At 38.9% G+C, this 123,372-nt stretch overlaps 10 protein-coding genes and 1 non-coding gene across 14 annotated transcripts; 6 read left to right on the forward strand and 5 right to left on the reverse strand.

Annotated features, from left to right (window-relative positions):
- The first annotated feature begins 483 nt into the window (after positions 1 to 483).
- LOC121795227 (bifunctional L-3-cyanoalanine synthase/cysteine synthase 1, mitochondrial) lies at positions 484 to 3,147 on the forward strand. Its single transcript, XM_042193715.1, has 9 exons — positions 484 to 794; positions 1,467 to 1,576; positions 1,666 to 1,723; positions 1,812 to 2,213; positions 2,291 to 2,342; positions 2,410 to 2,489; positions 2,560 to 2,619; positions 2,686 to 2,766; positions 2,853 to 3,147. Exons 1-9 carry the CDS (start codon positions 633 to 635, stop codon positions 2,949 to 2,951), a joined length of 1,104 nt encoding a protein of 367 aa, XP_042049649.1. The 5' UTR covers positions 484 to 632; the 3' UTR covers positions 2,952 to 3,147.
- Positions 3,148 to 4,201: 1,054 nt separating this feature from the next.
- Positions 4,202 to 15,890, forward strand: LOC121795226 (ATP-dependent helicase BRM-like). 2 transcript variants are annotated; one of them, XM_042193714.1, is made up of 15 exons: positions 4,202 to 4,538; positions 4,610 to 5,031; positions 5,678 to 6,988; positions 7,130 to 8,461; positions 9,055 to 9,167; positions 9,400 to 9,487; positions 9,602 to 9,688; positions 10,426 to 10,518; positions 10,593 to 10,676; positions 10,765 to 10,968; positions 11,536 to 11,772; positions 11,839 to 13,392; positions 13,480 to 14,004; positions 14,318 to 14,560; positions 15,110 to 15,890. In XM_042193714.1, the coding sequence occupies exons 2-15, from the start codon at positions 4,897 to 4,899 to the stop codon at positions 15,734 to 15,736; spliced, it is 6,633 nt and encodes a 2,210-aa protein (XP_042049648.1). In that variant the 5' UTR covers positions 4,202 to 4,538; positions 4,610 to 4,896; the 3' UTR covers positions 15,737 to 15,890. The 2 variants fall into 2 exon arrangements, with proteins under 2 accessions (XP_042049648.1, XP_042049647.1); XM_042193713.1 differs by having other exon boundaries at positions 4,202 to 5,031.
- A 47-nt stretch (positions 15,891 to 15,937) lies between these two features.
- LOC121795228 (ubiquitin-conjugating enzyme E2-23 kDa-like) lies at positions 15,938 to 18,794 on the reverse strand. The gene is made up of 6 exons (XM_042193716.1): positions 18,453 to 18,794; positions 18,223 to 18,302; positions 17,625 to 17,739; positions 17,483 to 17,535; positions 17,252 to 17,380; positions 15,938 to 16,134 (listed from the first exon to the last, which is right to left on the reverse strand). Exons 1-6 carry the CDS (start codon positions 18,494 to 18,496, stop codon positions 16,004 to 16,006), a joined length of 552 nt encoding a protein of 183 aa, XP_042049650.1. The 5' UTR covers positions 18,497 to 18,794; the 3' UTR covers positions 15,938 to 16,003.
- A 32,428-nt stretch (positions 18,795 to 51,222) lies between these two features.
- Positions 51,223 to 51,834, forward strand: LOC121796650 (protein AGENET DOMAIN (AGD)-CONTAINING P1-like). The gene is made up of 2 exons (XM_042195457.1): positions 51,223 to 51,396; positions 51,562 to 51,834. Exons 1-2 carry the CDS (start codon positions 51,223 to 51,225, stop codon positions 51,832 to 51,834), a joined length of 447 nt encoding a protein of 148 aa, XP_042051391.1.
- Positions 51,835 to 52,335: 501 nt separating this feature from the next.
- Positions 52,336 to 54,503, reverse strand: LOC121794003 (protein DETOXIFICATION 34-like). The gene is made up of 7 exons (XM_042192013.1): positions 54,171 to 54,503; positions 53,467 to 54,092; positions 53,349 to 53,405; positions 53,017 to 53,255; positions 52,836 to 52,954; positions 52,628 to 52,714; positions 52,336 to 52,557 (listed from the first exon to the last, which is right to left on the reverse strand). Exons 1-7 carry the CDS (start codon positions 54,435 to 54,437, stop codon positions 52,510 to 52,512), a joined length of 1,443 nt encoding a protein of 480 aa, XP_042047947.1. The 5' UTR covers positions 54,438 to 54,503; the 3' UTR covers positions 52,336 to 52,509.
- A 4,478-nt stretch (positions 54,504 to 58,981) lies between these two features.
- LOC121795229 (guanine nucleotide exchange factor subunit RIC1-like) lies at positions 58,982 to 68,878 on the forward strand. 2 transcript variants are annotated; one of them, XM_042193717.1, is made up of 23 exons: positions 58,982 to 59,307; positions 59,444 to 59,551; positions 60,221 to 60,369; positions 60,778 to 60,859; positions 61,069 to 61,493; positions 62,174 to 62,606; positions 62,693 to 62,916; positions 63,370 to 63,565; positions 63,736 to 63,866; positions 63,951 to 64,125; positions 64,219 to 64,272; positions 64,543 to 64,722; positions 65,160 to 65,272; positions 65,820 to 65,996; positions 66,190 to 66,247; positions 66,614 to 66,673; positions 66,930 to 66,971; positions 67,063 to 67,193; positions 67,324 to 67,459; positions 67,543 to 67,620; positions 68,045 to 68,161; positions 68,260 to 68,322; positions 68,409 to 68,878. In XM_042193717.1, exons 1-23 carry the CDS (start codon positions 59,161 to 59,163, stop codon positions 68,496 to 68,498), a joined length of 3,369 nt encoding a protein of 1,122 aa, XP_042049651.1. In that variant the 5' UTR covers positions 58,982 to 59,160; the 3' UTR covers positions 68,499 to 68,878. The 2 variants fall into 2 exon arrangements, with proteins under 2 accessions (XP_042049651.1, XP_042049652.1); XM_042193718.1 differs by lacking the exons at positions 58,982 to 59,307; positions 59,444 to 59,551 and having other exon boundaries at positions 60,232 to 60,369; positions 61,113 to 61,493.
- A 152-nt stretch (positions 68,879 to 69,030) lies between these two features.
- On the reverse strand, positions 69,031 to 74,548 carry LOC121795230 (ferric reduction oxidase 2-like). Of its 2 annotated transcripts, none has more exons than XM_042193721.1 (7): positions 74,287 to 74,548; positions 74,110 to 74,209; positions 73,857 to 74,039; positions 73,263 to 73,497; positions 70,505 to 70,832; positions 69,377 to 70,339; positions 69,031 to 69,300 (listed from the first exon to the last, which is right to left on the reverse strand). In XM_042193721.1, the coding sequence occupies exons 1-7, from the start codon at positions 74,456 to 74,458 to the stop codon at positions 69,161 to 69,163; spliced, it is 2,121 nt and encodes a 706-aa protein (XP_042049655.1). In that variant the 5' UTR covers positions 74,459 to 74,548; the 3' UTR covers positions 69,031 to 69,160. The 2 variants fall into 2 exon arrangements, with proteins under 2 accessions (XP_042049655.1, XP_042049653.1); XM_042193719.1 differs by having other exon boundaries at positions 73,857 to 74,042; positions 74,287 to 74,547.
- A 2,789-nt stretch (positions 74,549 to 77,337) lies between these two features.
- LOC121796651 (probable receptor-like protein kinase At5g24010) lies at positions 77,338 to 78,741 on the reverse strand. The gene has a single exon (XM_042195458.1). The coding sequence runs from the start codon at positions 78,739 to 78,741 to the stop codon at positions 77,338 to 77,340; it is 1,404 nt and encodes a 467-aa protein (XP_042051392.1).
- Positions 78,742 to 96,382: 17,641 nt separating this feature from the next.
- Positions 96,383 to 98,821, reverse strand: LOC121796653. Its single transcript, XM_042195459.1, has 3 exons — positions 97,825 to 98,821; positions 97,400 to 97,683; positions 96,383 to 97,345 (listed from the first exon to the last, which is right to left on the reverse strand). The coding sequence occupies exons 1-3, from the start codon at positions 98,819 to 98,821 to the stop codon at positions 96,383 to 96,385; spliced, it is 2,244 nt and encodes a 747-aa protein (XP_042051393.1).
- Positions 98,328 to 98,434, forward strand: LOC121797558. The gene has a single exon (XR_006049917.1). It is a non-coding gene; the product is annotated as a small nucleolar RNA R71 (small nucleolar RNA).
- An 8,665-nt stretch (positions 98,822 to 107,486) lies between the features above and the next one.
- Positions 107,487 to 108,055, forward strand: LOC121796654. Its single transcript, XM_042195460.1, has 2 exons — positions 107,487 to 107,591; positions 107,702 to 108,055. The coding sequence occupies exons 1-2, from the start codon at positions 107,487 to 107,489 to the stop codon at positions 108,053 to 108,055; spliced, it is 459 nt and encodes a 152-aa protein (XP_042051394.1).
- The last annotated feature ends 15,317 nt before the right edge of the window (positions 108,056 to 123,372 follow it).

The following is a 123,372-nucleotide window of genomic DNA, read 5'->3' on the forward strand; positions in this document are numbered from 1 at the left end:
GATGAAAATTGGAGAGGTGAGATGAAAATTGGAAAGGAAATGGAGATGATTTGAGAAGAATAGATGTGTGTTTGTGTGTATAATGAGGATGAAAGAGGAGTATTTATAGAATAAAAAAGAAAAAAAAGAAAAAAAATAACCGTTGAACGGTCATATGACCGTTTTTTGATTAATTTTTTTTTATTAAAATCGATTTTTTTTAAAAAAATGATTTATTGCGTCAGCGTGACGACGCCCACTCGCGGGCCGGCGGGGGGCGTCACGCCTAGCACCAGCGCGTGTCAACCGTCTCGCTGGGACGAGACGCTCGCCGAGATCGGGACTAGATGCGGGGCTGCAACGCAGTCTCGATTCCGTCTCGTCTCGCCGAGACGAGATAGAGATGACAACGAGACGCGCTGTGATTCCTAATAAACCAATATTTATTCCTAATGAATTGATATTAATCGCAGATAAAAAAAAAGCCACCAACAATCCACTTGTGACTTGTTTTTCTAAAATTTAGGCTGTACAGTGGTATGGTACTTTTATATTTTTCCCAATTAGTATATAAATATTGGTGAACCTTCACTCTTTTTTACATAGAACCAAAATCAGATAAAAAGGAAAAAAGAAGAGCAGAGCAGACATCAATGGCGGGTGTGAGAAGCTTGCTGAAGAGAAGATCCCAATTTTCAGGGTGCAAATACTACAGCAGCGCCACCCCTTTGCCAGATTCCCCTTCATTTGTTCAGAGGCTCAGAGATCTGCCTAAAGATCTCCCTGGTACCAACATCAAGACACACGTTTCTCAGGTACTTAATTACCTTAACTAATTAACTTAACTCAGAGATTCATTCATATTCATCTTAGTTCTTGATTGAGTTTTATGATTACTGCAGATTCATCAGTGATTAATCCCATCACTAGTCACAACTTAATTACAGCTAATTGATATAATTAGAATTAAATCGGAAGTGGATACCATGAAAATGGCTGCATCTGCATTTGATGATTGCGTGGTGTTAACATAAAGTGATTAAGGACAAATAAGCACGTGATTAGTTGCTGGTTTAATTCCTTTTAATGGTAATTAATTGCCGGTGAATCTGTAGCAGTACACGTCATTATTCCGCAAGCATTTTTTTTTATTTTTAGGTGTCAGGGGCATAATCGTAAAAATCTGAAACACTGTTTATTTTAATTTTTACCTTTGAAATGTGAAAAAATAGAATTAAATTTAATTAATGCTTAGTTGGATTGGAATTTATACAGGACTAAAATATTACTGATCGTCTCGGATTGAACATAGAATGATGCTGGGACACAATTTTAAGGATGATATATTTCTAATACTAAAAATTTACATAATTTTAGATGTAATTTATTCTAATTACTTGTGTTGATTGATGTCGTGGAGCTAAGACACATGATTAGTGGCTGTGTGAAATGAAGGTTGAACTAAATGAATTTAATTAATTATGCAGCTGATTGGTAGAACACCATTGGTATATCTAAACAAAGTTACAGAGGGATGTGGAGCATATGTTGCTGTTAAGCAAGAAATGATGCAGCCTACTGCTAGCATCAAAGACAGGTGCAAATTACTCATACATACATATTTTTCATTGCTTTCAAATGTCAATCTTGAATAAAAGTAACAATGAGACAATGTTGATGCTTCAGACCAGCAATAGCCATGATGAAGGATGCCGAGGAAAAGGGCCTCATCACTCCAGGCAAGGTAAGCTACATACATATATAGCCTTCTTGTTTCTTTCTCTTTTCGTTGTCTCGGAATTAAACTAGTAGTTCCTACATTTGAATATTAGACGACGCTGATTGAGCCCACTTCGGGAAACATGGGGATCAGCCTGGCCTTCATGGCTGCAATGAAAGGCTATAAAATGGTGCTCACAATGCCATCTTACACAAGCTTAGAGAGAAGAGTGACTATGAGAGCATTTGGAGCAGATTTGGTACTCACTGATCCCACCAAGGGAATGGGAGGCACTGTCAAGAAAGCCTACCAGCTTCTTGATTCCACCCCGGATGCCTTCATGCTACAGCAGTTTTCCAACCCGGCCAACACAAAGGTTCATTTTGAGACTACTGGCCCCGAAATATGGGAGGACTCCAATGGAAAGGTCGACATCTTTGTAATGGGCATAGGGAGTGGAGGCACCGTATCTGGCGTTGGCCAGTACTTGAAGTCCATGAATCCCGGAGTCAAGGTACTTCAACTTCTCCATAACCACAATTTTCAGATCTGAATGTGTTTTCATGCTTTGGCATTGCTCGGTTTGTCTAGATTTATGGACTTGAGCCAGAGGAGAGCCCCATTCTCAACGGAGGGAAGCCAGGTAATTAACATTTTACTAGCTCTCGTCTCATTTTACTAGCTCGTGTCTAACATGTGGAATTTTGTAGGGCCTCATCACATCACGGGGAATGGAGTCGGATTCAAACCAGACATATTGGATATGGACGTCATGGAGGAAGTCCTTATGGTAATTATCTATCAGATGTATAGAGTAAATATAAATTAGATAGTTGGCATAAACTTTGTTGCTGATGCAGGTGTCTAGTGAAGATGCTGTCAAAATGGCCAGAGAATTGGCACTCAAGGAAGGGCTATATGTAAGGGACTTGTAATGCTCCCTGAACTTTTTCTCGTTTTTTTTATCTTACACGTGTCGTGCATAGGTTGGGATATCATCCGGTGCTAACACGGTGGCTGCCCTCCGTCTAGCTAGGAGACCTGAAAACAAGGGAAAACTCATTGTGGTAAGAACTCAAAAAGCCTCTTTTGATATTGATTCCAACTGTCTGGTTTCATACCTTTGCCTGAGGCATTTTTATCCTTGTTTCAGACTGTCCATCCGAGCTTTGGAGAGCGATACCTGTCGTCGGTGTTGTTCGAGGAGCTGAGGAAAGAAGCTGAGAACATGCAGCCAGTTTCAGTTGATTAAGGATCAAGTGTGCTTGGCAGACCAGATTCCCAATGCTTCTACTTGGTTGGAGAAGCTTGTATTCCCTTTATTGTAAAATAATATCATGTCATCTTTATTTCAGTAATTACCTGATTTGTAGCTGTAAAAGCAACAATATTGTTGAGATGATTCAATCTTGAGATTATGAATTATAATGCTTATTACCAAACTATAACCTATTTTGTTGAAATAACCACACCAATTGATGGTTGCAAAAAGGATTGTACATGTGTACCATGACAATATGTTTGATATCCACAATAATAAAACGTTATGTCATGTCAAATATGCTCATAGTAACACAAAAAAAATCTAACCTATGGTATTCTCTACCAACTTAGCTTAGGTTGCTAAGTTAAGGAAATATTCTCTACCAACTTAGCTTAGGTTGCTAAGTTAAGGAAAATTATTTCAGTCGACATCAAGTGAAAGCTTATATACTCCATGCTTATGTTAAAGGCTATGTATATTTTTGCCATCGATTATCATCAAGACCGACCTTAGCTCAGTTGGTAGAGCGGAGGACTGGTTCGAATCAGGTAGGTCGGATATATTTTCATATTCAATTTTAAGGCAATCTTTTTAAATAAGTGTGTGATTATATTCTCAACATTGATTTTACTCGCTATAGCAATGGTATAGAATACTTATCACTTTGGCCATCTACAATCAAAATTATTGAAACTTTTCAGTAATTATAAATTCTTTATTTTTATTTATTTTTATTAGTTGTAGTGATTGAGCAACAAATGCATATTATATGTAACTTTGCTTGTAGCGGCTTCGTGTGGTAACGAATAAAGAAATCAAAATTGTGAAATGTAAAAAGTAGTAGCACAAATTTTGTTAAGCTGTAATTTGAAAGAACACGTAGAAATTCTATACGTATATATGTATATTCACATGAAACACTTCAATTCAATGCCAATAGTTAGTTAGTTAGTTATTAATTATATATACTCAGGAATGGAATATGTAGATACAACGATACATTGTGATTTCGTCTCCTATAAATAAAGTATGATGAGTGCTAGACTATCCTTAAACTCCATAAATTAAAGATTTTCTAAAATTAAATTTTAAAAAGAGTATTACTAATTAATTAAAAAAATATGATAGAAAGATTAAGAGTCAAATTCCAAGTATGAGAAGTTACGATAATATCCCCGCTCAGCTCACGAAGCCACAAACCTATGCTTCGTCTATCTTTTATATACACTGCCCTTATCAGGGCTTGGCTACCAAAACCCAAAGAAAAATTGGAAATTGCGTCACTCTCTCACACACACAGACACACACTCTGAGTGAGGGAATTCTAGTTTGAGAAAAAGATTTCCGGCAAATTCGGAAAGTCGCCGGCCATCAGATCGATCCGCCGGGCCCTTCGATTTCGCGCCAAAAATCCCAAATTTTCCTGGATAAAAGAATGTTTTGATGCGATTTTAGGCGGATGTATATATGTGAGGATGCGTGCCCTTAAATGCGGGACATGTGTCGGATGCATCGAGGTTTGAAATTTTGGGATCGGAATTGCAGCACCACAGCGTTTTAGGTTCCGCAGCAAAGGTTCAATTGTCACAAGGGACTTTTCGCCTGCGAGGGACTTATCTTATTTTTGTGATTTCACCCTTTTTCAGGAGATCTAAGGTGTTTGCTGAAATTGCTGAGATAAAAGGGTGTGTTCTGCGCTTTCGCAAGCTCTGAATTGTGTGCTGTCCTGAAACGGCTGGGTTTTAACACGGACTCCTGCGTCCATTGTCTTTGGGAGTTTGTTGAATTCAAGCTTTGTTCAATTCTCATTATGAGCTCACAGAAGTTGTTTCTATAGGCAGTGGCCTCGAGACAACGTTTGATTTTTTTCAATTATTCCAAGGTGGGGATTGTGGGCACTCTTGTCTGTGGGGGGTTTCTCTGAACTTACTGCATGCAATCCGGTGGTGGCCCCCAACAGGGTGGAGGCGGTGGCCATGGCCGGAGTAATGCCGCTTCGGCCTCTGCTTCTCCGTCCTCATCGTCATCCGCCGCGTCCGCATTTGATCAGCAGCAGCAGCAGAGACAGGTGAAACCTCGCGTCCTTCTTTCTTCCAAGTTCCATTCTTCCGCTGGTACATTGGAAATTATTCTAATTAGTAAATGCGTGATGCAAATCTTGAGTTCTGTTGACGACTCTAAACCCACTGTCAGCCATGACTTTTCTATCTTATACTAAGAATTGATTGTTTCTAATTAGTTTGTTTTGGAGGTGGTTTTTCCTATGTGCGTCCTCTTATCCCTTTCTCTTCTGTTGGGTGTATTTAAAACAAATTTATTACGGAGACTAGGTGTAATGATTCAAAACAGCAAATGCAACATATTTATTGGCTATAATTTTTTATGTAAGGTAGATGCAAACAATTTCGTGTACACCTGGGAAAGTAAAACAACTTATTTGCTAAATTTATTTTTTGACTTCTACTCTACCCAACCACCATCGTGACATCATCCACATGATATAATTCTGCCTTCGTAATTAATGTATTTGTTGTTAGTTTGGACTTTGGCAAGTTTCTGCTTCTATAGTGTTTGTCATTGACTCATTTCAGCTTCGTGGACCTTGGTTCTTTGCATGGAGATTTCCTTGCAATGTTCTCAAGCTACAAGACTGCTTTTTTTTTCTCTCTAGAACTTTCACTTAAACAGCTCCTATTGGTCTATGACTCAAACAGTTTCTGAGGAGACCGGAAGGGAATGATGCCATTCTGTCGTACCAAGCTGGCACAATACAAGGAACCCCAGGGACGACCAATTTTTCTGCCGCATCTGGCTCCACACAGCTGCCTCAACAGCCCAGGAAGTTCATTGATTTGGGTCAGCAGCATGGTTCCCCCAATAATCCGGACCAAAGTCATAATAGAAGTCAAGGTGTTGAGCAACTGATGTTGAATCCGATCCAACAAGCTTATTTGCAGTATGCATTTCAGTCAGCCCAACAGAAACCTACCTTAGGAATGCAATCGCAGCAGCAGGTGAGACCAGCAATGTTGGGTTCTCTTGGAAAAGATCAAGAAATGAGGATGGCAAACATGAAAATGCAAGAGCTGGTGTCCATGCAAGCAGCAAATCAGTCTCAGGGTTCCTCCTCCAAGAAACCCTCCGAGCAGGTTGTTCAGAGTGATAAACATGCAGATAACAAACATCGCCCTATGCCCGATCAGAGAAGTGAATCCAAACTGAACCCTACTCCATTAGGTGGTCAGGGAATCCAACCTGCACCCATGCAAGCTCCACAATCTCAACAAAATATTATGAACATGCCAAACAATCAGATAGCTATGGCTGCACAGATGCAGGCAATGCAGGCATTGGCTCTTGAGCATAATATTGATCTGTCACATCCTGCAAATGCAAATGTGGTTGCGCAGCTTATTCCATTAATGCACTCCATGATGGCTGCTCAGCAAAAAGCTAATGAAAATAGTACTGGTATCCCTTCTGTATCCTTTGGTAAACAGCATGTTACCTCACCGTCAGTTGGAAATGAAGGTTCTCCCCATGGTAATTCCTCAAGTGACGTGTCAGGACAATCTGGGTCTTCTAAAGTTAAGCAGGCAGTTTCACCTAGTACTCTTGGTGTGAGTTCCAATGCAGCTCTAACTAACAATTGCAGCAGCATGTCTGCCCAACAGTTCTCTGTGCCACATATGCCCCCTAGGCAGCATTCCTCTCTTGGTCATGGAATGCCTCCTATGCATCCTTCGCAGTCACCAGGGAATCTGAGCCAAGGGGTTGACAGTTTTCTTGCAAAAACTTCTGTTGCAGAAGCTACTCAGGCACAAAATGCCAGACAACTTAATCGGTCTCCTCAATCCGTACCTCCATCTAATGAATCCGTAACTCCATCTAATGAAGGGGATTTGTGCAATCCATCAACATCTCAGGGGGGAACCAGTTCACAGATGAGACAATTGCACACTGGTTTTACCAAGCAGCAGTTGCATGTACTTAAAGCACAGATACTTGCATTTAGGCGTCTGAAGGTTAGATCATATTTCTACTCCCTCCTATAGTTTGCTCTGGATTGTTTTTACAAAACTGGTTATGACTATCTGTTCATATTTCATTCTGATAGTTTCTAGATACTTACACTGACGTATCAAGTTCTCTCTTTGCTTTATTAGCAAAAAGGCGATGTAACTTTGCCACGTGAACTGCTCCAAGCTATTGCTCCTCCACCACTTGATTTACAGATGCAACAGCTGCTTCCACTTCCCACAAATGCTGGCAAGGACAAACTAGCAGGAGAAACTGTAGAGGAGCACACCAAACATGTGGAGTACAGTGAGAAAGGGGCCGGGGCTGCAAAATCAGTAGCTGGAGTAGTTAATATGAAAACAGAAGGTCCAGGAGATGATAGGGCTGCTGCTGCCGCAACTGCGACAATTCAGAACTCTGTTGTTGCAGCAAAGCAGAAGAGGTTTGTGGGTCCTCCTGGAAAAGAAGAGCCACAGCATATTGGTAGTTCTGGGAAATGCGAACAAGAGTCTGAACCGGGCAATCAGAAAACACCTGTCAGGATTGATGTTGCTGCCGACAGGGGTAAAGGAATTGCCTCACAGTCAAATGCTTCAGATCCAGTGCAGGTTAAGAAACCCATTCAAGCAAGTAATACATCCCAACCTAAGGATTCTAGTTCAACACGAAAATATCATGGGCCGTTATTTGATTTCCCTGTTTTCACCAGGAAACATGAGACCCTTGGATCCTCTATGATGAACAACAATAGTAACTTGATTTTAGCTTATGATATTAAAGATCTTTTTGCTGATGAAGGTGGAGAGACCCACAAAAGGAAAAGGGCTGAAAAAATCGGGAAAATTGATAAAATACTTGCTGTGAACTTAGAGAGGAAGAGAATTAGACCAGATCTTGTTATTCGGCTACAAATTGCATCAAAGAAACTTCAGCTTGTTGAGTGCCAGGCACGCCTGAGGGATGAGATTGAGCAACAGCAACAAGAAATAATGGCGATGCCTGATAGACCATATAGGAAATTCGTTCGACTGTGTGAACGTCAGCGTCAGGAGCTTAACCGGCAATCACAGGCTAATCAGAAGGCAACTAGGGAGAAGCAACTAAAATCCATATTCCATTGGCGCAAAAAGCTTCTCGAGGCACATTGGGCTTCCCGTGATGCTCGAACTGCCCGCAATAGAGGAGTGCATAAATATCATGAAAAGATGTTGAGAGAGTTCTCCAAAATGAAGGATGATGATCGTAATAAAAGAATGGAAGCCTTGAAAAATAATGATGTGGAAAGATATAGAGAGATGCTTCTGGAACAACAAACTAACTTACCTGGGGAGGCTGCAGAAAGATATGCTGTTCTCTCATCATTTTTAAGTCAAACTGAGGAGTATCTTCACAAATTGGGCAGTAAAATAACAGCCACTAAAAATCAGCAGGAGGTCGAGGAGGCAGCTAATGCTGCTGCCACCGCTGCACGTGCCCATGTATTATCTCTATTCTTCTCTCCCCTGCTCTTCCGTACTAAGCATATAAAATGACCAATGTAGTATCATCTCCAATTCGAAAACATCAAGTAAAAAAGTAACTGCTCTGTGTTTGCTAAGCGTAAAACTCAAATGATCATTTGATAAGTTTCTCTAAGAAATTGACTTCAAATGAGAAATCAAGATGTCTGATGCTTAAATATGACAGTTCACATCAGCTATGCATTTACGAGAATGAAATACTCACACTTCTTTACTAATTATCTTTGGAAAAGTGGGAAGATGTTACCAGAAATATATGTAGCATCATCAATCTTGTATAGAATACACCAACCTGTTTTCACTATGCCTTTCTTACTCCATAATGGTTCTTTATGAAGTTCTTTCAGTTATAATTGAACAAAATGATGCTTTCCCTACTGAAGAGCAAGGACAATAGGATTTGGTGTCTCATTGACTTGTATCTCTTAATGTCTTCTTTTAGCCCCTATGTTCCTGAAATGAATGTATTTTATCGTATATTTATGTCTGTTATTTGCTAATTTGTGGCTTCAGATACTTCAGTATTCTCATTTATGTCTTCTGGATACAAGGGTCTCTCGGAAGAAGAAGTAAGAGCCGCTGCTGCCTGTGCGAGAGATGAAGTCATGATAAGGAACCGGTTTTCTGAGATGAATGCACCAAGAGATAGTCAGTCTGTTAACAAGTATGCCACAGCTAGTTTATTTTTATTTCATTTCTCATAATATATGGATGCCATTAGAGAGCAAATATGGATCAAATATTTTTAATTTCATCCTGAATTATTACGATATACTTAATGTTTCTATAATACATATTGGATAGACCATGTGGGTGCCGTCTGTATCTTTCCTGTCATACTTAAATTAGATTTTAGCATAAAATCTTCTTTTTCCCCTTTTCGTGGTTTCTACCAGGTACTACAACCTTGCACATGCTGTGAATGAAAGGGTCATAAGGCAGCCTTCAATGCTACGAGCTGGAACTCTACGAGACTATCAACTTGTTAGTTCCGGTTTAGTTTGAACTGTGTGATTGACCCTTAATTGATCAGCTCTACGTGTTAGTTTCTCTGCACATTGCCAGTAGTTATTGACCTAGATCTACTCAATTATGCAGGTTGGTTTGCAGTGGATGCTATCATTATACAATAACAAAATAAATGGCATTTTAGCAGATGAGATGGGTCTGGGCAAAACTGTGCAGGTGAGACAGTTCTGATTAATATTTATTCAAAAGTTTGGGTCTCCTTATGCCTAAAGAGTTGCCATGTCTTCTACACATGATATTACCTGAGTTTTGAAAGCTTATAACCTGAAAAGGAGCTGAGTTGAGCTGATGAGTAGGACTGCACTGCTGGAGGCTCAAGCTCAATTTATTTCTCTTACCTAGGCTCAAGCTTGGTTCAAGCTCAATTTCAAGCTTTTATAGTTTAGTTGTGTTGGGTTTGTGAATGACCCATTTATTAACCAAAATGAGGCTTGCTTGAGCTTGTCTCGGAAGCATTATAGCATATGATCAAGTTCTAGCTCTAGATGGAAATGAGTTTTATTAAGTTTTAGCATACAAAATGGAAAAAAACCCAATTGAGTTTCGTTTAGTTTGAACTTCTGGACAAGTGGACATGCTCGGAAGCATATAAACTAATTGAACTTGAGCTCTGTAAGAGGCTGACAAACATCAATACTGAAAAACAAAAGATTGAATACTCCGGGGCTCTAGCTTGTCTTGGATTTTTTTCGAGCTTGAAATTGGCTCATTCTTGGTCGTTTGGTTGAGGATTATTTATAATAGTAGAATTTTTTCCCTGAATCAAGATACATGAATCTCATTTATTTCCCTTAAAACTTCCTTATGCCCTTTAAACAAACAGCCTTACTTATTTGTGTTTGTGAAATTTCATTTGTGCTTATATTTGAGATTTTGCTCAAATTTTTGCGCAGGTGATGGCCTTGATTGCTCATTTGATGGAATTCAAAGGAAATTATGGCCCTCATCTTATTATTGTTCCCAATGCTGTGCTTGTCAACTGGAAGGTAAGAGTTTCATTGTAGCACCTGTTTGAATTCTTATAAGTATATAACTTAAACATCTCTGGTTTTTGTCTTAGAGTGAATTGCATAATTGGCTTCCGAGTGTTTCCTGTATATATTATGTTGGTGGGAAAGACCAAAGGGCGAAATTATTTTCTCAAGTAAGAAGAGAAGAATTTCATAGTTAAACTCTTTGCTTCATAATATTCTTCTATGTTATCAATTCTGTTTGTTTCATCTACTGTGTAGGAAGTGCTAGCCATGAAGTTTAATGTGCTTGTAACAACCTATGAGTTCATCATGTATGATCGTTCAAAACTTTCAAAAATCGATTGGAAATATATTATAATTGATGAAGCACAACGGATGAAGGACAGAGAGTCTGTATTAGCTCGTGACCTTGATAGGTATCGCTGCCAAAGGCGTTTGCTTCTTACAGGGACACCATTGCAGGTATGATTTTGTTATGATTGGATATATGTTTTATGGACTAGAAGTTATTTTCTTGAGTTTTGTATTAATTCAAATAATTCATTCTATTTAACTGCCCCATACATTCTTTTCTGATTATACTTCATCGGGAAAGTATTATTTTTTGACTGGACATGGAGTTTTAGAAAAGATGAAGGGGTGACATTCTTGATTACTTTTGTCGTATTGGCCGTCAAAGTAGTAGTTAAGTTGATATTGTTAGGACTCTTAGGTAGGACAATTTTATCTGGAAATTTCCTTAAGAAAATGAAGTGTTAACTTGGGATAGAAGGGTGTGATTCAATTCCATTATGTTGACAATAAATCTCATTGAACTGTAGCATCTATAGGATTGATCTGCTGCAGAATTAGCATATACGCAATTATGATGTGAGACTGCGAGTACTAGTCAACTTTTGTTGATATCAAATACTTAAATAGTGGTGCTCAGAGCAGCCATAACTTGTAGTACTCCTTTATCACAACAAAACTAAAACATGTTTCTTACATCTTCTAACCTTGTATTAATCTTTTCTTGCACTTTATCAGAATGATCTTAAAGAGCTTTGGTCTCTTTTAAACCTACTGCTCCCAGAAGTCTTTGATAATAGAAAAGCATTTCATGATTGGTTCTCTCAACCATTTCAAAAAGAAGGGCCTGCACATGAAGATGACTGGCTCGAGACAGAGAAGAAGGTGATAATTATCCATAGACTACATCAAATATTGGAACCTTTCATGCTTCGGCGGCGTGTTGAAGATGTAGAAGGATCACTTCCTCCAAAGGTATGTTGTTACTATTCTAATGTCATATTGTTACAAAATTGTTTCTGAATAAATTTGAAAATGCAGGTCTCGATTGTTTTGAAATGTCGAATGTCTGCAATACAGGGTGCCATTTATGATTGGATTAAATCAACTGGTACTCTTAGGGTTGACCCTGAAGATGAATATCGCAAGTGTCAGAAGAATCAAAATTATCAGGCTAAAACTTACAAAACTTTAAACAATAGATGCATGGAGCTAAGAAAAGCTTGCAACCATCCATTGCTAAACTATCCATATTTCAGTGACTTCTCAAAGGATTTTCTTGTGAGGTCTTGTGGAAAGTTGTGGGTTCTGGATAGAGTTTTGATGAAGCTTCAGAGAACGGGACATAGGGTACTGCTCTTTAGTACCATGACCAAACTTCTTGATATAATGGAGGAATATTTGCAGTGGCGAAGGCTTGTTTTCAGAAGAATTGATGGGATGACTAGCTTGGAAGACCGCGAAAGTGCTATTGTGGAGTTTAATCGCCCAGGCACTGATTGTTTTATCTTCTTACTTAGCATTCGTGCTGCTGGACGGGGTCTCAATCTTCAGTCTGCTGACACAGTGATTATATATGATCCGGATCCAAACCCAAAAAATGAGGAACAGGCTGTTGCTCGTGCCCACCGTATTGGGCAGACGAGGGAGGTGAAAGTCATTTACATGGAAGCTGTGGTCGACAAAATATCCAGTCATCAGAAAGAGGACGAGTTCAGGAGTGGTGGAGTAGTTGATTCAGATGATGACCTTGCCGGCAAGGACCGGTATGTGGGTTCAATTGAGAGCTTGATTCGGAATAATATTCAACAGTATAAGATTGACATGGCTGATGAAGTTATAAATGCTGGGCGGTTTGACCAGAGGACTACACATGAAGAGAGACGACTAACTTTAGAAACACTGTTGCATGATGAAGAAAGATACCAAGAAACAGTTCACGACGTTCCTTCTCTTCACGAGGTAAACCGTATGATTGCTCGGAGTGAGGAGGAAGTAGAGCTCTTTGATCAAATGGATGAAGAACTTGACTGGGCAGAGGACATGACTCGATATGATCAGGTCCCTGATTGGCTTCGTGCTAATACACAAGAAGTAAATACCACAATTGCTAATTTATCAAAGAAGCCATCAAAGAATGCTTTATATGGTGGGATGCGACCTCCTGTTGAAGTGGCTTCTGAGATTTCGGAGAGGAGGAGAGGGCGGCCTAAGGGAAAGACTCCTATTTATACTGAATTAGATGATGAAAATGGAGAATTTTCTGAAGCAAGCTCCAATGATAGAAATGAATACTCTGTTCAAGAAGAAGAAGATGGAGACATTGGGGAGTCTGAAGATGATGAATCCACTGAAGCGCCTATAGTTAATAAAGATCAATCAGAAGAAGATGCTCCTGTTTCTGCTGATGGATATGAATACCAAAGAGCTTTGGATAATGTCAGAAACAATAGCATACTTGAAGAAGCAGGCTCTTCTGGGTCCTCTTCACACAGTAGGAAGTTAATGCGCATGGTCTCACCTTCCGTGTCTTCTCAAAAGTTTGGATCACTTTCTGCATTAGATGGCAGGTCCGGCTCCCAATCAAAGAAATTGGTATGTCTCACAGTTGCTTTATAATTCGTATAATGCTATTGATTCTCTACATTGTTACCTTACTTGCTTTTTATTCTAATTTTCCAGACAGATGACTTAGAAGAAGGAGAGATTGCCATATCTGGAGATTCTCCTATGAACCAGCAGCATTCAGGTAGCTGGATCCAAGATCGTGATGAAGGTGAAGCTGAACAGGTCTTGCAACCCAAGATAAAACGAAAACGGAGTATTCGGCTTCGCCCGCGGTCTGCTAGGGCAGAAGAGAAGCTTAGTGACAAGTTATCTCTTCGTCGTGGTGATCCTACTGTGTTACCACTACAGGTAGATAATAAATACAAGACTCAAGCAAGTGATGACCGTGCCCGTAAAGTTCTTGGAGATTCTAGTTGTATTAAATCAGAGAAAATTGATTCATCTATCAAGAGCAAAAGAAATCTACCATCAAGGAGAAATACAGCTAATGTGCAAAGTGCTCTTAAATCTGGGAGAGTGAACTATGAGTCTGCTCTTGCAGATGATGCCTCCGAACACCTCACAGTAAACTTGGACACTAAAGTTGCCAAGGGGCCTAAAACTAGTGGCCCTAAGATGTCGGAGGTCATCCTGAGAAAGGTATGCTTCTCTTATTGTTTGTATTTTTGTATCAATCAATTTGATACTGGTTCTTATCTACACTACATAGAAAGAAATATTTGCTTATTTGCATTTTAGCAATGATTGTGATCCAGGCAAACCGGAGTAGGGAAATGTAATTTGATCACTTTGTTTATCGTGTAAAGTTGAGCCACTTGCTTAGGCAGTTGCAAGTTCTTGTCCTGCATCCTCCTTTCTTCCCCACCGCACACACACTCACTTTTGATATAATTTCCTCTTCCAGCTGGCTGTTACTGAAATATAGGATTTATTTAACATGATTTTGTTACAGTGCAAGACTGTTATAGGCAAGCTTCAGAGAAGAATAGATTATGAAGGTCATCAAATAATACCACAGCTAACTGAACTGTGGAAAAGAAATGATTACGCCAGTGGGGATGAAGATAGCCTTTTGGATTTGAGAAAGATTCATAACCGTCTTGACAGATATGAGTACAGTGGAGTCATGGGGCTTGTTTCTGACGTGCAGCTTATGTTGCAGTCTAGCATGCAGTTTTTTGGTTTTTCATATGAGGTATGATTTTCTTCTGTGAATCCTTCCTTGTCAATGTATTCTTCGCGAAATCTCCATGTTCATACTCGACTCAGCAGCAATTCCAATAGTTACAATGTAGTATTAATACTTATGTCCCTAGGGAGCTTTTGTTAACATGGTGGTGTGAAGATGGTTTTGGCTTATTTTCCTGTACAGGTTATCTGAGTGATCTCTGAATCTTACTTTTTTGGTACAACTTCATAAGATTAAGTTATAGATACAGGTCATGAGTCCAAGTCCTTCTGCAGTTGTAAATTCTAGGTGATATTTGTACGTCTTAGGGGCAGTTTGGTAGGGTAGATAACTCCTCTATTTTGGGGTTATCTGATCTAAAATGATCTAAAATGTGTGTTCTTGTCATTTGTTGTCTTATCTATCTTCCCTACCAAACTGCCCCGTAGTGTTTCTTTTCAGAATATTTGCATCTCTTAAAGTCATGTTGTAAATTAAAAGGTTTATAGGAGCAATTGGACTGCCTTAATAGTTTGAATATTTCTAACAATCTAGCTATGTGGACTGTATGATCAGGTGAGGTCGGAGGCGAAGAAAGTCCATGATCTATTCTTTGATATAATTGCGGTAGCTTTCTCAGATACTGATTTTCGAGAAGCCAGAAGTTCCATGTCTTTCACTGCTCCTGTTTCTATGCCAGCCACCTGTCCATCTTCACGACAGCTACCTGCTTCTCAGGGCAAGCGCCAGAAATTATTAAAAGAGGTGGATTCAGAAAATGCTCCTTTCCTGAAGCCACAGACCCGCTTGCCCATTCACGCTGGTGAGAGTTCTAAATTCAGGAACTCTATGCCTCACAAGGAATCGAGGCTTGGAAACAGCAGCAGTCGGGATCTTGGCCAACCGGATGATACTTACCCTTTCACTCACCCTGGGGACCTCGTTATCTGCAAAAAAAAGAGAAAAGACAGGGAGAAGTCGGCTGCAAAGTCTGGAAATGGATCAGCAGGTCCATTGTCACCTACAGGTATTGGGCGTGGGATGAAGAGCCCAGGGTCGATCTCAGGCGCCAGAGATATCGGGTTGAGCCAACATGGCTGGGGCCCCCTTTCCCCTCAACAAGGGAACAGCAGTGTTGGCTGGGCGAATCCTGTAAAGAAAATGAGAACTGATGCTGGAAGGCGGCGGCCGAGCCATTTATGAGAGTATGTAGCGGTTCCAATCTGTTTAAATGAAAATATGATCTGTAATGTGATGATATCCTAAATTCTGATAGTTCTTCATATTCATGCCCTCTACCATTATTGCGGCAAGCTTAGTAGCTTCTAATTTTATGTATCCAATTTCCTTTTGCGTTGCTCTTTCGCTAAGTTGCAGAATAGCATACTATGAACACAAAGCAGCTTCAAGAAATGCAATTGTAATTAAGTTACACATGGATGGTTACAGTTGCAGAGAGAAGAAGAAAGACTATGGATCCACAGGTCCCAAAACAGCCTCATCGCTCGACTCATATTCATCTTCACTCAGCTCCTCGTCGCTTGACTCCTCTTCTGGGATAGCCCCTGCATCCTCTGGCTTGCCGTATTTCAGGCAGTATTCTAGAATACAAAGAGTTGAGAACATCAGCATTGCATTTGCATTACAGTATAATCCATGATACAATTGGATGGTCACCAAATTTGTATGGTAAGCTGTCATATTATAGATGTGACAATTGAAAGATGGACTTCACCTATCATTTTCATGAAAGGTATATAAATTTATTTGTAGTCTCTCTCCTCTTAAACATAGTCTACTTGTTCAAAGATATGAAAATAATGGAAGGATAATATGGCACGAGTTGCATAACAAATTTGAAGGTGACCTAATGGATATAGTATAGGGACTTTAAGACTAGAGTGTCTGAGTTCGTATTTCCTAGATCTACGCCACTAGTTGAGCCTCCAACCCACATGACCTAGAGCTAGAGATGGAGATAGAGAGTCCAACTTAGTTCTTAACTCGACTATTCTGCGTATCCTGCATAGAAACCCTCATTATACATTCTCTCAACCATAACCAGCAGTGGATTACAACTTCTTACATACACATTTGAAGGTAACATATTTGTGGCCGTCAACAAATCATACCCGCTAAAGTTCAATATGAGTCAACTTTCATCAAACAAAAGAACGAGCTACCTCACTTTTGGTTTCTAGACAACTAAAAGTACACCCGCCGAACTTGAAGGACCCTCTCAGGCTTTTATTGCTAAACCATATATTCTTAACTTTTTTCTAGTTGAGTTCTGGGTTTCAATACCTTATGTGTGTTGCTATAATAAATGGCCGTCAGGTCATTGTTAACAATGGCTGTGTTCGTTGTCTAGCTAGTAGATAAAATAAAATGAAAGACTCGAATATGGAACCACGCGAGGAATTAATAGTTTATTCCCTTTTGCATTACTTCCTAAGGCCATCTTTGTATTTATGAGCATGCCATAATCTTTTCACTTTTATCACATTTCCACAAGCCAGAAGCCATAGCTAAGCGCATTCTCTACGAACAAGATCATGTGCTTTATACTAAACATATGAAGCCAGACTCACGACTAACATCTGCAGTCAGCTGTTTACTTTTACTTGTATCCATTCCTAGAGCATAAGCTACCAATGCGATGTATGCATTGAAAGTTTCAATCTTGTGGGCAACATAAGATTTCAGAAGCTTGGATACCTTTCACTCTTTGTTCATATGCAGTTTTGTCGCGCATATACAAGGCAGCAGCTTCCTCATTCAATGGGTCCGCTTCATTTGGATACAAAAGTAGTTGAGGTAAAAACAGATCAAACACATTAACCAGATCTGCCAAAATCATTATTAAAGAAAGAGGTCAGTTAGCATCAATCAGTCAAGAATTTGAGAAACTCTAATCAATAAAACTAAAAAACGTGACTGGTTTATTACCATACATGGGGCTCCAGGTCTGGTTAATAACATCTAGACAAACTGAACCCGACCTGAAATTTGAAAACATGGAAAATTGATTCCTACATGTTTGCTAAAACGACATAGGATAAGAGAAATGCATTTTGCAATTGAAACTCACACTTCATCCACGTTGGGGTGATATATCTTGTTAATAAATCCTATGGAAGGAGACTTGTAGGGATAGGCATCAGGAAGCTCAACTCGTACCTTCCACACCCCGCCATGATATGGACCTATCGCGTTACATTGGAAATTTAAGAGACACAAACAAAACTAAAGGAAAGTTAATTACCCAGAAATAGAACAGGATATGTTCTGCATATGCTACTTCTCCATATTCAATAGCCTAAATTGATGATCAAGAATCAACCATCTTCCACAAAACAAAGTTCAAATAAAAAACCAAGATTATTTCTTGTCTACCAGAGTTGAAAAGAGGACAAATTACAAGCATCAAAACCTAGAAGTAGAAAATAACTTCAATCTTGTAGCAATCAGGTGGAATAGAAAAGCAACAAATTCAGTCAGTTTCCAATTTCCTCGTCAAGAACCGTTGAAAGAATTTCTTCTGGATACAAAAACAACAATCTTAGCCATTGCACTCTAGTAATCAATGAAATCCTACTATCAAAACACATACACAGAGGATTAGCAATCTTTACTTAATTTACTCTAAAAAGCTCTATGACTGAGAAAAGGATTGTTAATTTAATTACTGTCAGTGGGTCCATGGAACTGCACATAGAACTCCTGCATCCCATCATTAATCGGCTCCACCTTGTAGTCACTCATCATCCTATTTCAAGATACCAATATTTCATTAGTATTAACGAAAATTGAAAAAGAAATCAAAGCTTTCTGCAAACCAAAGAAAGGGAACTACTGGAAATGAAGAAGAAAACAACACTATATTTCAAGAAACAACAGAAGAAAGAAAGGAAATTACAATTTCATTAAGTCCATCTCTCGCCTCTTGCTTGGTGAAGACATGGTTACAGTTTGTAATGGAAATTTCTGGGATTGGCTTGTTTTTTCTTTACTATTTTCCCTTGATTTTTCACAGAGGAAACAGGAAAGGGGTGAAGGAGAAAGAAAGCTAGAACGGGAGCTACTTTTTCAACTCTGAGAGAAAAAGGGTGTTGTTGAATGCACCGAATGAAGATAAACAATTGTGTGTGTGTGATGTTTACATTTACTATTACGGCCCCTATTTCGCACACCATATCTGATTATCCATCCATCATTATTAGTAGTGGTGGATTCCATTGCCAAGATTCCTCTCCCAACCCACCAAACTACTTTCTATAAATACTACTCCCTTCTCTCAGTCTTTCTTCTCAGTCTTTCTTCAAATAAATTTAAAATATATTAATCGTGAGCGTTTTGCCACCCTTTTCAGTTTTCACATCTTTTATTTTAGTCGTTTTGTGGTCAGTAGTAAGAGCATCCGCAATAGCGGATGTCTTGACGGACGTCGGACGTCCCCGGCGGACGTCGGGTATCCGCCGCTGTGCGCGGACGTCCGTCGGGTCGTCCATCGTGACGTCCGCTATTGTGGTGACACGACGGACGTCCTACTTTTTGATTTTTTTTAAAAAACTCTATATATACGGTTCGTTGCAAACTCTATATATACAATTTTTCCCCGTTCGGCTAGCGGCAAACTATACAGATTCAAGGCATAACATGTACTTTGTTTGAATCGTTTTTTGGTTTGGGATTTTTTTGGTGAACTATATATATATATATAACTATAGAGTCATGATCATATGATAACCCCTAAATATCGTAATAACCCTATAACTAAATCTGGACCACACATTTTTAAAATCACGCGGTCTAGATTAAAACTTAGATTTACTTCATAAAAAAAGGCGGAGGGGTAAATATGTCATTTCCCTCATTTAATTTCTGAATTTCGCCAAATATCACGTAAAATGATAAAATGATATATTTTAGGTTTATTGCATAAAATGATAGTTTTGCCGGATAGAATGATACTCTACTTCATAAAAAAAGGTGGAGGGGTAAATATGTCATTTCGCTCATTTAATTTCTGAGTTTCGCCAAATATCACGTAAAATGATAAAATGATATATGTTAGGTTTATTGCATAGAATGATAGTTTTGCCGGATAGAATGATACTCTGAGTTGATAAAATGATACTCTGAATGATAAAATGATAATCTGAATTTCGCCAAATATCACGTAAAATGATAAAATGATAGGTTTATTGCATAGAATGATAGTTTTGCCGGATAGAATGATACTCTGAGTTGATAAAATGATACTCTGAATGATAAAATGATACTCTGAATTTCGCCAAATATCACGTAAAATGATAAAATGATAGGTTTATTGTATAGAATGATAGTTTTGCCGGATAGAATGATACTCTGAGTTGATAAAATGATACTCTTGACTGATAAAATGATACTCTGAATTTCGCCAAATGTCACGTAAAATGATAAAATGATAAAATGATAGTTTTGCCGGATAGAATGATACTTTCAGCCGATAGAATGATAGTTTTGCCGGGTAGAATGATACTTTCAGCCGATAGAATGATAGGTATTTTTTGTGTATAAAATGACATTTTTGTTTAATAAAATGATACTTTTACCTTATAAAATGATAATCTAAGCGGATAAAATGACAGTAACCTTATAAAAATGATAGTTTAGCTGAAGAAATTGCATATAAGCAGATAAAATGATACTTTAACGTGACAAAATGACTTAAAACTGATAAAATGATAGTTTTTCCGGATAGAAAGATACTTTCAGCCGATAGAATGATAGTTTCGTCAGGTAGAATGATACTTTCAGCCGATAGAATGATAGGTATTTTTGGTGTATAAAATGACATTTTTGTTTAATAAAATGATACTTTTACCTGATAAAAAGATAATCTAAGCGGATAAAATGACAGTAACCTTATAAAAATGATAGTTTAGCTGAAGAAATTGCATATAAGCTGATTAAATGATACTTTAACGTGACAAAATGACATAAAACTGATAAAATGATAGTTTTTCCGGATAGAATGATACTTTCAGCCGATAAAATGATACTCTGAATGATAAAATGATACTCTGAATTTCGCCAAATATCACGTAAAATGATAGGTTTATTGCATAGAATGATAGTTTTGCCGGATAGAATGATATTCTGAGTTGATAAAATGATACTCTGAATGATAAAATGATACTCTGAATTTCACCAAATATCACGTAAAATGATAAAATGATAGGTTTATTGCATAGAATGATAGTTTTGCCGGATAGAATGATACTCTGAGTTGATAAAATGATACTCTTGACTGATAAAATGATACTCTGAATTTCGCCAAATGTCACGTAAAATGATAAAATGATAAAATGATAGTTTTGCCGGATAGAATGATACTTTCAGCCGATAGAATGATAGTTTTGCCGGGTAGAATGATACTTTCAGCCGATAGAATGATAGGTATTTTTTGTGTATAAAATGACATTTTTGTTTAATAAAATGATACTTTTACCTTATAAAATGATAATCTAATCGGATAAAATGACAGTAACCTTATAAAAATGATAGTTTAGCTGAAGAAATTGCATATAAGCTGATAAAATGATACTTTAACGTGACAAAATAACTTAAAACTGATAAAATGATAGTTTTTCCGGATAGAATGATACTTTCAGCCGATAGAATGATAGTTTTGTCAGGTAGAATGATACTTTCAGCCGATAGAATGATAGGTTTTTTGGTGTATAAAATGACATTTTTGTTTAATAAAATGATACTTTTACCTGATAAAATGATAATCTAAGCGGATAAAATGACAGTAACCTTATAAAAATTATAGTTTAGCTGAAGAAATTGCATATAAGCTGATAAAATGATACTTTAACGTGACAAAATGACATAAAACTGATAAAATGATAGTTTTTCCGGATAGAATGATACTTTCAGCCGATAAAATGATACTCTGAATGATAAAATGATACTCTGAATTTCGCCAAATATCACGTAAAATGATAAAATGATAGGTTTATTGCATAGAATGATAGTTTTGCCGGATAGAATGATAATCTGAGTTGATAAAATGATACTCTGAATGATAAAATGATACTCTGAATTTCGCCAAATATCACGTAAAATGATAAAATGATAAAATGATAGGTTTATTGCATAGAATGATAGTTTTGCCGGATAGAATGATACTCTGAGTTTATAAAATGATACTCTTGACTGATAAAATGATACTCTGAATTTCGCCAAATATCACGTAAAATGATAAAATGATAAAATGATAGTTTTGCCGGATAGAATGATACTTTCAGCCGATAGAATGATAGTTTTGTCGGGTAGAATGATACTTTCAGCCGATAGAATAATAGGTATTTTTTGTGTATAAAATGACATTTTTGTTTAATAAAATGATACTTTTACCTTATAAAATGATAATCTAAGCGGATAAGATGACAGTAACCTTATAAAAATGATAGTTTAGCTGAAGAAATTGCATATAAGGTGATAAAATGATACTTTAACGTGACAAAATGACATAAAACTGATAAAATGATAGTTTTTCCGTATAGAATGATACTTTCAGCCGATAGAATGATAGTTTTGTCAGGTAGAATGATACTTTCAGCCGATAGAATGATAGGTATTTTTGTTGTATAAAATGACATTTTTGTTTAATAAAATGATACTTTTACCTGATAAAATGATAATCTAAGCTGATAAAATGACAGTAACCTTATAAAAATGATAGTTTAGCTGAAGAAATTGCATATAAGCTGATAAAATGATACTTTAACGTGACAAAATGACTTAAAACTGATAAAATGATAGTTTTTCCGGATGGAATGATACTCTGAGGTGATAAAATGAACTTTTGACTGACTGATAAAATGATAAAATGATATATGTTAGGCTTATTGCATAGAATGATAGTTTTCCCGGATAGAATGATACTCTGGGTTGATAAAATGATACTTTTGACTGACTGATAAAATGAGCGAAATTCAGAAATTAAATGAGCGAAATTTGGATACGTAAATTTTATCATGAGCGAGATGACATATTTACCCCCGCGTTTTTTTTTATGAAGTAAATCTAAGTTTTAATCTAGACTGCGTGATTTTAAAAATGTGTGGTCCAGATTTAGTTATAGGGTTATTACGGAAATTGGGGTTATCATTATAACGCACCCCTTTATATATATATATATATATATATATATATATATATAGGAAAATGATCAATACAAAACTTGATCTCAATACAAAATCCAGACCAAATCCTAACCATAAGATTTGACAATCCAATGGTCAATAATTAAACAAAAACACGGAGGGTCATTGTAAAGCAGTTTTAGGTCATATTATAAACTTTGGGTTTGAGGTCATGTTAAGATTATTTCATGTCATCCTTACTATAATGACGTAAAAATAAGCTTAAAATGACCTAAAAATGACTTTTGTATGCTTGGTTCTGCATTTTTGTATTAAGAATGGTTTTGCATGGATCAAAACCCTATATATATATATATATATATATATATATATATATATAGGGTTGCGTTAAAGATAGAACCATTCTTAAGTGTAGAACCTAGAACTCTACATATTTTATTCATTGGATGAGGAAAAAATGACGGTCAAGATTAAAAATCATACATATTAGACTATGTTTTCACGACATTCCGGACTCAACATGTGAAAAAACTCACATGTTGATGGAAGAATGAATGAAACGAAGAAGAGTCCATGCATGCTTTATTTTTTCACTTATCTGCATTCACCCATTAATAATAGTTTTGGTTGTAATGGGAAGTTGTTGTGCAAATCAACACCATTGGATTAAAAGATCTAACGACCTCCGTTTGGCATTTGTTCTACGTTTAAGAATGGTTCTACGTTTAAGAATGGTTCTATCTTGATATATAGGGTAGTGATCAAGATATAACTAATCTTAAGTGTATAACTAGAGAACAAATCTCAGCCACACATCTTAATGGAACAAATATTATTTATATTAATTATATAAAATAGACTAAGGGTATTTTGTAAATTACATTATGAGAATTAAATCAATTAAGCGGTTTCCTTCAGCGGTCACCAGCATCACGATCCACATCGGCCTTGGTAGCTCCTTCAGCGCACTGAATAATTCCCCAAACATCAGGATTTGCCCTTTCTTCGCCGGATCTGGCTCCGTCGCAGCTTGAGGGGTCTCCGTCACGAAGAAAAGGGCCATGACGGTGATGGAGATTAGGAGGAAGATGGCGATTATGAAGCAAGTCTTCAGATTTTACTTCAATACTGTAATATGTAATCCATTGTTCTATATGATACTTTAGAAATTATTTAATTATAACTATGATTTGTATTACTTGTATCACGACATATGCAATATTTCAAGGTTTTTATTTGTCAAAAACCGTCTATTTGAACAATTTTCCAACTTATATATTGTCGAAAAGAGTACATACTTTTACATCAATTACTTGATGGAAAAAGTGTGCCAATTACATCTGGATTCGAAATTTCAAATGATGAGAATTTGTTTAAGATTGAAATTAAATTTTAAGGGTGCTTTGGAAAGAACAAAACACATCACTCTTATTATGATTTTACTTCACTCTTGTTTACAAAACACATCACTCTTATTATGATTTTACTTCACTCTTGTTTACAAAACACATCACTCTTATTATGACTTTACTTCACTCTTGTTCACAAAATACATCACTCTTATTATGATTTTACTTCACTCTTGTTCACAAAACACATCACTCTTATTCTGATTATATTTCACTCTTGTTCACAAAACACATCACTCTTAGCTTGATTTTACTTCACTCTTGTTCACAAAACACATCACTCTTAGCATGATTTTACTTCACTTTTGTTTACAAAACACATCACTCTTATTATGATTTTACTTCACTCTTGTTTACAAAACACATCACTCTTATTATGATTTTAAACATTGCGGAACAAAAAATTTAATTAAATTTCAACAGCTCGGAAGAATCATAAATGTGATAAATAAATAATTGTACACTTAGCATGATTGTGATAGAGAGTGGAGTAGTAACGTAGTCATTAGCTTGGATTATTTATTGCTACGTTGCCATTTTTTGTTTTGAGCGTGAGCATTTAATTAAAAAAAAAAGAAAATAACAAATCAATGCAACTGTTTTCATTTCATCTTCATCCGATCAAGCCTTGGGTAAGATTTGGCCTTAATGCCTCAATCCATTTCCAGCACTGGAACGAGGAGAAGCCTCCGACGCGCAGAGTTCGCTTTGCATCAATCCTGTTATTGAAAGCATTCGCTATTCTCTTAATCGCCACCTCCTCCATCGTCTCGGCATTGGTAGCAGAGCTGCGGCAGAGCAATACCACACCAAATCACAAACGGAAAAAAAAGCATAGCAAATTGCAGAAATTGAGTTTACCAAACGAGACCGTAAGCGCCGCGGCCAACGGGAGTAATCGGCGTTGCGTATTTGGAGGGGACCTCGAAGAGGTTGCCGAGGACGTTGTACTGAATGAATTTTCCGCCATGGATTGGAACGCCTTTTACTTGGACAGCTGAAGCATTGGATTCGATTTCGCTTTCCTTTTCCCTTTCCATTTGGTTTTGCTGTGAGACTGTGGGAGACTGTGGCCGAGATCTCCTCCTACTTTCACCTACCTAATTTTAGCTATGCAATGACCATTATACCCCCGCCTTGTTATTATGGAGTAAATTTGTGATTGAGGGAACTAATATCTCATTAAATTCGAAAATTAATACTAACCCTTGATTTTTTGATCTTGTGTCTATGATTTGTTCTCTAGTTATTTGGTTAAGGGGCATTTGCTATAGATCACTACCATATATATATATATATATATATATATATATATATATAGGGGAGCATTAATCTCCTTTTCATCTATTAGATCCTATTTTCTTCTTAATATTATCCGTTAGATCTAATGCATTAACGGATCAGATTGATTCTACAAATCTATATCCGTTGCATTATAGATGGTGGTTATATGCAGTATATTATGCATTATGAGAGATATTGTGTATATGGGTTAATCAACTCAGTGAAGATTACATATGTGCATTATTTGGTTTAGACAGTGCATTATGTAGTATCTAATTGTCATTATGTGCAGTATATTATGCATTATAAGAGATATTGTGTATATGGGTTAATCAACACAGTGAAGAATACATATGGGTATTATTTGGTTTAGGCAGTGCATTATGTAGTATCTAATTGTCATTATGTGCAGTACATTATGCATTATGAGAGATTTTGTGTATATGGGTTAATCAACTCAGTCAAGGTTACATATGGACATTATTTGGTTTAGGCAGTGCATTATGTATTATCTAATTGTCATTATGTGCAGTACATTATGCATTATGAGAGATATTGTGTATATGGGTTAATCAACTCAGTGAAGGTTACATATGTGCATTATTTGGTTTAGGCAGTGCATTATGTAGCAGGTTATTGTCATTATTTGGAGTATATTAGGCATTATGAGATGTATTTTGTATATGGGTTAATCAACTCAGTAAAGATTCAAAGTGCGCATATCATGTTGTATTCTGTTTTAATGATAATTTTCTGATGTTTTATGTTGTTTGTTCCATATCAGAGAAGCGGCTAAGACTCGACATCGACGAAGCGATCGACAATGTAATTCTGGTAGCACTTGCGAAAAGATTCAGGGATAGATTGGCCGAGGTGGCCCAAGTACAGCTGGAGATCAGGGTGAGCCGAAGAGCCGTAGAGGAAGAAAGGGCCCTCGTCTCTTACATAATATGTACATTATGTAAATCATTCAAAATCAGTGCATATCCGCGATTATAACTAAACACTAGTTTTATAAATCAAACTAATGGTCTTTGTTAACGTTGTTATTAATGTGTACATACTAGATCCTAGCCTGTGGGCTTGTTAAACCCTTAGGAAAAACAAGAAACGTGCGCCAAACATCTAAACACGACCCAACTTAAATTAAACGGGGCATGATAAATGTGAATTACATATCACAAAACATGCATTACAGAAACTAAACTACGCATTATACTCTACAAAAAATATACATTACGTACATCTGTTTTAAAAATGTCTACGCGCTATGAATGTGCAACCCCAGACGAATTACTGCAGCTCGTATATTTGGACAACGTTATGTAGACTTAGAACGTACTACACCCTAGCCCCTAGGCTTGTTAAACCCTTAGGGAAAACAAGAAACGTAAACCAAACATAGAAACAAGACACAACTTAAATTAAACGGATCAGGATAAATGTTCATTACATATCACAAATAATGCATTACAGAAACTAAAATGCGCATTATACTATATAATATGTACATTATGTGTATCAGTAAAAAAAAACCTACGCGCTATGAATGTGCGACCCCAGATGAATTACTGCAGCTCATGTATTTGGACAACGTTATTTAGACTTAGAACGTACTACACCCTAGCCCCTAGGCTTATTAAACCCTTAGGGGAAATAAGAAACGTGTGTCAATCATCAAAACTCGACACATCTTATTCGTATACGTTGCAGTTCACATATGGTGCATTATATAGTCCACAATATCCATTATTCGTTCCATTCGGTGCATTATTCGTTTCTGTTTAAACATTGTTATTAATGAGTACGCACTATACCCTAGCCCCTAGGCTTATTAAACCCTTACGGGAAACAAGAAACGTGTGTCAATCATCGAAACAGGACACATCTTAATCGTATACATTGCAGTTCACATATAGTGCATTATATAGTCAATAATATCCATTAATCGTTTCCATTCGGTGCATTATTCATATCAATTTAAACGTTGTTATTAATGAGTGCGTACTACACCCTAGCCCCTAGACTTATTAAACCCTTATGGGAAACAAGAAACGTGTGGCAAACATCGAAACATGACACATCTTATTCGTATACATTGCCGTTCAAATATGGTGCATTATATAGTCAATAATATCCATTATTCGTTCACATTCGGTGCATTATTCGTATCAGTTTAAACGTTGTTATTAATCACAAAACAATACATGTTAAGCTTAATATGCATTATATGACATACGGTGCGCATTACCCTTCAGACATAGTGCATTACATCTTCATATTTATATATTACATGGTTTTGTCTCTCACCCTATACTAAATCAACAATCCCCCACAATTGGACAACCACAGGCCATAACAAGAACCCTAACGGACAATAATTGAAACCTGGCCAAACAATTTTTTGCAATATATCGCAACACACGAAATACGTGCTCAATAACTATCGGGATAACAAATCGGATCTGAATTGGTATTGATACCGCCGATACATAAACAAATACACGCCTACGTGACAAGATAGATTGCAACGACCCAAATAACGCCGGCGTGAGTGCGTCTGGAACGCTTGAAAACTAAGAATTAGTCAATAAACAAATACACGCCTTCTTCCATTAATGACAAAAAAAAAAAGATTGCAACAACGTCGTCGTGACAAGATAGAAAAACCGAAACTCCAGCAGTCGAGAGACGAAAATTACAACGACCCAAATACTAAAATAAGAATTGCAAAGATGAAAGACTGAAAAAATTGCGTCTGGAACGCTTAAAAAAACGGCATATCTTCAAGGGAGGATTTCATGGAAATTTCCATGACCACCAAGATATTGTTTCCCTATTCTGCCCTTCCACGATTAAAATTGGATTAAAATGTAATATTTAAGTTCAATATTTTCGGCCTTAGGATGTAGAAAATACACGGTTGAGATCAAGAAGGAAAAAGGAGGAAATATGAGAAAAGGAAATGAATACATCCCTATATATATATATATATATATATATATATATATATAATTTAAATATGTATGCTTTTTAAAATAAAAATAAAATGGTTGCATTTTTTTGTATTCATGTCGAAATTTTTATTCTGTAAATTGCATATTTGTGAATTTTTATTTTTGTTCTTGTCCGCCGGGATGTTTCGCTATTATGCAGTTGGATATCCTTATGACATGGCAGTGCTGTGGGATGTCCTTATGACGTGGCAGGATATGTTTTTGGGGTGTCCACCGGGACATCCATCCCTATTGTGGATGCTCTAAAATGTTCGATACAGTGGTTATTAATTAAGGTTTCATTCCTTGTTAGAGGAGTACAATAAAATTCTAATTAGTGACCATCTAAAAAATATACTCCCACCGCCTCCAGCTTTTATAATTGATATCTTTTTAGCCATTATTTTGGATTTATTTTTTTAATAAATAGTTAAATAGATAGAAAATAAAGTAAGAGAGAATAATGTAGAAGATGATTTACTCTATATTATTCACTCTCTTACTTTATTTTCTTTTCCCTATAACTATTTATTATTATCATTTTTTTCAAAACATGTGCAAAAAATTAATCAGTCACTTGAACTGGGATGGAGGGAGTACACATTTTTTTAGCGATAAGAATAAGAGCACCATTGGTGGTCCCAATGATTTTTTTTTATTGATTTGTCATTTCAAATGGTGGGATAATTAACATAAAGATATCCAAGGATATAAATTAAACTTATGACTATTTGGTTGAGGATGAGTACATCTTACGCCACTCGACTACACTTTTTAGGTTCAGTACGAATGTATAGTTAAATTGGAACCGCTGACATGGGTAGAAGTAGACGTCCCCAAACCGAACCGAACCGAACCGTCCGAACCTGCCCGGAACCGTCGGCGACGGTTCGAACCGTGCCCGAAACCGCCGGTTCCCCCGGGGCCGGTTCAGGTTCCGATTGTGCCCAAATCGTAACCGGCGGTTCGGCGGTTCCGGCAGCTTTTCAGGCCTATTTTCGACCTACACACTAGGCTTTTCAGAAACCATCAGCGGAACCGCCGGTTTTCGTCAGAAACCGTTGACGAAACTGGCGGTTCCGTCCAAAAAAACTGTCGGTTCCGCCGGTTTTTCGAAAATTGTTGAATTTTTTTTATTTAATTTAATCACATTTTCCCCATATAAATACCCCCTTCCTCTTCATTTCTACTCACCCCATTCTTGTGGTAACATGTCTTTCTCTTCTCAATCTCAATTTCTCTATTCTCTATCTCCATTCTCTCTAATTGCTCAAGTTGTTTATGTTATTTGCGATCATAATTTACTCACGTTGTTTACGTTATCATATTCACACAATCACACTACTCTCTATTCCCCACTTTCAATTTCCATAAATATCATGTCTTCATCTCGTCGTGGTGGTGATCGGGGCAAGGGAATTGCCCAAGATCAAAGTGATACTCGTCGTCGACGTCCCTACTAGAGCACAAGTTACGGAGGAGGTGGGAAGGCGAGCCGCTCTTCGAGCGCAAGTAAGTTCTAATATGTTTTTGTTTTTTAAATTCATTTTTATTAAATTCATAATTTCATTTTTTAACATCTATGTGTCTATGTGTTTTATTTTTGTTAGTATTTTTACTTAATTGTATAATTTTCGTAGGAGGAAGAAGATCGAAATGCGACCTTGTTACTTGCCCTCGCCGACCAAGAAGGGGGGCATTCACATTCGACTTCGTATTTCGAATACGATGTGAATCTGTCATCGGACGAAGGCGATGATAGATCGCATCAATTCTCCCCTTCTAGCGCCGGCCAAGTTGGCGAAAATGATGAGGAGGTCGATGCTCCTCCTCCTTCAGGACGACAAAAGAAGAAGATTCCTCCAAAGTTGAAATCCGATATTTTCACCAAACATGACCAGAAGGTCCCGGTGGTAATTTCAAATCCTAATGATCCGACCACTACCATAGAGACAAATGAGTTCAAAGCATATTGTAACTATTGCGAGAAAGTCTATCCATTTGGAACCGGTGGGGGATATGGTACTCCACTATCCATCGCCATTTGAAGGTAAAACATCCCGTGGAATATGGGCATACTAAGTCTCAAAGCCAAATAAACTTCCTTGCCGGCTCATCGTCTCTAACAGGTATGCCTCTATTTAAATATGATCCCAAATATGTTACCGATGCTATGGTAAGATGGACGACAATGAAGCATTTGCCGTTTAATTTTTTTAATGACAAAAAATATGAAGTTACTATGCAAACCGCATTTAATGTTGCTACAAAAAGAATTCCCCCCCTCAACTGCTCAAAGATCTAACAACCGGCAGTTTTTTGATAAAAAAAAGAGAAGTAGGAAAATTTTTATCTACCTTGGGACACAAAGTTAATATTTGCTCTGATGTGTGGACGGATTCTTACCATAGAAATTCTTACATGAGAATTTCATGTCATTTTATAGATAATAGTTGGATTTTAAATAAACGTTTAATTGGTTTTAGACAATTTCCTTCACCACACACCGCACAAGCAATTGCATCTTTAATTATTCAAGTTTTGAATGATTATGATTTATGCAACAAAATATTTTCGGTTGGTTTTGATAACGCAACAGCTAACACTGCATGTATACCCGAATTAATTGCGGCTTGCTCCCCGGTGATAAGTGGTAAGTATTTTCACCAAAGATGTATATGTCATATTTTAAATTTATGTGTACAAGATGTTTTGTCTTTATGACAAAGACATATTCAACCTATTACAACAGTTGTATCATTGATCCACTGGAAGCCTTATATTTTTACGTGTGGAAGAAGTATTGTCATTCGAAGAAAATAAGGTACACAAGTTTTAATTTAGATGTGTCTACTAGATGGAACTCTACATATATATGTTGCATTCTACATTAGATCATATAGAATATTTGGTTGATTTTTATAGAACTTTCCTTGTAGATGATTTCTATCTAACCTCTTCTTGTTGGGATCAAAGCATGAGTTTATTTAAATTATTCAAAGGTTTTAGAAATGCCACCGTTGAGTTATCCGGTGTGTATTATTGCACATCCGTTCGTGTTTTAGAACATTGCATGTATATATCACTTGGTTTTAAAACTACAATAAAAAATTCCGTAAATAATCCTGAATTAAAGTGTGTTTTATATTATATGATTGAAAAATGGCTTAAGTATTTCAATGAGATCCCAACGGTTTTTTTGCTTGCAAAAGTTTTGGATCCAAAATTGAGACTAGTTGGTACTTTAAAAATTTTAGAATTTTATTACAACAATTTGGCTTCTATTTATCTTGAACCACTCCGAGCTTTGCAATCGAATGACGAGGACGACGACAACAACATAAACCTAGCCCAAACATTCCAAATAAACCTCCCCTGCCTCTCAACCCTGCAAAGAAGTTTTGAGTTCGACTTGCGGGCTCTCTTTCACGATTACGAAGCCAAGTACAACTGTACCCACCAAGTGAGACCTAGACCCCCCGTCAAACACATAACTTTGGCTTCTTCCAAGTTGATGACCCCGGCGCCCAATCCCAACTGGCGGACCTATACGGCTACAGCAGCGGAGGAACGACGGCAAATTCGGCAAGTGAGTTAGATTTATATTTTGACTCACACTTTTCTTTCAATGATGAAGAAGGAGGTCCCGTTCCCCAACAAATCGACGTCCTAGATTGGTGGGAATCACACGAGAAAGATTTTCCCATCCTTGCATCAATGGCCAAGGAGATCTTTTCGGTTCCGGCTTCCACTGCCGCCGTCGAGTCCGCCTTTAGTGTTGGAGGCAACGTCTTGGACTCACCGGGAAAAACATGGAAGCCACCATGTTACTTGATGATTGGTGCTCCGCCGAAATTAGAGACCAAGAACCGGATTGGGACAATCAAGTAGTACAACCCGACCAAGACTACTTCCCCGATGAAGAGTAGGCCAATTCCTCCGATCAAGCCAAATAGGTAAGCAAGGTAAGAGAACTACGTGAACTTTGATTCCAAAATGTAATTGAGCATTGAGGATACATAGACATCTCAACTTAAATTTTAAATTTAAGTTGAGCTTAAGTCCTTTTCCTTTATTTCTTTTTTCTCCCATTTGTTTCGAATATGTAATTTGTAAATTGTAATCAAGACTTTAAGTCTTTTGTAATTTATAATTTTTAAGTTGTAATTTGTAATTTTAAAATTGTAATTTGTAATATAGTTGAAATTTGTATCAATAAAATTGCATTTGTACATCGCATTATTCTAATCTTATTTATGCAAGTATATTTACATTTTTTTACTTGAATTACAATTTTAACAAAAAAAATAAAAAATAAACATGAACCGCCGAACCGGTCTGGAACTGGCCCTGAACCGGACAGGAACCGGCGGTTCCGGACCTTGACGTGAACCGCCGGTTCAAGGTTCATGAACCGGAACCGTCCAAGCTAGGACGGGCAGGTTCAGGTTCAAGAAAATTTTGAACCGGAACTGGCGGTTCCGAACCGTGGTGACGTCTAGGTAGAAGTGCAATAAGATTGGTTATTTTTTTAATATAAAATAATTTTGAACCATTTTGATACTCTATCCGTCCGATAGTCTCATCTTTTCATTTTAGGATGTTCATAAAAAATAGTTTCATCCAAAAATAATTTTTTTTTCTCAAATTAGTAATAATTTCTCAATTAAATCTGTACCCACTCATGAAACTAGTTACAGATTAAATAGTCAAAATTTCAAGTAAGCGTAACAAATGAGTAGTATAATTTAGTACTCCTATAAATAAAAAGAGTGCAGGCAAAAACGATAAATCATAAATGGAATGTATACAGTAATCAAATTAAAATTTGTCATCAACTTAATTTGTTGCACATAGGTATACTAATTAATATCAATTCTTATTATTATGAAAAGTAAATAAGGTAGGTATACTTATAAGTCAGTTTCCATATATAAATCTTACCATATAATTAAAAGACCCCAAACGGCCAAACCCTATAAATAAACCTCTCCCTTCAGCTTTCTCTCTAAAATCTAAATCAACTTCAACTCTTCAATCAACAACAATAACGATACGATGCCAACAATTCGCTTCAACTTCAATCAACAACTGCGATTCCGCCGCGGCGATCTAGTGGAGGTAGTGAGGGCGCATGAAGGATTCGTCGGCTCCTACCAGTGGCGGACACAGAAATTAGCAGGGGCTTCACTAAATTTTCATAATATATATATATATATATATATATATATATATATATATATTTATATATATAGGGGAGCGTTATTCTCCTATTCATCCCTTAGATCCTTTACTCTTCTTAATATGGGCCGTTAGATCTCATTCATCAACGGTCCAGATGATCTGCATTATTACACTATAATGGTGCATTATTAGTCGGTGTGCATTATTCAACTGAAAATCTGCATTATTAAATGACACGTGACACCAATCTAACCGTCGGATGACAAAATCTTGGGGCTGAGATTAAAAAGAACAAAGAACAAAAGATACAAAAAGGAAATGAATACATCCATATATATATATATATAGGGAGATGATCAAAATAAAAATGCATTTAAATCTAGAAATGCAGCCCAAATCTTGGCCCTAGGATTAGATGATCTAATGGTCAATAATTAATCAATTGAGATTTTTTAGCCTAATTGAGAATTGAGATGCATTATCAATAATTCATTTTTATTAAATGAGTGGTCCAGAATTTGCCACATGAAAAATATTTTTAGATTAATTAATTATGAAAGAGTAGAATGGTAATTTACAATTAATTTTTAATTTTATTCAATAATTTTTTTACAATTTTTTATTATTTTTAATTTTTTTTAATTTTTTAATTTTTAATTTTAATATGTACTATCCAAGTCAATTACATAAATAATCCATGTCAGCTACATATATACAATGTCAATTATATGTAAAATGTTGTTATTGACATAATTTATACGTAAAATGTTGCTGTTGACATTAATTATATGTAAAACGTTGTTGACATTAATTATATAGGTCGTTGACATGAAAATATTTATTCTTGACATGAATTATATTGCTCGTTGACATAATAACGTTTGTTGTTGACATGAATTATATAGGTCGTTGACATAAATTTTATGAAAAATGTTGTTGACATAAATTATATGTAAAACATTGTTGTTGACATGAATTATATGTAAGACGTTGTTGAAATAAATAATATAGGTCATTGACATGAAAATATTTGTTGTTGACATCGTAGTTGACATAAATAACGCTTGTTGTTGACATCGTAGTTGACATCGCGCGAAAATGACAATTATGCCCCCTAGTTGACATAATGTCTCAGTAGTTGACATCGCGCGAAAATTGTGAATGAGTGGCTGAAAATGCATATTAGTTCTCAATTAGGCCCAAAAACCTCAACCTAACAAGACCCTATATATATATATATATATATATATATATATATATATATATATATATATATATATAGGGTCATGATCTATGGCAAACACCCCTTAACCAAATAACTAGAGAACAAATAATAGCCACAAGATCAAAAAAATCAATGGCTAGTATTAATTTTTGAATTTAATGAGATATTAACTCCCTCAATCACAAATTTACTCCATAATAACAAGTCAGGGGTATTATTGTCATTGCATAGCCAATTGAATTTACTCCAACATCAGCAAATTGAATTCATTTGAAAAGGAACCCACGATTCTTCTTCTATCTTCTCCTCTTCTCCGTTCTGGAAATTAAACCGACAAATGGAGCACGCTCGCCGGAAAACGGTGACAGCGATGGATGTCGTCTATGCCTTGAAGAGGCAGGGCCGCACGCTCTACGGTTTCGGGGGCTGAGGGTTTCGTATTTGGTTGCGCCATTTTGTATATGCGTCAAATGTCTTTTCAATTTCTTGTTACTACTTTGATCTCGAATTTGAATTGGATGTAGTCACGTAGTAATTGGTAAAAGCTCGGAGGATTTTTGGTTCAATTCAATCTAAGAGTGAATTATTTGTGGATATGTCTCTTGTTGGTTGCTGATATCGAAAAACGATTATCTACCACAGTTTCTTTTCTTTTTTTTGGCTGCTCAGTTGTTTCTTTCTGTTTTGTGCAAATTTTTACACATTTCTGTTATTATGATATGCTAGAAAGTTTGATGGTGCATAATTTGAGAACTGGTCAATGTAATCGAAATGCCAGTTTTAAAATCTCAAGATTCAGAAGGATCTTGATTTTTAATAGGTGTCAGATACTTTGCCAAACACAAAATTTGTTTGGTAAAATAGTTGAATGAAACACAACTAATTTAGCATTTTTTCGATGAGAGGAATTATTTTTGGTGCATAGAAGCATGTCGATACATGCTAAGAGTGATGTGTATTGTAAACAAGAGTAAAGTAAAATCATGTTAAGAGTGATGTGTTTTGTAAACAAGAGTGAAGTAAAATCATGCTAAGAGTGATGTGTTTTGTAAACAAGAGTGAAGTAATATCATGCTAAGAGTGATGTGTTTTGTAAAAAAGAGTGAAGTAAAATCATGCTAAGAGTGATGTGTTTTGTAAACAAGAGTAAAGTAATATCATGCTAAGAGTGATGTGTTTTGTAAACAAGAGTGAAGTAAAATCTAGCTAATAGTGATGTGTTTTGTAAACAAGAGTGAAGTAAAATCATGCTAAGAGTGATGTGTTTTGTAAACAAGAGTGAAGTAAAACCAAGCTAAGAGTGATGTGTTTTGTAAACAAGAGTGAAGTAAAATCATAATAAGAGTGATGTATTTCGTAAATAAGAGTGAAGTAAAATCATAATAAGAGTGATGTGTTTCGTAAACAAGAGTGAAGTTAAATCAGAATAAGAGTGATGTGTTTTGTAAACAATAGTGAAGTAAAATCACAATAAGAGTGATGCGTTTTGTTAACAAGAGTGATGTAAAATCAGAATAAGAGTGATGTGTTTTATTAACAAGAGTGAAGTAAAATAAGAATAAGAGTGATGTGTTTTGTAAACAAGGGTGAAGTAAAATCAAAATAAGAGTGATGTGTTTTGTTAACAAGAGTGAAGTAAAATCAGAATAAGAGTGATGTGTTTTGTTAACAAAAGTGATGTAAAATCAGAATAAGAGTGATGTGTTTTGTTAACAAGAGTGATGTAAAATCAGAATAAGAGTGATGTGTTTTGTTAACAAGAGTGAAGTAAAATCAAAATAAGAGTGATGTGTTTTGTAAATAAAAGTGAAGTAAAATCATGCTAAGAGTGGTACATATAAATCTCGAGGCATAATCCGGTATTCTAATCTCTACTGCCCGAACAGTTACAAATATTAGCATAAATTTTGGAAGATGAAGAAATCAAAGTTTTTGCAGAATTCAAAGGACATGCTTTCCAGGAGCTTTAATCCAACAAATTGGTAGATCTTCTTCAATCTCCACGCATTCAGATATATAGATCATGTGGAGTATGTGTGTGCGTTTTCCTTTTTATCATCAATTTTGTCTAGGAATTCTGCTGCAGTTAACGACCTGGTTCTGTCAACCAAATTAGGGATTTCTTTCCATTTTACGAATTGGTGTATTAGAGGTATAACTAGTAGGTGTTGAATTGGTTGCAGCAAGATTTCGTTGAAATTGGCGGCTTCGAGGGAAATAGCACAGCGGCTTCGAGGGAAATAGGCCAAAAATACCCTTGGCCTATTTTGTATTATTAAAATAAATAATATTTGTTCCATTAAAATGTGTGGCTGAGATTTGTTCTCTAGTTATACACTTAAGATTAGTTATATCTTGATCACTACCCTATATATATATATATATATATATATATATATATATATGGGAGCGTTATTCTCCTATTCATCCCTTAGATCCTTTATGCTTCTTAATATGGGCCGTTAGATCTCATTCATCAACGGTCCAGATGATCTGCATTATTACACTATAATGGTGCATTATTAGTCGGTGTGCATTATTTAACTGAAAATCTGCATTATTACACTATAATGGTGCATTATTAGTCGGTGTGCATTATTCAACTGAAAATCTGCATTATTATATGACACGTGGCACCAATCTAACCGTCAGATGACAAAATCGTGAGGCTGAGATTAAAAAGAACAAAGAACAAAAGATACAAAAAGGAAATGAATACCTCTATATATATATATATATATATATATATAGGGATGTATTTATTTCCTTTTTCCATATTTCCTCCTTTTTCCTTCTTGATCTTAGCCGTTTTTTTCCTCCCTCCTATGGCCTAAAATATTGGCAAATATTGGTTTTAACCATTACATTTTATTCAATTAAAATTCGAAAAAGGCTAAAATAGGTAATCACTAAAATGGTGGTTATGGAAACTTCCATAATTTCCTCCTTTGAAGATCTTGCCATTTTTTTTAATTCTCACACGTTCCAGACGGGATTCTCCCTGTAATCCATCTCTGCAATCCATCTTTTGCAATTTTTCTTTGAGCATGTATTTCGTGTGTTGTGATATCATGGAAACTTCCTTGTTTTCCTCCGTTGAAGATCTTCACGGTTTTTTTTTTCTTTTCACAGATTGAACAGATTGCTCAATTCCTTCACCGCATCCGATTTCGATAGCGCACCCCACTCCCACAATTGATCCGAATACGCCGCCGCCGGGAGTGAGCCCGTGACCACGCTATGCGCCGCCGCCTGCTGCTGCAAACCCCTGAAATCCGCGACCAGATTCGGCGCATTAGCCGGATTGTAGTGGCCAATCGACGATGAGTAATTATGAACGAGTTTGTGGAGATCGTCAATCCGTTGGAGTTTAATCGCGTTGGAGTTTAATGCGTTGGAGGTTTTTTAACTGATATACATAATCTACATATTGTATAGTATAATGTGTAGTTTAGTTTCTGTAATGCATTATATGTGATATGTAATGAACATTTATCTTGACTCGTTTAATTTAACTTATGCTGTGTTTCGATGTTTGGCGCACGTTTCTTGTTTTCCCTAAGGGTTTAACAAGCCTAGGGGCTAGGGTGTAGTATGTTCTAAGCCTAACAAACGTTGTCCAAATACACGAGCTGCAGTAATTCATCTGGGGTTGCACATGCATAGCCCGTAGACATTTTTTAAAACAGATATACATAATGTACATATTATATAGTATAATGCCCAGTTTAGTTTCTGTAATGCATTATTTGTGATATGTAATGAACATTTATCCTGACCCGTTTAATTCAAGTTGTGCCGTGTTTCGATGTTTGGTTCAAGTTTCTTGTTTTCCCTAAGGGTTTAACAAGCCTAGGGGCTAGGGTGTAGTATGTTCTTAGTCTAACAAACCTTGTCCAAATACACGAGCTGCAGTAATTCATCTGGGGTTGCACATGCATAGCGCGTAGGCATATTTTAAAATAGATATACATAATGTACATATTGTGTAGTATATTGCGGAGTTTTAGTTTCTGTAATGCATTATTTGTGATATGTAATGAACATTTATCCTGCCCTGTTTAATTTAAGTTGTGCTGTGTTTCGATATTTGACGCACGTTTCTTGTTTTCCCTAAGGGTTTAACAAGCCCAGGGGCTAGGGTGTAGTATGTTCTAAGTCTAAAAAACGTTGTCCAAATACACGAGCTGCAGTAATTCATCTCGGGTTGCAGATGCATAGCGCGTATGTATTTTTTAAAACAGATATACATAATGTACATTTTTGTATAATATAATGCGTAGTTTAGTTTCTGTAATGCATTTTTTTGGGATATGTAATGAACATTAATCCTGCCCCGTTTAATTTAAGTTGTGTCGTGTTTTGATGTTTGGTGCACGTTTCTTGTTTTTCCTAAGGGTTTAACAAGCTCAGAGGCTAGGGTCTAGTATGTACACATTAATAACAACGTTAACAAAGACCATTAGTTTGAGTTATAAAACTAGTGTTGTCACGACCGCCCTTCTAGGGTATAATAAATGCGGCGATCGTGACCTAGCAGGACTTAAATGCAACAAGGAAAAAGACTAGGGTTTTATAAAAGGGGTTTGACCAAGGTAATTAATGAACAAAAATCAAAGAGAGAAGGTCAGGGTGACGCTTTTACAGACAGACCAAAGAGAAAACAATTATCATCATTGATATTCAATATAACAAGGGTTCAGCGTACTCCAAAACATAACATGTCTTTAGATTCTAAACGGAACTCAAAATAGTGTCAAGATCAAACAATAAGTAAAACAGGTTTCATCGGAAGCATCCAAGAAAAGAGTGAAGTTATGTATGAAGACACAACGATACTCACAGATCAAAGATAAACAATTCATTCTTCAATTAACTTGCTCAACACCACCATACTCTCGTCGGCCGTCGCCGCTCAACCTGCACATAGAGAAAACATATGCAGGGTTGAGTACTATAAAATACTCAGTAGACTCATGCCGAAAATAGTTTATCAAAATATTATTTATCATGCCTTTTTCAAGTATCCATCGGGATTTTATTTTAGAAAGGCCCGAGGTACCAAAATATTTCATCGTTCAAAAGTCGACTGATCAGTCATTTTCCCATAGACGATTACCATATCTGCCAATACATGACTTGGAATGTGGCCACAAACCAAGTCATTAGACAGGCCAGCCCGTACGCTAGCACACGATCTACCATAGGTGTACACTAGTCCAAGTAGGGTTTGAGGCCCTACGAGGACCCGAATTCGATTTAAATAATAATGGCATAAAGCCATATCAGATAGGCACGTTAAAATCAAACAAGGCATGATAAACACAGTTTCATTCCCATCGATAAAACATTTAAGACATCGTCCTTATTTAAAAGAAAGCTAACCTTGCTTGTTTAGATAACACAATACACAACTCAAAGCAACCCTTGTTCCTTGTGCTCACGTACGCATGACAACCCTTGTCAACACCACAATACAATCAGCCTTTCATCACAAAAAATTATCATGCATGCCCTAACGTTCCTTCCATCGTCTCTTTAATTTACCCATCCCAAACGTTCATCAACACAAGGAAACACACCATAGCTTACATCAACGAACAACACATCACTTCATCATAGAATGAGTTCCTTAACACATATGCATCATGTATATCATTCAAAACTTAACAACATAGATTATTTTTGTATGATAGAAATCTGGCAGAATAGCGCAGTCATTTTGTAAAAATCATTAAACATTCATCCGACCTCCGTTGGGGCTGAAATTTTACCACAACACAGTAGACACATCAAAGATAATCCAGTTAAAATTTCACATCAAAATCACATCTTTAGGTCGGTCAAATAAAAAATGAAACTCACTGGACGAGACTACAAATTCTGGCAGAACTGCGCAGTCGACTTCAAAAATTCATTAAATATTCATCTTTAGTCCAAAAAGGCTGAGATTTACACACAACACAGAAGACACCTTGAAGTTTACTGAGTTAAAATTTCGTACCAAAATAAGATCGTTTGGTCAGTAAAACACACATCGGAATCTACTATCCGAACACCACAGTTGTCATGCTTCCAAATTTCGAATTAGGGTTTATCAAATATTCACCCAGACACATATATTCATGCTTCCAACACATAATCATGCTTCAAAAAGATCTCACCATCATGTTCTCATATATTCACATAGCATTCACCACAAATCATCCATAAGTTCATTCATAAACAACCATAAACGCATATATATATCTTTTTCTCATGCAACCATCAATCCCACCCGATTAAATCTTAGATCTACGATCTCTACACTCAGTATATGCATGAAGGAATCAAAATCAAGGTTTCAATGGAGAGGATGAGGAAAAGAAATTCAATTATACATTTCTTGATCGAAACGATCGGTAGAAACAAAGTAAAATCTTGATTCTTCAACAATTCTTGAGGCTTCAACTTAAATTCTTCTAAAAAAGGTGAAGAATTCTTGGAGAAAGATAGAAGAAAAATTGAGAGAGAGTGGGAGAGTGGAGAGTGGAGAGTGGCGTGTAGTTAGTGGCTAGGGTTAGGGTTTTCCTCCCTTATTTATAGAAATAATTTCCAAGATTTGATTCTCCATAATTAATTAAATGAATAATGTGGAGTTAGAGAAAGAGAGGGAGAATGACGTGAATTATGGGAGAAGAATAAGGAGGAATTCAAAATCAAGGCTATTTAATTAGCCTATGATTTAATTTGGTATTTCACGGAGTAGAATAAAATAATACGGAGCAGAATAAAATAATAATTTCCACCATTAAAATAGGGAAGTATGCGATTTTTATTCCTATCCCACAAGGAATTAAATTCAAATCCTAATTTAAATAGGATATGGCAAGATCTCCTTAGATATGATAAGATTGCTAGGATATTTGTATTTATTCATGGAAGGGAATAAATAAGGGATCAAATAATATAATAAAATAATTTCCTTCTCCCATAAATAGGAGATTTTGCACGCCTTCTAGATGGTTGAATCAGGGGATGTTGCACGCCTTCCTTATTGCCTACATTACACAGGCCTTCCTTATTGCACGCCTTCTAGATGGTTGAATCGGAGCTCCTCCTCCTTGGTATTTTTATTCTTTTTCTCCTTCACGCGGGGAAGCATGCTGGCAGCGTTAGTAAGCCCCATAACTTGGATTGGTACGGTGGCCCTTATCAGGGGGAGGAAGGATACTTTCTTCCCCCTTCCTCTGCTCTCACCAGGTTGTCCTCCACAGTCTTGCTTGCTTCTATGACTGCTCCGGTCCCTTGGTACGCTTGTCTCTTCTCATCCACTTGCTGCCTTGAACCCTCAGCTTCAAGAAGCAGCATGTTCATCGTCTGGCGGCGCGTTCTTCTCAGGATGGAGTCATCCTCTGTAGTCGAAAAAAGGTTACATTTTGCCTCCTTTCGTCGTAGTAGGAGATCACTGGGAAGAGGCAGCCCTTCTGCTGGTGGTGGCGAAGCGGGGTCCTTAGACCGAGAAATTCCTAGGCGGGCCTTGAGGGCGGTGTAAATCTCCACGGGGTCAGCGCCGGTGGGAAACTTCTGAGTACGGAGTCCACACGCCTTATGTCAGCCGTGTCCACATATTGGAGCGGGCCGATGAATCTAGGGGGCAATAACGGGGTTCTGGTGGCTGGTAGGCTGGGTGGTGACAAGGATTTCTGATTATTACTGTTGATATCGGCTCCTGAAGAAAATGAGGAAATATTGGAAGTCTCGAGTTAATTGCCCTGCATTTCTCTCTGATTATGATTGCGGGTGATTTGAATTCGGAAAGAAGTAGAAGAGGATAGAACAAAGGTTCTAAAAGTAGTTGATGGAAAGTGAGATCTGAAAGACCCTTTATATACTGCAAGCCCGACTGTTGAGATTCTTGCCTGTTCGAGATCTCTGCGTCTGTTCAGACTTGTGCGACTCTTCACGTGCAGGCGCACCTTTTTAGAGTGACAGGTGGCAAAGCTTCTCCAATACGCTTCCTCCTTCTCTCCAAGACGTCTCTTCATTGTGACAATTGGCGCCGCCTGACACCTCTCTAATTACTGCACACGTCATATCATCACCTGCCTTTGTCAACTTAATCACTGTACTACTGATTAAATTTAAATTGCACTAATCAAGTGGATATTTTAATTCCAGATGAAATCTCAATGAGTTCCACTTGATCAGTTTCCTTTCTTCCGTCCGATCTTTGATTAACTAAGAAAATAAAACTTAACACACTAAAAAAAACTATTTACACTAACAAGGATATGATCGGGTTCCCCTGGGATGTCACTTGATCAGATTAAGAGATTTAGAATTTGTTGCTTGATCAAGCAGACTACCCATTAGTACCCGATCACTCCTTCTACCTGTTCACTGGCGCGAGCTAGGCATTAGTTGTGGAATGTCGTCCACTACAAACGCCTCCATTCCGTCCTTTTCTGTCAACTTGCTCGCCACCAAGTAGTCGGCCGTATCTGCAAACAATGGCGCTTTCCGTCCTCTTCTTCCTTGTTTGGCTTGATCAATTTTCCCTTCCTGGTAGATCCACTATCTTTCAGGTGTTGACTGGGTCAGGTGCAGGTGCTTTTTATGGAAAACGTCTGGCACGGCTTCACCGTTATCTTCTTGTAGAATTTGGCTCAGGTGATCCGCCTCTCTATTCTCACATCCTTTCTTATCCACTGCTTCCCAGTCAAATTCCTGTAGAAGAAACACCCATCTGATGAACCGCGACTTTGATTCCCTTTTTGCCAAGAGATATTTGATAGCCGTATAGTCTGTATAGACCATCACTTTGGACCCCAGCAGGTACGACCTGAACGTCTCAAATGCGAATACTACCGATAGCATCTCCTTTCCGGTCACATCATAGTTTCTTTGTCCCTGATTTAGGATTTTAGAGGCGTAGAAGATGGCATAACTTTTTCCTCTGATTTTCTGACACAACACTGCCCTCACAGCATAGTTGCTAGCATTGCATATCAATTCAAAAGGGTGATTCCAGTCGGGGACGCGTATAATCGAAGAGCTTACAAATCGGTACTTCAGAAATGTGAACGCGGCCTTGCAGGCATCAAAGAATTCAATCTTTATGTCGTTCTGGAAAAACTTCGTCAGAGGCTGGGCTATCTTTGTGAAATTCTTGATGAATCTCTTATAGATTCCGGCGCGTCCCAAAAAGGTTCTGACCTCCTCTTGGTCAGTAGAGCATGGAAGTTTTACTGCCAGCGTGTGCAATGCCTTGATTGTTCGAGGGTCTGCTCAGTTCGAATTCCGCCTTGTGGGTGTCAGTTTCGGTTGACACTGGAAGAGTAACTCTTCCTCCCCCACCATGAACTCTTCCAATCTCAGGGCGGGGCTAAATCTGCATTGTCGATCAACGTGGGTCGCCCCTCTTTTTTTTTAGAATGGGATGCATATACAGCTCCGGGTAAATTTCTATCAAGGCATGCGTTTTCCAATTGACTACCCCTTAACTCAGCCTCAGTTCTTCTATCATCAATCCTCCTTGTTCTTGCAGGTTTGATTTGACTGGTTTTTGATTGGCCTGGCTGGTAAGGCTATTGAGAGTCATCGGCGATGCTGGTACGGAAAGTAGTTGCCTTGTAGGTGAGGGATCTTCCTTCAGCATTCCTTTCAATGGGACGGCTTGGTCAGGTGGTTTCCCGACCCTTCTTAGATTGGTAATCTCTCTTGTCCCGGCTAGTTGTGACGACTAGAAGAATTCCATAATTGCCCTTCTAATGGCCTGATTGTCCATTTCTCCAGTCATCGCCGTATCAAACCATTCCGCTGCCTCTCTCTTGAGCTGTTTACCTTCAGCGGAACCAGAGGGTGGTTCTTTTAAGGATTTCTTTTCCAGATACTTTTGTTTCCGAGGGCTGATGGCGTCTACTGTTTGAATGCTCTCGCTGTCCCGTGGCTTCCTCACAGCTTTATCAATTTCGAAGGTAAGCTGTTCTCCATTAAAACTCAACTTCATGGTCCCTTGGCGGACGTCGATGACTGTGCTGGCTGTGGATAATAATGGCCTTCCCAAAAGGATGCCAACAGCCTCTTCCGCTCATGGCTCTGTCGTCTTTATGACGAAGAAGTCGGCGGGGTACATGAACTTGTTTATCTTGACAAGTTCATCTTCCAGGACTCCTTCGGGGTAGATGCAAGACCCGTCTGGTAGCTGTATCTCCATATCGGTTTTGACAAGCTTAGCATCTTCCAGCTTCTCGTATATAGAATACGGCATAATATTGATGGAAGCCCCTAAGTCGCACATTGCTTGCTTCATTTGGACGTTTCTGATGGAAATTGGGAGCGTAAATACCCCTGGGTCGGTCTTCTTTGGTGGAAACTCACTGGGTTGGATTACACCGGTCTCCCTTTCTGCTTCGACCATCCTCCCTTTCTCAGCAACCTGTTCACGGGTGCTAGACTCTGCTTTTTTACGACTTGATCAAGGGCAATAGACTCAAAGTTTCCGTTATGATTGAATCTAGGTGCTGGAAAACTTGCAGATGAACTTTGACAAACCGTTTCTGATTTCAGAGAGATTGTACTGACATTCTCTCGTCCTGTAGGTTGCTGCATTGTGGCTGGAAGCTTTCCTTCATTCCCTCTCAGCTCGCCCAATGACATGGCTACCTGGGACAACTGCTTTGTAAGAATTTCGAGTGCAGCCCTCTGTTCTTGCCGAGTCTCTTGTATTTCTCGCATTGCATCTTGGGGCTGATGCGGGATCATCGCATCTCCTGGACCTTCATTTTGCTGCCTGTTATACCTCTGGTTAAATCGGCCTCCTCCATGGCCTTGCTGGTGGTAGCCAGTCGATCCATACTGTTCTGGCTTATTCTGGGAGAAATGATTTTGCTGGTTCCATTGGAAATACTGTGAGTTCCATTGTTGGTTTCCTTTTTGGTATTGCAGAACATAATTTACTAGTTGATGGTTTGACCGCCTTCCCTGATTGCTAAACTGAGTGGCTTGATGCTGGTGCCCCCAGTCCCTCTCCTGTTGTCGGCTTGACCAGTTAGGCTGTCCTCCACTTGACCAGTTCCCTTGAGATCCATTTGACCATCATGCCTGACCTCCATGTATTCTGTTCCCTCCAGTGTTTGGCCTTTCCTGGATTCGAACAGGCCAGTTGGACTGCCCATCAGAGGTTTGTACCTGCTGTGTCGAGGGTGGTTGTGGTTGGCTTTGATTCTGATCAGTCCATCAAAAATTGGGGTGGTCTCTCCATGGAGCATCTCTCTGCTTCCCCTGGATCCAGTTGCCATTTGCGTTCCAGTGGCCAACGGCATTTACTTGGGCCTGCGACTCTGCCTCTGGGGGAAACTCGCAGTAGTAGTAGTGATGCTCTTCTGGTGGTGACGACTGCGGCACATACTGTGGTTCTTTTGGTGCAGGTGGTGGAGGTGGTCTGACTTTTTCTACTGCCTCTAGCAGCTTCTTTTCCATTTGCTCAAATCGAGCTTCCAACTTTTCATCATTGCGCGCCTCTGCCACGTGCACTGCTCCTCTCCTATACTGCCTCGAGATGTCTCATACGACCGCTTGGCCTCAATAAGCCTCTCCAGGATATTTTTGGCTTGGCTAAATGGGGTTTTTGAGAAATCCCCTTGGGCTGCGATATTGAGGTCATTTTTGCTGTCTACTGTGAGTCCACCATAGAAGATCGAGTAGATCTCCTGCTCCCCTAGCTTGTGGTTGGGGCATGCTTGAAGTAACCCTTGGAATCTGTCCCAGTACTAGTCGAGGGGCTCGTCATACTCCTGTCTGGCCTCTGTAATCTCCCTTTTCAGGGCACTTGTCTTCGATGCTGGAAAGAAGTGATCGAGAAATATCATGCGGAACTCGGCCCATGTCCTGATGGAACCTTCTGGCAGCCTTGACAGCCAGACACCCGCATCACCCTTCAAAACGATGGGAATAGCCTTGAGCCTGTAATCTTCGGATGTGGATCCAGCCGGCACAGGCTGAATATCACGGTATCGGCAGAATTCCTCCAGAAAAGCGTACGGACACTCCTTCGAAAGACCGTAGAAGTGGGACAAAACGGCCAGCACTCCTGACTTGATCATGATGGTCCGCATCCCCGGAGTGGCGGCAATGGCATGTGTGGGCTCCCTGTCGTCGTGAGCGTGTACAGAACCGATTCCAGAGTCATTGTCGGCGAGGGCCATCTTTGCTCCTGCTTGTTCAGGTGGTGGAGGTTGTGTATTTTGCTCGGCGGCTGCTGCTGATTCTAATGCGGCTCTGTAACGAGTGGTGACAACTCCGGCTTCCTGGACTCTCCAATGAGCGTTAATCTCTCTGTATAGAAAGGGGTGATTCCAGTGTCCACCGCGTTGGTACCTTCTCATCAACAGTGAAAAACAGAAAATGAGAAACAAGGAAATAAAACTATATACACCTACGCACTACGCACAAACATAAAGTAACACCATGCTTCCCCGGCAACGGCGCCATTTTAGAAGGGCTTGGAAAGAGACGAAAGCGTGATTAGAAAGACGATCAAGTTATATGGAATGATAACCGAACCGGTAGGATCAGTTAGCAAATGTCGTTGCAACTTAATCACTGCAGTCTTGCTCTCGCTCTTTCTTCCTTACCAAAGTAATTTATAAACTCCAAATTTTGCACTACATAACAGTAAAGCGGCAAGTTCGGGGTCGATCCCACAGAGAAGTTGGTGTGTCTAGTGTGTGAGTAGTGAACAGGGGGTTGGCTGCTGCCACGCTTTAACTTGGGAGTTTTAACTATTGTTTTTATTCTAGGAAGAATTAAACTAGCTATCTTGATCAACGGAACTTTAACTACTGGGTCAAGTAAATTGCAGGTGATAGCGGAAAAGTAAATGCGCGGATTAAAATCGAAAATAACTTTGATTAAACTAAAACTGAGTACATCGTGAAATTTAAACTAAGCTAACACTTCGGAAACTAAGAAAGCGGTAAAAACTGAGAAGAATCTCAGCGGGAGACTTAAGATAACGCTAACAGAAATGAGTATTCTGCAACGCCCCCTTCGGTCACCCTTTTAACTATGCACTACTTTATCTAAGCTAAGCTATTCTAGAGAACTAAACTAAGCTAAACTAGACGGAAAGTAAAAGATCGGATTCCCTCTTTGTGATGGCACACCCTCTATTTATAAGCGCGATTCGGCCTCCATCTGGATAACGATCTTGACATGGAATATTCGCTCATGCTGAGTATGCGCGACTAATTGATTGCTACGTGCCCTTTCTTCTAGAATGACGACGCTTTTGAGTAACAGATTCCTGACTCAGCTCCGTCCTTGCGTCTCATAAGCTAGCACGTGTCCTCTTCTAGAACGTCGTCCTTGGTAACAGAATGGTGCGCCATATCCAGCTCATCTTCTCACGTGCCCTTCTTCTAGAAGCCAGCGGTCCCCGCCTAACTGCTTGATCACTCCCCCCTGATCAACTCCCCCGATTTTTGGCCTTTTATCGCCGTTTGTACTTGCTTGATCAGTTCGGCTTTGCTGCCTTGGTCAAGTGACATTTCTGCACATTTAACACTTGTTTTGTGTGATAAACCGATCAAGTAGCATACATTTTACCCTTAAACCGATGCATGAAATGAGCCTTATCAGCTTGCCATGCGCCATCGCCACGTGGCGCGCGCTGGCGCTAGGCTTGACACTCACTCGCCGGGCCACGAGTGGGCGTCGTCATGTTGACGCAATAAATCATTTTTTAAAATTTGATTTTAATAAAAAAATAAAAAATAAAAAATAAAAAACGGTAATATTACCGTTGAACAATAATTTTTTTATTTATTATTTATTTATTATTATTTTATTCTATAAATACTCATCTTTCATTCTCATTATACACACAAACACACATCTATTCTTCTCAAATTTTCATCTCACCTGTCCAATTTTCATCTCACCTTTCCAATTTTCATCTCAAAATGTCCGGCGACGGTAACTCTGGCGGCTCCAGCGGCTATGACTTGAACACGTTTGGAGACCGGGGGCATGTACAATGTCTTGGGTGCTTCCGGTTCCGGTTCGTCGACGCCGGGCACCCAAGGCTCGTCGATGCCGGCAGCGTACCAACCACCCTATTTTGACGTGGATGCATACTCTCGTCCCCCCGCCCCGAGGTATGGTCAATCGCAGGGATTATCCCAAATTAGGGAGGATTTTCCGGCTGAACCCACTCCGGAAGGAGGACGAGGTGGTGGAAGCTCCGGGGTCGCGCATTCGACGCCGTGGAGGAAGATGAGGAGGATGAGGAGGTCGAGGAGGTCGAGGAGGAGGAGGATGTAGGCCGTCAACCGTACAGCCGCAAAGACATGATGACTCTGTTCAACGGTTGGGTCAGCGTCTCGTACGGTCCCATAGTCGGGAATCAACAAACCCGCAAGTATTTTTAGGAAAAGGTCACCGACGCCTACAATGAGAACAAGCCAAAGGGCTCACGCCGCCGCACCATGAAGATGCTCTGCAGTCATTTTGACCGAGTCTACAGAGATGTTAAAAAATTTTGCGGGATCTACAAGAATGAAGCGGCGAATTACCAAAGTGGAGCCAGTGGAGCCGACATTCTGAGAGCGGCTTTGCCAGTCTTTTTTGACGACAACAGCAAAGAATTCAAACATGTCGATGTTTGGGAGGCGGTCAAAGACGTTGAAAGGTGTGCTGGCGGTGTCCAGTTCAGCACGGGCTCGAGCTCGAAACGCACGAAGCACACGGCAGGTGGCCAATACTCGTCTAGTGATGGCGGGTCAGGCAACGCCTCAGAGTAGGTTGAGGGCACGACCACCGATGCAAGGGCTCCTCCAGTGGGCGCCGTCGGCCGCAAGGGACCAAGGCGTTCAGATAGAGATAGGAGGGGCCGAGGCGAATCAAGCCAGGAGGGCTCGATCTCGGGCTCGAACACCCTATTGTCCACGTACTTGACCGCCACAATGGCTGACACTTCCCGCATAACGCCTCCCCAATATCAAGCCCATCTTGCCGAAATTGAGTATATGACAAGACAAATTGGTATTCCGCCTACAGGTGGCTTGAGTGCACCGCCACCGACTTCGGGGGATGATTCGCCGGCGGAGTAGTTTTTATAATTTATATAAAATTGTTTTTTAAATTATGTATTTTAATTTTTTTACACTTTTTTATTATGTGTTTTTATTTTTTTCCCACTTTTTATATTTTAGGATTTTAAATTATAATTTTATTTTATTTAATGAAAGTGTGTTTTTATTAATTGAATTTGTTGGAAATAAAAATAAAAAATGAAATTGAATGAATAGTTAAGTGATGAGATGGTTAAGGCCATCCACAATGCTGTTGTTATACCGTTCCTTAAACTACTATTTGCGGGCCCCACTGTACTCTTTAACTCCATTTCTTAACTAAGGAACGGAACCTGCAACCCTCCGTTCCTTATCCGTCCCTTAATCGTTCTTTAAATTACTATTCATTCAATTTCATTTTTAAATTTTATTTTCAACCAAATTCAATTAAAAAACACACTTCATTAAATAAAATAAACTTACAACATAAAATTCGTAAAAAAACATAATTTAATAATTCGTCGAACATGTCGGCCGTTTGTCCAGTCGCAAGCTGACGGATTGCTGCAGTACATTTCTAAGTGAAATGAGTATGAAATAGGAGTATTTTATAGAGTAAAGAAATAAAAAAAAATTTGAAAAACGGCTATAAAAAAACGGTAACATTACCGTTGTAAAATTTCTTTTATTTAAATTCATTTTTTTTTAAAAAAATGAATTATTGCGTCATCGTGACGAAACCCACTCGCGGGCCAGCGAGTGGGAGTAACGCATGGCCTGGGAGCTCGCCACGTCGCCTCGGCGCGTGGCGAGACATCGCGTGCCGCGTCTCGGGACGGGCTGGGGAAGAAACGGCCGGCTGCAACGCGTTTCTCCGCGGTTTCGTTCCTCCGTCACGGAACGCGGCCCCGTTACGCCATGCGTTGTGGATGCTCTAAGAGATGGTTAAAAGATGGAGGGTTCCAGGTGCTGTCTATTAGTTAAGATGTGATGAAAATTAAAGTGAGACCCATAAATAGTGAAGAGATGAGACGGTTACTGGATGGATAAGAGACAACGTTGTAGATGACATAAGTGGAATTAACTTTTTCAACTATTAGTAAATACCATTATTCATTTAAAAGCTTTTATTTATTATATCTTCTTCCTCGTCCTTCCTCTATGCGTCGGTCATTTTCAAAGAAGTTTTCTCTGCAATTTTATTTTTCAGCCCCTCCTTTCCATTAAATCTCTCCCATTAATCCCCAAAGATATTAACTTGGGGAGGGCCGAAGATAGTTTCTAAATATTTTGAAAAAGTTTATAATAGAAATTTATTAAAAAAAAGTTTGGGAAGGGCTTAAGCCCCTCACCTCCTCCACCAGTGTCCGCCAATGGGCTCCTACTTCGAGGCGACGGTGGTGGCCGATCTGGCGAAGGACGGTTACATGGTGCATTACCGCACTCTGCTGAAGGAGGATTTATCAGGGCCGCTGCGGGAGGTGGCGAGCGCGGCGGAGGTCCGGCCGAGGCCGCCGCAGGATTTGGCGGCATGGGCGGACCCACATGTAAAGAGGGGAGGGCTTTAGCCCCTAATGAATCCAATTTTTAAATTTTTTTCTATTATAAAATTTTAAAATTTATTCATATTTTGAACGTATTGTATATAAAAGCTCCTAATAATATTTTAAATTACATGAAAATTTATTTTATATAAAATTTTGAAAATTTAGCCCCTACTCATGTATATTTCTGCGTCCGCCCCGTCGGAGAGGTACCGGATGAACGACGTGGTGGACGGGTTTGACAAGGAGGGGTGGTGGTGGGGCAGGATCACCGGCAGAAGGGGAGACAGCTATTCGGTGTTCTTCGAGACCACCGGAGATGAGATTTTTTATCATAAGAATCTGCTCAGGACTCATCAGGAATGGACCAATGGGAGATGGAGTTTAGCGATGTTGATTCCGATTGGTTTATTAATTAATCTTGGATTTATCTTACTCTGAATTTTCTTGTGAATTGGCTGAGTATTAAGTTCAAATATATGTTTATATTTTTGAAAACAATAAAAATATGTATGAATTCTGAAAGTATATGAGATTATTGGTTGAATCTTGAATGATTTTGGATTCGAGCAATTATATGTATGGTTCCACAAACTTGCTAATAAGATTAAAGAGTTGAGCTCATAAAATTGCAATTCAATCGAACCTATATGTTCAAGTTTCGTTTCCAGACCGTTACTAATAATGATATTCAAATCTTGGTATGGATCTCTTCTTCAATGTCACAAATTAACATTGATTTGGTGAAAATTAACAAATAAAAACAACAATGTTGTTATGAGTTGGCGCCGAGTTTGAAGTCATTTTTCTTTTTAGTTTTTTATTAAATTTTCTCAACTCAATTTTATGTAAAAAATCTGACAGATCAGATTATTATTTTATTTTAAAAATTTAGAAAAGGGATTATTTATTTTCCTAAAATAATTTAATGAGAAATAACGCTCAGAAAAATAGTTTTTGGGTATGGATTCATCATAAATAAACTGAGTATCTGATGTATAAAAACAGATAGTAAATCAGTTGATGTATAAGCGACTACAATTTTATTTAATTTTTTGCCAAAAAGTGGGTAGAGAGAGAGAGAGGAGATAGAAAAACATATATCCGGTGTTGACTCTATGCATTTCCACTCCATCTGCGCATTCTCTCTGATGCTTGAGCCACCTGTAAACACACACACAATCACTTTTCTATTATTTGAATGCTTTTTTTTTCTTGTTAGCACCATGGTTACCTCCTCATCCCAGTTTGTTCTCCACACAATCATCAGTAGTATTAGGGTTTGTAGACATGTCCCAAATATCATCCCCATCCATATTCCCTGCATCATTAATGCCCCCTCCCATCACCATGAGAAAGAGAGACAGATAAAGATAAAGATAAAGATAAAGATAAAGATAAAGATAAAGAGAGAGAGGTGTAAATTGTAATAGTAGTAGCACCTGAACACCTAAATATGTTTTATAACCAAGGAGAAATCCAGCAGGTAGACCTATGATGTAATAACAAGTGAGATTAATGAAAGCAACCAAACCTTGCCATCCTCCTCCAATAGCTACTCCTGCAAAAACAAATGTAAGAATTTCTCAACAAAAAGACCTATTCAACAACAAAAAAAAACACCTGATATGACTGGCTGAATGCTGTTGAGCATCATGGTCACAGCAAGGAGATACGCCAAATCTCCCACTGCTTTCTGCATCGGCTTGCTGTTGGTGAAAAGGGACGCGAAATCATCCTTGGTCCCTATTATGATCACCATGCAGCACAGCCCTATCACCATTGATTCCAATATGGTCACATACACCGAGAACTTTGCAGCCCGAGGGTGTCCCGATCCAAGCTCATTCGACACACGAATGCTGTTGTAACATGTCCACACCACACCAGACTTAATTAGTGGATCAATGGATGGATGAATTAGTGGATATATGTATATATATATCTATACATACCTTATTGCTGCATTCACTCCAATGAATAGCATGCCTTCCCATCCATTAAGATTCATGCTGAAACACCAATTTTACTTAGCTTCACACCAAACAATAACAACCATTCTTGATTTCTTACCAAATGGAAAGGGATCCCACGGCCAGCACCGGATCCTCCAGATGCCCTGTGAGGACGATTATGCTCATGAAGTACCAAATCTCCAAGCAAAGCATGAGAGCAGAAGAGACAGACAGTTTCAGAAAATCCCAAAGGCCTCTGAAGGCCATCCAGGACAGACCGTGCCATGTGTCGCCACACCACCCCACGACGTAAACCACCTGAGCCAGGGCTATTCCCCAAGCAGATATATCATAGGCCGCGGCAGCACCAACTAGCCCCCATTTCAATACTCTGACGAACAAGAATAGCAAACCAACGTGCGTCATCAAGGCGAAGATCCCCACCCAAGCTAGCACAGCTACCTTGCTTTGAGCTTGTAAGAATTTCTGAGTGGTGAAGTTCACAGCCAGAGAAAACATCTGAGGTATTATATACATGGAAAAGGTTCCTGCTATTTCAGCAATATCATGCCTTTGCCCTAACAGCTTCAGCAGCTGTTTCGAATAGATGTAAATCGGCAACAAACAAACACAGCCTCCGGTGAGAATTAGGCATGACCGTTGCATGTAAACTCCGAGCATATCTATTTCTCCGGCTCCATATGCCTGCCCACACAACGTCTCCAATGCACTAGCCATGCCAAGCTGTTTCAACACGGAAATGAAAAAATAAACACGAGGCAATCATCTGAACTCATCACAGAGGAACAAATTTCAACTAACCAAGAATCCAAAGGATAAGTTTGCAATGACAGAGAGGGAGATGGCAACCCCGGAGAGCTCAAGATCTCCAATATGGCCGACGAAGATGCTTGTGAACGAATTGATGCCATAGTTACAGAGGATGTTGAAGGCGATGGGGGCTGCAATGGACCACAACTTGACCGTTTCTACGCAGAACATATGTCTGGCATCGTCGAACGTTTCCATGGGTGGAGAGTCGCCCTCCTCGCCATGTGGGAGGAACAAGGAGGGCGCCTCGTGGAGCATGGGATGATCATCGCACGCAGAATGGGTGTCGGACAACGGCCTCTCGATTTCCAAGGAAACTGTCGAGTTTGGTGATGATGATGTTGAAGAGGGTGAGCCATTGCTGTCCAATGCTCCTCCTCCTCCATTTTTCTTAACCTTCTCAATCTTTGAAATTTTGCTTCCACTATAATTAATATCTCATGTACCAACTTGTAAAAGAGTCAAATGTTTCCAACAAAAAAATCTTTACCATTGTTTCCTTTTGTTGCAAATTTATATCGTTCTGTTATCTTACTATCTATAAATCAGGCAATTTTTACAAGTGGTAGGAACTCATCTTTCAACCTGATTCTTCGTGACCTTTGAAATCTAGAGTCAACAGGTCAATGTGTATATGTATAATAGGAATATATTTATTATTTCAATATATATATAATAGTACTAGTATTTAAAAAAAAAATAGGATGCGGTTCATACAAATTAGAAGCTAGTTAACTAGAAACAGAAGGCTCAATAATATTAATAACATAAAAAGAATTCACATGATCATTCATAATAATATCTTTACCTAAAGCCTAATAGCATCCACAGTGGTTGAGCGCAACCGTCCGCCCGTCCGTGCCAGCGGCGCGGCACCCGCTGCTCGCCGCTGGCACGCCGCTGCTCGATGCATCGAGCACGTCCGTACCAGCGAGCAGCCCACGTGTCAGCCGTCCATTGGCCAACGGCAATGCCGTTGGCAATTTGATTTTTTTAAAAAAATCAGATTTTAATTAAAAAATCCGATTAAAAAAATATTTTCCCACTCCCCAAAAAATTATATCCGTTTTCTACCCACTTTTAATTTATTTTTCAATTTTCCCCAAAAATTCACATTTTCATCTATAAATACCCTCACTTTCACACCAAAAATTCACACCACACTACACAATTCTCATCTAAATTCTCTCATTTCTATTCTTACAATTCTCAATCTTTCTTTCACTCACAACAAAAAAATGCCCGGCTCCGGCGATCACACCTCCGGCTCCCATTGTTGGAACTCCGATTGGTTCGGTTCACAACCATTTCCTAGTCCGAAAACGGAATATTTGGCCCCTCCTCAAACCCAAGGTTCGCAAGTTCTGGGTGGCTACCGGCCTTACCCGATCGACGACCAAGATGCCCCCGAAGGGCAATACGGGTGGACACCCCGAACCACCCGTACCTAGAGCGGGAGGGAGCCCCTCTCAAACTTCTCATCTTCCTACTCGTGGTGTCCGCACCCCGTACACTCCGGGGGAGATGGAGCAATTATTCAAAGCGTACTTGACAATCTCCGAAGATCCGGAGGTTAGCACGAACCAATCCGGTGACCATTATTGGTGGCGCATCTGTCGCCGGTACAATCAAAACCGGCCGGCTGGAACAATCGAGCGCAACGAGAGTATGGTGCACAATGCCATATACAGAGCCAACGAAGAAATCCAAAAGTTCCAGGGGTATTACCTCCAGGAAGAGCGGTCGGCGGGAGCGGCCAGAGCGAGCTTGACATCATCAGTTCCGCCTTGGCGACCTACCAATCCATGAACTACAAGCCGTTCAAGTACCTCAACATTTGGCAGGAGACGCGGGCCCATCTGAAGTATAGGGGAGGCGTATCATCCTCATCTAACTCCTCCTCCAAACGGTCGAGGTCGGTATCCCAATCCGACGCCGGCTCCGAGGATGTGGCTAGCCAACTTGCCGGAGCTAACTTGGGTAGCCCCCGACGCTGGCCCGAGCAGTTTCCAACGCCGGCCGCAAGGAAGGAAGAAGGCGGCGGCCAACCGCCGTCGCGCCGCGACTCCATTGCCCCCGCTTCCGCTCCCTATGTGCCACCTCAAGCCCCCACCAACTCGTTGTGGGGGATTTTGGCCCAACTCAATTTGGCCGATAGGTCAATTATGACCCCCGAGCAACTTCGATCGCATGTGGCGATGATACCGGGTCTCCAAAGAACATTGGGGGTAGAGTCGGATGAATAGTCATCCACGGGGGGTAATTTTTAGTTTTTAGGTGTTTAATTATGTAATTTTTAATTTTTAGTATTTTAATTATGTAATTTTTATTTTTAGTATTTTAATTATGTAATTTTTATTTTTTTTAATTTGTAATATTATTCCGGGAATTTTTAATGCATTTTAATTTTGTGGAAATGTTTTTTATTTAAATTGAATAATAGAATGGTGGGACCCTTGAGCTTGTCCTTGCGGAAGAGTACGGATGTGGGTGTTGTGCTCTTGCCTAAGAACATGGAGTAAAAATGGGACCGGGCCCATATCCGTGCTCGTTAGCAAGAACACGGTTGTGGATGCTCTAAAGAGTAGTAAGGAGGAGGATATGAACATCAGAAAAGCTACACATGATTTTATGCACTACTCCAATTTTTAGTGCGTTAAATGAGGATGACAATAGAGAAAAATGGCATATAGCAATGTTTGTGTTTCAAAAAATGTGTTGATTTAAGTTTGAATGGTATGAAAAGATTAAGTTGCAAATGACAGATTATTTTAATTTGGAAATGTTTTGGGCTTTAGAGCATCCGCAATAGAAGCGAGCGCATCGGCTCGCCGATTTTTAGCGCTCGCCGGTCCGCTCGCAGAACTATTGCAGCCGGCCAGCGCCAAATCGGTGAGAATTTCGGCGAGTGCACGCCAATTCCCGGGCGCTCGCCGATCGGCTCGCCCCTATTGCAGCATCCCGATCGGCGAGCGACCGGCGAGCGCAATTTTATTTTTGTTTTTTTATTTTCGAAACTCTATATATACGCGATTTGAACTTCATTTTCATTCGCACCACTTGTTTTAACGAGTACTCTCTCTATCTTAATTTATGTACAAGAGCAACAACGCGAAATGAGTAACGCGGGTGGTAGTAGTAGTGGTAGTGGTGGGGATGCTAAGGAGTACGAACGGCGTTTGAACGAACATTTGGATGCATGTACGTCCTGAGAGATAGACCGGCTGCTACAACGGGCCTTGCAGCCGGCGGTACCTCGACCTCGACCCGTTGTCCACCGCCGATCATTGATTGAGCGGGATCACGTAGCTGCACATCAGCGGCTATATGCCGACTACTTCGCACCGGAGCCGCGGTTTAACGCCAACCTTTTCAGGCGGCGTTTTAGGATGAGCAGGGCCTTGTTTATGCGTATTGTTAACGCTTTGGAGCATCGATATTTGTGTTTCCGCTTCAGGCACGATGCGTCTGGTAGACCCGGCCACACACCTATTCAAAAGTGCACTGCGGCAATCAGACAGCTGGCCTACGGAGGCACGGCAGACATGTGGGACGAGTGCCTCCACATCGGCGAGTCGACTGCCCTTGAATGTATGAAGTATTTCTGTCAGGGCGTGATTGAAATATTCGGTGAGCAGTACCTTCGAAGCCCTACCCCCGAAGACTGCCAGGAGCTGATGTAGATGCACGGGGCGAAGCATGGGTTCCCAGGTATGTTAGGCAGCATATATTGTTGCATTGGGAGTAGAAGAACTGCCCTGCTGTCTGGAAAGGATTCTACACGACCAGCTACAAGGGAAAGAATCCCACGATGATCCTCGAGGCCGTAGCTGATTACCGGCTGTGGATTTGGCATGCATATTTTGGGGTAGCCGGATCGAACAACGACCTCAACGTCCTTAACTCGTCGCCCCTTTTCAACGAGCAGTGCCAGAGCGTTGGTCCGGCCATCAGTTTTGTCGCCAACGGGAACCAGCATGATATGAGCTACTACTTGGCGGATGGGATATACCCTAGGTGGCCCGTCTTTGTGAAGACGATCAGATGCGCATCGGATGAGAGGAAGACCTACTTTGCGGAACGCCAGGAGTCGGCGCGCAAGGACGTGGAGCGCGCATTTGGTGTGCTCCAGGCTCGATGGGCGGCAATTAGGGGTCCAACGCGTTTGTGGCATATCGACTGCATTGTTGATATAATGTACGCCTGTATTATCATACACAACATGATTGTCGAAGATCTTCGTGTACAACTGACTAGTTGGGCCAACGACGATAACGAAGCCGGTCCAAGCCACGGCGTGGCCACCCCGAACGTACGAAGTGGGGTACCTCACGATGAAGCCGGCCGCATCCAAGCACATGCCGACATGCGCCAAGTGGAAGCTCATATTCGACTCCAAAAGGATTTAATTGAAGAGTTGTGGACGCGGAGGACTGCACGACGTTAGGGTTTTTTTTTAATTATGTAATTTTTTTTAATGTACCTTTTTTTAATTTAAATGAAATTAATGCATTTTCCCGTATCTGTGTCGTAAGTTGAATTCCGTATTTTGTGTGATTGTTTATTTGTTTTTAGTGCTTGGCTAGGCTATGGCTGAGCTATTGCTTGTCCAGTTGTTTGTCCTAATGATGTGGCATGAGAGATTTTAGTGCTGATGAAGTGGCAGGGGAGTTTGTGGCTGTGCTATGGCTAGGCTATTGCTTGTCCAGTTACTATTGTGGATGCTCTTATCAATTGTTTATCGTAATATACAGAAACTCGAGGGGTATAAGTGCAAAAAAGCTTTAGTTCGGGACCTGCACTCGTTCTTTGAAAATCTCTCGGATCTTCTTCTACCTGAGAAATGGTTTGCATCACACTCTCTCCTCAACGCAAATCTTTCCGATCCAATTCAGACCCTAGATTTTTCTCTCTACACTCCATGAATTCCTCGCTCTGATCATCATTCTCTCTCTTTCTATCCGCGCGCGAATTCTCGAAGATGTATATGGCATATGGATGGCCGCAGGTCATCCCTCTCGAATTGCCCAACTGTCCTTCTACGCAGAAGATCGTGTATTTTAAAGTCGTAAATAGTTTGCTCCTTGTTGTGGCGCCCACTCACATCGAGCTCTGGACGTCTTCTCAGGTACATCTGATCATTGACATTGCTGATTTTTTGGTGGAATGGTGAATTTCTTGTTTTCTGTGCTCAATTTGGCTATTAGGATCTGTTTGTTTTGTTGTTTATAGTCATGCTCTATTCGTTTTGATTCTGTTTACAGCACAGAGTGAGGCTGGGGAAGTACAAGAGAGATGTGGATTCAATTCAAAGAGAGGGGGAGAATTTGCGGGCAGTTTGGAGCCCCGATACTAAGCTCATAGCTGTTCTTGTAAGTATTGAAGTACTGAATAAAGTGCAAGCATTCCAGTGACATTTACTTTTTGCTTGATACATTGTCCCGTTCCGAACTGATACAGTGTATGCTTATTCAGAATCGTGTAATACCACATATTTGCTCTAGCATAAATTGGTTACCATGCAACATGTAATTGCATTTTAAAATCATAAGTTGTTCGGAAATATTGCGGGAAAGTAAATTATACTAGTAATTGTTAGTAGTTAGAATTTTATCTTTAAACTGGAGGAGTAGCTAGTACTCCATCAATGCATTACACTAGCTATTTTATGTTGTGACTGGTAGTTATTGTAGCAAAGAATAGTGTCAAGTAACTGATATACATTTTTGTGCGTCAGTAATATCATGTTTGCTAGACCGAGAGAAAAATAGATAGTTATTGTTACTAGTATTTGTTAATGAAAAAATTGGTTTTATGTCAAATATGTAGTTTGAATGGGTATGATATGTATGTGGCGTACAAGCTTGTTCATGGTTATCCTCTGTAAATGATGCAGCACCAACTTTATTCATGGGAAGATATGTTTTAAATATTACCTCTCTAGTTTTCTTCTACTAAGTTACTTGCATAATGCACTTAATTTAGTAAATCGTTAATCTTGTTGCTGCCTATTAATCTTCTGATTCTCCGCTGTTTTGCAGACATCATCCTTTTATCTTCACATTTTTAAGGTTCAAATGACAGAAAAAAAAATATATGTGGGCGGGAAGCAACCTACTGATTTATTTCTCTCAAACATATCCTTAGTTCTCAGTGAGCAAGTCCCATTTGCAAACACGAATTTGACAATGTAAGCAAGCATCATGTCTTATTTATTCTACCAAGTCAATGGCTTAATTGCATGCATTATATTGCTTATTTTCAAATCATTTCATGATTCATCTAGCACGGAGTTTCGGATGACAAATATTTGGCTGCATTATGATTGAGAGGAACTTTTGCTTTTAAATTCTCTACTTATGTGTCCTACTGATAGAAGTTTATAATAAAATGTCTGTTAGTTACATACGATGTGTGCATGGGCATTTAATAGGATAAAGTTAAGAGGTTTTATTGTGTTCAACAGTGAAGCATGCCAGCTTACCCAATGAAGCCATACTCACAGAAAGCACTTGGCCATGCTTGACTTTTGGGTCACTCTCAGTTTGACATAGTTTTGATATAGAATGATATCGAGTCTTTAATACTTGTATTACAGGAGCAACTTCGTTTGTGACAGCAAACACATGCTGATTGGGCTATCTGATGGATCACTGTATAACATATCTTGGAAGGGTGAGGTATGTGCATTTTGGCTTGAGACCTTTTTTTCGACAAAACTATGTAGAATTATCCTCAGTTCATTATGTTTCACTGGATAGCTGAAGCATTTAACGACATTTTGTGGCATTAAGGATATCCTTGCTTGTTCAGTTCTTGCAAAAAGTTTTACTACTACCTTAATTGGATGGATTGAGAGATGTAAACAGCTTTCTTGATCTTTGTACAGTTCTGTGGTGCCTTTTTCCTTGATATGTTACCAAATGATGGCAGTGGTGCAAATAAATTATCCAATCACTGTAGTAATGGTTCAACTGCCAGAGGAGTTCAAATGGGTGATGGCCCCAACCACATGAACCATGCCATGTCTCAGAATTCTGGAATTCTCCACCTTGAATTTTCCATTCCTTTGCGGTCACTTTTTGTGCTGTTTTCTGACGGGGAGCTGATTCAGTGCTCTGTGAGCAAGAGGGGTCTAAAACATGCAGAATCTGTCATAGTTGAAAAGCGATTTGCTTCAAGGGAAGCTGTATGTGCATCAGTGGCACCGGATCAACAGATTCTTGCTGTTGGGACTCAAAAAGGTGCTGTTGAGTTGTATGACCTTGCAGATTCTGCATCACTTATTCGCTCTGTGTCATTGCATGATTGGGGGTAAGCCTTATCAATTCAGTGAAACTTGTAAAGTGGAAATAGTCATGTTGATGACACACCATGTCTCTTCCTTTTTTAAGAAGCCTTATGACTTCATACTAAACTTGCATCCGCCACCCCTTAAGGGGGAAGGAAGTTTGTACATACATGTACAAGGAATTCAATGTAATTGTTATTGATGAAGTGCAACTTAGTTGGTAAGACTCATCCCCTCCAACCAATAGGTCGGGGGTTCGAGTCACCATGGGGTAAATAAATGGGGAACCAACTTAGTTTAATGTAATTGTCTGGATCCGTGGTGGTGTTGTTTTTTGCTTCCTACTAGGAATCATGTTCCATTTGTAAGTAGTTGAATATGGATAATACTGAAAAGTGAAAACAACTACGAATAAGGGACTAAGGGGTACTGAATATTAGTCACTATTTGCATTTTGTGAGGATAACTTTTTGATTCACATATTTTATTTAAAGATCATGAAGAGGAAAATTCAGCAATCATCTCATCTGAAAGTATAAAATATTGGGATATGTCCTGGCTTAATCTGAGTACTATAAATTTGTATGGCTGCAATATTTTTGCTATTGTTTCCCAAGTTCAGTTTATTCCGTGCATTTGATTTAGATTTTTGTCTCCTTGTAATCATCATGAACTGAATGCATTCTTTGTGGATTTATCACAGATATTCTGTGGAAGATACTGGCCCCGTCAATTGTATTGCTTGGACACCTGATAACTCTTCTTTCGCAGTCGGATGGAAGTTAAGGGGACTTACTGTTTGGTCAGTCTCAGGCTGTCGTTTGATGTCTACAATCCGCCAGATAGGTTTGAATTCTGTATCTTCTCCTGTGGTGAAGCCAACAGAGGGTTTCAAGTATGAGCCCATGATGGGGGGCACATCGCTGATGCACTGGGACGAACATGGATATAGACTTTATGCTATCGAAGAAGGATCTTCAGAGAGAATTATTGCATTTTCTTTTGGAAAATGCTGCCTAAATAGAGGTGTTTCTGGCACAACCTATGTGCGCCAAGTTATTTATGGTGAAGACCGCTTGCTTATTGTACAGTCTGAAGATACTGATGAACTTAAGATCTTGCACCTCAATCTTCCAGTTATGTATACTTTGTTTAATTTTTGCTTTTGGATTCCACCCTGATTTTACTGTAAGATGTTCTGATTGACTATGGGATGTGCCAGGTATCTTATATTTTGCAAAACTGGCCTATTCTTCATGTTGCTGCTAGTAAGGATGGAATGTATCTGGCTGTTGCTGGGCTTCATGGTTTAATCTTATACGACATACGACTAAAGAGGTGGAGAGTGTTTGGAGATGTTACTCAGGAACAACAAATTCAATGCAGGGGATTGTTATGGCTGGGAAAAATTGTTGTCGTCTGCAATTATCTGGAATCTTCCGACATGTGAGAAATCTTTTACGTATAAAAGTTCACATGAGTTGAGGGATTCTTCTTGTTGTTTTAAACCAAACCACTAGTCCCCAAAATTCATTTCTAATTTCTTGTTTTGAACACTACTTCTAAATCAAACTTCAGTGACCCAGAGTTGTTAAAAAGTTCTATGGAGCATTGCCATTTTTATGCTTGTGTCGTGCATTTTGGTTTGTTTCTGCTAGTCATATTAGAATGTGGTGTTTCATTTCTACTTGGTTCTTATGAAAGTGCATCTTATGAGAAATTTGTTGTACAGAATTTTTTAATCTAAGAAAACATCATCTGCATTATGTGGTCTGTAACTTTTCTGGCAGTGGGAGTCAATCTTTTTCTTTTCCTGTTTCCAGTGTAACTTGTTCTGTCACTTTCTGATAAATGTGATTTATTGACATCTGGTTTTATCACAACTGTTTGTGATTTTAGGTATGAATTGCTTTTCTACCCAAGATATCACCTCGATCAAAGTTCACTACTTTGCCGGAAGCCATTGCTTACGAAACCAATGGTCATGGATGTTTATCAAGATTATTTGCTTGTCACTTATCGCCCGTTTGATGTTCATATATACCATGTGAAAATAACTGGTGAATTATCACCTTCTAGCTCTCCAGATTTACAGGTAATTAAATGCTTCAAAAAGGATTTTCTTGAAAAGTTGTTAAACTATGTTGCCTGACAAACACTAATATATATCTGTCATGGTCAATGAAACAAGAGTTCTCTCAACTGACAGTATAGTGATAGTATTATATTCTTCATACATTTTTTAAGTGATAAAATGACAAACAGCTTTCTACAGTACGAGAACTTTCAATAATGACTGCGAAGAGCCATCCTGCTGCAATTCATTTTATTCCTGATCAGCTTCCACATGACGACTTGTCAATAAGTGATATATCATCAACCCATGAGCCTTCTAAGTATGTGCTTATTCTTTATCCTTCTATTTCTTGACACTTTAGTTTCTTGCGGTTTTCCTGATGAATGGTCGTATGCTCCTTTAGGTGTTTAATACTGCGGATGAATGGGGACCTTTCACTACTTGATTTGGATGATGGCCGAGAAAGAGAACTCACTCATTCTGTAGAGTTATTTTGGGTTACCTGTGGGCAGTTGGGGGAGAAAACTAACTTAATTGAGGAAGTTTCCTGGTTAGACTATGGCCATCGAGGGATGCAGGTTCTGGTTTCTGCAGGCATTAGGCCTCTTAGTAAAATTTTTGCATTCTACTTGATATTTTTGTTGCTGATTTTTCTAGAAGCTCACCTGCAGGTATGGTATCCATCTCTAGGTGCTGATCCATTTAAACAGGAAGACTTTTTACAGGTAATTGTGCCTAAAAGTTCTTTAGTCCCTTATTTCTTGCACGTATACTTTGGATCATCCATTAAACTCTTTGTGCTCAACTACCAAGCATGTAAAAAGGTTTTGAGCATCTATTGATGGTTCACTTTTGATATACGTCAGTTTTGCCCTCGTCATGTTTGATTGGTCTTGGGCGTTTAGTAGTAAACAACTTTCAGCTATAACAATTGCTTAAAGTTCTACATTATCATTGTTCATCTCACCTAAAATATATTGTTGGCATGATACTAGTTGGACCCGGAGCTGGAATTTGATCGTGAGGTATATCCTCTAGGTCTACTTCCAAATGCTGGTGTTGTAGTTGGTGTTTCCCAGAGAATGTCGTTTTCAGCATCTACAGAGTTCCCATGTTTCGAGCCGTCTCCTCAAGCTCAAACCATATTACACTGTCTACTTCGCCATCTTCTTCAGGTAAATAAGCGAGCGATGTTGGCTCTCAATAATTAGGATTTTCTTCAATGACATAGAACTTTTTATGGAATTTAGAATAGAGGCCAGTCAATCTCTGAAACACTTCTTTTTTGATGTATCACTCTAATGTGAGAGGCACAATGTGATCTTATTGAACAATCGTGGTAGTTTTTTTACTTACACAATCTCAACATCAGTCAATAAAAGAATTAGCATGCATCAAACTGAACGTTGTTAAGAATGTTTGTTGCAGAGGAGCTGGACCTTTGTTTCTTCATTGATGTATTAGCCCTATGGTGATTTAACTCGTTCTTCTTAGTCTTGGTTTGAAACTATTACTTCTGTGAATAAAACTTCTTTTCCTGAAAAATTAGGAGCAGTTCCTGCATGTCACATAGCTCTATATCAAAAGTTTATGATTATGCGTTTTACTGCAGAGGGACAAGAGGGAAGAAGCTCTACGCCTTGCCCAAATATCAGCAGAGAAGCCACATTTTTCTCATTGCCTGGAATGGCTTCTATTTACAGTTTTTGATGCCGAAATTTCCAGGTAACTCATCTAGATATTCTGTTCTTCCATATTGTTTTCACAACAAACTATTCTGAATGCACCTCAGTTGGGCTTCTTCTGTCCAGGAAATAATCAGAAGCTTTGTATATATATGTGTCTGTGACGCTGTGTGTTTGTTCATCTTGTTATTACATATGATATTTAATCTAATACCTTCTGTGATAATCTGAATATGAAGTCTGGGGGCAGTTAGATCCGTCTTATGTGCTGAGTTTAAGCATGTGTATTTTAGATATCTAGATTGGCCAGTCTGCTGGTGACTTGCTTTACTGCCCTTTCTGGTAATGAAAAAAACATAAGAATCTTGCAAAGCTGATTTTTCAATCATGGCTTTCTTTTCTGTTCATTTTTTTTATTATCTTGTAAATACATTCCCCTCTGATACAACTTACAAGCACACAAAAGAAAATTATCTAAGGAACCTGTATAAAGTTCACCGTTGCACTGCTTGAGCAATCATAAGCTCTGTAACCAAATTAGTTCAATCAATATTCAGTTCTAAATATATGCTGCCTTTTTTCTGCAGGCAATATTCAAGCAAAAATCAGGGTGCTGTAGCTAATCACGCTCCCTCTCTTCTGGAAAAGAGCTGTGATTTGATAAGAAACTTCCCTGAATATTATGATGTTGTTGTCAGTGTAGCACGCAAGACTGATGGTCGACATTGGGCTGATCTATTTTCTGCTGCAGGCAGATCAACTGAGTATGATACTCAATTTTCTTTATTTTGCTTACAATATTGCAGAAACTTCATATTGAACCCTGTTGAAATTATCGTTGTGGAGAGTACTAGAAGTTGTGAAATTCAGAGATGTTACTTGTTCCTAAAGAAATTTTGTCAAAATAACAATTGTCTGTGTACATTGGTCATTGAGAATGAAGTATTTTACTTTTAGGTTGTTTGACGAATGTGTTCAGCAAAGATGGTACCGCACTGCAGCATGCTATATACTTGTAAGTACCTTTTAGTTACCTTCTGTCATTTTGTTAATATTCTGATTACCTCGCATCATTTTTGTTTTCCCTTGTTTGTTAAAGAAAAGATTTCATGTTTCGGGTCTTCCTGTCACCAGTCACCCAGCTGGAGTTATTAGAAGAATATTTTACTTCTTAGTGTACGATACACCAAATGCAGTATTATGTCACAAATCATTCTCGCACGTCGCCATAACTATTAAGTGATTTTGCATATTCTTGGTTATTTTTTAATTCAGAGCATTGCATGCGGATATTTATGGCACATCATCCTCAACTTTAGATATGGTGTCGAAGAATGATTGTATTGTGCTGATTGAAACCTGCTTGCTTCTGTTGGTACAGGTCATTGCTAAGCTTGAAGGTCCTGCAGTGAGTCAATGTTGTGCCTTGAATTTACTACAGGTGATTATATTTTGTTAGTCACTCAAATGATTAAGCACATGGATGCTTATGCATTATATATATAGTTGAACTAAAATAAATTGCATGTGCTCCAATTCTTGTAGATAATTGAATATTGCTATATGACGTGCTTTGCTCATACTTCGTGGCTCATTTCTTGCATATCATTTCTTGCGATACTATACTAGAGTGTACCTTATTTTTCCCTCTTTAGTTGTATTCTATACATTCTGATGAGGACTTATCCATTGTTTAGGCTACACTTAACGAGTCTTTGTATGAACTGGCTGGAGAGCTGGTAAGTGTCTGCATTACCTTGTTTGATTTCTTAGAAGTTGGACTCTTTGTTTCCCCTCTAATTTAATTAATGCTTAACCCTATTCTTTTAGGTGAGGTTTCTACTTAGATCAGGAAGAGAATATGAACATTCCAGTACGGATTCTGAGAGAGATTCTCCAAGACTCTTAGGATATTTTCTGTTCCCTTCCAGTTTCCGAAAGCAATCAAATGATGCAAAAAGGTAAAGCTGGGTAATTAATTTGTCGTTTTTTAATGAGTAAATTGGTGTTTTGTTAATTATTCCACTTGTATGGCTTGATCAGCCTCATTGATTCCTATGTACTTCATCCTTTTCATTTAATGAATGACAGCCCCTCGTCAAAAGAGCCAAGTGTACATATTGCTTCTGTAAAAAATATTCTGGAAAGCCATGCCAGCTATTTGATGTCTGGGAAGGAGCTTTCAGAGCTGGTTGCATTTGTCAAAGGCACACAGTTTGATCTAGTGGTATGCTTCCTCTTATTTTGTCAGAAGTCAGAAGGATCTTATCATCAACCTTAGAGATATATAACATGATAGAATTATTACAGGAGTATCTTCAACGAGAAAGATATGGAAGTGCTCGTCTGGAGGACTTTGCTTCAGGGCTTGAAATGATTGGGCAGAAGGTAACCAATTTGTAGAGCACTCTTGACTTAAGACCTTTTTAAATGCTTTTCATCTCTTATGAACTTCCTAAGTCTTTCCTAGCGCAAATTCAAAATACTGGCTCTCCAACATTTTGCATGTTCTCCTTTTGTTCTGGTTGACAGAGAATACTTATATCATAGTTCTCTAAATTCTTGAGAATTTGTTATTCGGGCTTTTCCCTTTGTGGTAATTTTGTAATATGATTTGATTGTTGCTGCCTAGATTAAGTAGATAGTGCAATATAATCAACCTAGCTTTTTATGCAAGTTGTTAGATGTTTGTTGGATTCTTGTGGATGCATGTGCATGCATAGGTTAACAAATGACTACAACTGAATTGTCCAATATATTCAAGTAACTTGGTATACTTGTATTTTCACCACCTTATCGCTTTCTCACGTAGCTGCATATGGGAACGTTGCAAAGTCGCTTGGATGCAGAATTCCTCTTGGCAAATATGTGCTCAGTCAAATTTAAGGAATGGATTGTGGTCTTGGCCACATTATTGAGGCGCTCAGAGGTCTGGCCAGGCCAACATTTTTCTAAAATCATAAGAATGCCATTTCTGGCATCCAACTTCCTTACTCATGTTGACACATTTCACTTCCTTATCGTCAGGTTCTCTACGATTTGTTTAGGCATAATTTGCAGTTGTGGAAAGCATACAGCCAGACAATACAGGTAAAGGTCTCAGTTCACATATGTCGACTGGAGTGCTTAATCTTCGTTATACTTATCGTGCATTTGCTACATGCAATGATGTTTAGGCACATGAAGCTTTTGCTGAATACCATGACTTGTTGGAAGAGCTGGACGGAAGGCTTTCGTCAACTGCTAACACTGAAGTGGTCATCTAAAACCCCATGGATTGGGTTTGACACAGTTTTGCAACTCCTCGCGTCTTCATTGTAGCCTAGTCAAAAACCTTTCAGAAGATCGATGAATATGTATGCTGTTTCATCTTTGCAGAAGTTACAGTAAACAATGCATGTGCATAAAATAAAGCTTCTCGTCTTTTTTATTTTTAATACAGTATAATTTTTCTTTATGCTTGAGAGCTATGTATTTACTTCTTCCTTCCTCTTCTAGAGGGGGAGAGAGCCGGCTATTAAGTTAGGAGGATGTACAAAAACAATTTGTATCAAGTTCCATATGATTTGATTGTTGACAGAAGTTTGCGATGAAAAAAATTCTCGTGTGCGAGATATTATTGAATGTAAAAGAATATATGTTGAAATCATAGTGTATATTTTCGATTTCATTACATATGTATCAAAGCTTAAAAATTAAGCCAACCGAAATGACAGAAATACTCACTCAACTATTGGAAAAACAAAAAACACTTTATGCGTCACTTTAAACTATTCTACACAAACGGCCATAGCTGCGTTTATTTATTCAAGCATTCATTCATCGTAGGCAAAATCAATACATGCGGTTCTCAAACACACTACCACTAATATTATTAATCATAATCTATCCACATTACATTGTGATCCATTATAAGTTTATAACACATTCACCAAGTGAAGCTGAAGGATTCAAACTCAAGATTGTCTGCCTGCCCAGATGAACATATGGCTGCAACTTCCTCTCTCATCTTCTTGGGCCCACTAACAAGTGCTCCAACTCTTGATTCTTTAATCTCCAGCAAAATCCCTACAAAGATAATTACATACATAAATCACTTTGTGTGTGTGTTTAAGTGTGCTGTTGTTGTGAACCTTTTACTTACTCTTGAGGTTAGGCCTCTGACCATAATGCACATTGACAGATTTGATTATCGACTGCAGTGGAAGGCTCTCCATCTCCACATCATCTTGATCAAACGACGAATTGGATGTTGATCCACTAGTCCCAGAGTCATCAATGTCTTGAACTTGCTTGGCCTCTTCTGCATTGCGTTTCTTGTTCCACAGAAACACAGTGCTGGCTGCCACGACCACAGAGAAGCAGAGGAACATCATACTCGCGGATCCTTTCTTGGTGTAGGAATAGAGCATGTTGGTGTTTTGATCGATGGGGTAGACTATATACTGAGTGAAGACCCCGAGCAGCATGAGGTAGATGGCGAAAGAAGATGATATTATCGCAGCAAGGCACAGCCAACTGTTGGGGCCTAGCGTGGGTGATATGGGCATGTCACACGCCTCTGGCTTGAACCAAAGTGTACGAGGTTTTGCCATTTGGTCTTTGTGTCGCCCTTTCTCCCTGGTCACATAGGCCTCAACTTGTAGGTCGAGGTTGCAAGAATTGGAGGTGGGAGTGTGAGAGGAATGAGTTGGGAGGATTAGGTCTAATATGGATAGATGAGATGAGTTCTTGAACGCGGAGATGAGAATGATCTTGGGGGTCTTGCATTTTAGTGTGGAGTTGAGGAAGATGAGCTCTCGGATTATGGAGATGAATGGAGTGATGCCACTCCCTCCACTGATCATCACTAGCATATCGTGCCTTAGGAAATGAGTGGCAGCTGGGCCATACGGCCCCTCCACGGCCACCTCGAGGTGATGGAGGGGAGAAGGGGAAGAGAGCATGTCATAGAGGCTTCTAGTCCAATTTCCTTCACATTTGATCAACACACTTAGCTTTTGTGGCTCCAAGTTGCTATTTGAGATGATGGTGAAAGGGTGCCATTGAAGCTTAGAGATGGATGGCACATTTATGAAAATAGTACTAGTTGGATTGTAGCTCAAACCTGTCATAGAACCGGGAATTATGAGACGTTGGATCAATCCATCATGTCATGCAAATAAAGTAACTAACTGAATATATAAGTATATTCATAGGAGTTTGATACGCAGAACTAAAACATGAAAGGTAATTGTTAGATAACATGGAGTTCATATGTATGAATATGTACCTCGACTTTTGGAAAAGTTGAGTTCGATTGTGTTGCAAGAGAGAAGTCGTGCGGAAACAAGCCTAGCTTTGTTTCTTGATTGTAAGAACCTCAAATATCGATCCATCACAAAGAGATAGAAACCAGGGAGCATAATGCAAGCAAAGCCAATGCCAATGTGCAAGATGAAGAAAATCATGAAGAAAATGTAGAGGTAGTGAGTGTAGAGAAAGAGATCAAACATTTTTCTTCTAATTTTAGGGTAAGATGTAATCCACATCACCAATCCACATAAGAGTGAAATCTCTCCTGCTATGTTTGATACGTAGTTGTCTCCCCATTTCAGTGCCTAAATATTAAGACTCAAAAACATGAATATTAGAAGGAAAAAAACATTTATAAGAAGGTCGGGTGTTTTTATATTTTTATTTTCGTATACTTAAACCTAGTAATGAATAGTTTCATAATGCAGTTTAATTACTCTGCGATTAAATGGGTACCACTCTCAAATTTTAATATTTTAATATATAAAATAAAAATGATTTATAACACAATAATCCTAATTAGTTTTACTAACTAAGATCTGAAATTAAAAGTAATTATAATGCTAATTTCTGAAATGATGAAATGATCAATTATAATAATGAATTAACTAAAAGCTTAGAAATAATTGTACAGCATAATTCGGTATGAAAATATAATTGAAAAGAAAAGGTATTGCAAACATTACACAAGTGGGATATCAAGAAAAAGGATGAAAAAGTGGTTTTTGTGTTACCGAATGTAAATAAGGATATTAGACGATTTCACTTCAAAAAAAAGTTTATTAGAAGATTTTATAACTTAGCTATAAATCTGGTGAAAAAGATTTTATGGCCTTACTAGTTATTAGGGTTCTAGAAGAGGATTATAAGTATTCTCTACTCTTTCTTTTCATATGCCTTAGATAATATTGTGGTTGAAAATTAAGACACTATTCCAAATTGATATTCCTTTGGCAAAATAAACTTAAAACATGACATAACAATTGTGTCACCATGACCTCAATAATTTTCAGCTTTTAATATAAATGATTGAAGCACCTCGGTTTGAGGGATTTTGTGATAAAACGAGTTGGAATATTTCATAGCCATATAATGTTGACTAGTGTGAAATTGTTTTTTCCTCTTTGTCAAAAGCATCGTTGTTGATATTACTAGGGGTGGCACGGTACGGTATACCGCATCGAAAATATCATACCGCATACCGTACCATAAATTGCGGTATGAGAAAATGTCATACCTATACCTTACCGAATTTTTCGGTATGTCAATATTTGAAAACCTTTACCTTATCGATATTGCGGTATACCGTACCGTGTTGCGGTATACCGCGGTATACCACAAATTATACTTGTTTGATTTATAAATAATAAATATAATAAATATTATAATTTTATAAATAATAAATATATTAAATATATATAATTATTAACGGTATATACCGCAAAATTGCGGTAATTACAGTATATACCGCAATTTTGCGGTATATACCATAATTGCGGTATGATGCGGTATACCGCGGTATATGCAAAATTCATACCTTTGCCGTACCTTAATCTAACGGTAAGGTATCATACCGTAACGAAAATACGGTATACCGAAAATGCGGTATTTTCGGTATTTTTTCAATACGATAAGTGCGGTATTTCAGTATTTCGGTATATTTTGCCAGCCCTAAACATTACCAACAACCGAAAATGGTTGAACCTCTTATTTTTCTTGATTGTGAAGGTGGTGGGTGGGTGGGTGGGGTGGGCCCACTCAAAATCTAGAATTTCAATATCCCACTTCACTTCCTATGTATGTGGCCACCATTGTTATTTTGGGTATATAGGATAGGAGTATATTTTTAGAAATTTTGAATTTTGTAGTGCTTCACATTTGAGAAGTAGCGAGCTGTTGACACTTCTAAAAATTTGGTAAAATATGAATGTGTGAAAAATAAAAAAAATGCTAAGTAGTAGGAGTTAGAAAGGGAATGAAGATACTTGGATAGCAACTTGACCATTAATTTGATTCAGTTGGTTCATAACTGGATTTCTTTTAGTTTCCCCATAGCAAGTAAAGTTAGGTGGAGTCAAGTAATTTTGAAATAAAAGATAAACTGATTGACATATATATGCACAGCTACAAAGAGGTAATTATGAATTGCGGCCAAACAAAAAAAAGGGAAGTTAGCAATATCTTAAGAATTAAACTCATAATAGTGAAAAGGGATGAAGTGATGCTTGTTAGCTTGTGGTTGTCAATCTTGTAAACCAACTGTTCATATGCTATTATTTGATCGTGTAATAAGTGGTTTATGCTAAATTATCACAACTTAAACCCAACCTTGTTATGAGTGGCATAATCACAATCATCATTCTCTCCCTCCACCCCTTGTATGTCACATTCTCTATCTATATCTTTCAATATTGTCACCGTCCAAATAAGTGTTTTATTTGAAATAAAGTTTATTCTCTAATCAATGCCAATATTTCATGATTATATTTAGTTCTTCAACTTTTCATGAAATCACTTTCTTGGTATACAACAGAAGACACATTATGTATCCAGTGTGATATCATCATTAGACACACAATACATCTTGCATATATGTTGTATAACATGAAATAAGCCTATTCTTTTTTATTTTTTTTCATGAAATCAACAAACACAACCCAACGTAGAGAAATAAAATAGTAAAATACATGAGTAGCATAGGATAGAAACATTATTTAGAAGCAAAATGAATTTACCTCTGATAACCTGTGAGTCATGATCCAGTAAATAAAGTAGATTGAACCATGAATAGTGAAGAGTGCCATGGCCAAGTGTCCAAGCCAAATATGGTATTTGATGCTTCCCTCAGATGTTAATCCCAACATAGGCAAAATGGATGAACCTCTTGTGACTGGATAGAACAAAAATGTCAAACACAAATTTCCAGTCACTCCTGTCACTATGCCTACTCTATCCAACTTAGTTTGCCACCTGCAAACAATTACCCAACATTTATAGATTCTTCAAAAAAAGTTAGCTTATGAAGTGTGTTTTTGATGAATTTTATTGTTAAGATAGAACAAGGCTGTTTTTGATAGGTGAAGAAAGACTTGCAAGATTCTAGATAAAAGTTGGCTAATGTAGATTCATTGCAGATACTCAAGAAAAACATGGTCATTACATGAAAGATGTCGCGAAGATTAAGGATAAAAACCGCGTTGTCTGAGAGATACAAGTGAGGATTTGAGAGACTGCAGAATTCTCAACAAGTATATAGCTAATGAAGAAGTGGTGATGGAAAGAAGTGTTTTTGAGGCTTTTTCTGAGACAGGAAAGAAAAAAGTTCTTACACTTTTTCATGTTTGGACGAAGATCTTTGATGAACTTGCTCAAACCAATGGCGCAGATAGCCTCCAAAATACCAAACACAGAGAGCTATGAACATGCTGAAAAGGGCCATCTCTGTTAGAGTAACAATCCCAAACCCCTTAACAATCATCGGTCGCCTCATGAACTTCAAACTCCTTGCTTTGCTGCTGTTTTTCATTTCAAGAAACATTCAGTTTTTAGTGATTCTTGGAAAAATATGAACCTTGATAATACCTTTTTGTGACAGCATTTTCCTTCTTCCCCAGATGCAGATAAAAGCATCCCAAAACAGCAATCAGCAAAATGGGAAATGTGAAATCCATCATAATTGGACCTATTCAAGGTAGAGAGTTATCAAATATCATGCCAAAAAACATGTTGAATGTAATGAAAAGAAGTCAAATAAAAAACCTTGTATTCCAAAGAAGGTAGAATTAGTAGCAGCCATGAGATGAGGCACCCAAATATTATAGTAAGTATCAGTTGGCATAATGATCCACATCATAATATTCCCAAGAAATATCACCAGAGCCAACAACAGAATTGCTGTTCTAACGGCATTGATCATGCCCGAGGAGGCCATTCTAGAGCGCACAAACTCAAACTCAAACTCAAACTCAAACTCGGGTTCGTTTCAATATATGGAAAGAAAGTGAGAATGCAAGAGGGTTGTGTATATATAACTTTTTTTTCTTTGGTGAGTTGAAAAGGTTGTATCAACTTGTAATGGACTAGTGACCACATATATTGTCACTTTTCAATCTTCTTGAATACATGTATAAAGTTCACATTGTAATCCATTATTTCTTTATTTGTATCTTTGTAACTAAATGAGTGAAATATCATGCATCGGTTTCACTATGTAGAATTGTTTAGCATCTAATATTTGCATATAAGCGTATTATCAATCACAGTTTTGTTAAGATCAAAGAGCCCTTCATTTTTTACTAAATTATGAAGTGAATGAGCTCTTTTGTCAAAGTCTCTATTTTTCAGTTTTTTCACTTGAGAATTTACTCTGATCAGTAAAAAATCAATAATGAAAAACTACAAATCATTCCATATTGTTCTACAAGCTTAATTCATTAGGACACCCCTTCACTCCATATACTAAGATAGTTTTCGTAGAAAAAAATATTTAAAATTTTACTTCTTACTGTTTCATTGTATTAGAAGTGATTGAGATAATGTAATACAACTATCCAGAAGCAAGAAAAAGAATTAAGCATATGTGTCATATAATTAGTGCCTGCTTGAAATTCACTAAATTTAACAGTATGGTGAAACTTTTAAGTCTTGAAATTTGTTTGGGAGTTGTATGAATTGAGTTTTCCTTGAGAAAAGGAACATGGTGTCACCACCTATATATTTTGACTAGCTAATAATGGTGTCTGCATCAATCAAACATCAATTGTGGGTGGCTTAATCCTTTCTTCATTTCTTGGCAACATAAAAACAATAATGTTGTTGTAGTTCAAGGTGTACAAGAAGAACCCAAATTTGATCTTTCTTCACAAGTATGGGTTTGCAGTTTCGATTTACACTATAAGACATTGATACATAGTTAAGTCTATTCGAAGACTGATATATATTAACTCACAATGTAATTAATGGGTTATGATGTGGATGAGATGCCACTCTCCGTCACTATGACATGCATCATTTATAGTATTTCATATTCGACCACCACTTTTACTTGAATAGTTTCAAATCACCTACTAAAGCTTTAGTTTTCTTATTGATGTTTATATGTATTGCACAATCAGTTAATCTTGGTATTGGCCGACAGACAGTTAGCATCACTGAGTAGAAATGATTACGGGCTTACACGTGTCGTTATAAAGAATGTAAGAGGGCACACTGAAAACTTCAGCGGAACCGAGAAGGAGAATAAAGAGCTCATATTGAAAGCAAGGAATATGGAGAATACTCTGAGACTTTTCATTGAATATAGAACTTACAACAAGATTCAATTAGACATACTCCATATTGGAAAGATCTAGAATCTCTCCTTAATCTCCATACTACAATGTTAATCATGCTTTTACACTCTTAATCAAACTAACTCTGCAAAGCATGTTTCCTCTTTAAACCGCGCAACACCACGTCGCGCCAAGTACATGTGTGGTCCTCCATCTTAGCTGTGAGCATGGGTACAGTCACGAGTTGAGCTTGTGAGGTGCTGGCTTGAGCGATGACAGCTTGCTGGGAGTGGGAGCTGTCATTTGTCGTACGACTTTCAAGCAACAAGGCATGGTTGATCAACCCATCTCCTTCAACACGCTTGATCAAGTTATCGGCCGATGGCTTGATCAAGCCAATCTTCTTCTCATGCATCGATGACTTGATCGATGACTTGATCAAGTTGATCTCTTTCTCATGCACCGATGGCTTGATCGATGGCTTGATCAAGCTAATCTTCTTCTCATGCATTGATGGCTTGATCACGCCAATCTTCTTCTCATGCATCGATGGACTTGTAACATCCGCAGCTTGATCAACTCGGCAATTACTTCTAACACACACCACCTATAAAAAAAAGTGATGACAATATTCCACTGAAATGAAGTGAAGGGATAAAATGGCCCAATGACGATGAGGCCCAACTCAAATTAGTCCACTGGAAAGACCCAATAAAGATGCGGCCCAACCAAATGTTCAAGTTTTTCTAACTTCATTGAGCATAAAATTTATTTTTGTGCAACCATGTACCTGTATAAGAATTTTGTTGCAAGTACATATGTTTAGGGTTGACTAAAGAAAGTAATTAATGTGCAAAATATAGTTCAAAATTGAAACGAACCTCACTCAATCTGATAATTGTGTGCATTTGATCATTCTCTATCAACTTTTAGTCCATACGAAAGACCACATCATCTTTCCGGTCACCATATAAATTAGGAAAGCTCAATTGCAAAAATTTCACACAAAAGATGCATAACTAAATACAGAATACTACTACTACAAGTCATACAATAAACATACTCTAACTCTTAAAACCATTCTATTTCTTGTATACCATAAATGTAATTGACAGAATCTAGAAGATGCTATAGAAAATGGCAGATCAAACGGCATATACATGTCAAAATTAGCAAACATAAATTATCAGAGGTACTCAAAAGCTGTCACAAGAAGAAGAAGAAGAAGAGCACCCAAATATACACGATTCGAATCCCAAGTAAAGGAATTACCAAGACAAGATGATATATGTAATAACTTGTATTTCACAACACCTAGTGACTTCAAACAGTTGAGTGAAACAAGAAGTCACCAAATAGTATATATACATATTCAGACAAAAAAACAAGATGTTGCAGATTCAAACTAGCACCTATTTGAAGTACAATCTTCTAGCATGGAGTATCAACCAACACAACAACACCACCACCTAAATCTTGGCACATATACTTGATACTATATGAAACAGTTATTCCACACACTCTGCAAACACAACCTGTATTACTTGATTGATGACAATTGATTGCCACCCTTCAAATTGGATTCAGAAACATCAACTGGCAAACGAACCCATCCCGTCGAAGAAGAGGCATTCCTTCTCCTCTGCAGAAACACCGATGCAGATAGCAACAAGAATATTGCACCAATCAACGGAGCCACCACACTAGTGTGCCCTGTCCTCCAGCTCCTCCACACGGAATCCGCGCACACCTCTCCGCCAAAGCTGCCCATTGTGTTATTCAGCTTCCATATCTCAATCCCATTGAGAATGGCATCAACTGCCCGCGGCCAGCTCATGTTCGACGGCCCCACGCTCACGGCCAAGCTCCCCGAGCTCCCCCCATCCACCACGAAGTCAGCATAGAACGGCGAGGCCAGGATCGCATCGGTGCTTTGCGACAAATCCAGATTCTCATATGCTAGGTTGCCATTCACATACACATTGAAATACAACATGTATGTGGAGATACTTGCTATATCACAGAAATGCATACGCACCATGTGACTATAACCCTTCTCGATTTGAAACGACCATGTCAAATTCACTTTTGGAATCGAGCTATCTTTGCTCCGAATCACCCTCGCTGTGTTGTACACATTATCCGGCCCCACCTCTCGGCTTAACCCGCCATTTCGGTACTTGATTATGCCCCCAAAGTGAACCGTTTCGGAACCCTCGATTGAATTGAAGAACTCATCATCTGTAATCCAAGTCCTCCACAGAGAATCATTAAACGGCGTCACTTTGAATCCCCCAACATTAACCCTATGCACAGTCTCGAAACCGTTCCTCAGCAATCCATGAATCCTCTCGTTTTTCTCGGCGTCCACAAGCTGCGCCACGTCAGCAATTAGGTCAATCGGAGCGGTTATCACCTCTATCGCGTTCACGAACGCAAATCCGGATTTATCGAAGGGCAGAAACGTTATTTTCAACTCGCCGGAGTCGACCGGGATGGCGAATTCCTTGATTACCACGGAGCTGGCGGCGGTTGAGGGGCGGAAGTTCCGCAGCAACAGGAATCCGTTGGCGATGACGTGGAATTCAGCTTCGCTCAGGTCACAGCGATTGTTACGAAGCGGGTGGAAATGGAGGCGTACGAGGTGATGAACGCCGCGATCTCTGATGGGGAAGACGTAATGCGCGGGGTGGGTGAATGCTCGAGCGGTGCGGTAAAGCGGAGAAGGCGGATCTAAGCTCTCGAGCTGGAGCGTCTGGGTCGACGCGAGGAAGCCCGGGTCGTCGCCTGCGAAGACTCGGTGGTCGGCATCCAAGGTCTGGGCAGCGCTGGACCCGCAGTTGACGAGGAAGTGATCGGTTGGAGAGAAGGAAGCGGCAGCGGCGGCCGCGATGAGAGATAGGAGGGAGATGAGGTAGAGAGAGAGGATTTTGGTTGTGGCCATTGGAGAGAGCTTCGATTGGAATTTTGTGTGTTTAGACTTTTCTCAGCAATATTAAAAGTCGGTTAAAACATAAGAGAAGCGCGTGGGCCCACAGAATAAGTATACTGTATAGTCTCCAACGACTCTCATTCTAATTCATTTCGATTTAAAGAGTAGCGTTTTTGAGTCGTGGTATGCCACACAGGTGAAATACTGAAATTAGACCTTTCCTACCCACGACGGATTGTGATTGAGATAATATTTGGAAATTAAAATGATTACTGAAAAATGAATCTTAGAATTCTGATTTCTAACAATTTTATATTACAATATTTGAAAAGTTATCAAGAATTTAAATAATATTAGTACTATATTTAATTAAAATACTAAATTAAATATATACTCCCATCCGTCCCATATTACTCGCACTTTTCATTTTAGGCCGTAAATTTGGGATTAAATTTTTAGTGTAATTAAATTAGAATTTTAAATGTAATGAGACATTACTTAATAAAGGAGCTCTTAACTTAAACTAATATATTAATTAAATGCATTAATTCTAACTTAAACTATAAATAGTGTAAGGAGTTTGTGACGAGCCGAAAAGCAACAGTGCAACTAACATGGGACAGAGGGAGTAGAAATTAAACTTTTCATGAATAAAATAATTAATAATAATTATATTATGTAATTAGTAATTTTAAAATTAAAATAGTAAGTTTTTATAAAATTAATAATTAAAAATATAATTTAAATAATTAGATTAAGATTTTCTTAATAAGTTACTCCCTCTCTATCTTATTTTAGATGACACGTTTCTTATTGGCATTTATTTTGAGAAAATAAAATAAATAGTTAAAATAGAGAGAAAGTAAAGTAGGAGATAAAATAATGTAGAAGAAACTCCTCTCTATATTATATAGTCTCTTACTTTACTTTCTCTCCACTTTAATTGTTTATTATCATTTTTCCAAAACACTTGCGAAAAGAAAGCGTGTCGTCTAAGGTGAGATGGAGGATTATTATTTATCGATATATACTTGAAAAATTATAATTTTAATATTTCATTATGATTGTCTTGATTAGTTATTAATTATAATAAATAATACAAAAATATTTAATATTACATTAATCACATTTTAAATAATTACTAGGAGTACTATATTATAATTATTTAATAAATTATTAGTTATTAGTATAGTAATAATTAAATATAATTATAACCATAATTATAATCAAGTACGATTACGGTGTCACTTTTTTTTAATTGTCAAATAAACATAAATTTAAAAGTTATGTTACAGTTGTCTCACTTTTTTTAATTGTCAAATAAACATAAATTTAAAGATTATGTTACAGTGGATGGATTCGATCCTATAATTTTTAATCTCACAAATTAACCAATTTATCACTAGGCCAACTAATATACACAACTGGCCTCATTTCTATTTCCCACATATGGCGGTCAAACCTCATTACTATATGACAATCGATAGAGATTTTTTTCCAATGCTTTATGTTGGAATATACCTCAATCAACGCAATTTAACTGGATTATATGAGTGACAAAATATTTATTTTTATGAAATGGAATAATATAAAATCGATCTATGTTGCAAATAGATGATTGTTGTTTATTAGTTTTTTCTAAACCATTCCCCGTGAGTGAGAAATGGTGAAATAAACTTAGTCACTCAAATGTGGAGCTATACGATTAACTAATGTGTTAATTAATCTCACATAGAGAAATGATCCTTATGTTAAATAATGTATTTAAAAGGCCCTAATTGTATGTGTAACAAATAATAATTATATACACACATGACTGGTTGTGAAGCTCACACGCACACCACCGCCGCCACGTGCCACGCACGCGCACCGTGGATTTGGATCTTGGTTTTTGAGAAAGGTCGTTGGTATTAATTTTGGACCAGCTTAACTTTTTGACCAATAACGAACATCTTCTGTGCATCTCCCGAATGACCAAAACATATCCAGAAACATCAGGAAACGTTCCCCGACATGAGGTCTGGTCAGTCTCCATGAGAGATATCTGTAACTCCTAAACTCCTAACTGTTAGTACATGTTAGTCATGATGAAAACATTGATTCTAGTAGGCTCCTCTTACAATAACTTGACCTATAAATAGGGAGGCATCGTCTTGCATTCCATACACCAAATCTTTGAATTGCATAACATACAAAACTCTCTCATCTTTACATCCTTCACTGTGGAAGCTTTGCCCTTGCCTCATCTAGTTCAGTTCATCGGAGGTCGTTCGTATGCGGTGCTGCGATGAATAAGACAAAGTTGTTTCATCTTTAGAAACAACATGCCTGATCCGAGAGCACTATTGGGTGGCGTATATCATATTGCAGACATAAGTTCTCCCCAACTCGTCTTAAGAATATAGTTTCAAGTTTTAGTATATGTATTTCAATTTTCGTGTAGTTTCTTTCTTCTTCTCCTTCTTCAATTTTTTGTTGGTTGTATTACACCCAACAAGTTCTCTATTTTGGTAACCAGATTTATATAAGAATCGCAAGAGGAGATATCAAATACCGTTTGAAGAAGTAGATTGGTATGTGAAACTTAAATTGCTCTAAAACATCTGAAAAATAATTAAAACCTTTGCTTTGAGATGTTCACTACTGCAGTCAACTGATTCAAGCACTACCTCTACCAACCTCTACCACTGTTCCCTCACCTTACCAACCCCTCTACCATGTCCTTAATAACCTTATGGGCATTTTACAAACCCTTTTGGTTTAATGTTGGCTTCACCTCGGCTGACAGTGTGGGTTCCACTTTTATTGGTTCTATGAGATCCTTTATTGGATTGAGTATTGGTGTTTTTGGGGTCAACATGAGTTCTGCAGCCTTCGCGCTTAACACGAGTGGCTTCCATGTGGAAGCGAGTTCGGCGCCTAAAACACTAACAATTTTCCACATACTCTTGTCTGATTGGACTTAGATTTTCAAAACTGCTGGTCATTGCAGTTAGCTTTAGGAGCGGGCAAACTTGAGAGCACTTATGGTCTTTAATCCAGAAATTAGCTTCATACATAGTGATATCATGTGCTCTCCCTTGGCACATCTTATAGTGGAGGTTTCCTTCGCGTCTGACGTGCTTCTCTCGTGTGTCTTGATAAGGCCTATTTCATGCATTGGTTTAGGGGTAAAACGTATGCTATTTGATCAGTTTATCGCGCAAAGCGAGTGTAAATTGTGTAGGAATGCTGCTTGACCAAGGGCAACAAGGCCAAACTGATCAAGCTGGCACAGAAGACAAAAAAAGGCCAAAACTGGGTGGGTTGATAAAGGTGGTGATCAAGCAGTTAGCCGGGGGACCACTGCATTCTAGAAGGAAGACACGTGAGACTGATGCACTAGAAAGCGATCCTCAATCAGTTATCAAGGACTGCATTCTAGAAGGGGACATGTATCGGTGCGTAAGCTGCGCAAGGACGAAGACGAATCCTCATTCGGTTATTGAAGAACCACTACATTCTAGAAGAAGGGCACGTATCAGCAGATGAGACGCTCGATCCCAGCAAGGACGAATATTCACTGCCAAAGTTGTTATCGTAACTGGAGGTTGTGTGAAACGCCTATAAATAGAGGATGCAACTGAAGGGGTTGGCAGCAGAAGCGTGCATGAAATCCGATCACATAAATTTGATCTATTTAGCAGATTATTTAGACAAATTCTATTCGCGTAATTATCACATGTATTATGCTCATAACTTGAATTATAACATGCTTTAGCATATAAAATCCCTAAAACATGCTTACTACGGAATTGGCCAATTTACCTCGTTGATTCAATCAAGAATCGATGATGGCTTGCTCCGTCTCCACGTGAAGATCTTCAATACTCGACCTCGGATCTTCTGACCGGTGTCCCGGACTGTACACTGATATTTGTGTGGGCAAATCTCACCAGCGTACTAGGACTTGAATAACGAAGACATAGCTTAGCTCACAGAGGGAGCAATTTTCAAATTCTCTGTCTCTATGGAGGGGGACGAAAATTTCAGCACTGATTGTTATTTTTTCTGTCTCCTTTATTCTCCTATTTATATTAAGTCACATATTGGGCCCAGTCAGGGATCTAAGGAAGAATTTGGACATGGCCTCACCCAATTAGCTTTTTACTAATTAAATTGAACCCACAATTTAATATAAGCTTATATTGGAATATTACAAGCAGCCACTACAGAAGTAATATTGCACTGCCTTTCTAAATCCGAAATTACAAGTATTCCGGGTTTCTTTTATTTGTTTAATTCATTTCCCGCGCTTAAGATAAAAACATCAATTAATTAATTAATGTCTGCTATGGACTTAATTAATTAACATATTATATTCTCCAAGAGTGGACTTAGCAAGAAACTCTTATTTATTATTCATAGAGTAATTAAACTCCAACTAGCTAGGTTCTGAATAATAAAACCTTGTTTCGAGCTCCTCTTGTGGATGTTATCAAACGAGACTCTCCTCACGCACGATTCAACATAATAGCAATCCTAGCACCGCTAGATAATGATCACCACTACCCAATATACCTGGATCGTTGGGTGACGAAAAACCCGCACCTTTGGTAAGTCAAAGTAGTAGATACTCAATATCGTATGCTCAATGCTAACGTACATTGATTAAGAAATTAATTTTCAAGACCTCGTCTTTCAGTAGATAGCATAAAGACTCGTCTTGCTGTTAGATCCATTCAGTGCTATACCACACCAACGTCATCATATTTCAATAAGGCTTAGAAATAATCGGACTGACATTGCAACCTTTCACGATAGGTAGTCTAGGTCTATCTGGGTTGTGAAATTCTTATTTTTCTTTGTTCAGAACTAACCGTGTACCTTAAATTGAGCGCAACCCATGGCCGGTCTACTAGAACAAAGACTTAGACTTATGTTATGTTCGCTTATACATTTAAATATGCAATAAACATCCATTAAATGTAAAACATAACAACATTACAACAAAAATAATCTGTTGCATTCATTGGAAAATAATTATTAGAGTTTTACAGTATTCAATCACTCGAAAGGTGATTTCTAGTATACAAACCCTAACAATCTCCCACTTATACTCAAAATAGCTTTCGAGTATACAAAACAGTGTGCACACGTCAAATTTCTCCCACTTATACTGAAAGCGAGTTGAGGTCTTGAATGAGTCGAACTCCCATCCCTTCAACGTGGCCCTCGAACGGTTTTACCGCCAATGCCTTTGTAAAAGGATCTGCCAAGTTGTTCTCTGACGCAATCTTAACCACTTGTATGTCTCCTCTCTGCACTATATCCCTTATGATATGATACTTCCGCTCTATGTGTTTGCTCGCTTTGTGAGCTCTTGGTTCCTTCAAATTTGCCACAGCACCAGAATTGTCATAATAAACCGTGATGCTCTTGGGCAAATTCGCAACCACACCTAAATCCATAAGGAAGTTCTTGAACCATACCGCCTCTTTTGCAGCCTCCGAAGCGGCTACATACTCGGCTTCCATGGTCGAGTCCGCGATGCATTTCTGCTTCACACTCTTCCAAATTACGGCTCCACCTCCTAAGGTGAACACATATACTGAAGTAGATTTTCTCGAGTCCTGATCAGCTTGAAAGTCTGAGTCAGAATATCCCAAAGGACAGAGCTCGACTGCATTGTAAACTAGAGCATAGTCCTTAGTCCGTTTAAGGTACTTGAGTATGTTCTTTACGGCAGTCCAATGTCCTTGGCCCGGATTTGACTGATATCTTGCCACCATGCCAACAACAACGCAAATATCAGGCCTCGTACAAAGCATAGCATACATGAGACTTCTAACTGCCGAAGCATATGGAATTCTTCTCATTGCTTGTATCTCAGACGGCGTTTTGGGGCACATCTCTTGAGATAGATGGATGCCATGTCTAAAAGGTAAGAAACCTTTCTTGGCGTCCTGCATGCTAAAGCGACTAAGTACTGTTTCGATGTAAGGTTCTTGAGATAAGCACAACATCTTCTTTTCTCGATTCCTAAGAACCTTGATCCCGAGGATGTGTCCCGCGTCTCCCATATCATTCATCTCGAACTGGTTTGACAACCATGTTCATACTGATGACAACATCTTTTTATTGTTTCCAATTAGAAGAATGTCATCTACATATAAAACTAAGAACACTACATTCCCCTTTTCAACATTCTTGTACACACAGCTTTCACTTGGGTATTTTTCGAATCCAAACTTGCAAACAGTTTGATCGAAAAACTGGTTCCATGATCTAGATGCTTGCTTAAGGCCATAAATGGCCTTCTTAAGCTTCCAAACCATGTGTTCCTTGCCCTTTATGGCATAACCTTCAGGTTGTTCCATGTAGATGGTCTCGTCAAGACCACCGTTTAGAAACGCAGTCTTAACGTCCATCTGCCATACATCCCAATCCATATAAGCTGCTATAGACAATAGTATCCGGATCGATTTGAGCATGGCCACTGGGGAGAAAGTCTCGTCGTAATCGACACCTTCCTTTTGGGTATACCCCTTAGCCACTAGTCTTGCCTTGAAGACTATAACTCGTCCATCGGGTCCACGTTTACGTTTATATATCCACTTGCTCCCAATGGCAGTACAACCTTCGGGTAGGACGGACAAATCGTAGACGTCTTTGTCTATCATAGATTGTAGTTCCGAATCCATTGCTTTCACCCATTCGCAATGATCGACATCTGCCTGCGCTTCCACAAAGTTCCAGGGATCTAATACATTGTTGTCTGAGGAGTGATCCATAGATTCCCCCAAAACAATGTATCGTTCGGGCTCATGTGAGACCCTCCCACTGCGGCGCGGCACTACAATTTTTGGAATAGAAGTTGAAGTTTCTGGAATTGTTTATACACTTGGTACTCGTTCTTGGTTAATGGAATTTGTGACAGAAGTTAGCTCATCAAGAGCCACTTCACTGCTGGGTTTATGATTCATTACATAGTCTTCCTCTAAGAATGTGGCGTGAGTGCTCACAATAACTTTCTTATCTCGGAGACTAAAGAATTCATAAGCTTTCGTTTCTCTGGGGTACCCTATAAACAAACATACCTCCGTCCTAGATCCTAGCTTAGTTGGATCCTTTTCCAATACATGAGCCGGGCAACCCCAAATCTTGAGATGTGCTAGATTGGGCTTGCGCCCAGTCCACAACTCATAAGGAGTAGTAGGTACGGATTTTGACGGTAAATTGTCTAAAATATGGCTTGCAGAAAGCAAGGCATGTCCTCAAAACGAAGTAGGTAGCTGTGCATAACTCATCATCGATCGGACCATGTTCAATAAGGTCATGTTCCTTCTTTCAGCCACGCCGTTCTACTGGGGCGTGCCCGGCGCAGTCAGTTGGGATTCAATTCCCGACTCCGACAAGTAGTCCAAAAATTCGGCACTGAGGTACTCGCCTCCACGATCAGCTCGTAGGCTTTTGATACTCTTACCATGATACTTCTCCACAAGAGTCTTAAAGTCCTTGAACTTATCAAAAGACTCTGACTTGTGGCGCATGAAATGAACGTATCCAATTTTCGAGAAGTCATCAATAAATGTGATGAAGTATCGAAAACCACCTCTTGCCTCAGTAGACATTGGTCCACATACATCAGAATGAACGAGCTCAAGTACTTCCTTGGCCCTATTTCCCTAAGGCCTCTTGGTCATCTTGCCTTCTAAGCATGACTCACACTTATGAAAAGGTTCCTCCTCTAGATCTTTAATAAGATCTTATTGAACAAGAGAATGGATCCTCCTTTCATTGGCATGACCAAGTCTAAGGTGCCATAAGTACGTTTCGTTCATTGAACTTGAAGGTTCCTTTCGTTTCTTCAAAATTTTCGATGTTGTATTGAGTTCTGATTTGCGATTATTAAACTGTGTAGATGTGATTGTGTACAGATTGTTTTCCATGATACCACGACAGATATAAGAACCATCTTTTTTAATAACGCAATTGTCATTAAAAGAAATCGAATATCCATCAAAAACCAATTTAGAAACTGAAATTAAATTTCTTCTAAAAGGAGGCATCAACAAAACATTCTTCAAAATAAAAAATCTATCACTACTAAAACGCAAATATATGTCTCCCACTGCTACAGCCGCCACTTTAGTAGCGTCACCCAGCTGGACCTCGATCTCACGATCACGTAGCCGTCTTGTCACCTGCATTAAGTCAGGATCAAAACAAATATGATCAGTGGCTCCAGTGTCAATAACCCAAGTGCAAGTAGACTTCGAAGCCAAACATGACTCGACTACTAAAGCTTGGTGCATACCTGTAGCCTTGCACTTTTTAGGACAATCTGGCTTCCAATGCCCCTTCTCTCCGCACTTGAAACACTTCCCCGTGGGCTTCTTGTTTGCCCTCTTCTTCTTCTTCTTCTTCTTCTTCTTCTTCTTTCCCTTAGCTATCTTGGCCGGTCATGAGTTCGGTGCCTGCCTTTTTCCTGCGGTAGGCTTGAAGCCAGAGGAACGAGACGCCGAAGTCATCATGGCCGCCTTAGCCTGGACCATAAGGTCCTCTGCCGACTGAAGTTCAGTCAACAACTCTGCCAAGGTGTAGTTCCTTTTGTTCATCTCGAAGTTGAGCTTGAATTGCTGGAAGCTAGGGGGAAGACTTTGAAGGATAATAGTCACCTGGGACTCGGGATCGATCGTCCCTCCCAAGACCTCAATTTGGTTGAGGTGGCCCATCATCTCGAGGACATGGTCCCTCACAAATGAGCCTTCCTTCATAGTCTTCGACATGATACTCCGAAAGGCTTGAGACTTAGCCGTTCGATTCTGAGTACAAAAAAGATTCTTGAGATTCTGCATAATCTCGGCGGCAGTTTCCATGGCTGAATGCTGATGCTTGAGTACGGATGACGCAGATGCCAACATATAGCACTTAGCCATCTCATTCGCCTTATGCCACCGTCTGTGTGCATCTCTGACTCCTGCCGCAACGTTAGCTGGAGGCACTGGAGGTCGCGGGGTTGTGAGTACAAAGATGTACTCATTTGCTGTGAGAACGATGTCCAAATTTTGTTTCCATTCTATGTAATTTTGGCCCTCGAGTTTATTTTCTTTAAGTATTGCAGAAAGAGGATTGAACGACATACTGACGATTTGATTTGCACTGCAAAACAGAATATATACCTTTTGTCATAAACTTATGTAAGAAGTTTGATTAGATTAACCATAAAACTTTTCAAAATCTTACAACAGTAAAATTAAAATTTTGTATCCTCAAGAGGAAGTTAATACGCATTAAAATCTTACAATTTTTACTGGTCACAACACCGACGAATAGTCCAGAGACCACGGAGTGGCATGGCCGCCTAATGTTGCCTAAGCAAGACCACCGAATTTAGCATTACAGAATCTCATTTCTACAACACACTCCCATAACAATGCTCATGCGCTGCTAACAAGATCAAGTTATCCCATAAATTCTGTGTGAACTTCTGAATCTCGTAGTTTATTAGGATTATTGTCCCCACAGTGCAGGTGGCGATAATATTGGAAACCACATTCTAGTTCATACTATTTATATTTGAGAAGTCCGCCTTATGAACTCGCTATTTCCTATGATTATTGTCCCCACAGTGCAGGTAGCGATAATATTGGAAACAACTTCATAAATTACAGACCAATTGGTGGAGACCATATACAAACGTTGAGTTCGTAATTATAGCTTAGATATTTTGGGTTATGGTTTTTATTCAATTATCCTTAGCCTTGAGGCAGATTAAGGCTTAATTAAATTCTGTTGGTATTTAATATGCTGGATAATTGAATCCTTTATTTATAGTTGGCGTCTTCCATTAAGAAAATAATGTTCCAGTATTTAATTCTTATTCATGTCTACTATAAGATATATCTAAAATATATAAATTATTTAATTATTAATAAGACATGAAAAATTAAATTCAAATTATTTTCATGTTTAAGATTAGGAAGAAAAGATTTATTATTTAATGTATTCATACATATCTATCCTTATTAGGATTCTAGATATATATTTATTAGGAAACTATTAAATTATTCCCATCCATATCATCTAGGAATAAAATAATATTATTTATTTCCATAGATATAGATAATAATAAAAATATTCCTAAAATCTAGATAAATATTAGGAAACTATTAAATTATTCTCATCCATATCATCTAGGAATAAAATAAAATTATTTATTTCAATAGATATAGATAATAATAAAAATATTCCTAAAATCTAGGCATCTTCAATGCGCCGGGTGGCGCGCGCTTCCGGCCAGCAGCTCGCGCGATAACTAAGATGCTCTCGGCCAGCGCCGCCATCCGTCTCGACCCTTCCGCCTAGGGTTCTCGGCCTGGTGGCTCAGCACCTCGGCATGTTCTCGGTCGAACTGCCGTGCCACGCCTTCCGCCATGTCGATCTCGACGTGAGCTCCGTCTGGGGCGTGCGGTCTCGGCCAGCGGCATGCACGAGCCCATACTCGTCTGAACGTCGCCCCGTGATCGCGGTTCCCTTGCTCCCACTGTCTCGACTACCCTACCTCGATCGCGTGTGGTGCAATCCTTCTCGGCGCGAGCACCGACGGATTGCACGTCTCGTACGATCGAGTAATTTAAGTTCTTTGATTCGATAGTTCTTGAGTTCATCATGCATAATAAATTAAACAAAACACCAAGAACATGCTTCGCAATCAAATAATACATGCATACATGAATTTCGCGAAATTTAAATCCAAATAATCAGAACCAAAGACTGGCTCTAATACCATTTGAAGGGGTTGGCAGCGGAAGCGTGCATGAAATCCGATCACATAAATTTGATTTATTTAGCAGATTATTTAGACAAATTCTATTCACGTAATTATCACATGTATTATGCTCATAACTTGAATTAAAACATGCTTTAGCATATAACATCCCTAAAATATGCTTACTACGGAATTGGCCAATTTACCTCGTTGATTCAATCAAGAATCAATGATGGCTTGCTCCGTCTCCACGTGAAGATCTTCAATACTCGACCTCGGATCTTCTGACTGGTGTCCCGGACTGTACACTGATATTTGTGTGGGAAAATCTCACCAGCGTACTAGGACTTGAATAACGAAGACAGAACCCAGCTCACGGAGGGAACAATTTTCGAATTCTCTCTCTCTATGGAGGGGGTCGAAAATTTCAGCACTGATTGTTATTTTTTCTGTCTCCTTTATTCTCCTATTTATATTAAGTCACATATTGGGCCCAGTCAGGGATCTAAGGAAGAATTTGGACATGGCCTCACCCAATTAGCTTTTTACTAATTAAATTGAACCCACAATTTAATATAAGCTTATATTAGAATATTACAAGCAGCCACTACATAATTAATATTGCACTGGCTTTCCAAATTCGAAATTACAAGTATTCCGGGTTTCTTTTTATTTGTTTAATTCATTTCCTGCGCTTAAGATAGAAACATCCATAAATTAATTAATGTCTACTATGGACTTAATTAATTAACATATTATATTCTCCAAGACTGGACTTAGCAAGAAACTCTTATTTATTATTCATAGAGTAATTAAACTCCAACTAGCTAGGTTCCGAATAATAAAACCTTGTTTCGAGCTCCTCTTGTGGATGTTTGGTGTGTAATTTTCGAGTTCAATTATCAAGTGTAAGATCACACAAGTTTAATAAAATAGCTCTAATATTACAGCAATACTGCAAGAGTACAACATCGAATGCAATACTTCGAGTGTCGATCCACAGGGAAGGAATTGATTATTTAATTCTAAGACGTAGAAAACACATACTAAAAAGTGATTTGTTTTGAAGGTTTTGATTTCCAAAAGTCGATGAAAAAATTAAGCTACAAGTTAACTAAGAGAGAATATTCAAATAGGAAAATATGTCACTCCAAGTTGCTCGCTAGGCTTGTATTGTTCTACACCTTTTACAATAAAACATATAATGGGATTAAAACATCAGCCTAATCATGTACACTGAACATGTACACGATGAGTAGTTCACAATTAGCTAAACACATAACCTATGAACCAATTTTCAATGTCTATAAACTCCTGTGGAAGCGCGGGAGGAATAAACATCTATTATAATCACCTACTTAATCCACTATCAAATTATCCTCTAAACAATTCTAATTCAATAGTATACCAACAATCAATCAATCCTAAACTATGTTAAAGAGACAATAGCAAAGGAAATAACAACACTACACTATTAGCCAAAAACATAGTGTATAAACATTAATCACATTAATGGTATCAAATCACATGAATTCAATGGTGTAGAAACATCCATACAAAGCCTAGATTACAACTTGGAGCAACATAGAGAGCTTAGCCTAAACACATGGTGATATTTGCAATTGAAACCATAGGAAGCATGTACTCGTTGAGTGGAATTGGGATTTGAAGACGGATCGTCGGAATGTTGGCCGGAACTCTTCCTTTTCTTCTTCCTCCCCTCTTTCTCCCTTCTTTCTTCTCTATTTTTTCTCTCCAAAAACCTTCCCTTTTTCCTTCTTTTTTTCTCCTTTTCTCCCCTGCCAAAACTGCCGAGAAACTGCTGAAATTGATCCACCCGGCCGGGTGGATATTTGCAACTGAAAATATCACCCGGTCGGGTGAATGCCTCTGGACTCTTCCTTCATTAAAAAAGTCACCCGGCCGGGTGGAATTATTGGTACAAAAATTACCCGGTCGGGTGATTTGCTCTGGACTCCGCCTGCCTTAAATATTTCACCCGGCCGGGTGGAATGATTAGGCATAAAAATACACCCGGCCGGGTGGCCAGTTTTGAGAGTTTTCTGGGCAGCGATCGCGACTTTTTCACCATCCGAGCTTCATTTCTTGTTTCGTTTCACCATTCACTCCTCTTCCTACACCATAAAACATACTTTTGCAAGCATCAAACTATATAAATCATGTAAAGTTAGGGGAAAAGAGAAAATGTACTATTTGATTCGCATCAAATACCCCAAACTTATTTGCTTGCTCGTCCTCGAGCAAGATCGCATGAAACACGAACCTTTAAAGCTCTACTCACAAAAGTTTTTCAAAAGTTTTCATAAGAGTGAATCACGTAGGGACGTGAATGACAAAATCTAAACCCCCAACATTTCCAATCAAGATTACCCACTCTCAAGAACAATCACTCATTAACCTCGAACTTCGAGTCAAAGTGCATGTCAAAGTAAGTCCAAGCATAAGATCATACAACTCAAACCGTTGACATTGACTCGTCAAGCATTACTAATCACATAGACTTGCGGATTTCAAATCAAACTTCTTTAACTCTACCAAGCTATTTACAAAACATCCATAAGCATCAACAAGGTCTAAGGTCTTAATTCAAGGTTGTAATGGGGCTAGGGATGAGGTATGATAAATATGGATAGTGAGCTCAAAAACTACACATTTGAGTGCCAAATTCTTTCCTCCTACAACTTCCTTCCAAAGATCAAACACAAAGATTTTACAACCAAACTCTCACTCCCCAAACATGAGATCATTCTAGACAAGATTACATCTTAAAAACAAATAGAAGTTCTAACTTTATTTCACAAACTTTTTTATTTTCCGTCTTTCTTTTTTTTAAATAAGACCTCGACTTTTGCAAATTTGGAGGTCGTCTTTTTCTTCTTTTTTAAGAACTTCATTCTCAACATCTAAACATCAATTCAAGTCTCAAAATGTCTACACTTTTGTAATACACCACCCAACACTCAAAACTCAACCAACAAAGCTCAAACTTGTATTAGCACCCAAATAGTAGCAAGGTCTATTGATGAGGCTAAAATGAGGCTTATTTAAGTAGCTAAGTGATTGGCTGAGTGTTTACACAAATAATAGGGAATTAAGCTCAAAGTGACTTCTAGGGGATCATTTGTTGGGCTAGGCATGTGATCATTTGGCCATGGAGTTCATCCTAGTGCCTTATCCTTCCATATCGTTGACACAAATGAATACAAGCACTTCACTCGATAAAGCAAATAAATCCAAGATAATTTCCACAAGACTTTCATGCTCTCCTCAACTCAAGAAATCGGTTGTAATCACTACATGCTCTTACAAATAAATCATGCACAAATTCCATCCATCCTAAGCTTCAAAGATCAAGAAAAATCAAGCAAGAATTCCCAACCAGAAAGCCGAAGATAAAGCATGCACCCGTCAATTACATGATTCAAAACACCTTTATCAAACAATACACCCAAGAAACATGCATACAAATCATTGAAACTCAAACAACCCCCCCAACTTGAATGCTTCATTGTCCCCAATGCATGCAAAGAAGAACATATAAAGTAAAGGGAAAGAAAACTCCCCCAAACTTGGCTTGAAATCCATAGGGCATTCGGGTGGGAGGGTGGGCGTGTATTCCTTTGTGGGTGTGTTTCCTCTTAAGCTCCAAATGAGTCCTTTCTCCATGTTGCTCCTACAAAAAGAAACAAAACCTACAAAAAGAAACACTCAATTCAAAATAAATGTTAGAGGAAAGAATTGAGCAAACAAAACCTCCAACATAAGAAAACCAAAATAAAAGAAAAAAGAAAACTTGGGTTGCCTCCCAATCAGCGCCTTTGTTTACTGTCGTTGGCTCGACCTTCCTCCTCCTTGCTCTACACTTTTGGCTCCACTAGAGAAGCCACTTCTCTCGCCTCCACATCACCTTCAACTCCAACATAGGCCTTCAAGCGTTGGCCATTCACCTTCCAAATGATATCATTTTTCTGATCTCGAACATCCATAGCACCATTGGGGTATACCTTGTGCACCACATAAGGACCCCACCATCTTGACTTGAGCTTGCCCGGAAACAGTTTGAGCCGAGAGTTGTACAAAAGGACCAGTTGTCCTTTATGGAATTGACGAGGCTTAATGGCTGCATCATGTATCTTCTTAGCACGCTCCTTGTAGAGATCAACGCTCTCATATGCATGAAGCCTAAACTCATCCATCTCATTCATGTCGCACATCCTCTTCTCGGCTGCAGCATCATAATCCAAATTAAGCTTTTGCAAAGCCCAAAAAGCTTTATGCTCAAGCTCTACCGGCAAATGACAAGCTTTTCCGAAGACCAACTTGTATGGCGAAGTTCCAATCGGGGTCTTATATGCCGTTCGATATGCCCACAAAGCATCATCTAACTTTTGAGCCCAATCCTTTCGAGACGGCTTCACAACTTTCTCAAGAACACGCTTTACCTCTCGATTGGAGACTTCAACTTGGCCACTAGTTTGGGGATGATAAGGGGTAGCAACCTTGTGTCGGACACCATACTTTCCGAGGAGGTTTTCAAACAACTTGTTGCAAAAATGAGTTCCTCCACCACTGATAATAGCGCGTGGTGTCCCAAAGCGGTTAAAGATGTGATTTTTGATAAACTTCAACACCACTTTGGCATCATTGGTTGCTGAGGCCACTGCCTCTACCCACTTAGAGACATAATCGACAGCCACGAGAATGTATTGTTGCCCATTAGACTTGGGAAACGGTCCCATGAAGTCTATTCCCCAAACATCAAAGAGTTCTATCTCATGAATGTTATTCATTGGCATTTCATTTCTCCACGAGATATTGCCGGATCTTTGACAACTGTCACATCTCTCTACATAGGCTTTGCATCCTTGAAGATCGATGGCCAAAAGAATCCGGACTGAAGCACTTTAAATGCAGTTCGACGTGCTCCGAAGTGGCCGCCATACATGGAATCATGGCATGCAGACAAAATCTGAAGGTGCTTATGCTCTCCCACACACCTTCGAATAACTCCATCACTACAAATGGGGAAAAGAAATGGATCTTCCCAAACATACGTGCGGATATCACTCAAAAATTTCTTCTTTTGATTAGAAGACAACCCTTCTGGTACAACACCCGTGACAAGGTAGTTTGCCAAATTAGCAAACCACGGCACATATGTTTCCTGAGCTTCCACTTGCAACACTTGCTCGTCGGGGAATTTTTCATTGATCCTCTTCTTTCTCTCATCATCCGTCTCTTCCAATCCCTCTAGTCTAGACAGATGATCAGCTACCAAATTCTCGGTCCCCTTTTTGTCTTTAATTTCCACATCAAATTCTTGCAATAATAGGATCCATCTCACCAACCGAGGTTTTGCATCTTTCTTATTCATCAAATATTTGATAGCTGAATGGTCCATGAACACTACACCTTCTTGCCAAGTAGGTATGCACGAAACTTCTCAAAAGCATACACAACCGCTAACATTTCCTTCTCTGTCGTAGTGTAGTTCAATTGAGCCTCATTGAGTACTTTGCTAGCATATTAGATGGCATGTAGGACCTTGTCTCTTCTTTGGCCTAAAACGGCCCCCACAGTATTGTCTGAAGCATCACACATCAACTCAAATGGTTTCGACCAATCAGATGTGATAATAATAGGAGCTTCGACTAGCATTTTCTTCAGCAATTCAAATGCCTCAAGGCATTTATTATCAAAGACGAACTTGGCATCCTTCTCAAGTAAGTTGCACAGTGGCTTTGCAATCTTTGAAAAATCTTTTATGAATCTTCGGTAGAATCCCGCATGACCAAGGAAACTACGGATGCCCTTCACATTCGTTGGGGGAGGTAATTTAGAGATCAAATCAATCTTCGCCTTATCCATCTCCAATCCCAACTCCGACACCTTGTGTCCCAAAACTATGCCTTCCTTGACCATGAATTGACACTTTTCCCAATTGAGCACGAGATTCGATTCTTCACATCTTTGTAAGACCCGTCTCAAGTTTTCTAAGCAAAGGTCAAATGAGGATCCAAAGACGGAGAAATCATCCATGAAGATCTCCATGATGTCTTCATTCATGTCAGAAAAAATTGCCATCATGCAACGTTGGAATGTAGCCGGTGCATTACACAAACCAAAAGGCATCCGGCAGAAGGCATACGTACCAATAGGACATGTGAATATCGTCTTTTCTTGATCTTCCGGGGCAATTGCAATCTGATTATACCCCGAATATCCATCTAAGAAGCAGTAGTGAGAATAACCCGCAATCCTATCAAGCAACTGATCTAGAAATGGCAACGGGAAGTGATCTTTTCTTGTTGTCGTGTTCAATCTTCTATAGTCCATGCAAACTCTCCATGAGTTTACCAATCGAGTTGCTAACACTTCATTCTTCTCATTGACTGTCACGGTTATTCCTCATTTCTTCGGTACACATTGCACCGGGCTAACCCACTCACTATCGGAAATGGGATAGATCATCCCATATTTCAATAGTTTCTTCACTTCTTTTTACACCACTTATTGCATAAGTGGGTTCAACCGTCTTTGTCTCTCTCTTACCGGCTTGGCTCCATCTTCCATCAAGATTTTATGCATACAAATTGCGGGGCTAATTCCTTTGATGTCGACAATGGACCATCCTAGAGCTTTCTTGTGTGACTTCAGTAGCTCTATTAATTGGTTTCTTCTTCATCATTCAACATAGCCGATACCACAACCGGTAAAGTTTCATCCTCACCAAGGAAGACGTATTTCAGATTTGTCGGGAGTGGCTTCAATTCAAGCTTTGGTGGTACTTCGATTGAAGGTTTCACATCCGCCACAAAAGTATCCACCACACTTTCATTCTCGAGACTTGGTTGATTAACTTGAGAATCTTCTATTTCATCAAAATACTTTAAGTGTCGAACCATAATCTCTCTCCAAACTCCCTTTGTCATACACGCTTCCTTCTATTCTTGCCGAGCAACACATCTTGTCAAATATGCACTTGTCGAGGACATCAACTCTAAAGCACGCTTTTGCATCGCTAGGGTGCTTCATTGCCTTTTCTACATTAATGGTCACTTGCTCACCATTAATTCTGAACGTGGCAGAGTTGTCTTTTGCTCCAAGCAACACATCTCCAGTGGCAAGAAATGGTCTACCAAACAGAATTGGTACCTCTTTGTCCTCGGGCATATCCAATACTATAAAGTCAACAGGGATGACAAATTTGTCGACTTTGACCAAGACATCCTCTACTATTCCAGTGGGCTTCACGATGGAATGATCAACCAATTGTAGAGCAATGTCGATGGGCTCCATTCTATCCTCCAGTCCAATGGCACGAGCAGTTTTCAATGCCATGAGTGAGATTCTCGATCCTTGATCTAGTAAGCATTTTGTGAAGATTGTATTCCCAATCTCACAAGGGATCACACAACTTCCGAGTTCCCTCTTCTTCATTGGCATCATTCCTGAAATCAGTTGTGAGCAATTCATGCTCAATGCCACTATCCCCTCATCTTGTAATTTCTTCTTGTTTGCCATCATGTCCTTGAAGAACTTGGAGAACTTGGGAAAATTAGTGAAGAGATCCACTAATGATACATCCACATTCACTTTTCGGATCACATTCATCATCCACTCAAAGCTTTTCTCTTTTGGAACCATCTTCTTCCTCTTAGGTAGATATGGTGGAGGAGGAATATGATCGGGGAAGTTGAACTTGCTCTTCGGATCTAGTGCTGGACTTGTCATCATCTTTTTCTTTGACTCCATTTCCACTATCTTCTTGCCTTTCTCTTCTACTGAACACTTTCCACTTGCATCGAATTCTTCACCATATTCCTTGCTGCCGGATGCAACCTGTTCTTGACCATGTTGGGCCCCCTGCACCAACGCGGGACTTCCCTTACATGCCTCGTCCGCCCCTGTGTGCGAGGAATACAAGCCTAACATCTCATCCGCCCCTGCGTGTGAGATGCCAGAAGTACCTTGGCCGTCCATTAATGGTGTCGAATTTAACTCGCGACCACTTCTCAAAATCACTGACTTACACTGTTCATTACCTCTCGGATTGGGCACTGTATTACTTGGGATGGTATTAGGAATCCTTATGTGTGATGCCATAGCAAGCTGTCCAATTTGAGTCTCAAGATTCCTCATTGTAGCATCGATCTGCCCAAACTTTTCCACCGTCTTATCTTTGAAGTTCTCATTCTCCTTTTGACTCTTAGTCATGAAAGAGAGAATCTGTCCCAATTGATCCTCGACCGATGGCTTCTTCTCATAACCCGGGGGTTGAGTGTTGTTCCTCCATTGAGTCCCCGAAGTGTTGCTAGGACCAGCTTGATTCCAGTTTGCTTGTTGAGGCCTCCAATTCTGCTGATTGTTGTATTGGTTGCCTTGGTTGAACCCTTGTCGATTGTTACCAATGTAGTTCACATCCTCCACTGGCGGTCCTTGAAGACTTGGACATTGATCCGTATGATGTCCACCTTGGCACAACCCACACTTCATCACAGTCACTGCTTGAGGTTGAGGAGTCAGTTGAAGAGATTTAACTGCCTTTGTCATTGACGACATTTGAGTACTTATATCCGCCAATTGAGCCTCGATTGCTGTCACTCTCTCAGCATCCTTAGTAGCACCAAATGTATCTCCTGCCTTCTCAGCCGCTCTTCTTGGATTATGCCAATTCCTTTGATTATTTGCCAACCTTTGAAACAAGGCTCTTACTTCATCATGAGTGAGATCATCCAAGTTCCCATTTGAGCCCGCTGTGACTAATCCCGTGCCTTCATTGTTGAGTCCTTTGTAGAACTTCAAGAGGTCATGCCTCGGAGCTAAACCATGACTTGGGCATATCCTTAGCATTTCTGTGAATCTCTTCCAAGCTTCTGCGAAAGACTCATCATATTTCCGTTGGAATGAGGTGATCTCCTCTCTCAACTTCTCGATCTTCATTAGAGAGTTGTACTCCGAAAGAAACAACGACTTCAACTCTTGGAAGGTTGCTATGTTGTAACCCGGTAATGAATCATACCATGCTCTTGCTTTCTCCCTCAATGAGAACGGAAATAATGCCCTCTTAATCCGATGGTGCTCCTCATTTGGAGGTCTATGAGAATTGGTCAATTCATAAAAAGCATTCAGATGGCTCACCGGATCTTCATCATCCCGTCCATGGAAAAGATTTTCTCCATTCACCAAACTAATATAGTGAGGTGGAATGTTGACGTTATCGTTTGCATAAGCAAACTCTCCCGGGTACTCAATTCCCGACCTAAGAGTGTCGCCAAACCTTCCCACGGGTGGTGGAATCTCATTGTTGTCTACCATTAATTCAACGTCTGACTCTTGATCTCTTTCTGCACTTAACCCAAACTGTAGGTTACTTCTGATTGGACTCGGATAGTCCGGAAAGATCTCACTTGTTGAACCTCTAAACCTTCTCCTTCTTTGATAACAGAGTAATCCAAACGGTGGTGTACCCTGTGATCGCGTGTGCATTCACTATTTTTATTTATTTTTTTTAATACCTGCGCAACAGAAAAGACACCAAGCACAAACACAATATATTTCCTATTACCGAAAGCGAGACTTCTCGACAACTTAGGGGTTAGTTCTATAAAATGTGTGTGCTTAAGTGAAACTAAACTATCTAAACTAAGAGTTAAGAAAATGTCACCTAGAAAATATACTCCTTCGTCTTCAAGTCCAGACGTGGTAGATGGCTATCACCTCCCAAGAAAATGAAATGAGTACCTACAAGAATAAAAAGAAAGATCAAATAAAACACAAAACATAAACTAGAAGTTAAACAATCTATTGCCTTCCCCGGCAACGGCGCCAAAACTTGGTGTGTAATTTTCGAGTTCAATTATCAATTGTAAGATCACACAAGTTTAATAAAATAGCTCTAATATTACAGCAATACTACAAGAGTACAACATCGAATGTAATACTTCGAGTGTCGATCCACAGGGAAGGAATTGATTATTTAATTCTAAGACGTAGAAAACACAGACTAAAAAGTGATTTGTTTTGAAGGTTTTGATTTCCAAAAGTCGATGATAAAATTAAGCTACAAGTTAACTAACAAAAAATATTCAAATAGGAAAATATGTCACTCCAAGTTGCTCGCTAGGCTTGTATTGTTCTACACCTTTTACAATAAAACATGTAATGGGATTAAAACATCAGCCTAATCACGTACACTGAACATGTACACGATGAGTAGTTCACAATTAGCTGAACACATAACCTATGAACCAATTTTCAATGTCTATAAACTCCTGTGGAAGCGCGGGAGGAATAAACATCTATTATAATCACCTACTTAATCCACTATCAAATTATCCTCTAAACAATTCTAATTCAATAGTATACCAACAATCAATCAATCCTAAACTATGTTAAAGAGACAATAGCAAAGGAAATAACACTACATTATTAGCCAAAAACATAGTGTATAAACATTAATCACATTGATGGTATCAAATCACATGAATTCAATGGTGTAGAAACATCCATACAAAGCCTAGATTACTACTTGGAGCAACATAGAGAGCTTAGCCTAAACACGTGGTGATATTTGCAATTGAAACCATAGGAAGCATGCTCTCGTTTAGTGGAATTGGGATTTGAAGACGGATCGTCGGAATGTTGGCCGAAACTCTTCCTTTTCTTCTTCCTCCTCTCTTTCTCCCCTGCCAAAACTGCCGAGAAACTGCTAAAATTGATCCACCCGGCCGGGTGGATATTTGCAACTGAAAATATCAACCGGTCGGGTGAATGCCTCTAGACTCTTCCTTCATTAAAAAAGTCACCCGGCCGGGTGGAATTATTGGTACAAAAATCACCCGGTCGGGTGATTTGCTCTGGACTCCGCATGCCTTAAATATTTCACCCGGCCGGGTGGAATTATTAGGCATAAAAATACACCCGGCCGGGTGGCCAGTTTTGAGAGTTTTCTGGGCAGCGGGCGCAACTTTTTCACCATCCGAGCTTCATTCCTTGTTTCGTTTCACCATTCACTCCTCTTCCTACACCATAAAACATACTTTTGCAAGCATCAAACTATATATATCATGTAAAGTTAGGGGAAAAGAGAAAATGTACTATTTGATTCGCATCAATGTTATCAAACGAGACTCTCCTCGCGCACGATTCAACATAATAGCAATCCTAGCACCGCTAGATAATGATCACCACTACCCAATATACCTGGATCATTGGGTGACGAAAAACCCACACCTTTGGTAAGTTAAAGTAGTAGATACTCAATATCGTATGCTCAATGCTAACGTACATTGATTAAGAAATTAAATTTCAAGACCTCGTCTTTCAGTAGATAGCATAAAGACTCGTCTTGCTGTTAGATCCATTCAGTGCTATACCACACCAACGTCATCATATTTCAATAAGGCTTAGAAATAATCGGACTGACATTGCAACCTTTCACAATAGGTAGTCTAGGTCTATCTGGGTTGTGAAATTCTTATTTTTCTTTGTTCAGAACTGACCGCGTACCTTAAATTGAGCGCAGCCCACAACCGGTCTACTAGAACAAAGACTTAGACTTATGTTATGTTCGCTTATACATTTAAATATGCAATAAACATCCATTAAATGTAAAACATAACAACATTACGACAAAAATAATCTGTTGCATTCATTGGAAAATAATTATTAGAGTTTTACAGTATTCAATCACTCGAAAGGTGATTTCTAGTATACAAACCCTAACAGCAACGCCATAGTGAAGAGCTTCTTCTTCTTCCTCGCCTTTAGTTTAGTTTTCCGCCTGTCCCTGGTTCCAAGTTCATCCCCAGTTCCAAAATAGCCGAGTTAAATAGTAGAAATGGTCAGTTAGAAGGAAAGCGACTAAAGGGAGCACGGCAGAGAAATCAATATCAGTTTGGCGCCGTCTCAAGTTCCGACCGAGGATTTCTCGGCTTTATTCGCTTTCTTGTTTTCTGAATCTGTTAGCTTAGTTAAATTTCGTTTTCTTACGTAGTTAAAGAATAGTTCTTGTTTTGTGTTTCGCAAGTTCACAACACTGTTTAGAGTTATGAGTATAAAAATCAAAGTTGTTTGCTTTCGGAATTCTTGTTTACTGTTCCAGCTTAGTTTAATTCTGAAATCCCTGATCGAGTGTTTGAATCTTCATTATATTGAATGACAAAGTGGTTTGTTGTTTCGTAGCATGATTAGGTAGTTAGGTCTTTATTTCAGCCTGCCGTTTACTTGGTCCATTATTTGTTGTCAGCATGATGAGTCCCTTGATCAAGTAGTTAGCTTATATTCTGCCTAGCGTAATCCCGTAGTTTAAAACTTCCAACTTAAAGTGTGGCAGCAGCCGACCCCTGTTCACTCTTCACACACTCAACGCACCAGTTTCTCTGTGGGATCGACCACGTACTTGCCGCTTTACTGTTAAAGTAGTGCATGTCTAGGAGTTATAAATATTTTTCGTGAACGAGAAAGCGCCTTGATCAAGTGGCAACGACATTTGCTAACTGATCCACTGGTTCGGTTATTCTTCCATATAACTTGATCCACGCAAAACCTCACATCTCTTCTCTTTCACCAAAATGGCGCCGTTGCCGGGAGTTATGGTGTTATTACATGGATGTGTTTAGTGCATAGGTATAAATATTTTTGTTTCGTTCTTTTCTAATTTGTTTTTCTTTCCTTTCATGAGAAGGTACCACCGCGGAGGACACTGGAATCATCCTCTCATATACAGAGATACAAACGCTCATTGGCCAGTCCAGGAAGCCGGTGTTGTTACCACTTGATATAGAGTCGCGTTAGAAGCAGCAGCCGCAGAACAACTGACCAGTGAGGAAGAAGGAGAACAGACCACACCACCTAAACCACCACTTGAGAAAGCAGAAAGGAAGATGGCCCTCGTCGAGAACGATTCAGGGATTGGCTCCCTACACGCTCATGACGAGAAGGAGCCCACCCATGCCATTGCTATTACTCCAGGAATGCGAACGATCTCGATCAAATCAGGGGTGCTAGCCGTATTGTCAAATTTTATGGCCTCTCGAAGGAATGTCCTTACGCTTTTCTAGAAGAATTTTGCAGATATTGTGATATTCAACCCGTGCCGGCTGGATCCACATCAGAGGATTATAGGCTCAAGGATATACCCTTCGTCTTGAAGGGCGATGCAGGAGTCTGGCAGTCGAGGTTGCCAGAAGGATCAATCAGAACATGGGCCAGGTTTCGCATGATATTCCTAGACCGTTTCTTCCCAGCGTCGAAGACGAGTGCTTTTAAAAGGGGAGATTACAGAGGCAAGGCAAGAGTATGATGAGCCTCTGGGCCAATACTAGGATAGATTTCAGGGGCTGCTTCAAGCATGCCCTAACCACAAGATGGGAGATTGGGAGGTCTATTCAACCTTCTATGGTGGACTCACGGTGGATAGCAAAAACGATCTCAACTTAGCAAAGAGTATTCTGGAGAGGCTAATCGAAGCCAAGAGATCATACGAAACTTCCCGAAGCCAGTACAGACGAGGAGCGGTGCACGCAGCGGAGGCACAAAGTGATGAGAAGCTTGAGGCTCGATTTGAGCAGATGGAGAAGAAGCTGCTAGAGGCAGTAGAGAAATCCAGAGCGCCTCCACCGCCTACTTCCAAGGAGAAGCCAGTGCCTCAACCGCCGGAGGAGCACCATTATTATTATTGCGAGTTCCATCCTGAAGCGGAACCGCAGACTCAAGTGAACGCGGTCGGCCATTGGAACCCAAATGGCAACTGGATCCAGGGGAAGCAAAGGGATGCTCCGTGGAGAGATCATCCCAATTTTAGGTGGAGTGATCAGAACCAAAGCCAACCACCTCAACCATTGACACATCAGATACAACCCTCTGAAGGGCAGCCCAATTGGCCCGCTCGGAACCAAGAGAGATCAAACAACGGGGGGAACAGAATGCAGGGTGGTCAAGCAAACTGGTCAGGTGAACCACAAGGCAATTGGTCAAGCGGTCACCAGGGTAACTGGTCCAGTGGAGGACTGCCTAACTGGTCAGGCAGACAGCAGGAATGAAACTGGGGTTACAGACATCAAGGCCCTCAATCGAGCAACACCGGAAGGCAACCCAACAATCAGGTGGTAAGCTATGTCCCACCGCATCAAAGAGGCAACCAACAGTACTCCCAAGGGAATCAACAGCACAATCAGCCACCGTACCAACCAGAGCACTATGGGTCGTCCGACTACGCTCAGCCAAACCACGGAGGGGGCCATCAAATCAAAGATATAACCGGCACCCAAATGAAGGTCCAGGAGAAATGATGGTTCCGCATAATCCTAATGATGCGATGCGTGAGATTCAGGAAGCTCAGAAGGAGCAGAGGGCAACGCTGGACATGCTTACAAAACAATTATCTCAGGTCGCCATGTCGCTGGGAGAGCTGAGAGGAAACGAAGGGAAGATCCCTGCCACTGTGCAACCGCCTGGGCGGGAGAACATAAGCAAAGTCTCCCTGAGGTCAGGGAAGGTATACCAGAACCCCAGCCCACCTGCGGTGTCCCCAGTGTCTACGCCTGGACCGAGCCACCAAGAAGAAAGAGAGTCCAGTTGAGCTGATCAAGCCAAAGGAAGGGACAAAGGGAAAGCGAAAATGGGCGGTGAGACCTCAGGAGAAGGTCAAGGAGAAGAAACTGAGAAGGTCAAGCCTTACCCATACCACGGAATGGTTACCAGAAAGAGAGACGCCACAATCGATGTGGCTAGTCTATTTAAAGATGTGGAAGTCAAGGTGCTACTCTTGACAGCATTCAAGATGCCCCCAGTCAGTAAATTCATCAAGGACTACCTGGAGGAAAAGGTCAATGAAGAAGGAAGAATGATTACGGAAGAAAATGTCTCTGCAGTGATCCAGCGGAGCGACCTCCCATCAAAGAAAACCGATCCAGGAATGTTCACTCCCGATTTCAATTGGGGATATTCAAGTGGAGCACGCAATGTGCGATTTAGGGGAGTTTATCAATGTTCTACCGTATTCCATTTATAAGAAACTGGGAGAGGCCAAGCTCGTCGATACTGACATCATGATACAGCTAGTCGACAAGTCTTGCATTCACCCGGTGCGAATTCTGGAAGACGTAATAGTGAAGGTGAATGATTTTCTATACCCAGCCGACTTCTTCGTCATAAAAATGACAGAGCCAGCGGCGAAGGAGTCTAGTGGAGTCCTGTTGGAAAGACTGTTCCTGTCTACGGCCAGCACTATAATCGACGTCCGTAATGGGATGATTAGTCTGGATTTCTACGGAGAGCAGTTTACATTCAGCATTGACGAAGCAATAAAGAGGCCATCAGATAGTGAAAACGTGTATTCGGTGGATGTGACAGAGCCGCTGGTGCAAAAGTATCTGGAGGAGGAGTTCCTACAAAGGCAGTTCATAGACTCCGCCGCGGACGAGGAAGTTGAGAAGGAAATCGCAGACTGGTATGAGGCAATGAAAGTGGGCGAGATGGATGATCAAGCTATCGCGAAAGCGGTGATGGACTTCTGCGAGTGACCTGGGTCAAGCGGGATCGCTCAATTATCTAGCCTCGAGAAGCTGCTTGATCAAGGCGGTCAGCTGAGAAAAGAAGAGGAAGAGAACTCCCTGCCTACTGAAGTACCCACACCCGCTAAGGAATTGAAGCCACTTCCCGCACATTTGAAGTACGCCTACTTGGGGGAGAATGAGACAATGCCAGTTATCATCAACAGTCAGCTGACCCAGGGGCAGGAAGACAAATTGCTGGAAGTACTGAGGTGAAATCAGAAGGCCATCGGGTGGAAGTTGACAGATCTGGTGGGCATCAGCCCAGATTTATGCATGCACCATATCAGATTGGAAGAAGGAGCTAAACCTCATCGTGACCACAAGCGTAAACTCAACCCCAACATGAGGGAAGAAGTACTTAAGGAGATAGTCAAGCTGGTCCAGTACATATGGTGCCGAAGAAGGGCGGAATCCAAGTTGTAAAGAACGAGAAGAATGAGCTGATTCTGACACGACCAGTCACTGGGTGGAGGATGTGTATTGATTACATGAAGCTAAATGCTGCCATAGAAAAAGATCACTTCCCGTTGCCATTCATTGACCATATGCTTGAGAAATTGGCTGGGAAGCAATACTAAAGTTTCCTCGATGGATACAGTGGCTACTTCCAGATCGCGATGAATCCAGAGGATCAAGAAAAGACCACCTTCACATGCCCTTTTGGCACATGCGCCTACAGTAGAATGCCATTTGGCCTCTGTAATGCCTAGGCACCTTCCAAAGATGCATGATGAGCATCTTCTCTGATTTATTGGAGGATTGCATAGAGATCTTAATGGACGATTTCACCGTCTATGGGGACACATTTGATCAAGGGATGCATAGCATGGACAGAGTGCTGGAGAGGTGCCGACAGAAGGACCTGGTTTTGAACTTTGAGAAGTGTCATTTCATGGTCACCGAAGGCATTGTCCTGGGCCACGTGGTGTCAAGCAGGGGGATTGAGGTTGATCAAGCTAAAGTGGCAGTTATAGCAAAGCTCCCGTATCCAACAAATCAAAAGGAGATCATGGCTTTCTTGGGTCTTGCGGGTTTTTACCGGTGGTTTATCAAGGATTTTGCGAAGATAGACCAGCCCTTGACTAGGCTACTCCAGAATGATGTGGAGTTCGAATTTGCTGATGCCTGCAAGGCTGCTTTCCAGCTATTGAAGGACAGACTGATCAGTTCTCCGATTATCTGAGCCGCCGACTAGAGTCACCCTTCGAGGTGATGTGCGATGCAAGCGATTAAGCAGTAGGGGCAGTCCTGGGTCAAAAGATCGATGGGAAAAGCTATGTTATCTTCTACACTTCAAAGACTCTCAATCAAGCGCAGAAGAATTATGATACCACCGAGAAGAAGATGTTGTCAGTGGTCTATGCATTCGAGAAGTTCAGACCTAACCTGCTGGGTTCTAAGGTGATAGTCTACACAGACCATGCGGCGATCAAATACCTTATGGCGAAGAAAGAGTCAAAACCGCGTTTGATTAGATGGGTACTCCTTCTACAAGAGTTTGGCTGGGAGGCGGTTCACAAGAAGGGGTCGGAGAATAGAGTGACTGATCACTTGAGCCGAATCATGCAGGAAGACAATGGGGAAGCCATCTCTGACGCTTTCCCCGAAGAGCATTTGTACTTGATCAAGTCCAAGTCCAATCTTCAGTCCATCCACCACGCTGGGAGGATCAATCAAGCTGATCAAGGGAAGGAGATCCCACACAGGCATAAGAAGCCATGGTTTGCGGACATGTACAACTATATAGTGATGGGCGAGCTGCCCGGAAATGATGAAGCCACGAGAGCACAGAAGTAGAAACTCAAAAGCGACTCCCGATACTTCTATTAGGATGATCCTTATTTGTGGAAGATGGGGGCTGATCAAGTCATCTGACGCTGCATACCGAGTGGGAACAAGAGGACGTATTGGTCCACTGCCACACACTAGCTTGTGGCGGTCATTTCGGTCCGAAGAAGACAGCGAGAAAGGTGCATAAAGACGCCTACAAGTTTTGCAAGAGATGTCCCTGATGCCAGCTGACTGGAGGGATTTCTGCTAGAGATGAGATGCCACAGATCCCCATAGTAGTGTGTGAAATCTTCGATGTATGGGGGATGGATTTCATGGGACCCTTCCCATCGTCGGAAGGGAATCTTTATATTCTGGTGGCAGTGGACTACGTGTCCAAGTGGATAGAGGCTAAAGCAACAAGGTCGTGTGAGTCCAAGGAGGTGGCCAAGTTCTTAAAATCGTACATCTTTACCCGGTACGGGGTACCACGAGCCATCATCTCTGATCAAGGAACTCACTTCGTCAACCGGACCATTGAAGCTTTAATGAGAAGATACGGCATCCACCACCGACTGTCCACACCTTACCACCCCTAATCAAATGGCCAAGCTGAAGTGTCTAACCGAGAAATCAAGGCGATTTTGGAGAAGATGGTGAACCCCACAAGGAAAGATTGGAGCCGTCAATTAGAGGATGCGCTCTGGGCATATAGGACCGCCTTCAAGACGCCGATCGGAATGTCCCCTTACCGTCTGGTATTCGGGAAAATATGCCTTTCACCTATGGGAATCGAGCATCAAGCCTTCTTGGCCATCAAAGAAATGAATCTGAATGTTGAGTTCTGTGTTGAAGAAAGAAATTTCAGCTACAGGAGCTTGAAGAGCTTTGCCTTGACGCGTACGACTATGCCAAGTGGTACAAAGAAAGGACAAAAATGTGGCATGACAAGAACCTCCGAAAGAAGGAGCTCAAGGTGGGACAGAAGGTGTTGCTTTTCCAATCAAGACTCAAGTTGATGCTTGGAAAGTTAAGGTCAAGGTGGATAGGCCCCTATACCATCGTCGCCATACGAGCAAATGGAGCAATCGAACTCCAAGGAAGCGACCCTGATTCGTCTTCCTTTTTGGTGAATGGGCATAGAGTGAAGCCTTACAGAGATGGAACTGAGGTGTGCGTGGTGGACGACGTTCCACTGCTCATGCCCAACCCTCTCCAGTAAAAACAGATATAAGGAGTAACTAAGTATTCTTGGGTAGTCTGCTTAATCGAGCAACTAATTTCTAAACCTACAAACTGATCAAGTGACATCCTAACGGCACTCAGTCATTTCCTTGGTAGTTTAGTGTAAATATTTTTCGTATTATTAGTTTTAAACACTTAGAAAATTTAAAAAATTGGAAAACAAGAAAGAACTGATCAAGTGGTTATTATTCGAGTATTCATCTGGATTGACTTGTCCGCTTGATCAGTTGGATACTGGGAGTTTTTGTGGTTTGATGTGGTTTGATTGATCAAGGCAGGTAATGAAAGGGCACGCCGGATCATTGAAAGTCGCTGAAAGATAAAACGCCGGAGAAGGCCAACTGTTGCGTTGAAAAGTCGTGATTGAGGAGGAAGCGTCTCAAGGAACGCCCAGCCAGCCCCGGCAAGCAGCAGAGACCCCAGCTGGCGTTGGTGCCCAACCCGAGGACAGCGCACGAGGAGGCTGCTCAAGGCAACAACGAATGAAAGCTCCGAATGAAGCAAATGATGACGCAGCTTGTGGAGAACTCCCACACCAACCTGGTCCTGATGACCAGGGTTGGGACAGCGATGGAGAGGTTGCTGGAAGCCGTTCGCGATCCAGCCAGTGCCCTGGCGAGACAACAAAGCACCAGGCACCCACCACCTCTCTCTGCAAGCTCTCCCCAAGGAAGGCGTACCTCTACCCCACCCAAGCATCCCTCTTCTCAGCCCGGTCAGCAATTCAAGAGGAACTAGTATATCACCCTTACCCAGCTCATTCGAATTCAAACAATTTCTGTTTTACTTTTGCTTTTGATCTGTATATACATATATTTTATCCGTTTTCACACTTAGTCCAGTGCTTGGGCTAAGTGTGAGAAGTTTATGGATCTTCCCTGCTCTTTTAACTGCAGATGTGTTTTTGTTCTTGCTTTTCTGTTTTTTGGCACTATCTCCCACTTAGCCCAGTGTCTGGTCTAAGTGTGAGAAGTTTTCCTTGGTTTGTTCTACCTGTGCCGTTGCCTAACCCTTTTTCCACTGCATGAAGTCGCTCGAGGGAGAGCTAATATGCAGTTTGAGGGGGAGGGTTAGCCTAATTGAAATCATACATGTCCAATTATAAAAAAAGCAAACAATCAGATAGAAATAATTAGGGCAGTATGCATGAAATTGGATAAATGAAAGATATAAATGCTTGTGGAAAGAGTAAAGAAAAGGAAACAGTATGTTTAAATGTGGAAACTTGATTGCTCAACTTGATCAGTTTGAATGACGTAAGTATGATGGAAATGCTAAATTTTAAAACCTTCTGTGAAGCCTCTCTATATGTGAGTTATAAGCCAAAGTAGAACACCTTCTACTATTTTTACAAAGAAAAAATATGAGAGGCCACCTTTTAATATTTAGATGAAAATTGCACAAGTAGTAAGGACTAAAGGCATTAGGACTTAACCATTTGAGTCAATTCTTCTTTAATTTCACAAACCGCCTCATCAAACAAGGCACCCCCTAGAAAACCACGTTGAGCCTGTATACACTTTTACCCGTCTTTTGAAACCGAAACCCCTATTTTTACATGAGAAAAAAGGGTCGAGAGATGAATTATTTCAAAAGAAAAGGGCATAGCAATAGAAAAGCCAAAATAAAGGGTAGCCGGGTTGAGCAAGTTAGTCAGTCAGGTTGATCGGTTAAGTTGATCAGTTCAGTATATATATATATATATATATATATATGATGTTGATCAAAACAAGTATGGTTTTAAATAAAGAAATACATGCCAAATTTCAGCCATAGGATCTGGCGAGATCATCTTGATTTTAAATGATCTGATGGCTCAACTAATTCATTAAATCTTCTTATTTTATTCAATAAAAATCCAATAAGGTTAATTAAGTAATTAGCTCTACCACATTGGTTATGGCATCTCCTATAATCTTGCCATTCCTCTTTCCACTATCAAAGTATATGCATGAATTATGAGATAAATTTCTTCAACTGCATCTTCTACGTATATTCATCTTCTTCCGCCACTGTAACAGCAAACTTCCATTATAATTGTTTCAGATTATTATTTTCCATTCTCAAATATATATCATCGTCGTTGGAAGATCATAACTCCAATCGTGTTCCAGATTAGTCTATTCAATTTTATATTCTATATCATCATCGTTGGCAGATCCCAAACTCCAAAAATGGAATCCAACACACATTCTACTTCGCACGTAGATAATCAATCATATTCCGATGACGTTGTTGGGAATACAGGTTATGGTCATATTTTTTATTTTCATTTGTTTGTTATTCTCCGATTCACATATTTGTATCTGTTTATGTCATCGTCTTCGTTTATATGAATCTTTTTAAATATATTATTTGATCGATTTGTCCGCTATGATTCGATTTTTGTTTAGTATGACACATTTTAGTTTAAGATAGTTGATGAGTTGTATGCCGCGATTTCATCCTATTATGACATTTTATCATTCTACATCCAGTAGATGGAAGCTTGTCTTTAATTATCAACTTTTTTTGGTGTTTTCTGATTATGATTTATTACAGATGTAAATACACCAGAATACCCTATAAAACTTAAACCATTTGTTGGTCGTATCTATGTGGTTAGTTCGTGAAGCAAGCAACAGATTTTTGCCGATGGCGTAGTAATGTCTATATCACAAAAGAAGAAACTAATAGAGAACTTTTATTGGGTAGAGGCTGTTAGAGTTTAGTATACTGAAAGCATCTTTCGAATGCTTGTATATGTAATAACTCTTTTACCCATTTGTTACCATTTTATGAGAAATAATATTTTGTTACAATGTATTTTGCTTATGTATTGCTTATGTATTTATGAGATGTTGAAATGCGTTTTCCATTTAAATACATAGTTTAAGCAAAATGAGTCTAAGTCTTCTGCATAGTAGACGAGTTGTGAGCGGCGTTCACAGTAGGTAACTTGTCAGTTCATGCAGAAGAAAAACTGTTTCACAACCTAGATAGGCTTTGACTACCTATCGTGAAAGGTTGCGACGTCAGTCCGAAAGTTTCCTTACCTAAGGAAATGAACGACGTCGGTGGGGTATAGCACTGAAAGGATCAAACAGTGAGATAAGTCTTTCTTGGCTATTTACTGAAAGACGAGGTCTCGGTGATTGTCGTTTCTTAATCATTGTTGACATAACATTGATCATACGATATTAATTGAAAACTACTTTGACTTATCAAATGGTGAGGGAATTTCGTTGCCCAAGAATCCTGATAGATTGGGTAATGATCATTAATGTCTAAGTGGTACTAATATTGTTATTGCAATGAATCGTGTGCTGGGAGAGGCCAGTATGATAATATCCTCAAGAGGTGTTTAGAAAAAGGTTTTATTATTCAGAAAACTGGCCAGTTGGAATTTATTCCATGAATAATAAATAATGTTTCTAAACTAGACCACTCCTGGAAAAAGAAATTAATTAATAATAGTCAGATAGCAGACTTGATATTAATTAATGGATATTTATATCTTTAACACGGGAAATGATTTAATTAAAGAGGAAGTCCTGGAATACTCGTAATTTCAGTTTGGACGGGCAGTCAATATTATATCTATAGTGGATGATAATAATATTTAAGTTTGGGCTTGAATTAAATTGATTTTAATTTAATTAGTGAAAGCCTGAACTGTGGCCCAATCCAATCCTCCACAGATCCCTGGTCTGGACCAAAATAATTAACTTATTATAAAAGGGAGAAGAAGAGAAGACAAATTAATTAATTCTCCCGTAAAATTTCGATCTCTACAATCTGCAGAGAGAAAAATATCGATTTTTTTTTTGGTTCTTCCGTAGAGATTTCTGTCTTCAATTCTTCTCCAGCTTTTGAGGATTTGACAAGCTTTGCCCACACAAAGGTCAATTCCGAGTTAAAGGGAACAGATCAGAAGATCCGTGGTAGAGACGAATGAAGAAGGAGTTCGAATTCAATTACTTGAATTCATACGGTAAATCATTGTATTTAATTGCACATATATTCAATATGATATGTGATTATATGTTTATAAACATGTTTATAGTATTCAATCAGATATAAGCATGTTTGGATGTAAATCTTTCAATCAAACTAAATAGATTTCCGCTGCAAAACCAACAATGATTCCAAGAAGTAGATGTTCACCCACCAGAAGTCGTCAGCACGAAGGGATCTGGTAGTAGAGTTCCCACAAGAGTGGAGAAGGCTTTGAAGCTTAAGAGCAAGCCTTTGCGTCAATGCAAGAAATGTCAGGAGTGGGGTCACCGCGATTCAAGGAATTGCGACAAATTCAAAGAGAAAGAAAAGTGGCGGTCTAGAATAAATACTGAAGTTTGATACTATGTATTCTCTTTTTTAAAGTAACGTCAATTTAAGTTTTTTATTGGACTCCATTTTTATTTGCATTGTCAGGTTGTTTTAAATTACTCAGTTCGTTCAGATTTGTATGAGGCATCTTGGTACTCGGTAGTTTTATGTAATGACTCGAATATTGAATTATTATGACCCAATTTACCCATAAGGTTACATAACCCCAATATTCGTTTAGTATGACCCAAAGAATGGTTGATGCTTGGGTTATTGTTTGTGTATTCTTCGCCCGTATTAATATTGGGTTTTTTTTAATATGTCAAAAACATGAGAATAATCGTGTATTTTACTTCAGTTTGTTTGATATGAACATTTCGATCAGATTTGTATGACGCATTCTGGTACTCCTTAGTGTTATATGATGACCCAAATGTTGCTTTATTATGACACAAATTAACCATTCGATGCTATGACCCAAATATTCATTTACTATGACCCAATGTATGAATTCTCAGATACTATTATTTTTTTGTCTGATTATGCTCATAATGACTCTTACATGCATATATTATGACATGAACATGCATATTTTGAAATGACTTAAATATACACTTAATATGACACAAAGTGTAAATATTATGTCTTTTCAAGTTTAACTCACCTCAGCTCATTTTCTATGCTATTATTTTCATGTACGGATTTGGTATTTGTTTTAACATTTAATGTCTTGTTATTCTCATGATGACCCTAAGCTGTGTTTTCTATGACTTAAATTGATTCTGGGGGTACTCACATTGACGGATTTGAATACCGTTTTCCTGGTATACCTATGTATTCTGTAATGACTCAAAAATTTAATTAGTATGACACAAACTGACAACAGTATGACATTATGGAGTAATTCACCAAAATATGGCATGTTTGACTATTTTTACGGTTCACTCTTTTTTTGCTAACATGACCATAACACGCATAGAGTATGACATAAAAAAGGAGCTTGTTTGACACTAAAAAAATGACCCGTATTCATATATAAATTGAAGAAACAATAACATTAAATGCCATTTCTAAAACACCATCCAAATATGTAAAGCTGAACTGTTCAAACATCCTTAATTTAAAACAGTGGTAAACTATAAAAAATGAAACAAAGTTTCAGTCTTTTGATTTATGACATAACAATTGCTTAAGATATGTAGTTTGCTATCATTTTTTCAATGTCGACCTTCGCATTCTTGTAATTCAGCTGCATCAACATTCTCTACCACAGTACCTGTACAGATAAATGAAGTGATTCTTATTCTTTTTAGGGCATAATAGAAAGCATGACCTAAAATGATCTAAAAATAACATCCGTATTTTTCAAATCCAGACTTTTAAATTACATACGGCCTGTTTAGACAACACAAAGGTCATTCTTAATATGTTTTTTTATGTTATGATATTAAGCATGCCCTAAAATTATGTAAATAGAAACTAACAATGAATTAAATTATGGAATAACCTGAAACAATCCATAACACTAAGCTCTACTCATTCCAATTTTTAAAAATCAAAATTGCAACAATCCATGTTTCTGATCTATGACATAAAACAGTCAAAGCTATGACCTCATTCATTATTTGTGTAGCTTAGCACATTAACTTTTAACAGCCTATGAAACATCCGCTACGACAGTCCGAGTATGTGATCCAAAGTTGAACTCAATTTGTAGACAAAATTCATTGTTTCAGTGTAGAAAACCATAATAACCTAGTACTACATAATAATAACCTAAAAAATAACACATTAACCTTGTTTTGGCTCATCGTTTCCAGCCGCCTTTTCATCTGACGCGTGTGGAATAGTTGCAGTCGTTGTTTAGGAAGACAAACACCAACATTAAAGATTTGTCAAATGAAAATTCAAATATGATCCAAACAGAAATGACCCAAATATTTTAGACAACATACAATTTTTCGTTGTTAATTTTGGCGGTACCAACACAAAAGAACATTGCGTCAGTTCAGATTGCACATTCTCGAAAACTAGGGATTTAGCTAACCTTTTCTGTCATCCTTCGCTGCTCCGGCCGAGCGTGTATCCACCATTGCTGAAGAATCGTCGGCGAGGAGAGTTTTGGTTGATTGGAGAAGCGAGAGATAGAGTTGATTAGGTTTTGGGTTTTTGATTTTGGATTTAAGCCGTTTGATTTGGGTGATTTCAATAAATGAGTGATTTTAGCATGTGCAGTAAACACTACCATTAAATCCGCCCACTAAAAACGGTAATGACGGTTCCTAATTTTTTTATTCCTAATTTACCCCTCACATGACATAAATCGGTCTTATTATGACCCAACAAAACTAGGAGTCATTCCAGATCGTGGCCATTCATCTCCAGATCTTACGATGTATTCATTTCCTTTTTCCATATTTCCTCCCTTTTTCCTTCTCGATCTCAACCGTTAATTACATACATCCGATGGCTGTAAATATTCGCTAAACCCATTAAATTTTAATCATTTAAAAATCGAAAAAGGGCAAAATAGGTAATTAATTAAGTGGTGGTTATGGAAATTCCATGATTCTCTCCTTGGAAGATCTTGCGTTTTTTTATTTCCTCCATTGAATATCTTCACCGTTATTTTTTCTATTCACACGATTGATTGAGTGTAATTTCTCAACGGATTAAGAGTTTGGAGTGGAGTTGTAGTGAGTCGTTGAAAATGGAAGTTGTTGCTGTAGGCTCTCGTATTCTTCGCCAAATCAGTCTTAATCAGAATTCTGAATCGTGAGCATTTTTTGCAAAATTGTGATTTACTGATTTATTATATGTGATTGATTGTTCGTGTTATGAAAGAGAACATGTTTATAGTGGTGAATATAGTGGAGTTGTAGTAAACAACAAATGTTAAAATTTTAAACTGCATATAGTGGTGAACATGATCTGAAGTAATAATGTATAGATCATATATATCGATTTGGTATATATTGATGGAATGTTGGTTATGAAAGAGATATATAGGCACTATTTCTGAAGGGTAATGTACAACATATGAAAGAGATAATACATGTAACATATAAATATGAAGATGTAATGCACTATTTCTGAAGGGTAATGCGCACCGTATGTCATATAATGCATATTAAGCTTAACATGTATTGTTTTGTGATTAATAACAATGTTTAAACTGATACGAATAATGCACCGAATGGAAACGAATAATGGATATTATTGACTATATAATGCACTATATGTGAACTACAATGTATACGGATAAGATATGTCGTGTTTCGATGTTTGGCACACGTTTCTTATTTCCCCTAAGGGTTTAATAAGTCTAGGGGCTAGGGTATAGTACGTACACATTAATAACAATGTTTAAACCGAAGGAATAATGCTTTGAATGTTAACGAATAATGGATATTATTGGCTATATAATGTACAATATGTGAACTGCAATGTATACGAATAAGATGTGTCGTGTTTCGATGTTTGGCACACGTTTCTTATTTCCCCTAAGGGTTTAATAAGTCTAGGGGCTAGGGTATAGTAAGTACACATAAATAACAATTTGTAAACCGATACGAATAATGCTCTGAATGTTAACGAACAATGGATATTATTGGATATATAATGCACCATATGTGAACTGCAATGTATACGAATAAGATGTGTCATGTTTCGATGTTTGGCACACGTTTCTTGTTTCCCCTAAGGGTTTAATAAGTCTAGGGGCTAGGTTATAGTACGTACACATAAATAACAACGTTTAAACTGATACGAATAATGCACCGAATGGTAACGAGTAATGGATATTGTGGACTATATAATGCACCATATGTGAACTGCAATGTATACGAATAAGATGTGTCGTGTTTCGATGTTTGGCACACGTTTCTTGTTTCCCCTTAGGGTTTAATAAGCCTAGGGGCTAGGGTATAGTACGTACTCATTAATAACAACGTTTAAACCGATACGAATAATGCACCGAATGGAAACGAACTGATACGATTAATGCACCGAATGTTAACGAATAATGGATTTTATTGACTATATAATGCACTATATTTGAACTGCAATGTATACGAATAAGATGTGTCGTGTTTCGATGTTTGCCACACGTTTCTTGTTACCCCTAAGGGTTTAATAAGTCTAGGGATTAGGGTGTAGTACGCACTCAATAATAACAACGTTTAAACTGATACGAATAGTGTACCGATTTTTTTGTTCGTTATTGGATTCTATAACACTGAATTACTCTAATAACTGTGATGTTAACTCATTGAAGTACTCATCAGCCCGTTGATAGTTCGTATTCCCTACAACAATCAAAATAATGACAATTTCTCGCTAAATAATGTAACGTTTTATTCAAAAAATGCACATATCTGATGATCACAGTGGTAGTTAAATACTTTAATCACCTAATTACAAATGTACTTAAGAAACAATAATACACACGCATGATAATTTATATCAAACCAATTCACTCATATACACCATAATTCTAAAAATGCATAGTATATTTCACATAATGACAATTTAATAACACATAATGCACAACTTAAAAAAAGTAATGCACATTGTATATTGCTGAATAATGATAATTTCTCGATGAATAATGAAAGGTTTAATTGAAATAATGCACATGCCCATATCCCTTAGCTTCATCCACTTTTGACAAACAATGTATCACAGAACATAAATGTGCAAAGTGTTGGCTAATCTCCAAATTACGAAATTAACAAAAAAAATAAACAATAGATCTGTTATCCCTTTTCTATCGTGGATTCAACTGCTTCAAGCTGTTAAGTAAACAATAGATCGGCTATCCCTTGTTAGTGTTTCGGCTCCCCCTTATTTCCAGACGTACTAGGGCCTATCTTGGCCAACCTATCGCTGAATTTTTTGCCAGAGCAACGGGAATAACGACGTCGAGGGCATCGTCTATGTCGACTCTAAGCTGCCTCTCTGATATGGACCAAACAACATAACACATCAGAAAATTATCACTAAATCAAAAGACAACACGATATGAGCTTCATAAGGATTAATGCATATTTCAAAACAAATAATGCTTAAGTCATAACAAATAATGCACATAAACTTGACTCATAATGCGTAAGACAAAGCACATAATGCACCCAACATTACATAATTATCAATTTAATCAAGTACACACACTACCTCTGATGTTACAGATACAACTTACATTTGATAATGCACAATATACTTCACATAATGTAAATATCATGATACATAATGCAATCCCTAAACCAAAAAATGCACATGTATTACACGCTAAGTTTATTAAAACATATAAAGAATACCACTCAAAATGCACAATATATCTCATAATGCGTAATATACAAAATACATCTCATAATGCCTAATATAATCCAAATAATGACAATAACCTGCTATATAATGCACTGCCTAAACCAAATAATACACATATGTAATCTTCACTGAGTTGATTAACCAATATACAAAATACATCTCATAATGCCTAATATACTCCAAATAATGACAATAACCTGCTACATAATGCAATGACTTAACCAAATAATGCACATATGTAATCTTCTCTGAGTTGATTAACCCATATACACAATATTTCTCATAATGCATAATATACTGCACATAATGACAATTAGACACTACATAATGCACTTTCTAAACCAAAGAATGCACATATGTAATCTTCATTGAGTTGATTAACCCATATACACAATATCATAGACAATTTTTGCCTGAGATGCTTAAATAACCATATTGAATCTTGACTGAGTTGGTTAAACATCATAGACAATACCTGTATTAAAACCTAATATATACAGCATAATGCAAAAATCAGGGTACATAATGCACAATCCAAAATAAAAAATGCACGTTTACAATTTTGCAATGCAGGTTTAGCGACGTAATTATACCTGCATCTTGAGACTATTGTGACCGCAGTCGTCCTCGCTTAGACATTTTTAATTTGTCGGGAAAAAAATGTCAGATGCACGAATCCATGATTTTACACCCTGCGACATCCCCAACCCGTTGGAGACAGAGAAAATCATGACCATACCACTCCTAGTTCTGCTTAACAAAAAAACGCCACATATTTGAAGCTTCATATTAATTTTTATGGGTATATACAGAATTAGTACAAACAATCCAGGAATCGTTCCTCAAACATACCTAGATGAAGGTTTAAATACACTAGAAATCGTGTAGCTCGATTTCGTTCGCTGTTGTGAGCGTATCTGGCTGCAAGTTTGTGGGTTGCTTCCGAAATATCACAAAGGCGGATGGAGCTAGGGTTTTTTCGAATGGAGCGTGTGGAGAGAGTGGAGGGGGATGAGAGAGAATTGAATGGGAGTGAATGAAGAGACGGAAGATATTAAATCCCACCAAAATCAGAATTGCCAAATTCTAGCGGTTCGACTCTAATCTGATTAGACTATTTTTCCCTCATAGTGCATACAAAGTAGTTGTATAATGCAACGCGGAGGAAGATTCACATAATCAATCTGAGCTGTTAATCAATAAGATCCAACGACTATTAATAAGAAGAACAAAGGATCTTAGAGATGAAAAGGAGAATAATGCACCCCTATATATATATATATATATAGGGAGATGATCAAAATAAGTATCTGTTTAAATCCAGAAATGCAACCCAAATCTCAGCCCTATGATTAGATGATCTAATGGTCAATAATTAACCAAAAACACGGAAGGTCATAATTAAGCAGTTTTAGGTCATTTTATAAGATTTGAGTTTAATGTCATGTTAAGATCATTTTAGGTCATACATGGTTAATATGACCTAAAAATACACTAACCATGACCTAAAAATGCCCTACGCATGATATTGTTCTGCATTTCTGTATTTAAATCTAGTTTTCATAGATCAAAACCCTATATATATATATATATATATATATATATATATATATATATATATTAAAAAAGGTTGAGAAAAGTTGAAAAAAGAGGGCAGGAAAAAGTTTGTAACCTGACCCAGTAAGTCGAAGAGTTAGGAAATAAGCCAAAAGTTAAAGGCTAAAGATCGCAGCTTGACCAAGTGAGACATCAAGTGGATAAACAATACCCCATCCTGATTCAGAAAAGTGTTCAGATCTTGGTTCCTTGACTCATGTGTTTTTCATTTTTCTTTTTCCAGTTTATATTCTTGAATTTTTAACTTAGAACCCCTAGGACCTTACCCTAACACGTTACTCCCCTAAGCCCCATTACAACCGAAACAAAGACCTTAAGGAACTATCTTGTGCAGTCCGATTCGAGGTATTAAATGTGTAGCGATTACTGAGTGAATAGTCCTAACATCTCTGGTGAGAAATGAGTGGCTGAGTGAATCCAACAGTTGGTTTAAATTGAGCTATCTTGACAAACTGACACCTTGATCAAGTGAACGCGAAAGAGAAGAAACATAAGCTGTTGGCAAATAGATTGACCTCGACCTCGGGTATGATTGTTGGAAGTTTATTCGGTTTTATGCACCTATGTGAATATGTGTCTCTGTTTTGAGTCTTATTTTTCTTTTCGTCTTCTTTCACCTTCTTGAAACGAGTAAACCATGCCTGAAATTTACCTTCTTTTTCTTTTCTTTTTCTTTATACTTGAGGACAAGTATGTTTTAAGTGTGAGTATTTTGATAAGGCCTATTTCATGCATCGGTTTAGGGGTAAAATGTATGCTACTTGATCAGTTTATCGCGCAAAGTGAGTGTTAATTGTGCAGGAATGCTGCTTGACCAAGGGCAACAAGGCCAAACTGATGAAGCTGGCACAGAAAGTGAAAAAAAGGCCAAAACTGGGAGGGTTGATCAAGGTGGTGATCAAGCAGTTAGCCGGAGGACCACTGCATTCTAGAAGGAAGACACGTGAGGCTGATGCGCTGGAAAGCGATCCTCAATCAGTTATCAAGGACAACATTCTAGAAGGGGACACGTATCGGTGCGTAAGCTGCGCAAGGACGAAGGCGAATCCTCATTCGGTTATTGAAGAACCACTACATTCTAGAATAAGGGCATGTATCAGCAGATGAGACGCTCGATCCCAGCAAAGATGAATATTCGCTGCCAAAGTTGTTATCGTAGTTGGAGGTTGTGTGAAGCGCCTATAAATAGAGGATGCAACGCCTGTCCCTGGTTCCAAGTTCTTCCCCAGTTCCAAAATAGCTGAGTTAAATAGTAGAAATGGTCAGTTAGAAGGAGAGCGACTAAAGGAAGCACGACAGAGAAATCAATATCAGTTTGGCGCCGTCTCAAGTTCCGACTAAGGATTTCTCGGCTTTATTCGCTTTCTTGTTTTCTGAATCTGTTAGCTTAGTTAAATTCCGTTTTGTTACGTAGTTAAAGAATAGTTCTTGTTTTGTATTTCGCATGTTCACAACACTGTTTAGAGTTCTAAGTATAAAAATCAAAGTTGTTTGCTTTCGGAATTCTTGTTTACTGTTCCAGCTTAGTTTAGTTCTGAAATCCCTGATCGAGTGTTTGAATCTTCATTATGTTGAATGACAAAGTGGTTTGTTGTTTCGTAGCATGATTAGGTAGTTAGGTCTTTATTTCAGCCTGCCGTTTACTTGGTCTGTTATTTATTGTCATCATGATGAGTCCCTTGATCAAGTAGTTAGCTTATATTCTGCCTAGCGTAATCCCGTAGTTTAAAACTTCCAACTTAAAGCGTGGCAGCAGCCGACCCCTGTTCACTCTTCACACACTCAACGCACCAGTTTCTCTGTGGGATCGACCACGTACTTGCCGCTTTACTGTTAAAGTAGTGCATGTCTGGGAGTTATAAATGTTTTTCGTGAATGAGAAAGCGCCTTGATCAAGTGGCAACGACATTTGCTAATTGATCCACCTGATTCGGTTATTCTTCCATATAACTTGATCTACGCGAAACCTCACATCTCTTCTCTTTCACCATGTCTCCTAAGAGCGTTCCCCAAATTATCAAAACATGTCTAGATACATCCGGAAAATTTCTTAATATTGTGTATGGATACATCACGTCTGTTAGTCTCCATGAGAGAAATTTGTAATTTTGCACCGTTTCGCTGAAAGGAAATGGGCTAGAATTAGATTAATATGGATTAAGTAATTATAGTTGGGCTACAATTATATTAGTCCGTAAGCCCAACAATCATGAAACCCTAGTGACTCTTCAACTATTTAATGGTTATTTATTCTCCATTGTGGGGCATGAGAAATAACGTACCAGTAGAGAGAAAATACGTAAAGCTTTGTAGAGAGAATTCCTAGCATTCTTCTATCAAGAAATTGTACCGGGATAGTTCCTGCATCGGATTGGATTGCACGTGGACCTCAATAGTAGTTGATTCAACTTGCAAGATTCAATCGTAGAAAAAAACAACACAACAAGTAAGACTTAGTTCCGTTGTGTTTTACATGCTCAACTTGCAATATGATTATGAATCTAGATCTGTTATTCTTGTATGTAATTTTCGCTGTGTTCATCAGATAAATACAAGAATTTCTAACAGTGGTATCAGAGCCCAGGGGCTCGATTCATAATGGTTTTTGTAGTCTAATAATTTGTGGAGTAATTTTTTAAATAAAATTGTGACTTGATCTGTGGAATGAAATCAGATTTCATACTCTGAAATTGTTGTTTAATTCGTGAATTTAAAATAATCGAATTAAAGGTTTGTGAAAATCTTGTTGCAAAACTAAAGTTAGACTATGAAGTTTTGGTTTTAAAATTCGTCCAATAGTGTTTTGAGACCAGTTTTCATTAAAATATTTTGAAAGGTCATCTTGAATCCTTTTCTATTTGAAATATGACACCAACATATATATTTTAAATCAAATGGACTTGCAATCTTTAGAAAATCAAAGTTTTACAGTAATGGAAACCTTTGGAATTGTGTTTCAGTCACCGGAAGCACAGTGGAAGAAACCAGACAACGGCATCACAACCTCTGACCCTAACGGGTTTTGGGCCTTGCTTCGGGCTGGGTTAGGGGTTGTGGGTTGTTGGGTTTTTGTAGATCTGTTGGGCTTCCTTAAATGAGCAGATTCCAGAATTGCAGCTAGGCTGCTATTTTTCAGTAGAGTTGAGAAATATTAAAAGCTAGGCTAATGATTTAATGTTAATTTGCAATTAATAATACAAACTTCAGTTACACAGACAAACTTGTTACTGATTTGCGAATAGTATTTTGCCGTCGCTGTTATTTTGGAAATAGCAATATTATATTAATTTAGAATTAATATAATTTTTAAATCCACATTTAATTACAGAATAAAATTTGATTTTATTTGTTGAGCATTATTTGATATCATATATGATAAGCATGCTATTTGATTTATGCTTATTTATTTTAACTATAGTAGTTAGAGACCATTTTATTGTTTAGGTAGGCGGCGCCCAGTATGTGTAGTCCGTGTTATACTATGTTTGGGTAGGCGGCGCCCAATATATGTAGTCCGTGTTATACTATGTTAGGGTAGGCGGTGCCTAGTAATTGTTTGAAATTTAATATTGCATATTATATTCACATAACTTGTATCACAATTTTTCCCCATAAAATATAAGTCTTGGTTTTTTAAACAAACGCATCGTCCATCATAATTGTTTGATGTTCCTAGCCTTTTCGACCACGAGTTTTACGCCAAAGCGTTTACTCTAAATCCACAAGGCCTAGACTCATTCATAGATGCATGGTTGGCATCGTGTGATGAGGTTGACTTGCTTAAATTGTTTAGTGAAGCCAAAGCGACCTAAATAGTTTATGGATGCATATTAGTTGGATTAATAATCCAAGAATTGCAAAATAGTTGTTGCAATTGGCTTGGAGGCCTACCTTGTAATATTATTGTAGTGATCAGCCAAAGCAGGGGCTGCAATAATATGGACTTGGATCTTGGACCACTAAAATTTATATTTGATATAAATTCGTATTTTATGTTTGGGGGACATAATATATGTTAAAATTAGTGGGAGCTAATCAATA

The sequence above is a fragment of the Salvia splendens genome, chromosome 3, assembly GCF_004379255.2.
Source record: "Salvia splendens isolate huo1 chromosome 3, SspV2, whole genome shotgun sequence".
NCBI lineage: Eukaryota > Viridiplantae > Streptophyta > Magnoliopsida > Lamiales > Lamiaceae > Salvia > Salvia splendens.

Bases quoted from the DNA above. Each gene is read 5' to 3' on its own strand.
- LOC121795227 (XM_042193715.1), top strand. From the start codon at position 633: ATGGCGGGTGTGAGAAGCTTGCTGAAGAGAAGATCCCAATTTTCAGGG. The intron at 1,577-1,665 runs GTGCAAATTACT...TTGATGCTTCAG, and splicing joins ACTGCTAGCATCAAAGACAG to ACCAGCAATAGCCATGATGA. The intron at 2,620-2,685 runs GTAAGGGACTTG...TGTCGTGCATAG, and splicing joins CACTCAAGGAAGGGCTATAT to GTTGGGATATCATCCGGTGC.
- LOC121795226 (XM_042193713.1), top strand. From the start codon at position 4,897: ATGCAATCCGGTGGTGGCCCCCAACAGGGTGGAGGCGGTGGCCATGGC. The intron at 9,168-9,399 runs GTATGCCACAGC...GGTTTCTACCAG, and splicing joins GATAGTCAGTCTGTTAACAA to GTACTACAACCTTGCACATG. The intron at 14,561-15,109 runs GTATGATTTTCT...CTGTATGATCAG, and splicing joins TTTTTGGTTTTTCATATGAG to GTGAGGTCGGAGGCGAAGAA.
- LOC121795228 (XM_042193716.1), bottom strand. From the start codon at position 18,496: ATGTCTTCACCAAGCAAGAGGCGAGAGATGGACTTAATGAAATT. The intron at 17,740-18,222 runs GTAATTAAATTA...GTAACGCGATAG, and splicing joins GTTCCATGGACCCACTGACA to GTCCATATCATGGCGGGGTG. The intron at 17,536-17,624 runs GTGAGTTTCAAT...TTCAAATTTCAG, and splicing joins CACCCCAACGTGGATGAAGT to GTCGGGTTCAGTTTGTCTAG.
- LOC121796650 (XM_042195457.1), top strand. From the start codon at position 51,223: ATGGGCTCCTACTTCGAGGCGACGGTGGTGGCCGATCTGGCGAAGGAC. The intron at 51,397-51,561 runs GTAAAGAGGGGA...TTGAAAATTTAG, and splicing joins CGGCATGGGCGGACCCACAT to CCCCTACTCATGTATATTTC.
- LOC121794003 (XM_042192013.1), bottom strand. From the start codon at position 54,437: ATGCTCCACGAGGCGCCCTCCTTGTTCCTCCCACATGGCGAGGAGGGC. The intron at 53,406-53,466 runs GTAAGAAATCAA...TTGGTGTTTCAG, and splicing joins GTGGGATCCCTTTCCATTTG to CATGAATCTTAATGGATGGG. The intron at 53,256-53,348 runs GTATGTATAGAT...ATGTTACAACAG, and splicing joins GGAGTGAATGCAGCAATAAG to CATTCGTGTGTCGAATGAGC.
- LOC121795229 (XM_042193717.1), top strand. From the start codon at position 59,161: ATGTATATGGCATATGGATGGCCGCAGGTCATCCCTCTCGAATTGCCC. The intron at 62,917-63,369 runs GTGAGAAATCTT...TTGTGATTTTAG, and splicing joins TATCTGGAATCTTCCGACAT to GTATGAATTGCTTTTCTACC. The intron at 64,126-64,218 runs GTTCTGGTTTCT...GCTCACCTGCAG, and splicing joins ATGGCCATCGAGGGATGCAG to GTATGGTATCCATCTCTAGG.
- LOC121795230 (XM_042193719.1), bottom strand. From the start codon at position 74,458: ATGGCCTCCTCGGGCATGATCAATGCCGTTAGAACAGCAATTCTGTTG. The intron at 70,833-73,262 runs GTAAATTCATTT...CTTAATATTTAG, and splicing joins TGACTCACAGGTTATCAGAG to GCACTGAAATGGGGAGACAA. The intron at 70,340-70,504 runs GTACATATTCAT...GTTCTATGACAG, and splicing joins CAACTTTTCCAAAAGTCGAG to GTTTGAGCTACAATCCAACT.
- LOC121796651 (XM_042195458.1), bottom strand. From the start codon at position 78,741: ATGGCCACAACCAAAATCCTCTCTCTCTACCTCATCTCCCTCCTATCT.
- LOC121796653 (XM_042195459.1), bottom strand. From the start codon at position 98,821: ATGGTAGACAACAATGAGATTCCACCACCCGTGGGAAGGTTTGGCGAC. The intron at 97,684-97,824 runs GTCCTAGCAACA...AGAACTTCAAAG, and splicing joins AGCAAACTGGAATCAAGCTG to ATAAGACGGTGGAAAAGTTT. The intron at 97,346-97,399 runs GCATGTAAGGGA...GGTCAAGAACAG, and splicing joins CGCACACAGGGGCGGACGAG to GTTGCATCCGGCAGCAAGGA.
- LOC121796654 (XM_042195460.1), top strand. From the start codon at position 107,487: ATGGTGAACCCCACAAGGAAAGATTGGAGCCGTCAATTAGAGGATGCG. The intron at 107,592-107,701 runs GTATTCGGGAAA...AAGAAATTTCAG, and splicing joins GAATGTCCCCTTACCGTCTG to CTACAGGAGCTTGAAGAGCT.